The 142,342-nt window shown below is 45.5% G+C and overlaps 2 protein-coding genes across 2 annotated transcripts; both read left to right on the top strand.

Annotated features, from left to right (window-relative positions):
* The first annotated feature begins 21,340 nt into the window (after positions 1-21,340).
* Positions 21,341-116,926, top strand: SLC4A11 (solute carrier family 4 member 11). The gene is made up of 21 exons (XM_067297217.1): positions 21,341-21,563; positions 35,000-35,050; positions 47,731-47,883; positions 59,157-59,203; positions 64,314-64,545; positions 65,210-65,272; positions 65,822-65,903; positions 74,685-74,808; positions 78,123-78,329; positions 82,580-82,664; positions 90,577-90,702; positions 91,380-91,493; positions 92,437-92,569; positions 92,876-92,949; positions 97,883-98,132; positions 98,907-99,013; positions 100,182-100,350; positions 103,775-103,948; positions 109,538-109,733; positions 111,815-111,984; positions 115,529-116,926. The coding sequence occupies exons 1-21, from the start codon at positions 21,341-21,343 to the stop codon at positions 115,590-115,592; spliced, it is 2,844 nt and encodes a 947-aa protein (XP_067153318.1). The 3' UTR covers positions 115,593-116,926.
* A 14,698-nt stretch (positions 116,927-131,624) lies between these two features.
* Positions 131,625-140,626, top strand: LOC106484695 (5-hydroxytryptamine receptor 7-like). Its single transcript, XM_013942935.2, has 2 exons — positions 131,625-132,177; positions 139,387-140,626. The coding sequence occupies exons 1-2, from the start codon at positions 131,669-131,671 to the stop codon at positions 140,156-140,158; spliced, it is 1,281 nt and encodes a 426-aa protein (XP_013798389.1). The 5' UTR covers positions 131,625-131,668; the 3' UTR covers positions 140,159-140,626.
* The last annotated feature ends 1,716 nt before the right edge of the window (positions 140,627-142,342 follow it).

The raw sequence follows: 142,342 nt of genomic DNA, 5'->3' as shown, positions 1-142,342 counted from the left end.
CCGCTTCCTGAGGCAGGGGGCCTTCCTGCCTGGGAGAATGCATGCCCTTTCATGGCTATATTTGGAGGAGCCCCGCAGCCCGGCCCGCTGTAACTCTTGCAGCATCGGTCCGGGCACAGCGCTGCTGCAAGAAGCTGCCAGAAAGCTCTGGGTCGGGCGGCGGGTCTGTGGATGCGAGGCTGTGGGCTGGCCCGCAGCCACAGCCTTCCTCCCCTGGGGACAGGCAGTGGTGGCAGAGCTGATGAATGGTGCTGGCTTCAGATGGTGAGCCTGGGGGCAAGGCTACCCCCTAGGAAATCCACGGAGCTTGTGTTTCCCTGCCTCCCGCTTGGGACAAGGGTTCCTGAGCAAGCCGTGAACCAGATGGCGAGAGCTATCCTGGTGTGAATTGGCTCTTTTCTTTCTGCAACTCGCTGTTAGTGTGTCATGCTACCCAAAGACAAAATGCAAAACGAGGCATCTGTGCAGTGTGTGCCTCACGAGTTAGGGTGCCACACGGTGGGAGGTGCAATCGGGGACCTTCTGCTCTCTCTGCTCTGCAGAGCTGCAGGGTGGAGGAGAGGAGGTGGTGTTTTGGGATACCCTGGATAGCTCCTGCACTTGCTGATCCCATTCAGACTCCCACGAAGTAGCAGCTTCGTTCACATGCGTGCTCTTAGCACAAGTATGTGAGCGGCAGTGTGCTTTGCTAATGGCTGGGACTTGCAGCCCTCATGTCTCGGAACTGGGTTGGCCAAGAGCTGCTTATGAAAAACACTTGGAATCTACTCAAAAACTGCTAATCTCAGATTCATTGAGATGTTCCAGCTCAGAGGATTTGGCTCCGAAGGCCAGAGGACACAGGTAGAAAAGGGCTGTTCTTGCAGTTTCCTGTAACGGTGACAGCCAAGTGTGTTCCAAGATTTCAATGGCATTGAGGTGTTTTGGGCAACATTGGGTTCTCCTGGTTATTGGGGGATCCCTGGTCAAGTTGCATACTTTCACAGTCCCCAATCACTTAGCACTCTAGTGCCAAACACTGTGCTGATGTCTAATGTGTAATGGGAACACCACTTTCTCAAGTGCACTGTCTTCACCCAGAACATATGGATGTCCCTGCTGCTAGGTTTAGGAAATGTACGGTGTGGGAAAACTTGATTCTCCTATCCTGAGTACACCCTGCTCTCCAGCCTGTTCCTGGGGAGGGTTGCTTGCAAGGATGTCTGTTACTCCCTCTGATATGGAGGTCTGTACCTGCGGGAAGCCAGCTTCAAGGCATCTCAGCTGCTTCCCCCAGGGCTCCCAGGTCTGTCCCTCTTGGCTGCTGTGCTTGTGCCTTTCAAACAAATCAACCAGATGGCAGAAATCACTGGTGCAAATCACCTGGCTTTGGAGCAGAGGTGCTACTGCTTCATCAGGCACCCAACTTCCAGATTTGAATCCTTTTCTGTTAGCAGCAAGCATGCTGTCAGGATGCTTTGGGTGGGCAATTATTTAACCCCTTAACTTGGTTTCTGTAGTGTTCCCCTTTGTACTGTTAATCAATTCAGTCTTTGTTAAACTATGCTTGTCTCAGTATCATTATTGAGGTGTAATTCATGGATAGAAGTGGAATGTAAACTTGTGTTACTGAGCCCAATTTGCTTAACCTTTCCTCCAGGCCACTGCTAGTTTTGTTTCAAAGTTGTGCAGATCTGAATGGCTTTATGATCTGATCTCTGATTTCTAGAACCACTTGGTTACTGGAAGTGGAGAGAAAATTGCAGCTTACCCAGCAGATGATGAAGGAAAAGCTCTGGGAGCCAAGGAGAAGTGTTCTCTTCCCTAGTTCCTTGAACTTATCTTGTCTTCCTGTAAAATACTGCACTCCAAAATGTAGAGGTGTCTGGGCTGCCTCCTGCCCAGCAGGCCTAGGCATTGCTGCAGTGTCAAAGGCAATGATGAGCATAGGTAAAGGGTAGCTTCTGTATGAGGAATGACCAAAACTTAAGGTTTCTTGAGCTGGAAGGGACCATGAGACTAAGAGCACAGGAAAAGTAAGTGGGAATGAAGGCATATTAGACAAGTTGTCAGTTAAACTGGCAGAAGAAAGCTGTTCTTGTGACCCATGCTATGCTGTGGACCTCCTTGCTGCAGGACTATGCAGGTGCTAAAACACATGTGGCTTCAAGGAGAGACTGGATCCTTTCATGGAGAAGTGTGCTGCAGCCTATTAAGTGCAAAGACCTCTCCTGTAACTCAGGAAGTCCTTGGAGTCCAGAGTTGCTGGAGGCTCAGAATAACCTAGGAGGTCTCCCTTATAGGCTGGTCTAGTGCTGAAGTTATCCTCTAAGCATTTGCTGGTAGCTGTTTTCTAAGTCAGGATACTGGGCTGGATGGAGACATTTTGATTGGTGGATGGGGTGGTTCTTAAACTCTTGATGCTCTTGCTTTGCCCCTACCTATCATTGGGAATTGCCATTATATTCAAAGCTAATGTACCTACAGCAACTGCCTCAGGCCTCAGCTAGCTTTCTCTGCAGGACTGAAATCTTAATGGGATGTGTGGGGGAAGTGTAGCCAGGAACGCTTACTACTGTGTGCGTGTTGTAAGGAGGCTGGATGAGCCTTTAACTGTCTGCATTTCTCACCCAGTTCTTACTAAGCTGCTCCTGGATACTTTTTGCAGGACTTCCTAAACTGTTTCTCACTGTTTCTATTACTTGTTCATGACTTTAATCTCTTATATGGAGGAAGTGTACCAGCTGAACCTTTTAATCCTTCAGAAAGATAGGTAACAGTCTTGAATCTGGCTCAGATGGTGCTCTTGGCACTTCCCTGTGCTCTGTGGGGTTGGGACACTGCTACTGAGTGACTTCAGCATCTTTCATGAATGAGACTGAAAGCAGTCTGGTGACTCAACCCACACCAGATCAAGGCAGTGATAAGTCAGAGTTTGAAGTCAGCTGGAAATTGCACTAAATGGTTCTGAGCTGGAGCATGTACCTTGGGCAATAAGGGCAAGACAAACAGGCTTTGAACTGCTCAAGTGCTGCCAGATCTCATTTTCCTGGCTTGGGGTAGAGTTTGAAGCCTGAACTGTTCTTGGTATTGGGACAGAACCAGCCTGTCTCCAGTGAGGGCACAAAGTGCTTCTCCCAGTCTGCTGCCAGGGGATAGAAACCAGAGACATGATGTCTGGGCAGGCTGTCTGGTGAAGGATTGCTCATGGTGAGGCTACCTGAAGATGAGCAGCAAACTTAGGTCAACCCTTCAGGGAAGTCTCTTCCTAAAATGGGTAAGAGCATGTAATTTATCAATGAGGACCAAGATGGATATCTTCATCCTGACCTCTTGGGTACCAAATGCTCCTATACTGCTGAGGTGACAAAAGGCCCAGGAAGGTGGTGTTGGCTGACCACTATTGCACTGTTAGCGCTTGGCAATCCATGTAGCGTTGCTTTAAAGTATTCAGACTGTGATAGTTCAGGTAGTAATTATCAAAATGGCCTGGCTAAACTGAGGGAGTTCTGGAGCATGTGTTAATAGCAGTTAACTGCTAGCCATATCCTGTGTTGGTCTCTGGTGTATGTAGTCAGTAAAATACTTACAGTAAAATACTTAATACAATGCGTTTGAATAGAGGAGTTGACTGCTCACTGTATATGCTTTATGTCTCCAGGCTGCCAACAGTACTACATGAAAGCCACAATCTGCCTGAGCAATGCAGTCATTCCTTTAAAACACTGCCTTGATTTGCTCCCCTCTGATTTTTGCAAGCTGACAGCAATACAGAAGCTGTTGGTAGTTTGGACTGAAAGTGAGAGAAAGAGCCTTGAAGGAATAAAGTAATGCTGTGACCTGGGTGGGTGCAGGGTTGGGGAAGACAGACGACCGTTCTGAAATACCCTATCTCTTTGGTCACGAGGCTATGCGCAGCCACGAGGCTTCTTATCCAAACCTCTTTGCATTGTTCTAGGGAACAGCAGTGCTATCTCCTTAAAGTACAACACAAACGCTTGGCAGGTTTGTGCTTAGACAAACAGACTTGTAGAAACACTGGGATTTTTTTGGCAAGGTATCTTTTGACTAGTGTATTGGGTACTTAGGAGGGGAAGGGAGGTCACCCTGCAGGAAGGTTGCTGTGGGATTTGCCTCACTGGGCCATGCACCTTCTTTCCGCAAAGCCTAGAACAGGATGGAGTTGCAGTAGACTCGACCACTTAAGGGCATGCTCTGCTTGGCCGTATTGTGCATCAGTGGTTTAATAATGCGAACTCTCCGACCCTCCTTCTAGTTACTGTTTTGGTTCCCAGCAGGTCTCAAGTTAAAGTTCTTGATGCTGAGAGAAAATGATCAAGATGGCACTATCTCTGAGAAAGCTGGGAAGGGACAAGCAGTTTTTCAGGGGAAATTGTGATTAGAGAAAAGAGCTGTTCCTAGCTCTGAACTCAAATGTTCCCAAAATCAAACAGCTGTCTAACTTCCCAAGGTGTAAAAGTATTCTTTAGTGGGAAAAGCATTTGCAGGTCAGTCTAATAAGCTGAATGCAACTTTCTGCAGATCTGTCAATTGGAGTTAATCTCTGATACAGCTTAAATCCCCTGAAGACTTCTAGTGTTTCCTCCCTCACCTTCCCCCCCCCCCCCAGTATGTTTTTCATCAGGAGAGCTGGGAAAACCTTTACACTACCAAGAATATTTGGATGCACTTAAAGCATTTAGAAGACGCATGGCTGTTCTGCAGCCAGTGTTAAAGCAGTGCAAGGCAAAGCACCGGATTTGGCTGTTCTGGTGCTGTCAGATCAGAAATGATATCAAGGCTCCTTTTGCAGACACCCACGGCCTGGCTGAACTTTTGTGGACTTCACCCATCCAAAAAGGGAAGGACACAGTTTTTTGTGGCAAAGCAGCTAGTTTGACAGATATGATTTACTCAGTCTCTGGGTAGTCACTTGCTGCATCCTGGGACTGCAGGACCTTCTTGCTCCCAGAAGGCTGATGAAAGGGCAGGGCATGTGGGAGCTCCCTGGAGAAGCAAATTACTGTCGAGTTGCTCTTGGCTTTAATTTCAGTCCCTTCTACCTACTTCCTCAGGATTTCTAGTCAGGAGCCAGTCTGTCTGCAAGAGGAAACCATCTGAATGGATGGTAGTGTGCCAGCACTTCTGTAGGTGGCTTTTTGAAGTCTCGTCATTATCTTCAGCTAGGACACCCGAAAATGCAGAAACAAAGAATGGGATAGGTGTTGTAACTGCAACTGTCTGCAGAACAGGATCTGCAGCTTGCTGTACAGAAGTCTGTTGTGGTGAACGTTTCTGAATACAGCGCTCAAACCGGCAAATGGCTTCTGTGGGCTGGTTTTGTCAGTTTGGCTTATAAAACCTATCTTGGTTCTGTGTTGGGGTAAATGCTCTACTAATGCCTACAAAGGCATTCCATATAATTCTGCAACCTCAAGTGAAGAATGAAGGCAGGGGAGAATCCATGAAGTATGGCTGGGCTAATGCAAAAAAGGAGGAGAAAAAAGTGGAGTCCCAGAAACTGTAACTTTCAAGCTACTCTTCTCTTACCTAAGAGCTGGTAAGGGGTTTGAAGGGTCTGAGCATTTGAACACGGTTGTATAGCAGTTTGCAGACCCCAGACTTTAGAGAGAAGAATCATACACTGAATATCTTGCATTGCCTTACATATGAAGATCTTTCTTGTCACAAGGAAGTGATTTTATATTCTCCTGGCACAGAACTGGAAGTAAGACACTGAATTCAGAGATAAGAACCCACTTGTTTTTCTTCCAACTCTATTTAAAAAAAAAGCTTGTTTGCTATATGGTAACCCCTGTTTTTTTTCCAGTTTGTGCAGGAATAATACTCTCGTGGGAGAGGATGACTAGATTATAGTCTAACTGGCTTAATCATTGAAAACTTTCCTGCTAGTCAGCCAAAATTACCTTGCTCAGTTTTGTTCTGTTCCTTTCCAGTTCCTCTGTCTTGAAACCTATCCACAACTGCTTTCCTCACAGGTCCGTTTTCTGAGAAACGGTAATCATTTTATTGTTTGCTCTCAGGATCCTGTCAGTTCTGCCAATGACCCTGAAGGGAGCAATTCCAACTGTAAGCTTTAAACCTACCTACCCCAATATTTAATGCTAAGTAATGGAGCTGAATTAAAGTTCTGACTATTAACACTAAGCTGCTTGCTTATGGGTAGAAACTGGTCAAATATAAGCCACAATCTGCAAAACATAGAAAACTTCCAGGCAGATTGTTCCAAGAAAGTTTCCAATGTCCCTCTTAACCCTTTCTAGGCTGGCAGGTGACATTAAGCTTACTGAATGCTGGAAGTTCCCCTTTCTGCCTTGCAAAGACTGAAAACAAAGCCAGAAGCTTCCAGTTCTATCCAAAACAGTTTCTTTCTTTCATGAAGAGTCATGGAATAGCAGTCACTTGTGAATGATCTCAAGAATGGCTTATCCAACTGTGCTTTTTTCCCCTCCTTGAGAGCAGACCTCCTATGGAAGATGGAGGTTTATGCCCAGTGCTTGAAGCACTGGGGGGGGGGGGGGGGAGAGGAAGAGGTGGTGGTTGATGGTGGGGGAAGGTGCAGATGGGTATGACCCAGTCTCAGATAGATCAGTGACTTCTGTGTCTGTAGACCCTCCGAGCTCCTACAAGGGGCTCTTGCAAAAGTGAACATCTACCTGCTGACAACAAGCCCATTGCTTAGCATTTAGGAAAACTCTCCTTGAAAAGGACCAACTGGTTCAACATGGGCTGTGGATAGTTCATAGAGAAATGGTGGACTAAAATGAAGGCGGAGAAGCAAGGCTCTAACCTTTGAGTTAACTGCCCTACACTCATGGTCGTGCTGTGAAGCAGTATCTTTTGCATTAATGAACAGAAGAGAAATGCAATTGAGACTTTAAGACTCTTGTTCAAAGCATTTCAAATAGCAATCTCTCCTGCATGGCCTTGTACTTTGCCAGTATTCACAGAAGGAACAGATAAGCCCCTGATGGCATCAATAGTCTATGGCATTTCATGCAAAAATGTAATCTGAGCTAATGGCAGTAAGGGCTTTATTTAGCCAGTCCTCCAGGCAAGAGGAATGCTACTGGTCCAAACTAGTTCTAAAGAACAAGTGCTATCTAATAGCTTGTATATTTGGGTCAGATGGACTTTTGACATCAAAAGAGCTTGGTTTCTTTTAATCTGGCAGTAGGGTAACTTTCTCTTTGTGTGGGAGCTGGTTTGCAAACTCTTGAATTTGCTGTTGAGAGGTGCTACTAGTGTTTATGCTATAGCAACCACCAGGGCTGCATAATGACATGCTAAACAGCCCTGTGTGACAGCCCCTCTGCAACTGTCTGGTGTGTGTGTGTGTAAATAAGGCAAAGCTGTGGCTGCATCTTCAGGCACCAGCTCCTGTGGTCTATTATGCCACTGATCATCAAGCAACTGATTAAGTTTATTTGATTAACAAGAGCACTAACTTAATAGTCTGTGCTCCAGTATGTACCCAGCTATGGCTTTCATGCCCTAATTAGTTCTGAAAGGCTCACTTGTAAATGGGAGTATTTCTATCCCGTATCTGTAAGGGAGGAATTGGATGGAATGTTTTTGTTGAGACTTGAGTGATTTTAGGAGGTAAATTCTAGATAGTTGCTGTGTGCTGGAGTGCTCCTTCCCAAGGAAGGTCATGGAAGTGGTTAATATCTCCTTAAATCTATGATCTTGGTGACTAAAACATGTGCCTCCATCCTCTAGTGGGAGTAGGAGATTGCTAACCAGGCAGCTCTGCACTTGTCCCTTAGTGACCACCACTAAATTGTAAAGGCTGTTAAATGGGTTGTGTCCCATCTGCTGCTGAGGTGCTTTAGTAACTCTTGTGGCTTTTTTCTGGAGGACTGGGACAGTGTTCCCTTGGCCCTTCCTTATTGCAGCCTGAAATTTGGGTTTGTGCTAATGGTGGGGGAGGTAAAGCCATGAACTGGCATGTCCACAAATATGGAGCGTGGTACATCCCTGCTACTTGTATCCTACTGTCCCATTGCTGGGGAAGGGTGGCACTTCAAGGAGAGAAGCGAGAGGCTCTTCATGCACCACAAATTAAATTAAGCAAGCATAGCAAACTGAATCTGTTTTAGTGGCAAGTAAAACATTATTGGGCTTTGAAGCTTATTGTGGAACTTGAGGTTTTTTCTGTTCTTGGGCATTTGCTGCCAGCAGCTATATCTGCTCAGTAAGATGAAAGTTGTTATCCCAAAGTGTGAAGAACCTTCACAACCGCATCCCAGCATATGATTCCTTTTTGTGTCAGAAGCGAGGTTTTAGCCTGTCTGAGAACTTTTCCAGTTGTTCTTGACTACCAGCTTCTCTCTGTGGGTTCTCATGAACCTGCTGCTGAGACCTTTAAAAATGACTTTTTGCCTGAAAAATGTTTGTCTTCATTAAGTTTGTTTTCATATCTATTGCTTTCTGTGTGCATTTTCTTGGTATGAAACCGCACTGGTGCCCTCGTTGTCTTGGTGTTCATTGAAGGCTTCAGGTAAATCTCTATTTCCATAGATGTAGTGTGATCTAACTGGATGTTGGGCAAGGGGCTTTGCAAGTGTGCATGTTTAGTAAGAAATAACTTTAAATCTTCTTACATTTTTAGATGTTGCTGAGTCTTTCTGTTCTTTATCTATTGCTTTCAGCTGTGTAATTATTCATTGCTCTATTACATGACATCATTTGGATCTGCTGCTCTAGTCTGTTCATTGAGCTTCATAACATGTTCAGCTGAGTCTTGGGTAAGGACCATCATTTATTTCTAAATCCATTAGCATTCTGAAAATAACTAAATAAACACTGTGCTAAACTCCTTATCTCCAGTGCGTTGCCTCCAGCAGCAGTGAAAACATTCCCGTTGTTTGAGTTGCTGTTCTCTGCAGAAGAGAGGCTGTGTTTCCACCAGCTAGACTAGTTACTGAGGTTTTTTTCTTTAAATTGTGCTCTTGCACAAAAAAGGCTGGCAAGTGTGTTCCGTACTGGAATTACAGATCTCTTAATGTTCTGAGGCTAAACTAAGGCTGAAGTCAGCTATTCAGTTGTGGCTCTGTACAAATCTCTATTGTGTGTTTTATCTCAGCCTAAGAACCACTTATTATGTTAGCAGGAGTCTTTGTATAGCTGTAACATCATTTAAGGGTGTATTTTTTCTCTCCTTCCTTTTTCCATGGTCCTCTTCATCTAGAAAGTGAAGCAATGGAAGACTAACTTTCATTCTTGCTGTAGGTTATGTCTAAAATGTCACTTTGGTACAGATGGATCTTGGTGATCCTGCTATGTCAGTTGATACTCTACCCCATAATGATGAGACACATCTGTTCTCAGGCACATGCCAGCAGAAGGGAGATGGAGCCAAGGCTGTCTAGCATGTGGGTAACTTGTGCTTCAGTTCCTGGTTGCCTGTTGCTGTGGGGTCTAAGGAGCCAACGATTCAGGTGGTGATGTTGTGTCTTGTTGTTAATGATCCATGAAATGTAGATGTGCTTAAAGAGCTCCATGGAGACGCCCTTTGTTTAATTTCCACGGAAAGGTAAACTGACACTGGGGTGTTAAAGTGGCAGGGTGTAACTTAAGCTACTAGCAGGGAGGTGGATTTGAATGCCACACTCCTTTAGCAGTGGATTTTTTTCTCTGATAGTGAAACAACCATGAACAGTGCTTCTTGAAACTCTGTCCCAAATCCTGCCTTCAGGTGCAGGGTGCCCCAGTGCCTGAGGACAGACCATATAGCTGCAGGAGCAATGAATTCTGCAGGCCTGTATGCTAGTGCTCCTCTCTTGAGGTGCCCTCTTAATTTTATCTCCCTCTACCCTTTTCATTCTTTCTACTCTTAGAGCATGCTGCTATTCTTCTTTCCTACAAGAGATGGATAGACTCCAGACAGTGTCTGTGTGGTAGCACTCCAAGATCTGCATTAGACTGAATACTTTGACACTTTATTGGGGAAACCTCTCTTGCTTTCCTTTACCTATTTACCCAAGAGTTTGGGGTGCCTTGCTATATGGTGTACTGTACAGGATGCTTTAATGAGGCAGCAAAGAGGAGTGCATGGGGCTGTGCTGTCTAGTGGAAGCTTTCAGCTGCAGCAAGCCCATGCCAAATTTATAACTTGCTGCACATTTGGGTCAAAGCAAGCATGTGTTTTAATAATGTAGCAAAAGCTGTGTCAGGCTGTGGTCTGGAGAGATTTCCAGATAAATCTTTAGCTGACTAAATTTCAGCCAGAGACCACCCAAATGTCCTTCTAGCTCTCCTTCTTTCAAAAGAAAGACCAGCTATTAGGGAGATGGGTGTGATTGCCTTGTCTTAGTGCTGTGTCCCCATCCTTCCAGTAAGGTGCGAGTTTGGCTAGTGTCAGACTGATCTCAAATGTTGCTTGTAAAAGTCTTGTGAAAACAGGCAGCTGGATGAGGGGTGACTCTCAAATGAGGAGGAAGGGAAAGGCCTGAGCTTCCTCCATTCTTGGACACATGGGAAAGGGGTGACTTTCTTAACTACGCTGCTGTCTTACCAGTTAATACCCCTTTGGGGGAAGGAGCATCCAGAGTGAGGAAGAGCTGAGCATTTCTGGTATCTCTTATTTTGTGAGTGAGGGAACTTGCCCTCCTTCAATGCAAACTGTTGCTGGCTTAAACTTTAAGCTTAATGCTTGCGTTTTCCTGTGTGCATGGTAATATCCAGGCAGTAATCATGCTTACAGTGTGAGCAAGAGTATGGCAACCTTCATGTCCAAGGCAAGCACAAATGTACCTTGTTTTGAGTGGCTTTATGTAAATTTTGCTGTGGGCACTTTGTTCCAGCCAGCAGGATGTTGGAGATATGCCCTTAGGGTCTCTGAAAAGGAGAACGTCAGGGGTTTGCGCAGTCCCTCCTAGCCAATGTGATCAGGAGACGCGTGCCAGGGCAGCATTGGTGTCCCTCACGTGAACCGCAGCTTAGTGTTGCCAGTGTCCAGCCTTGCTGGCATTTGCTCAGCTGCAGGATGGGATCTACACAAGGGACCTTCCAGCCAGGATGTCTGGGTTTTGACAGGGAGTCCTTACTCTTGCTGCTCCAGCAGAGGTGATACCTGCTTCAAAAACTGCCTAAAGAGGAAAGTTTGTTCCTGCCCTGTACCTATAGCTTCTTAGAGGGGCTGGCTGTGGGGGACTTGGCAGCCAGCTCCTTTCTATGCTTCTGTTTCTTCCTCCTGTGGAGTTCAGCTCCCCTTCAGAAAGGCGATGGTTTGGTCAGTTGCCTGCTTTGCAAGGGAATCCTTAAATGCCCCTTGAAGGCAAGGGCATCCTCCTTTGCCAAAAGGAATTGTGTTTTGGAGCATGAGGAGGGAGTTGCATTTAGGATAGGGACTACATAGCAAATATGCTTAATCACTTGGTCTTGTATCTTCCTGGTCTACTTGATGGTAACATTAAATTGCCAGAACAGTCCTGGCTTCACAAAACTTGCACACTGGTATGACTTTTGCCAGGGGGGTTCTGGCTCTGGCACAGTCTGCAGGGGAGACTGGCAGAGGATTTGGGGAAATCGGCCAATGCCAGGAGGAAATCTGGATGGAGTCTGTCTATGGGAGTCTGACCTTCCCAGTAGCCCTTGGTCCAAATGCTGGCTGTGTCCTTGCTGGCCTTGTGTAGCTCCAGGCATCCTTATGTGAGAGCCAGCTGTACTTGCACAGCTGTAGGAAGCTTTAGAAAGAAGATCTAAAGGAGAGGGAGACAGGTTATGTGCATTTTTGTGCTTCTTGGTCAAAGAACTAATTTCTCCTTCTCTCATCAGACATGATGCCTTTCCCCTTCTTAGGCGTGAACATGTGTGAGGAGAGGTATGGTCTGTAAGAAGCAAAGTGCTGTGTTTGTCTCTAAAGCATCAAACTTGTGCATTGTCTCCTTGTGCTGCCAGCCCTTAAACTCTCCTGATCCCCCTCATCCTCAAAGGGACAGTCTTGCCTTCTAGACTGGCTGTTGCTTTGTGTATATACTTTTGTTTTGTTTTCCCCCCTCTGTGACTGTTTCTTTGCAGTGGTCTTTATCTGCTAGTTGGATGAGTCTCTCTCTGGGTGGAGGGGGGAAACTAAGAGAAAAGGAGATTTGACTTTTAAATAGTAACTTGAGAGTGCTCCCTTGCATCTGGAGGGACTGACTCAGTCCTGCCTCAGTCTGTCTCTGTAGGACAACCAACAAAAAATGAAGACTGCTGCCGAATCCACAGTGAGCCCTTAACCTGCAAGCTGCAACTGTTCAGATGGTGAGGTCACTAGTCACTTTGGCCTTTAATACTGACTTTTTTTTCCCTAATTAAAGACAAATCTGGTGTCCAGAACCAACCTGGGGAAAAGCCTCTGCAGGCTAGGGTGCCAGTGCAGCTTCAAATGTGCATCCTGAAATGGGATCTTTGGGACTGGGAGAGATCTGTGGGATCCAGCTCCAGGAGCAAGCTGGAAGAGCATCAAAGCAAACCATGGTGGTAGGATAAATGCTTAACTCTTCCTAGTGCCAAGAGCTTGAAAAAGGAGCTGTGATCTGGTTGCTGGCCCCCCTGGAGGGGGGGGTTCCCAGCAGGTTTCTGTGCTCCCTCTGCCGTGCTGCAGCATTTATTGCACTGTCCTGGAAACACAGCTGGCCCCTTGCAGCTGATTGCACAAACCAGGCTATGTTTGACAGGAGTTTGATTTGTGAAGCAATCTTATGTTTAACTTGAGTTACAGTCAGAGCACCAGGAGCAAGGGGGGGTTCGAAGGAGTTCCAGGTATGATTAAAACTGAATAAAACAACTCTGAGTGCAGGTATAGTAGTACTTAAATTTTTTGATCTCATGAGCAACTCTTTTAACGTCCTGGCAGTGTCACAGGCATGGGAATCCCAGCACTACTTCATGCATTAGTATTGGATAAGTTTCTCTGCAATGCTTGGGTCCACCTAGTGTTGCTTTCTGGGCTCCAGACTCTTGTAGTCTCCGGTACCAGCCCACCAGAAAAATCATAATCTTGATGGCAGTGTCCTACTAAAAAAAGTATAGTTGATATCTGCCCATGGCTTGGAGGAAACCCAGGTATCTTCTGCTCAGATATGTGGCTGATCTTGCTGCACCAGGGCATCAGGTCCTGTATTATCTGGTTGTGAAGGCAAGCAAAAAGCCCACTTCCAGTTGGATTCGGCATGAAACCAGTCTAGGTACAAAGACAGACCTATTTAATGTCAATCAGACAGTCCTTGAAGTGACTTGCTAAGAGGATAATAACCATCCTCCCTGAAAGGAAGTTGTCCTTGTGCATAAAGTTAGTTACCTGCCAGAGGTGAACACAAGGATAAGGATCCTGAGAAGCTGAAGAGCTCAGGGTAGGGTGCAAACTCTTGCTTCTTGTATCTTGCTCTCTCTGGGTGACCATGCTTAACGTGCCAACGAAGACTGTCTCAAATGCTTGCAAAGAGCAGGCTGGAGCCGTCAGGAGAGACCAGATAGTGCCAGACAGAAGGTATTTGATATCTACTCTGGTGCCTCACATCAAATCAGATAAGCTGATACCTGTGTTCATCTTCCAGAAAGCTATCCTGGCAGTGGGACTAATCTCTGGCAAGAGACACCTGCTGCTATAATAATTCTTCATGGTGAAATCTAGCTGGGTTTGAAGTAGAAAAGGAAATTAATATGGGGCTCTGGGGGTTTTTCTGGTGCCTGTTAGCTGCGTGCCCACAGGATATAGGTCTCTGAGGAGTCCCCACAACCCTCTGGGAGATTTGTGTGAAGTAAAACTGGGATATAGCCTGAAATCCACTAGAATAGCAGGGAGCACAGGGAAGCAGAGAACTTGGCTCCTTAGCCTCTCCTCAATATGCAGCTCCCATGCAGCCCAGCTCCTTTCTCCCATGTGGTCTCTGCTCCTGGATTTGCAGGGGATAGTCCTGTTAAAAGTCTCTCTTCATGCTCTTGCATGCAGTCCCTTTCTTCAGCACTGTCTGCTCTTTCCCCTGCCAATCTGGCTAACTCATCACTAGTTAGGGGTCTCAGTAGCAGAATCATGGGATGGTAGGAAACACTATGGTCTCTTAGTGTCTCTCTTCCAAACCTGCAAATGCCCCTGCTGTTTTATTGTTTGTTTTGGCAACTCTTCTTCCAGCTGCCCTCTTCCTCCTCCATGCCCTAAACTTGATGGCTTCTCCATGTGCCCTGGCCCCTTGCTGCAAGCTGGGGAATGGGGTTTTGCTACCAGCTGGGGTTTGTCCACCCCCACCATGCCCATGGCTGAAGTCCTGGTGCAGCTGCATGTCCCATGTTATTCCAGACTATCACTGTGGAGGAGCAGGAGGAAGAGCTGTTTGTCTCATTAAAAAGACTTCCACTCCTAGAAATGTGTTTTTCCTCTTATCAAAACATTTATGATGTCCAGATTAGGATCAAAAGGCAGTAACTTTACTAGAGCCTTCTGCTTTGCCTTCCTTGCTGTTCTTCCTCCTTTCCCCTTGGTCATCCCCTTTCAGGAGGGGCTGGCCAGGTCACCAGTGGAGATGGGGCTGCCCCAGTCTGGGGATTAGCAGGGACACCCCCCACCATCTGATAGTCCAGTGCAGAGAGGATGTGGAGGAGTGAACGGTGATCTTGTTCCTTCTCCCATGCAGCATGTATGTCTCTTGTTAGCACAGGACACAGTTTTGTTCTTGCCCAATGCTTATGGACAGGTCTAGCCTATCATATTCTCCAAATTCTGTGTTGTCACCTCAGTACGGTACAGGTGTCCTTGGGAGGACTTGTCTGGCATTGCAGGACCCACATCGCGCAGGGCTTCGCCCAGCATCAACTAGCTGAAGGCTGAAATTGTTGAACATCAGTAACAGACAACTGCAAAAGCCTCCATCTAATCACCTGGTGTAACTGAACTTGGTGTGTCAGCTTGTGCGAGGAGTTAAACGCTGTATTAAATCTGCACAGTTTAAACTACCGAAGCATCTATCAGCTTATGCAACATAAGCAAAGCTTCAGCAGAACCACGAATCATTGCTTTAAAATATGTTCATCCTCCAAACCAACATAAGCAGCTTAAAACCAGAGCTCCCCACTCTTCTTGTGATTTTTTTTTTTTGGATGGTTTGATCTTGTGAGCCGAAGGAGGTTACACTTTGCATTTGAAACTGGAAAATTAGTTGACTTCTCCAAACTAACCTAGGTACTAAGTAAGCCTAAAGGCTTCTCTCCAGTATTTGCTGCCTGGATCTAGGCACTAGTTTAGCCCTTCAAGCCTTAGGTGGAAGGGAATTTGATTCCCACCTTCAGCTGAATTGGTGCAAACTACTTGATTTGGGGGGAGGAGGGAAGAGGAGGTGTCTGTTTTCCCTCCTGAATGTGGCTTAGAGGATGGGGAAGGTTCAGTCTGGGCATAAAGCCTTGAGACCAATTCCTGGTAGCAACTGCATGCTAAGACATTTCTGGATTTACTACTTCTACCTGTTTTTTTCCCCCCTGCCACCCCAAACTTCCAAAACTGATTGCTGCAGCTAGTTCACCTCAAAGAACTTTTCTCCTGAAGAAAGGAAAAATGGGGAAATGGGCAAAATGGTTTTGGGGTCCAGCTTTTATGATGCATTATATTGCATTAGGATAAATACCTGTATGCACTGGAGATAATGCAAATGTCCCCTTGCTTTTGCTTGAACAGAAGTGTTAAGTTTTGTTCACTACCTTTATGTTGATATTTAAGCTGTGCTGACATGCAACAGGCTCCTCGCGAGTCCCTGCTCCCCTTCTCTAATTTCTGTATTTTGCATTCCTGGTGTCAGCACCTCCCTGCTTTTGGCGTGCTTTACACAGGGTGGCTAAACACCAAAGGTTGTGAATAAGGTAGCAGCAGCTGGGAAAAGCTCATAAAAAGTGAAGTCTCCTGTAGCTTAAGTGCCTGCTTGCTTTAAGCAAAGGATGCAGAACACTGCATCTGCTTTCAAAAACTTTTTTCGAAGCTTGACTTTGTGTGCAAACTCAACTTGCAACACATGCAAGTGGATCTGTGCAAAAGGGTGGGGGTGTTTGGGGACAAAGCTGGCTGGTTCAAATGTACCTTCATCAGGTTATCTCAAAAGAACCAGGTTTTGAAGGGCTTTTGGACAAAGATAGAGACCTGGACCAAATGAGGAGACCTCTTGGTGTAAATCAGCCCTTGGAGGGTATCGGGGAACTGGGATTTGCTAGCCTTGTTTTTACCTGGTGCCAAAGTTTTTAGTTGCTTCTCATCTAGCAATGATTTTGGTAGCATTGCGTACAGTCTATTGCACTCTTTCCTTGTTGAGAAAAGTAAAATGATTTTTTTGTTCATTTCCCCCCACACACACTTAACTTTAAGACCCAACACAGTTGGGGGGGGGGGGGGAGAGGGGAGAAAAACTTTAAATCTTGTGTTTCCGCGCACCTCAGACTGCGCTGATCAAGCCGGCAGCATCCCGGCGGGCTCTTGGCAGCAGGCCGGGAAAAGGCTGGCGGCGGCGGCGGCGGCAGCGGGGCCTTGGAGCGAAGCGGCTGCGTGGAGGGTGCCGGGGTCGCGGCGGCGGCGGCGTCGCCCCGCGGCTGCGTCCGGCCCCGAGCGCGAGTGGGCAGAGGCTGCGGGCGGGCGCTAGGACCCGGGCGGGGCTGTGACACCGCGCGGTCCCTTCCCCTTTCAGCCTGCGCTAATGCACAGCGAGTTTCATTTTTGGCCGCGCTGCCCCTTTTTGGAAGGGGAGGGGGGGGAGGGAAGAGGGGGAATAAATAATAAAAACTCGAAACCCCAAACCGCAACAAAAAAAAAGTCCGAAAGTGTCAAGATGGTGAAGACAGGATGAGAGGAAAAGGCGAAGCGGCCCCAGCAGCCATGGCAGCGCGACGGGTGTTTCACCTCCAGCCATGCGGTGAGAGGCAAAGTTGGCACGAGCGGGGAGCCACAAGTGTGATGAGCTGCGCCGGGCAGCTTGCAGGGGTCCGTCCCCCCCCGTCCCCCCCCCCCATTGCTTCAGCTTTTTGGAGAGGTGGTGGAGGGGGTGCGGGGCGAGGGTCCCGCTTGCACCGTAGCCCTTGGGCTGCGGGATGCAACGGAGAGGGAGGCTGGACTGGTCCGAGAAATGCGGTGCGGTGGGGACAGACGGACGGACTCCGGGTTGCCGTTTCCTCCTCTTGCGGCGGGGGGGAGCGACCTGGAGGGGGGTCGGAGCTGCAACTGCTTGAGGCTTTTGTGCAGGAGCTGGTCGCTGTCTGCTGGGAGGCAACGACACGCTGCAAATCCAGGCGGACTTGACAGCCGCGAGCTGCTTAAACCCAGCCGGTGCGGATACGGCGTTAAGGAACTAGCAGAGGATAAAGGAGCGGTTTTAAACTTTAGGTTTTCCGTCCTTTTTGTTTATTTACTTTTTTCCCTCTGCGCTCTGGTACTTGTTTATACCTAACCGGGGGAGGAGGGCAGAGCGCGGCGTTTAACTCTGCTCCGCCGCTTTGCTGACGGATGCGGCGTTGCCCGACTTCACATCGGTCAATGGTGCAAAAGCGGCAACAACAAGGTGAAAAAAAACTTCGTGGCTCAGACGGAACCGGCGCAAAGGGCCGGGGTGTTAGTACGCCCCGGCGAAAGCGCAGCGGTGTGTTATTGAAATCCCCGTTTTGAAAGAGTGGGAGAGGCTGGATCTTTAAGCGCGCTTAGAAATATGGCTCTCGATTCATGCTCAACTCCGAAAGTTATCTTCTGAAGTGTCTCTTCCCCTCCGCCTTACAAAAGGAAGCACTTCCTTAATCAGCATGGCTGCGTTACTGCTGCTTTTATGCTAAATTAAATGCCACTGACTCCACAGCAGCTTGCTAGGAAAGTTTGGTCTGGAGTAAAAGCAACTGTAGGTGGCACAACAGCTTTGCTGCCTGTAGAGCGGGCGATCTCCAAACTGGTCCTCAAGCTTCTTCCTGGGGATGTGTTCTTGGCGAGGAGAGTGCCCCTGCCACCTTGTCCCACTGTAGTTTTTAAAATATTAAACAATTTGCTTCAGATCTGATGTTGTTCCTCTGCTTTCTTCTGTGCTGCTGCCTTTCATGTCCAGGACTATCACCTTTTCTTTCTAAGACCTGGTGGTACAGGCTGGCTGGTCGCCTTGTCTAGCACATTGGTTGCCATCAGTGGTGTGCGGGAGAATAGTTGTCTTTTCTCCCCACTATTGAAATGTGCAGTGTTTGCAGAACTTCTTAGTAACCTGGAGGCTTTCCTAAGGTGTGAGAACCTTGTCCCTGCTGAGCAGAATTATTGCTCCATCTTGCCCAGAGTTCAAGCAAGGGATAAACCACTCAACCCAGCAAAACCTGCAGCGTTTGAACCTTCTCACCGAGGTTGCTGTCAGGGTTGGGATTGTGGCAGGGGTGGCTTTTGCATGCCAGAAGGAACCAGTGATGTAAGGCTTTAGTCTCATCTCTGCTACAACCTCCGTGGTGGCTCCTACCACCCCGTGAGCCGTGTCCCCACTTCCCTCCTGTAATCGAGGCATGTTGACTAAGGCAGCTCAGCCAGAGCCCTCTAGTTTTGAAATGTCTGTGGCTTTTAGGCAGATGCTGCTTTGTAAGAATTACGCACCACAGAGGAAGCTCCTCTGTCTCGCGTGTCATTCCCTGGCAATTCGAGCGCTTCAGCTTGTTTGAATGAACATGGCTAGAAATATGGGTTTGGCTTTTAAGCGCAGTATTCAGTTGACTCCCCCAGTGGCATAAGATACCAGTCTGTAAACTTGTGGTGCCTTGACTTCGAGTAAAGCTGTAGTAAATCATCTGCAGCTGTAAACAGTTGTTAAAGCTTCAGTTTGGTGTTGAGTGAATGTGAAAACAAAGATGCCTTGGCTTTAAAAGCAAAGGGGTGCAGAAACGGAAGCTTTCTATATTGTCTTAGTGTCAGTAAAAAGCTTGATACTCCTTGCAGCTAACTTGCCAAGCTGCCTTCTAATTCTGGACTAAAATCAAACTTTGCAGCTTAGTCTGATGCTATTTGATTTGCCTATTAGACCCTATATGATACTAAAACCTCAAACCTTGTACTTACACACGTGGAATATCACTGCAGCTCTGCACTTCATGCATAAAAAAGGTGTTAAATCATTATCTAGTGGGGAAGCTGCTCTTTTTTGTCAGTAAACTATCCAAATGCCATGCTTTGATTTTTAGGTGGCTCTGGAAGCCCTGGTAATTACTACCCAAAACCTTTCTACTGCTCTAGTCAGGGCGATACTTAAGCTACCAAGAATCTTCCTAATGCAAAACCACTTCTCAAAAGGTCCCATTCTCTTATGCAGGATTTCTCTGGGAGTAAACAGCTCTCCAGGACACTTTAATGACTTGTCATGGTGAAAGTGTCATCCACCCTCTAAATATGCAAATTACTGCCAAGTGCACCAGCAGATACCCAGCATACATTAAATCCAAGCTGCCTCTGTGACCGCTGCTAGAAGCGGTGCAGGCATGGTGCTGTGGCTGGGAAAGGAGTAGGGGGTCTGCAAAAAGGACGTGCTGCCCTAAGACTACAAACAGGGAGCACTGAGGCTATTTCTTCAGTGAATTAACACTAATTGGGGGGGGGGGGTGAGCAGTGTTTTGCCATCCTGAAGCCTGCAAAGTGGCTCCTTCAGGACCCCATGGTGGGATTTGGTGAAACAGAAGTCTATGCTGCATTTAAAACAGTTCTCCTAAATGGGATCTAGCATAAGCTCCCATTAAAGCTGTTGCGAATCCGGTGACTTGCTGGCCCCAAAGCAGAGCACTGCAGGCTTCTGCATCTGTCAGCACTGGCTGTGATATCAAAGTATTTAGCTGTCACTTAACTCCTCTGTTTTTTTTCCTCTCAATTCCCTGTGTGTAAATTCAGCCCTGATTCTCACTGGCAATTTAAAGTGGGGAGAAGCAGTACTAAGGGCTTCAGTCTGACACAGCCAGTCCAGCCCTGCTGTCAAACCAGTGGAGAAAGGTCTCTGCAAGGTCCTATGCACTGGTTGGTGCCCTACTTTTGGTAGGGCACCAAAAAGGAATAGCAAACTGGTGGTGCTACTCATAGAAACTGCAAGGAGAGCCCAAAAATCCAACGTTGGTCACCAGCAGGGGTAATGCTGACTACTAAACCAGGTTCATGTGTAAGGCAGGAGCTTTTTCATGTGGGCTCTGCTCAGAGCCCTGGGTTTGAGGACCCCAATGCTTCCCTGCAGACCTGCTTGGCTGCTCTTGGGGCTGGCAGTTGTGCTGGGGAAGCACTGCTGCACCCCACGGGGCAGCTCGGGTGGGCGATGGTGCAGGCACATGTGGGGAAGGAGCAAGCGCAGCCCCACGGAGCAGGTGGGGAGAAGTGCTTGGAGGAGCAGCCTTGGGTGTGTGACGTGGTGGGTTTTGAGCCAGAAGGGTGACGAGTGGGTTGCTACGGTGTGCTTGCCATCACTGCTGTGCTGCAGTGCCCACAGGGTGCCCCAAGGGAACTGCTTGTGCAGTCCCTGCCCTGCAGTTTCCATGTGGCTTGATGCGTGGTTTCTTCTGCCCCTGTTTTTGAACAGACCTGGAAACACCCAAACAGACCCTCACGTGGGAGCAACAGCAAGACGAACCCCAAAAGTCCCACCGTGCCTAAAAGCAAGGGCGAATTGGTGCACATGAGCTCGCTTAGAGGCAGCGTGAGGGGCTGCCTGCTCAAGGGGGCAGGTGAGGAGCAGAAAGCCCAGCAAGGGACAGGACCCGAGGAAGAGGTGGCCTTCCTCCCCTTTCAGCCAAGGGGATGGCGTCAGGGCAGGCACCGCTGCCCTGCAGAGGTGGTGGCTGCAGCTCTGGCTTGTCCCCCTGCAAAAGGCATCCCTGGGGGTGCTGAGCCAGGCGCCAGGTTTATTCCCAGCCCTCCTTTTTTCCCTTGCCCACTGCCATCTCCAACAGTTAAATGCCTCTTTCCTCTGCTCGGAGCCTAATTGCGTCCCCAGGGTTTAACACGCGTGTGTTTGTTTTATTCAATGCATTGGCTGTTCCCACCGGAACAGGCTGACTTTTTTGTAGGGATTGGGCTTTTGCTTTTTCTTTTTTTGCTTATTGTGCACAACAAGCTACTGCTCGAGATATTCATGGAGGGGGGGGTGGAGGAGGAGTTGTAGTAATGCCAATACTTCTTGAATATTATAAACCTGGCTTATCAGCCTGACGCAGGGCTGGAATTTGTCTCTTCCTGTGCTGCATCTCCGCTCTCGGAGCGAGGCGCGTTTAAATACGGGCTGGAGACGCAGCCTTTCCAGTGCGCTCTGCTGGGCTGCGACAGCCGGGACGGGGTTTCTGTAGGGGGTTCTCCCTTGAATCCCCCTCTGGAAGGAGCTGTGCGGCAAGGCGGCTCCGAGCCTGCATGTCCCGAGAGCACCCGCTCAAGGAGGCGAAGGGGGACGCGGTTTGCTTCGTACCTGGCTCGCCTCTCTTCTCCGTCCTCATGGAGCCGGCGCCTTTCTGCTACCCCCGGCTCACGTTTCTCCGCTCGCCCTACGGCCAGTTTGGGGCCAGCACCGACACCGCACAGAGCTTGGCCCCGTGGCCCCAGCGCTTGGTGACGAGGTGGACCGGGGCCACGGATGGTGCGTGCCAGGGTGGAAGGGGCTGAGGAATGGTGGGGTGGGAGCTGGGGAGTCCCTGAATGTGATGCCCAGGCATCACGTTAGGTTTGGTAGGCGCGTTGGGGTGGTTGGGTTGATGTTCCCCTTCTGGGACATCTCTTGGCACTTGCTTGAGCGATTGCATCCCTTCCCCAGGAGCAGAGCTCCTGCGGCTGCTCGGAGAAAGCTGATAAACAATCTCAGTGCAGACCAACAACAACAGCAACAAAAAAATCTCGGCTGGCCTTTTGCTCCATAAGGCTGTTCGCTGGCCAAAATGGATCTGGTGGCACTGGAGACCTGAAGCACCTGCTGAAGCCTAGGTGGGCTCGGCTTGCCTTTAGGACTGTGGTGCTTTGAGCTCAATTTCATTTAAATGGCTGTTAGAGGCATCAAGGGTGGGTGGTGGAGGGGTGGAAGACCCTCTATTACTGATTACATGAGGAAATACTTTTTCACTGTGAGGGTGACAGAGCCCTGGAACAGGTTGCCCCGAGAGGTTGTGGAGTCTCCTTCTCTGGAGATATTCAAAACCCGCCTGGATGCAATCCTGCGCAGTGTGCTGTAGGTGACCCTGCTTGAGCAGGGGGGGGTTGGACTAGATGATCTCCAGAGGTCCCTTCCAACCTCAGTGATTCTGTGATTTTAGTCTTGCTGCAGGAATTAGCTTAGATGTTTCAGTTTGGGTCAGAAGTGAATTTTACGTGTTATGTTGTTGTGAAGATGCTAAACTCTGTAAACGCTGCTGTTTTGGGTTGAGCCCTGCTTTAAGTGTTGATCCTGAGGAATCTCTTGCTTTCTGTAAAGCTCATTTGAGAAGCTGTTAGACTCCCTGAGACGAGGTCCTGCCAATCTGATTTAATGTTGAAGCCAGACCCGCTCCGAGAGCTCCCAAGGCCCTTTCCAACCTCAGTCATTCCATAACTCTAGAAAACTTCCTCGACGCGGTAATAACGCCCTGACTGTGATGGGCCCTACCTGGAAAAGCTGGTCAGGTGGCACACAAAAACGGAGAGGACTGGATGAGCAGTCTCAGCAGAGAAAATGCGTAGGAGGTGTTTAAAAACATGCATTGCCGGTGGTTTTGTGCAGCGGAAACAAGCCTGTAGCAGGGACTTAAAGGGGTATGTGGCTTTGACTGAATCGGTCTGCTAAACCATAGCTTTTCTAGAACGGTGCCCTGCCTAGGTTCGCTTCGTGATGGAGGATGTTTGCTGCCTCCTGGTAAACTTGATCCCTGGAAACTTCTTCAGGCACCATAATTGTCCAAGTTACTGTAAGGGTCTTGGAGATGGAAGTGACCCAGTCATTCCAGCATTTGGGCAATTAAATACTTATTTAGGATTCTACTTTTTTTTTTAAGGCTGACTTAATGTTGCTTTGGAGTTTTGGAGGGTTTTTTTGCTGTGTTTTTTGGGGGGTGTGTGTTTTTGTTTTGGCCAGTGTAAACCATTCCTCCAGGCTTTAAACATCCAGCTGGGGACACTTGGGTTATTGTTATGAAAATCTTGAATTATAAGGAAAGTGAAGTAGTAGAACAGGCTGGTGGGGGGGGGGGGACAGGACAGGGGGAGGATGTGGCATCTTCCCCTCGAAGCTTTTTAGGAGCTGGCTAGTTGAGTGCTGGTCAACCAGACTTGGAAATAAGGTCTGCTTGGATGAGGTGAGGTCTCTTCAGCTCAGTTTCCTGCAACTCGCCGCTTCGTTGCAGGGCGTACTGCCCTGTCTCTCGTGCAGGCTCCGCGCTCGCTTCTGAGTTTCTGCGTTAACCGTTGCGTTGCTGCTGCGCACGCTGCTGAGCTGTCTGCCGTGTCGGGCAGCGTGCAAAACGCTTGTGCGCCGCTCTGCAGCGGGGCGGACAGCGCGCTCGCAGAATGCAGCGGCTACGTCTTTAAGAGACTTGCTCTAGCTACCTCTCGGCAGCGGTTTTTCCTCTTCTTCCTGCATCTTCACATCCTCTTGTTTTTTCTCCCTGTACTTCTGTCCGTAAGGTACAGTATCTCCTCACTTGCTGCGAAGCTTTCTTAAGGAGGCGCCCAAGCTTTCTCGGCACGGCAGCCAGCGCAAAGGGCTCAGCCGAGAAGCGCAGGGTCACTTTAATTGTTCCATTTTTCCCTCCTTTCCTACCAGAGGCAAATAGCGCCGAGAGACGGCAAAGCTCTCGGCTGCAGGAGCGCGAGCCCAAATCCCAGCCCAGCCGGCTCCGCGGTGGGATGCGGAGCGCGGCCGCGTTGGTGCGCTCGGCGGCTCGCCGGCACCTGGGCTGTCCCGGCGCTTGACTTGGTGCAAAGGCTGCTCTTGGAGCCGAATTGCCTGGGCACCTCTGGGCTCTCATGGGTCGCGCTCTCACTCCACCCATTCGCCAGGCGCCAATTGGAAGTGAGGGAGAAAGATGCCCTGGATGGATTAATCTTGGAGCCATTGAAAAACCACAAGCCGCTGCCTCTGTGGCCACCTGAGCAAGTGGCTTTCAGGAGCAAGTGGTTGCCTTAGGGAGAGCACCAAGGAAGGGACTTCTGAGGCTGTTTGCATTTGAGCAGCATCTCTATTAAAGAAGTAGTGCAGGTAAGTTGTGGTCTGAAAAAATACTGAAGCGCTACTGTTGCTGGATATTGCAATTGCACAGGAGATTTAGAAAACCAGCTCTTTATTTAATTCACTAAAGTAAGGCAGCACTTGGTGTGATTTTAATAGGCTTTGCTGCTTCACGATGATATCTATTGCTTGTGCCTGATGTCTCTGTGCTGATGTGTTTAGGGATGGAGAATACCTTTTGGATTCGGGGTTAAATTAACCAGAGCGCTGTCTTTCAGAATTTGATTTTAGTTTCAAGAAATGCATGGGGAGATGAGTGCAGAGAGCTTACCTTTCTTTTCTAAAATTAATGCTAAAGCATCCTAACAGCCTGTCAGATAGGCTTTACATACTGATGTTTCACGTGGGCAAAGTGCGCTGCTCGGTGAAAATAAAATGCATCTGTGTAATCTGTCCAACATGCTAGCAAACATCATCCCTGTTGCTGTAGCCATGGAAGCCATGTAGACGAACCATAAACAATGTTCTAATGAATAACACTCAAACGTGTGCTGTCAGCCTGCAATTATTTCACCAGCTGGACCATGGCATTTTTATTTTGGGCTGATGATGGACAGCAAAAGCAGATTTGGTGCTGCTCGCTCCCTGGTCCTCCTCCCACCCATGTTGTTGTTGTTGTCGCTGCTGCTGCTGTTTTGTGGCTCCTCGATATAGAAACTGTATGGGGTTAAGATTTGTTATCCTGCCAAGCCTCTCTTGACCCGAAATCCCTGTTTCTATGGGGAGGGTTCAGACTGCAAAGGGCAGCTGGGCTGCCATTTGTGCGCCCTCGGACTGTTTTCACTTTTAATGGCAGGGAGAGATTTTTCTTCTTTTGGTGTGCTGTCTGGAACCACAACTAAAAATATGCAACTTTTTGGTGATCAGGTGACTGGGCTGGCTGCTATACTTCCGTGTCTTTCAGTGTTTCTAGTATAGAACTTGGTTTTCGATCTAACTTCTGGTTTCGTATGAATTAAAGCTGGCCTCTTGGTCCATCCAGATGCCTTTTGGGTGGTGGTGGGGAAGGGTGCAGAATTAAGTTAGCTGCCAAACTTGGCCCAGCCACAGCTGCCTTTTTAACAGCTATTTTTATTCTTTGTGGCAAGAAGATAAAGACTCACATGTTGCAAAACCATGATTTGGGTACCCCCAGGGAATGCCAAAGTGTGAAACTGCTTGGTGCTGCTGGTGGAAATGAGCATCTTTCGCCCAAAACCTAAGCAAGGGGGCTGTATCTACTATTTTACACCTTGCAGCTTCTTGATTTTTTTTTACAATGCTTAACACAGCTGATCTGTTCCAGAGAACAGCTCCCTTTCTGAGTAGCCTTGAGCAAGTGAAATGTTGATAGACTTCTAATCTTTTTTCTCTTGTGTGTCTTACACAGCAATAATGCAGATAAGTGGCAGGCGGTGGCCTCTGGAAGCCTAGCCTGTACAAGGAAAGCGTTTTAACAAAAAACATCCGAAGCACCTTTTGGAAGCCCAGTCCAATCCTGACCAAGATTTGGGGCCAGTCAAGTGTCTCTCCTAATTAGGAGTCATGAGGATTTTTTGATAGGGCCCTGCAAGTAAAATAGCTGGCTGAAAAGCTGTCAGCAAGAGTTAATGCTTTCTGAATTATTTAAATGTTTCAGGAAAAGTCTACTGAAAAGCCTCAACTGGTCTCTCCTTGGGTCTTTGCCAGCTTGTGGGATCTCTGGAGGTATTTGCTTTCTCTCCTCTCTGTGTAGCACTTATGCAAGAAATCCTTGCAAGTCTTAAATCACTTTTCTTTTAAGCAGGCCCAACAAAACGAAACCTCCCCCTTCAATCTGAAAAATGTGAATTGCCCAAATTCTTTGTCCGCCAGCCAAATCCCGAAGTGTCACTGTTCCCTGGCTCCTCCGCTTTTCCTGATCACCTACCGAAGGCCGCTGCTGTGCGTAAACCCCGTGCAATTTCACACTGGACAGCCACAGCTGTGCAAAGCGCAGGAAGCGCCGAGAGCCTCGGTCCCTCTGCCACGCGGGGACCTGTCACTCCAGCGTGACACCTGTACAGAGACGCCGGCCAAGAGACGGAGCCGAGGAGGGGAGCGTATCCTGCTAGCGAAGCAGCTGCGCGGCTCTCCCTTCGCAGGGCCGCTTCCTTTTCCGAATCACCTCTGGGAGGCAGCCTTGCATATTAATTGCTCGGGTGGGCTAATTTGTGATGAGTCAACCTGGGCAGCCTGGTGCTGCTGGTTAAATCCGAATGCCACCGACACCAACCTTTTGTGTGCATGCTGCTTTTTGAGGTCTGGGGTCGCGGTCATCGCTGCTGCAACTGGTGATCTCTTAGCAAATGGTTTTACTGGGGTGTTGGGTGCTCTAGAGGAGGCTGCGGAGGGACTAAAGAGAGGAGGTATTCAATGCACTAAGGCAAATGCTTTGGAAGCAGACATGTCTGGTGCCTGAGCTTGTGCGTGGGTGTGTGTTTGCCTGGGAGCGAGCAGGCAGAAGGATGCTTCCTGCTCTATCCTTTCAATATGATGCTTTCTCTCCTCGCAGCCAGCTCCTGTGAAAATGAGTTTTCCTGATGGCAGGCTGGGATTTCATTTACCGGAGTGACCATGGCATGATTTAAGACCTCCTTGCCCCGTATCTCTGGATCTGAAGAATATCCAACTCCTTGCACATAATCTCTGGGCTGTTACTTTAGTGCCTCCTGAGCTGTGAGGCTATAAAGTTATATTTTCCCTCTGTCAGCAGGGTTTGGATCCGGACTAGCATCCCAGGACAGTCACGCTTTGGTCAAGGATACTGTTTAGCTAGATCCATGAAGCAAAGTTTTATGTCTGAGTAACCTCTGGTGCACTTTGGGGTACCCCAGGAAATGTCAGAGGGTTAGTGTTGTGTTCTCAAAAAAAGGAAATGGGACACATCCCAGGGGTTTTAGAGCGTTTCAGGGTTAATGCAGACCTCTGTCCCAGAAATGGGAACTCTGGGGACATGAGATCCTTCGGGAAGTAAAGATTGGGTGAAAAGCCTTCAGGAATACTTTGGCAGGAGAGAAACACATCTACACATGTTACTGTAGTAAATAGAGTATGTGAGATTAAAATGCCTTTGACTAACAGAAACATGCTCCTCCTGCAAGGACTGCTAGAGGATTAGCCCATGTCCCCAGCACTTCTGCGCGTAAGGAGAGCAAAGCTGGGTTTCCCTGCAGATCTGAGTCTCTTGGCTAGAGCTACTGCTACAGTAATTTGCCATTGAATTGAGCTACTTAAAAGCACTTTCCTCCTTAATGCTGGCTCTAGCCAATGTTTTATCATCTTCTAAAAGCTTACTGAGGTGAAGGAGGTTTGTAGTAGCTTTAAATCTCACCAGGTCATGGCTGTTGTCTCGGCTACCTCGCAAACCTCACAAGCTGATTTCTTGGGCGCTCTGTAGCTATTTGCACATAGAGGATGTGTTAAATAGCCCATTTAAGTTATGGTCTCCAAAGAAATCAGTGCTCTGCTATGATGTCATGCCAATGCCTGCGATAGTGTACTGATACCTGCTTTAAACTTCTGGGCATGCTGTATGTGCGTAGGTATCTGAGACTAAATGGGTTTGGTGTATTGTGCCTGTCCTTCAGCACCTGGCAGCATTTTGCAAAGACTTGATAGTTTCACAAGAATAAGCTATGAAGAAAAGTGTGGGGTGAGTGGTATACGAAGGAAATGTAGACAGAGGGAGTCTACATTCCTGTGAATACCAGCTCAAGTATATCCTTAGGCTATCACAGTGGTGATCAGTATTTACTAACTCAAATAAAGCTGTAGAAAGCATTAGGAGCATCTCATTAGACACATGTGATGGAGAGGCACCATGCATATCTAATTGGGAGGAAGAAGGTAGAGAACTGTTCGTGGAGCCCAGCCAGCAGCTTGTCTGCAGGGCTCTGCTTCGCCCTTCCCTGCGGCCATAGCCATGGGCTGAAAAACAGGCAAGGGAAGGAGGGACCGTGCTCCTGCATGTCTCGGGAAAGAAGACTTTCTCAAGCAGAGGCTGACAGGGATATGAGGCACTGATGGGTGTGTGTATTCCTTGAAAAGGCATGCGTGGTGCTTCCAGGGGGGAATAAGATGGTAAAATCGCAGTGAAGATGAGGCCTTTCATTGATCTTAGTTTTCTCCCCTGACAATAAACCTCCCTGGAAGGTGGTAGAGTGCTGATATTGCCCATTTAACAAATTATCAAAGTTCTCCCCCGCACTGCTCTGAGCTTTTCCTATTACATAGTCCTCTACCTTTATCAGTGTAAACTGCTTTCTGGGGAGAGGTCTATGTTTGAGCTTGCTGTGTACATTGTATTTACCTGGAGCTTTCCTGCCCAAGTACTAACAAGCGTGCCTTACTCATCTTACACTTCCTTGAATTAAGGTGATCAGTTTTGAAACCATTGAGTTGTGTGGTTTGTTTTTCTTGCCTGTCGCACCTTTTAGGTGTAGGGAAAATGGGTAAAATTTCAAGCCTTTGTTTTGAACTTGAATCATTATTGCCCAGAATGGCAGCATAAGGGTATGTTTCTTATCTTTGTGCCAGTATGACAGATGTGTTTTCACCAGAGCTTTCCAGTTGAAGTATGCAGTGCCGTGGGAATGGGTCAGCTACTTAAGTTACTTGTGCCACTTGTCATTTCTGTCTACACCTTAAGGCAAAATAGGAAGGTTTTCAAATGCTGCTGTCCATTAATTCTTGTTCACTTGAGCAGTTTTCAATAACTTGCAGCAAATGCCTCTGCCAGGAGACCTCACTTTTCTTTGGTTCTTTCTTGAACACCCACTCCTAGAAACGATTGTGTTCTGTGATAAACGTGAGCAATGCTACCTGAGAAAATCCTGTGATATCAATACCTTTAGACCTGATCAACAGGCTAATGCAGTCAGCGGATTCTTATTAGCTGTCAGTCGGGCTCATTTCCTATTCCTCTAAGGCTATCCAGTTCTGTGTCTCGAAGTATGAGGCTTCCTCTTCCTCCTGTTATTCAGCTCTTGCTGCATACAGAGATTTCTAGACTCATTTGCAAGCTCCTTTCTGTCAATGTTCCTTATTTTTAAAAATAAGTCCTCCCCTGCAGGCTTTCCCTTGGGACATAATTCCTTGTGTGTGGTTTTTCCTCTTATGTCTGTCTGGTTTTCTGCTGACTTTGGGTGGAGGAAGGAAACAATGCAATTTGGTTATTAGGTATGTGAGTAAAAAAAACCTGCTGCTCCATTCCTGCCCCAAATCACATGAACCCAGTGATGCCTGGGTGCAGCTCTCTGGTTATGCATACAGCTGCAAAGTACCTTGTCCTGCAGTGTTAACGCATGATGGGGGCAGGAGGACGAAGAATAAGAAGCAAGTCCATAGCTGAATATTAAAATACCAGATCTGGTGGAGTCCTGGACAGGGATAGCTTTGTCATTTTTCTCTAGCTTTGCTTGTGTTCAGGTGAGGATGTTCACTTATTTAAACTGAGATCTGGGGCCAAGCCCATCTGAGGTAGCATGACCAACTGCAGTGTTCCCACCATGCAGGGAAGCCTGCAGCCATTTCTTTAATGGTAGTGACAGATGCTTTCAGCCTTGACCAATGAGTTCCTGGAAGTCAACTTGAAATGGCCAAAACCTTGCTTGAAAGCTGAAGACCTACTTGTCTTTTGAAAGAAGGCTTCTCTCTGTGGATAACTGGTTTCTTCCTTCTGTCATGCTGAGAATTAGTAATTGCTCCTGATAGGCAACTGGGAAAAGTTGAAAGGTTATTCAGCTGAACAGATTATTTTTTGTTGTGATTTCTAGCTCAGAGGTGGCTCAAGTGATTGCTTTTTTATCAACTGTGAGGCAAGGCGTTGTATGTGCTGAGGAGATTCAGAATTGTTCCCAAAGCTCCAGTAATGCAGTGCTGAAGAAGGGTTTACCAAGGAGTAAGCAATGCAGGAAATGGGATACTGGAGCACACGCTGGGTAGAAGATCAGTAAGGTACCTAATGCTTCTGATCCTGAAACAATACTTATGGGGCAAGTAAAATAGCACTACCCGTATGTACTCCAGACATATTTGTGAATGCAGGCAGCCTCTACAGTGGAAGAGGTGTCATCATTAAAGGCCTATAAATGCAAAAATTCCTTTCAGATAATTGTTTAAAAACAATATTGCCTCAAAGTAGGCTTCTGCTAAATAACAAGATACCAGAACTTGGAGAGCTCTATTGGCAGGAGGTAATAAGATGCAGAAGTCTGTAGTACTGCTTGTAGAAGTGTCCATGCAGTAAACTTGTTAGAGCTATGTTTTGCTTCAGTATAAGGCTTGAGCTGCAGAGGTCTGTTTACTTGGAAGATGCCAGCAGCAGAACATTTTAATCAAGTTACCAAAGTATCTAGAGAATGTGTTTTTATTTGTAAACCACTAATATTGCAAGGCTCAAGAGAGCTTATTACTAACCTTAAAACAAGAGAGTTAAAATAGGTTATTAGGAGATCTGAGACGCATCTCCCAAAGGAATTTAATAATAGAAGATAGCATGGTAGGGTTTTGTCTCTGTTTTTGTTGTTAAATGCAAATGTAAAAATGGTAAGAATGTAAGAAATCAGGAAGCATGTCCACTCTGATACTTCCCACTACAGAACGATGGATTTGTCCTAGCCTTAAGACTGAGCACCTTAAACTACAACAAACTTGACTGTCCTAGCCTTAAGACTGAGCACCTTAAACTACAACAAACTTGACTGTCCTACTAGTTAAGTACTGCAAACTTCATATGCCTTTCCCTTGGTGGCTCTTTGAGTCACTGAAACAGCTTCAAGTCAGAAAAAAAAACATTTTTTGAATCAAAGTCTTAACTTATGTCCCTGAAACTAAAGAAACGTGCTTTTTCTCATTTTGCAAGACTTTAGTGGACTTTACCTTTGAATTCAGTGCACATAAGGGATGAAAAAAGCTAGTGAAAAGCTCTTCTATTTATATATTTTTTTCGAAAAAGCAACTGTGGCCTGACACTCTTAATGGCTGTCCAATTTAGTCTCATTTAGGTAGACATCCCTGCAGGGAATATGGTGGGTTGGCAGTAGAAACTAAGTAAACTAACTCATAAAATGAAGAACACGACTTAAATTGTCCAAAGAGCTGTTCCACAGGTTTCTTTGGCAGATGATGGAAGGCGGCATCTTGTCCTGCCTTGGCTGGATAGAGGAAGCAATTGGAGAGTCCGGTTCTCTTCATAGGTGTTCAATGAGGAAAGTCTGAAGAGCTAGAATGTAGATCTCTGGGTGAGATACTAGATTCAGGAAAAGGGAAAATTTGCTGTGTTGTGAATCTTAGTTCCTCAGGGTAATGCTTTCCAACTTTGTCTCTAGAAGCCTGACCTTGTGTCTTGCTGAAATTGCTTTGTTGGATTTTAATTGCTTAAATTTGAGGGAAAACCTGGGGGAAATAAATACTGTGGAAAGGAACGTGCAACACTGCTGCTGTGGATTTGAGAAGTGGGTGTGCTGGTCCAGGAAAAACTCCCACCCTGTAGTAATAAAGCTGCCCCCAGACTGTAGGTCTGCTCCTCTAGGCTGCAAAATCTAGTGCAGGGTCTGATTTATACTTTGTGAAAGCACTCTTGCAACTCTGGGTGAACCCTGGAGCATTGCAATGTTGATCTCTAACATGCTTGGAGTCTTGTATCTCCACCCAGTCTTTCCTAAGCTAAATAAATGCATTGATTACTGCTATGTCTTATAACTGCCCCCTGTTTGGGGTCTTTGAATTTCAAGAGCAGAGGGGAGATAGGGAAAAAGAAATGCAGTTTCTTTTGGGTATGTAGTTGTATTGCTAGGGGAAAGAGGACTAGACTTGCTGTCAGTTCTGCACAGCTTGAACCCATTGGTCCAGTCTTCTGTGAAACATGACTAAGGAGCAGAGACCTCAGGTATTAAATTCCCATAAGCCTTGTGAAAGGAGAGCCACATGAGGCTCACTGATGCTTGACGTGCCGCCTGCTACTCAGCATGCACTTAGGTATGGTCTAGCTGGCCTTGCCCTTAGCTAGCATCCCATAAAAAACAAGATAAGCTTGCTTGTGCCAAACCTGTCAGGGGAGTATAGGGGTGAAGGAGGCTGATGTAAGGAGGAAAGGCATTCATCTCCATCCTCCCCTAATCTGTGTCTCCATTCTGCTCAGTTAAGTGGATCTCACTTTCTCTAGATAGTCTCTAAGACACAGACTGTGTAGCCCCCAGTTTTGCCCTTCCTACCTGCACTTTTACGAATGTGTTGGCCTTTGAGCTAGTCCCGTATTTCTGTGCACATTTGGATTTGTATAAACAACCCCTATCACCTTTTACCTCCTGGGCACACTGTGGTCAGTTATTGATATTAATGTGTTTAGTCCCTTCCGTGGAGGATGCAAGAACTTTTCAAAAGGCTCCAGCACAACTGTTTTGAAGACTGAATCCAGTTGGAGCTATGGGACAGCGTTACGTAGGGAGATGCTAAATTACTGAAGCTGGAATTTAGCCAGGACATAGTGAACGGGCAGGGTGAACGCCTGCTTTTTTCTCTCTCCAAACGTGCCATTGCGTCTTTAATTACAAGGTTAAGACCTCTGTTTTATGACTCATCTGAAAAAACAGCACCTCCAACATAATTGCCTGAGCATGTTGCCTAGGGGACTGTGGCTCATTAGTGACTCAGAGGAAACAGTGCCACCTAATGAAATGCTGTTACCTGCTGTAATACCCCAACCTTGCCCTTTTCATGTCTTATCCGAGCAGTGATCAGACCAGAGTCTCCTGTAAAGGAGTAATGTCAGTCCAGGCAATGCTGTAATTAGGTATTTCTAATGAAGAAAGCAACAGACTCTGAATTTCTGTTCACTGGGCATTACCTAAACCACAGGAGTAGGTGTGCATTCAGTTATCATAAAAGCAAACAGTGTCTTATTCTTTCTAGCAAAGGATGAACGTGTTGCTTTAGACTTTCTCAGAAGTTGTAATGGACATGAGAAATGGGTATGCCATCCCAGGTGGGAATGTCAACCTCTGCTATTCCTTAGGTAATCCTCCTGCCTAGGCGTATTTTGTTTCTCTGAAATACGTAAATGCAATCATTACACAATAAGAGCCTCTTAAACAAAACAAAACAACCTTCCTTTGATCATTAACATGCTAATCAGCCTGGATGGATCTTCTCCTTCCCTTCCAGGTGGAGGGAAACAATTGACTCGTGTAATCGGTGCCCCTTGGCCATGGTGCGTTTGTTCCTCTAACCCATTGTTCTGGGATGAACTTGGAACATTGTGTTTCTGTCTTGGACTAGACACTTGAATTGCCCTGATCTGTGTGTGTGGTTGTGTGTGTGTTTTTTTCTTTTCTTTCAAACTGTTATCAGGGTGTCCCTCCAGGAACCTGTGCAGCTGAATGCTGTCTGCATTGAGCTGGTGCAAACTCTTAGCCATGTTTAGCTGTGACAACTGTGAGGGCTAGAAGTTAGAGAATGGTACTATTGCCAGGGGTGTGACCTGTATCTGTCTGGCACGCAAGGTCCCCTGGTGGACCAGAATGAATTATGATGCTTGGAAGTGTGGCATGATGTGAAGAAAAAGGCACATAACCTGTAAGCCAAGGAAGTTATGGGGTAGAGAAAAGGATCTTTGGGGAACTTGCGCTCTCATACCTCAAACTAAAAGCAGGAAGCCTAATCTGCAGAACAATAAAGCAGGCAAAACCTCTTTCCTTCTTGGCCCAAATTCATCCCAGGCTTGCGTAGGTAATATTTGATTAGCCTAATGAAGTGGGCAAAGACAGTAAACCTATTCCTCTTTCTGATTGCATTTTGGCTGGGAAGAAACACATAAAAAGACAGCATCTAGTAGCTGTTTTCCCAGGGACTGTTCAGGTGACTCTTGCTGAGGACTTGAAGTAGAGCTCTCTTAGCTCACCATGAAATGCAGCATGTACCTGCAAGGAAAGGTTGGTCTTTCCAGCCCACACAATCTGATTTGTCAAATACTTCTAGTATTAAAAACACCAGACTGGGGCTGGGTACCAGATTTTGATCATACCTGAAATAGGTATGTGTGTTCCTATGACATTTGAACATCCCTTTGCTCTGTAAATATCTGTTTTATCAGTAACAATTGTAAAACTGTCTTGCTAGGAAATAAAATATCTTCCACAAGGGAACATGAGGGCTTGGTCCTGGCACTGCTGTGTTTGCAAGCTCAGTTGTGGTCAGCAAGATATTTTTTTCCTCTTCCTTGTGAGACCCTGTTGGTGCAGATGGCATATGCTTGCTGCAGGACCCCAGCTCAGGAAGTTGGCAAAGGAAGGCTAAAGTGTTCTTGTGCTTATCTGCAAGTGCCAAGCACTGGTATAGGGATATCCTAATGATTAGAAGCAGCAGAATAGGATATGAAACCCAGTTTGCTTCTAAATCAAGAGCTGTTTTTTCTAAATTAAACTGGTTCTGTTTGTCCAAGCATAAGATACAACCTGGATTTCATTATGGCTCCTATTAAAAAGGAGTGTCTCAACAGCCTAGCCTGTATTAATATTAGTGTGCAACACTTCTTAATACTTGACAGATCCTGTCCTGATCTTCAGTCTTTCTGTTTTGTGGTCTCAGCACCGGATGCTTGAGATGGTTTAACTTTTTTCAGACAGTGGTCGTGACTGTATAAGATATTCTGGTAAATGCTAAGGTCAATAAACAAAAGGTTAAAGTTGCCACATTCAGAAAAATCCCCAATGCCTGCAGTACTTTGGGGCTAGCTTTCTGCTATATTCAATGCTTACAATGAGTTTAGCAGTAAGGTGAATACATTCAGCATCATGACCCGCATTTCCTCTTTCTGTCTTTTTTAGAGTCTCCACCAGCAGCGATGTCAAGAAATGGATACTTCTTTGAAGAGAGTGGCAAGTATTATTTGACTTATTTATGCATTGTATCTCCTTACAGAGGATGAGCTGGGCTACAGGGTTAGCTGAGAACATGAAACAGGTGATACAAGATCCATTTAGCTTAAAGAGCATTTGAACACAGGATTGAGTGATAGTTGTGTAATCTAGTACTGGCAGCAGACTCTGCATTTTTAAATCCTGTAGATGTTCTAGATATTCAAAGCAGTAAGTAATCATATTGCCAGCAGTGACTATTCTGGGTGGTTCCTTGTTTTTCAAGTTCTTTCAGGATGTTTTCCTGTCATGCAGGCTGGCAACTGTTCTCTGTTTTTCTTTTCTGGAGTTGAGACTGTGTAGGTGTCAGACCCCTCTCAGGGAGATCTTGCCAAGAGCATCAGGCAAATGTTGGATGGCTCCAGTAAATGTACCCTTTAGTCCAAAGTACTCTGAAGGATTTTTCTTTGCAACAAGATTAAGCTGTGGCCTTTGGAAACCTGCATCAACACGGCTGGCTGAGCTCTTGCAGATATCTTGCTGATAAAGGGCGGAAGTATCATACAACTGAGCTAGAAGTGCAGCAAAGTCCCAATTTCATGGTTTTAGAGGAAAAAATCACGTGCAGGGGATTATTAGGGAGACATTGCATTGAGATACTAATTCAAGACTAACCTCTTCAGGATGTTTTCTCTAAGGGCCTGGGATTTCTTGCCCTTGGAAAGGTGCAGTGCTGGGAGTACTCAGAATTTCTAAATGGTGCGAGCACAGGACTAAAATGCTTCAGTTATATAGGCTTGCAGATGCTTGTAGTTGTCACAGTGATCTTTCTTGTTCCAGGGGCTAAGCCATCTGGGAAGGGGAAGCTTGAATATACACTGGATACAGCTGCATTACATCTAGCATTACTATTGACAGCACTTCCTTTGGCACTGGCTCCCTTGCCTTCACTGAAAGTGTTATATGGAGCCAATTTCTAGGAGTGAAAGGATGAAACTGGAAGCAAGTACTCAGCCTCAGTAAGAGGTCTCTTCTGAAACCTGGATCTAGTCTCAGAAGGGCAGGAAGTAGTGCCTAATCTCAGGAAGGCTTTGTTTCCCTGCTCTTTGCAGGTTTTCTGAGGGCATGTGGGACATGAAGCTTGGGTAGCCCTGCTGCTTCCCTCCTTGGCTTGCTTTGTGGCTGTTTTGGATATGGTTGGTGCTTTTTTGAAGAATGGGAAAGAAAGAGGGTGTTCTGGGTTGGGACCTGGAGAGATGACTAAGCCTCTAGCTGAGAGCAGCATAAGGCTCCCTCAGGTCTTGGGGAGAAGGTGCCAGTGTACAGTTTGGAGGAAGGACAAAGGCTATTGTCTTCCAGAGCTGCCTACTTTGTCCTTAGCCCTTCTACCAGAGGGAATGCCAGTGCAGGTGTCTGTCTTAGCACAGTAAACTGGAAAGGCTTTGTATGCCCACTTCCAGGACATAGTTGCCTTTAGCACATCAACTCAATGTCTTGAATTTTCCTCCAGCTGGCCTAAATAAGTAGACACCTGGATATTTTTGGAGCACATGGTTGCAGTCATGGCAGTCCCTGTAAAAGCTCTCCTATTTGCTATATCTTTTTTGTCACCTTGTGGTCATGAGAATTTATTTTGCCTAATTGTATTACCCAGTTTCCTCCTTGGTCTCATTGGTAGCTCAAAGGTATATCTCCCAAGAACTCCATGACATTGTGCATGGTTTTTCCCTGTTATGCTTCTGTGTGGTTTGGAGGAAGAAGGGAAGGTTGCTTGCAAGTTCCTCTTAAGTCTGTATGCAATATAAAAACACTGATTGTAATTGAAAATATGGTGGATCCCTTGGTTAGTTTGCCTCTAAATCTGCTGTAATTTTTATTCTTCAGAGCCCTCTAGTTATACAAACTGACCTTTCTTAAAAGTTCAGTTGGTGTTAGGGTGATGAGTCACCTTTTATTACCTGATTTCACTGAGGGATCATGGTTTTTTTCACAGAAATTAGGAATGCCATATCTAGGGGGTTGCCAAGATGCGTATTCACATTGCCCTGCAAGGCAGTTCTTTGGCTTTTTATGTATACGAGTTTCAAACAATCTTGAGGGCTTGCCTGAAAACAAAGAATTTATCTTTTCACATAGTTTCAAAACTGCTCATTTTGAAATGGAGCTATGTAATCGTTAAGCTGTTTCTTGGCACCATGTGCTGCTGTTCTGATAAGCCAGTTCAGTATGGAGATAGATGCTCTTGCCCCACCTTTAAAATAAAAAACTTCAAGCACCTTTCCTAGGCTGTGAAACAGCAACTCATCCTTGGTTCTCCTTAGCACTCACATTTTCCTCTTGCTTAATAGAGAACTATTTTGTCATACGATTGCTCTTTGCACAGTCAAACTTCTTTCCTTATCTGCTCCTGAAATCTCACATTTGTATTGTTTTCTATATCCTCTAGTAATTAGGATGCTTTGTTTTTTTGACTAAATCTGAGGCTCTGTTCTAAGAGCATGTCTGTCTTTGCCAGCTTTTTCTTACCCTTGTGTTCTCAAGAGCGGCTGCAGAGAGGTTAAAACTTAAAGCTGGAACTTCTGTTTTAGCTAAAATTGAAGTCACTGCTGCAGCACCAAAGCAGTGCTTTGTAAGATTCTCATGGATATTTATCATCCTTAAGAACTTACTGAAATATGTAATAATTCGTAGTTCTGTTACTGAGGAGCTGAAGAAAGCCCTGGTAGGATTTTCCATTTATGGATGCTATTCTGAAAGCCCGGACAGTTGTTAAGGTGTCCCTGGATGTACCAACTTACTTGATAAGTTAACTAGCTAAAAATGTGGAAAGTCTATCTAAGGAGAAGCTTATTTTTGTGAAGAAGTGTACATGAAAGTAAACCAGAGCCCATGTCTTCAGACACAAGTTCCAGGTTTCCAGTATCTTCCAGTTCTCCAGTATTTCTGGAAGAACTTGACCTTTGTGGTCTTTAGGGTGTTGCAGAAGGTAGATGCACATGATATGCCTGGAAGAATATTCCATTTAATGGCTGGCTCTGTAGAGGCCAACAGCAAGAGAGGAAAAATGAGAAAAGTCCATGTGCTCAGTTAGAAGTTTCTGGTAATGGAACGTATGGTGGTGGTTAGCCACCTTCTGTTTTGACCCATATATTTCATCAGATTTAATAATTGTCCTCTGACAGAAATACCTTGTTGATTAAAATACATGTGTTTTTTCATCCTTTTGCGTCAGTGGAACAAGTCTCTTGTACACACAAATGAACAAAGTCTGGCACAGCACAGCAGTATTTGGTGTTCCTCCCTGCCCCATGCACAGGCAGTGCATTTAAGTCACTTGAATCTTCAGCAAGGTTGCCTGTCAAATGATTCTTCTTCCTGGCAAATTTAAGTGACTAATTAGATGATTGTATAGACCCAATCCAAACCTGAACATAATTGGAGCCCTGATGAAATGTGACTTGGCAATCAATGTTCAGAGTAACTCATCAAGCCCTGCATTGTGTCTCAGCCATCAGGACCTCCTATGCTCTGGTGTCAAAGGGAGGGGTGCGTATCCTGTGCTCACTACCAGTGGATTAGCTCCAAAGAAATTGATATTAGCTGTAAGTGACTAAATTCTCCTAATGTGTGATGAGCTTTCTAATTGACCCAGGAACTTTCTATGATAAAAGATAGAGCTGCAGGCTTTCGTAATTCCTCTTGCAAAATCCTAAGGAAGGAATCCTAATATAGAGTGGGGATATCTGAATTGTGTCATTGTTTTAAAGCTGGCTCAACAGACATTGCAGCATAAATCTTGTCTTCCAGAGCAAATCCCTTACTGTTTGGTCTCCTCTGACTTATTAATTGGTTTTGCTCACACAATAAATAGCAGCTGTGCTGAAGGGCCCCAAGGCCCCAGTCTGGCTTGGGGTGTTTGGATATATTTTATCTACTTGTTTTTGTTTTTCAGTTTGCAGTTCAGTTTGGTATGTGGGTTGTGTGGGGGTTTTTTAATTGCCTTTATCTATCTTTGAATTGTTTGCCTAACTAGGAGATTAATCTGAATATCTTTGTAAAAACAAATCCTTTCACAATGAGTTTCCCTGATGAGATGCCCAGTTTACCAGCAGGAGATGCACTACTGCTACCTATGGAGAGCTGGAGGTGACAGCTTTCAGATCTCTTGCAGATTTTCTTTTTTTGAGAACTGTCTATCAGGTGGCCTATGTTAAAACGAACTCTCCTGATTTTATTTTTTGTGGATTCTGGTACAGAACTGAAATTCCATGTGCTGCTGTGTTTTATAAAAAAACAAAACAAGAAAAACCAAAAACAGAGCCCCACTGAATTACTTGGATTATTCACAACATTTCCTAGAAATCTGGCTGCAAAATACAATACTGGAATTAATTCAAAAGTGCCTGGGTGTTTTTTGGGGTTTTGTTTGGAATTTTTTTTGTAGCAGATCAGCTCTTTCAGTTCTGTTATGAATTATTACTGAAGTGGCAGGGGAAAGTTTATATTTTATCTGGCTTTTCATAACAAAAGACAAATACAAAATAGGGTGGGAAACATACAACTGAGATGCTATGGCTGGCCAGTAGTGGAGGTATGTCTGTCACTTCAAGGAGGCACATCTGCTCTTAGTGACTCACCTGTTAAACACTTTCTATCTCTGTTTTCTAGAAAGGTTGATTTTACTGGTGGTCTTGGAGCACTCAAAGTTTAGGTAATGGGTTGACATCTCCATAGCAGGCGGCCTTGCCTACAGAAGGGAGAAAGCCCTCATCTGCTGGGCTTGCAGTGATTCCTCAACAGCCTAGAAGCATCACCCAACCCTTCCCTAGCTCTTCTGACCCTTGAACTACCTGTGGAGGGCCTGGAGACAGGACACTTCTATAAAACCCATCTAGATGGTCCAGAGAAGTAGTCATTCACCAACCTGTTCCAACTCATACCACTGGCTTCCTAAAAGATGTCTCTTAACAAGTATAGGAGGTAAACTGGGGAAGTCCACTGGACCCCTCTTGCTAATGTCAGCACCAGTCCCACAACAGCCCAACAACACAGCCTGCGAACAACCCTAATCTGAGCTTATCTTTCAGGCTGGCATAAACTCTGTCCATGTGGCTGCCTGTTGGATGCTTGGTAAATCTCCTTAGGGTAAAAATAGTCTTGCCAGGGAATCTCTCAGCCATGAATCAAAGGAAAAGCTTAAAATTCTAGCAAGTATCCAGCTGTATGCAGAGCTGCTTTATTTAATCAGCATGGCCTAAATGTTTAATTTTGTGGGAGACAGCCTTGCAAAATGTGACTTGATAGCAGCCTCTGGAGAGTATTGCCCTGTGGCTACAACACTGCGATTGTTCTTGTCTCTGACACTGAGTAATTTCTTAGTAAGAGGGGGATTTTTTCATGACTGCTTTTCAGACTGTTGTGATGAAAAATAGCTGGTGAAGGTTATTTCTTAAGTTTAACCTCTGCAGGCAGGTGTAAACTTAGGCAAATACTTGCCTAAAAGACTGTTCTGTCCATATAATTGGCCTCATTTTGCCTCCCCCCAAAAAAATCAGTTTAAGTAATTATGCCGAAATCAGTATATGAGATGTGACCAGAAGCTTGCCTTGGCGGGGGGGGGGGGGGGGGGGTTGTGCACATGTGTGAGCAGGGTGTGATTTAAACCTCTGTTTCTGGAATATTGTGCAGACCAGAGAAATAGTGATGATTGTACAAAGTGCTTCCCTGTCTCAGGAATCCCATGATTGCTTTTCCCTTAACGCAGGGAATTCGAGTGTTTTCCCTGAGAGGTACAGTGATTCCACAAGCCTGAGATGCTTGGAGTGCACTTTCTGATAACTAGAAGCTCAGGCTGATCATTTTAGCTCAGGCTAATTAAAACCTCAGTCTGTCTTGAAAATTAGTGTCTATTTTTGGTAAAGCTAGCTGAAATCCACAGGAGTGGGGGAAATCAGATGAAGATTTTTAAGAAGCTTAATGCCTGTATCGCAACTATTTTTTAGGCTGATATGAGACAGAACTAAGGTGGTCCGAGTATCTTAACATTGCATTGTATCAGAGAATTGGGTACTTGGAGAACCAGACCTGGCTTTAGGGCAGCGTCTCTATTCCAGCTGGTGTTTTTTGCCTTTAAAGCTATTGAGTATGTATCCTTACCTGTCCTGTTGTTCCTCCATAATTAACCTGTAATTCTTTGGAGAAAGTGGACACAAATAGGTCTTGGGCTGTTCTAAAACCAGAACTCGCAAACCTCTGTGCTCAACTAAGACTGCTATAGAGCTGAGCTAAGCTATTTGGCTTATGTGAGGCCTATGGCTTGAAATGGTAAGAGGGAGGCCAACGGTTGGATTTCTGTTCTGAATGGATCAGGCTCAGTAACAACCATTTCTAAAGTAGCGATACTGGAAGGAAAGCCTTTCCTTTTTTTTCAGGGGAAAGTGACTGGAGCTGCTGAATCCAACAGGAGCAGTGCCATATCATTGCACTCATATTCTGGCAGGTTGACCACAAGTGCTTTCCTGCAAAACCAATAAAAGGGGCTATCCTGAAGCTCACTGCATTCTGTGCCTAGAAAATCACTTAAACCTGAGATGTCTTCTAACATGACTAGCTTATCTTGCTGAATTGCCAATCATAAGTGCTCAAAAGAATCTCTTAATGTATTTTAGCTTTCTGGCTTTTTGAAGAGTTTTCATGGGAGAGGGGAACTATAATTTCTTAAACAGATGCTATCGCATGATTCTGGATTTTGAGGCTTTAAGGAAGTCACCAACTGCTGTGGGACTTTGATTTGACTGAGGGAATAGTCATTGCTGTGCAAGCAAAAGTACTATAATTGAGAATGTTTTTTCTGGACTTGTAGTTAGACTGCCTTGGAAATTGAGGGTAAAATTAGTGTGTTCAGACAATTGCTTTGAGTATTGGTAGTGTTAACATGGTATATATGGTCCTTCAGAAATCCAGCAAACTTTTCCTGAGACTTGACAGAAATCAATAACCTTAGAAAAGCTGAGATCGAAGCTCATCAGCTTTGTCCCGCTAATCCAGCTACATGGATATGTACCTTAATCTCATCTATGTAACTGCTACTAAAACAGTAGGAAAAATTTCTGAGAAATTCTTATATAGCTTGCATGTGCCCAGAGCTATACAACATCTGGGCAATGCCAGAAGGAGAAATGCCTGACCTGCTGAAAAAACTCCTTGGATGTGTTGTCTGCCTTGCTGTGCATGCATCAAAGTCTGGACAGATATTTTGTACTTCTAACCTCCTGGTTAGCACACATGCTTGCAGATGCAAATGTTGGCTAATATACAGTGCTTGGTTTTGTGCCTCCTACAAGGAACACCAAAACATTATGGCAGGGCTCTGTCTGGCATGAGTTTCCTAACCTGGGATGTGAGATGATAATGTGTTACAGATGGTCTCTCAGCCTTAATTTCTAAGGCTTGGATGAGCAAAGTGAAGTTACCTGCCATTGCAATTTAAAACCATGATGGCCAAGGTACTGGGCGCTTGGCTCATGTCCTTTGAAAAATGTCCCCGAGCTGCTGACCTAGCATGCTTGTGCTGGAGGAGCAGGGGGACAAGGGGAGGGGGGGGGGCCTTCAGGATTCGTGATAACTGAGGCTGTTTGTTTGTTTTGTGTGGTTTTTCTCCCCCTGCCCCAAGCTGCTGACTTCTGCTAGGCTAACCACTTGGGAGGAGGGTTTTGTATGCTTAACCACTCTACTGTGGGGCTATTCTTTCAGCCAAAATAGTTTTCTCCTTAGAAGGAGGGTTCAAGAAAGAAAAGCAAACCATGCAAAAACATAACCCTAACCCACCTCTCTGCTGGCTATGGTGCTGTTCAAAAGTTTGGGGGAAAGACTGACTAAAAACTGACAGGAAAGGTGTTCATCATGGGTATAGCTTTAGTTCTGCTGGGAGGCTGAGCTTGACAGTTAAAAGATTTCAGCTTCCTTGGAGAGGTCTGCAGCCCCTGGGCTGTGAGTGCTGCTTGCACAGAGCAATTAAGCTTTTCTGGAGAACATGTGTGAGGTTGAAGTGATGCTTTCTTGTAACCTTTGTTCTGCTGATTTTATTGCTGCAGCTACCAGATACCTCTCCCAGCTCTGCCTTAGCAGTAATGCCACCTTCAATTGCTGCAGCTCATTTTGCCATTCTTCCCATCAGAGCCCAGGGCTATTAAAACACAACTTGGAAGCAAAAGAGCTGCAGTGAAACACCTTGTCCAGGTTGGGAGAGGGTTGTTAGTGGCAGGACTTGAGGGTAGTGAGGGAAAGAGGTGTGAAGAAGCTGGAGGTGATGGGAGTAACAGCAAGAGCAGGGCATGAGTTACTAGAAGGTGCAGTCCTCTGGTGCACCCTGCCCCCATGTCTGGGGCCACTTGGGACATCTGTCTCCAGCAGAGTCCTTGCACAAGCCCAGATGGCACATGTGAAATGAGCAGCTCTTCTGTGCTTCTCCTGTGAAGTGCAATAACAAGGCTGAAGTGGTTCAGTCCTGCTCTGAAGCCTGATGGAAAAGTCTTGAAGTTTGCCAAGGCTCATTGCTGTTATGTTGAGGTGCTTTAGCTGTCTAGTTTGTCCTTCAGCATGATTTCAACTTTGGGGATGAGTTAATGGACAAGGAATTATTACAAGTGCTCTGCTTCTGAGAGGGGAATGTTTCCATCTTTCTTCCCAGCACCCCTATAAAATGAGGGGGATTACTTTCACATTACAGATGGTGGGCTGAGGCACAAGACTTAGGGTCAAGGCATCTGTACTTTTGGCTGCCCAATGAGAGGAGTGTTTTTTGTATTTCCCTGGTGTCCTTTAGTGCTGCAGCACTGAATGAGGGTGCTGGTTTTGTCTGCAGCTGCAAGTCTGTTGCAGTCCTTGGCCTCATGTGCTTCATGCCTTGCATATGAAGGGGGTGAGGGGATCATCCTGATCCCAGGATCAGATCTTCAAGGTGCAGGAGGGCTGCGTCTATCTTGCTCAGCTAGCCTTAACTCAATTCTGACTCTGGCAGCTTCCTGTAACCCTGTGTTTTATCACTTGTGAGGTGGCACTGTGGCCTCTCTAGATATAAATTGCATGTGTGTATACAGACCAAGCTTTTTCCTTCCATCTTTTTGCTATGGGAACTATTTCTTCCAGGCCAGCACCCTGCTGTTGGGGTTAATCCCTGCAGGGTGGCTCACAACATGAGGTTGGGCCTTGGCTGTAGATGACTTGCTGCCATCCATGAAGCTTAGTGCCAAGCAAAGAGAGGGCATTAGCAGTGTGCCTGTGACTTCTTCTGAGGGCTCCCCCTGAAAAAAAGGCACTATCTGGTACCTCCACTTAGCAAAAATTATTTTCTATAGGCAAAACTACTATATTTCAGTCTGAAGGGGCACTTTGTGTTCAGAGGTCTGACTTGCTGCTGTGGAGCATCTCCTAGCACTTAGGCAAATGCTGGCTTTGAATGAAGATAGCAATCTGCAATAATGTACATGGGGTCACCACCTTTGAGGTCTTATAGCAGAATCCTTCTCCTAGCCAATTTCAGGTAGTATGCAAAGGTGTGTCATGTTCCCCCCCTCTCCCCCCCATAACTGTTTGTACACAAGCTAAAAAGTGCTGCCAAGCTGCTCCATATGGAAACCTGATCAATATTTATCAGTTCAAATACAAGCATCTGAAGGCAGCCAAATTATGCAATGTCTACATTGGATCCTGCTCCAAACTGCTTTAAAACACAAATCAAACCTCCAGGAGATCTGAACAGATTCTGTTGTCACCCACAGCGTCTGTGGTAGTCAAGCAGCATAAGGGTGGCACTTGGCTATCCCTTGGGATGGTGGGAAAACTGCTGCCAGGGTTGGAGATGATTATTGAACCCTGCTCAGAGGGAAAGGAAAGTGTATCTGCCAGGCACACAGAAGGCACCTCAGTATTTTTCTTTTATCTTAAGGTGACCCACGCTTGACAGGAGCGAGTCACTTGCATTTTAGAATCTCGGAGTCGAAGGCTGAAGGATTCAAAATGGGAGTGGTTTGAAGCCTTGAGGCAGTTCAGTGACAAAGCAGACACCTGTCTGGGAGCTCAGTTCCTGTACAGCCTGAGTTCAGGATTTTTTGCAACGCAAGTGTTTTGTTCATCCCTTGCCCAAGGGACGCAATGATCAGCTGCCTTTTGTTCTGCTCTTTCCTCCCCCAAAGAGGGAGGAACCGAGGATGCTTCCCTTGCCAGAGTCCTCAGTGACCTCTGCCCAACCCTGTGGTCTTACTCCACCCTTGCCCTTCTTCCAGCTCCTGCACTGTTTCTTCCCATCTCCAGCCCACTCTGCTTTTAGGACCCACTGCTGCCATTTCTTCATTTAGCCAGTTGCAGAAGGCTTGGGAAGCAAATGGATAACCTTCTCACGGCTTGGCTCTTACCCATTTGTGCCTTAACTGCATTGGGATGCTGGAAAAGCTCAGCTGCCAGCTCTGCAGCTGGGATAAAGCAGTATTGTGTGCTTAAACCATTTCGGCCCCTGTGTGCCTTTAGTCTGACCTGCTAAGGAGGAAGAAGGGAGATGTGCAGACCTGTTGTGGCAACTTATTTGGAGCCACTGTCCTGGATATGCCTAAGATTAAAAGGTCAGGCAGTGGCAGACATCCCTGTCTGCCCCCATGGGCACTGCTATGAGTCGCTGAGGCCTAAATCACTGCAGTGTGTAAGGGAGCTCAACTAATACCAAGATTTGCTGAGAGCTCTAATAATATCTGCAGGGGCAACTGGTGCTGTCTACAGCTGGGGGAAATCAGTGATCCAAGTTGGAAAGGGTGACTTCTGTGCCAGTCAGGCTGGTCAGGGTTAGGGATGAGAAATGCATCCAGCTGTTATGACCATGGATGGGCTGAGTCTGCTTGAAGGGGTGGTTTTGCCAGAGCCATCAGGCTAATGCTCAACTTTCTTTGTTAAATAGCCACTGTCACCTCCTCAAAAGGTATTTTTAACATGCCAATCCTATATGCCTTACCGAGGGTGGCAGGGGGAGGACTGGAAATGGGTCAATTGTCCTCGAGTGACTGCCATCCACAGAGGGAAAGACCTCCTTGGGTGGTGCCTACAGTGGCACGATACCTATGTTTAGATATTTCTTATACTCTCTTCATTCCTATGCTCTCATCCCACTTCTCTTTGGGTGCTTTAGTCCAATTTCTGCCTTGCAGAGAGGAAAAAGCTGCCTAAACCCCATCGGTAGGGGAGGGCAGCACATTCTGTGCATTTTGCTGGCTGTTTGGGAGGTAGAGGTGGGGAATGGGAAACAAACTAAGCTTTTGCTGGGCTTCTCCCTGCCTTGGATAAGCAGTTTAGAGCAGAAGTCACTTGAAGGTTTAAGTGTTCTGGACCCTGGGACAGGCCAGGGTACTCCTCAGAAGATGCCAAGTGTGTGTTATTAGTCAGTACTTGAGGATAAGTACAAATGTCAGGACGTAGCTTGCAGCAGGAAGTGCTGCAGTCTGTGTCCTGGTTCATCAAGTTCCTGTTTGTGGCTTCTTCCTTCACAGCTTGTTTTTGCAGTGGCAAGCAGTCTGCTTGATATCCTTCAAGAATGTGTAGCTTTTAACTGCTGCTCTTGGTGCTGTTGCATCTACACTTGCTTGTATGAGGCTTTTTAAAAAAAAAAAAAGCTATCAATATTTTTAGTTTCCATTCAAGTCTGTGCCTTGGAGCTCATCCTTTTCATTTTGCTACAGTGCCTAAAGCAAGCTAATGAAATATATCCCTCCTGCTTCAAATTAGGCATAAAAGACTTGTCAGAAAATGGGTAGAAGCTGCTGAATAATTCTAGTAATGTAAAAATTGACATTCTATAATGTCTCTAATTCTTCTAATTAAACATGATACATGAACACTCCACAGGAGTCCTCCAGCTGCTTCGGAATAAAACGTTGCAGTGCGCCAGTTTGCTGCTGGAAAAAGACTAGGTTAAGCTGTAATTACAAGTGTTGCAGAAGGATAAAGAATTGTCCATTGTAATTAACAAACTCATCTAGCTTTCTCGGTGTCGATGCCTCCTCCGACCTGTTCCTTGGCTCCACGGGGAGCGCCAAGTCTGTCTGTATCAGGTGTCTCCTTGGAAACCTTTCTCCTCAGTTTCAAGTTGTGAAGTTGGGTGGAAAATGACTGCAGCGCTAGTAACTCGAGCTGGTGAATAAGTCGAGTCTGAGGGAGGTGGGTGGGCTGAGGCCAAGGCACAGCTCTTGCTTCAGCGTTACGGCCTTCGTCCAGATTTTTTGGTCTCGGCGGAGTGAGACGTCTGTGTGGATCTGCAAGCCATGTCCTTGACTTGGGGTGGCCGCAGTGTCAGGACCTCCGTGTCCCCCACGCTTCTGAAAACAAACAAAAAAGACGAACCTAGAGGTTTTTGTCCATGCTCCCCTAGCTGAGTTTTAACACTTTCTAAACTATTTCCTCCCAATATCGATATTTCCTGCTCGATGGGCAGACTTCAGTGGACAACTGAGCCCCTGGAGCCCCTCACGCTGATGGAGCCGTTGCCCAAGAGCAAGGCCGGCGTTAGCCGCCACGGGCTGCCTCTCCCCAGCACGGGGGTGACTCTTGGCACCGTGTCGCCCACCCTGATTTTGGCACAGGGCTTTGGACGCAGGCAGGGGCTGCGGGCGGCGCCACGTTGGTCAACTCCTCCTCCTCCTCTGCCATCTTCTCGCCCGCAGGGTACCTCAAGTGCGACACGGACGATGGCTGCGAGGCCAAGGAGGAGGCGGGGGGCGAGGAGCTCTTCGACACGGTGAACTCCTCCATCGTCTCAGGCGACAGCATCCGCTTCTTCGTTAACGTCAACCTGGAGGTGCCGCCCAACGTCGCTGGTGAGTAGGGCCCGTTTCAGGGCAGGAATTAAATAATAAATTAAAAATAATAATAATGGAGGCTGGTGTAGTTTCTCTGGAAAAACTCGTACCTGTGCTAACTTTTTAACGGCGATGTTTGGAAAAACCCTGACTGAAACGAGGCTCCTGAGGCGGCCTTCGGCCCCCTGTGTGAAGCATCCTGGCTCCCCCCCCCCCCTTTTTCCTCAAAAAGAGGGGAAAAGCAGCATGTAAAGCTGAGGTGTTGCTGGAAAACGGCAGGTTGCTGCGAGGTCAGAGACAGGCCGGGGGGAGGGGCCGAGCGGTGCCTCTGGGGCCTGGTGGCTGCTGCAGCTGCTGCGGGCTGAAAGATGTTTTTATAGCGAAAATCGGTGTTTTGCTGAGCGGTGTGCGTGTGGGAGACCCTCTAAGTAGCTCTAATGCGACTGCGTTCTCTGGGGCTTCGGAAAACACGGGGTGGGTTTGGGGGGGGGGGTTGTTTTTTTTAATGGTGCTTTAAATTTCCTTAGGAAACAACACTTGAACAGAGTCAGGCCTGCGGGTTCATCCCAGTCGATTGCTGGTCTCCAGCAGCCAGAAAAGAGAAAATAAACGGGGAAAAAATAGTAAAGAAATAGGTGAAGCAAGCGTGTTGGGTGTTTTGAAGCTGTGTTTACCCCTTTCGTGTTTAATAGTCCCGGACAGACACAACTGGCCCCACTGTGTTTAGATATCAAAAATGAGGAGGAAACAGGTCTGTTGGAGGTGTCTAATGGAGGTCAGCTCTCTTGAACGTGAGGCCGGTGACCCGCCTCGGTGCCAGCGTAGCTTTGCGTTAGCGTTGGTAAAGGTGGTGGCTGTTCCCACGCTGAGCGGGGTAACAGTGCACCCCCGAGACCGTGGCGTGTTATGTCTAGGCCAGTCTATATCCTAACTCCTCAGGAAGGTGCAATCCGTGGGATAACATGCTTTGGGCAAAGCCCGATGGCTTTTGGCACTAGCCAGAAGGCCGCTGACCCCAAACTTGGCCAGTTTATCAGTGAACGTTCAAAGAAAGCGTTGATCGTGTAGGGGCATCCAATGTTGTAACTAGATTTTGGGGTTGGACTAGAAGATCTCCAGAAGTTCCTCCCAACCTCAACCATTCTGTGATTATTTTCGGTATATCAGCAATATGCTGTTGTATTACGCTCTGTTTACAAATATCAAGCTGCCTGCTCCAGGTTTAGGGCCCAAGTGCCAAACTCCCCGCAAATATGCATAGGTAATATCTGTGCCCCCTACAAGGCAGGCTTTCCATGTGGTGGAAGAGGACTCAGGACAGCGTTCGCTGCTGGCAGTGTTGCATGCAGCGCTGCGAGACGGGACAGCAGAGCAGCTAAACGAACTGCTGAGACTTCTATGCTTGGCAAGCTGCACTGTCGGCTCTATGCAGCTGCTTGGCTTGTACATGCCGAGTATTTTGGGTGAGGGAGAGCTTTTCTTGAAATGCAAGTGGCACAGAGCACTCTGGAAATCGATGAAGGCTCTTTGCAGAACAGGGCTGAGCAGCGCAGGCATAAATGCTGTGCTGGTCTTCAGGTAGAGGTGGCTGTGAATAAAAAAGCTTGCTGTGCGGTTGTTGCAGGTGGACATGCCTGCCTGAAGCTATGCTTGTCATGTCCACCCTGCCAAGTCAGCATCCTTTAACTTTGCCCAACGTGGGGTGTGAGGTGGAGAGGACTTCTGAGCAGGCTAGTTTACAGTGAATTGTGACAGTGTCTAAAATGTTTGCTGTCGAGGAATAAAATTCCTAGGCTGTTCTTGAGGCTGTGTTTGACTCTGGCCTATGGTTTTAATGTGCTCTGCTGTGCCTCTGCTAAATGGTGAAGGAGAAGGGCTAATAAATCTGGTGTTTATGGTACGTGCCTAGGAAAATACAGCCTTAGGACAAGCCAGAAGCCTTGGTTTCATTCCAGCTGCTGGAGGCAGTCTCAAGCCTGCCTGTGTAGGCGCTAACTATTTTGGAGATTAAATGTGAGGGCTCTGGATTATACTTGGCGTCACAATATTGGAGAGGCCTTAAAGTTTACTAGAAGTTATTTTTAGATTGTAAGCAGATCCCAGTTAATCTATAACAAGCAATTGCTGGAAACAGCCATGTAAAATAGATATGACAGACTTGTGCTTGACTATCTTGAAGTCTACTATGTGAATGGTGACTTTAAATTAGGAATAATATCTAGTGATTTTTTTCAAGCCTGCAGTTTTACAAATTCCATCTTAATTGAAAGACTTAAGGGTAACTGTAGTCTGTTGTGGCAAGTCTGGGCTTAATGCCGTGGGGTGCATTGTTTGGGGATGAGGAATGTGAGCGCTGTGGATTCTTGTGTGTCCTCTTGGGCTTGTTATGAATGTTTTCCCTCCTATTCAAAATAGGACAAGAAAGGCTTCCTTATTTCCCTCAAGCAGTGATGTTTGCTGGTATTAGTTGTATCCTTTTTCTTCAGCTGAGATGTTTGAGATGCTTAAGGAAAAATGGACTTCTGAAGTGCTGGAGTCCCCTTTCAAAACACAGGGATGTAGGTTTCAAAATCTGCCTTCAGGCAGAACCTAGAGTCCAGACTTTCTAGGATGACAGGTGTGAAGTAAGGTCCTGTCCACCACCTGCTTTCCCCCCACAAGCAGCATCAAAGTGGGCTGGGTAGCCAAAACTCAGTTTCTTCACAAGTGTCGGGCATAGGATTCTTCAAACTTCAGGTGCTGGAGTGCTCTAGGCTTTCAGCACTTTCTCAAAGGTAGCTTGGCTGAATTATCTTCCAGAGTTGACTTTATATGTGCCAAACCAGCCTCTGGAAGTAGAGGAATCATAGCTGATTCTCTTGGAGAGCTGACTTCTCAGATGGTTGAAAGTGGCTGAGATGAGCTTCTTTAGCTCTTCTGCTAATGGAACTAGCCTGAACTACTGGAATCACTTGGGGAAGAAAAACTTCTTCATAATCTTTTTAAGCTCTTTCCAGAAATGAGACTTAAATTCCTTATGACTGAAGTACCTCTAGGGATACTGCTCCTCACTCAACTATGCAAGGAGACAACTTTTAGAAATGTCCTTGCACTGTTGCTGCTCTCTGGATGTTTTGTTTTGTATTCAGACTTTGAGTTCTGAGCTGAGCACTTGCAGTGTTTGTCCCCAGCCCTGGGGAAGAAAAAAACCCTGCTCTGTCCAGGCAACCAAAACCTTACAAAAACAGATTACTTCCAGCTCCCAGGGGAGCTAGTGCACCAAGATCCTACAGCATCAGACTCTAGTACTGTTTAAACAGTGGAAGGCAAGTGTGGAAATACCATCTTTTCATTTCCCATCTCATTTTCTTGCTTTCTCAAAGTTGGGTGAAGGCTATGAGCTGAAGGGCTTCCTTGTGCCAAATGACTCAGTAGGGAATATCGCCCTCTTGTGTCATGCAACCCTTTATAAAAACAGCCTGGGCTGGACAGATGCTGCCAGTTTGGAGAGGGACTGACCACTGGCCCTCAGTGCTTAAAATACAATTGCTCAATCTCCAGCAGGAAAAAAACTATAAGGTGACTTGAAACGAAATAAATAGCTGCTATGAGGTATCTGTGAGCCTCTAATGTATGCCTGTTCTGGTCACCATAACTTTTTGTTCCTTTTGCTCTATGTGGTGTCCAAATTGTCTCCTGCAAGAGACCACCTCTGGCAAGCTGCTGTGAGGTTGCTGCCCACTTTCGAGTATGGGGCTAGCAAATGCTCCTGGGGAAGGTGAAGAGCTGGTAGCACAGAGGGTGGGTGCTGGCAGGCAACATAAGTGGAATTACAGACTTGGTGACAGCTCTGCTATCAACTTGTCGAGCTGTTAATCTCCATATGATGGATGTACAGCTCGCTACAAGCATAATTAGATGCACTTTACTGTAATTCTGTTTTTAAAAGATCTCTGCGTGGGATTAAACGTTGAGCCAACAAAACATAGCATGGCCCATAAAACTCTGACAATTAGCCTTTGTCATAAATTGTTGGGCTGTGTGCACAGACATATGTAAAAGGGGATAGCTTCAAGAAATGCAAGGTTTAAGGTATGGCCTGTTTTGTTTTTAATTAACATGGGCTGCTGTTAGATTGAATATTGAGCCCAAATCGGTGCAGATGCCCAGACACTAAAAACATTTCTCAGTTTTGACACTTGGGTCCTTTGTCCTGAGTGTTTTATTGCTTCCTTGTGGTAGCTGATAAGAAGCTTTCTTGTTCTCTTCTGGCTCTGAGACTCCTAGATTAGGTTTTGGTGGGGAGAATTCAATCTTCAGCAGGTGTCAGTAGCTCCACCCCAAAAGTATGCTTTTTTTATTTGAAGCTGGATGCTTTGAGGCCTGGGATCACTTGTCTGCTTTGGGAGAGATTGGAGTGGTTTATCAAGAGACTTGTGCCTGAAACAAAGATTTAAGCAAAACCCAAGTTTTCAGGACACAGCTGTTCTGGAATAGATGAGTCATGGTGAGGGTCTGTAGGGCATTCGCAGGAGAAGTGGTTGTCTTTTGGGTCTTGTTTAAGCTTGAGCCTTAGAAGCAGCCACGGTAAATGTGCAAGTAAAATACACCAAGCCTGTGCCCTCTTGCCATTGCTCTTGTAGGAGCTGGTACTGCTTTCCTGCCCCAAATGGAGTCCCTTTTCCCTCTCATCCCCTTTCTTACATCTCTGCCCAAGGCAGAGGGCAAAGCTGTGTTCACATGGCAGCCCCAAGCTGGACTGATCCTCTCCTGTCAGAGGACCCGGGTGTGTTGATTAGCCACCAAGTGAGAGGTGCTGCAGGGCCGAAGAGCTTGGTTCAAACTATCTTGGTGCATAAATCCTCCAGAGCCCAGGCTGTGAGCAAACATAGCTGCAGCTCTGAGCCCATCACTGCAGTACCTCACTGGGTTTAAACACTTGCCTCCAGCCATATCACTGCCCTGTGTTTTGGGGAGAGGACAGGATCCTCGGCATCAGTGATTCCATGTCGGGTGGGCAGTGGTGGACCTGTCACCCCTGAGGGGACCTGTTTTCCCTTGGGACCGATATCCTACATACTCCTACCTATTTAATAGCTACTGCTAGCTATGTAGTAGCTTGTTGGTTCCCTTACCTGGCTTTACAACTGTGTTTTTCTTCTCTCTTCTATCTAGAAGTGTTAATCCTTTTGTCTCAGAGTTATGTAGATGTAAATTTTGTTTGACTGTCTGTCTGTATTTTGTATGTGGGCTCTGCATAAATCTCCCTGGAGCCTGGGGTGTGGGCGTACATACCTGCATCCTCTCAGCCTGTAACAGAAGCATCTAACTATATGGGGTTTAACCTGTTAGTTCCAGCTTTATCTGTGGAATGCTTTGAAATGAATCCCTGTAAATTAATACAGCAGCAGGGAGGCTTGGTTCAGATTGGGCCTGAAATCTGGCAGGTTTCCCATTGCAAGCATAACTGGTTGTGGTGGGTCTGGGAAGTAAGCAAGGACACAGCCGTGCAGTTGGTCATGGTGCTCTGATGGTGGCATGTTACAGTGGAGAAGAGGGTGCAAGGGACCCCTGCCTCGAGCTGGAGAGCAGCGGTCCTCCAGCACAGGCATCCCAAAGCAGTGCAAAATTTGGCAGCTCCCTTTAATCAGCCACAGAAATATTTTCACAGCTTGGCTCTTATTCTCATGGCTTGGGTTTTTTTTAAATGTCTCTGGCAAATCCACCATCTCTTCCCCATCCCAGGTTGCAATAGAGGGATTTGCACAATTTTTCCTAAACTTAGGTCTCGCTTTAGCAGCTGTAGCTGCTAAATGTTTTGCAGCGTGTGCTGCCACTTACAGCCAGTGCTCATATTGGTGGCTTTAGCTGTAGAAGGCTTCCATGAAGCAGTGTGAAAGGGTTTTTTGGGGAGGGGAGGAAGAATTCCGATTGCTAGCGAAAAACCAATCGGAAGGCAGGATGTGGCTTTGTGTGCGTGGGGAGGGGGGTGGAATAATGGAACACAATTTACGCTTCACAAGAAATTAAAGCCTGTTCCACCCTCGGCACAATTGATCATTCCTAGATACGGAGAATCAACAGTTTCCTGCCGTCCACTCCAGAGACACGCACGTGCACACCCGCGGCTGCTACTAGGAAAACACCGCTTTCTAACTCACAGCCCAGCCGCTGCAGAGATAACTTTTTTTTAAGGGGACGAGGAGAAACGCTAGATGCTGGCGCCAAGGATATTCCAGAGAGAGTAGTGTCCAGAGACAAGTGGTCTGGGCCTGAATGGGTATCATTCTGCACACAATAGTCACATTTCCTCACATTAATACCAAGGTCCTTTTTATGTCTCGAGGCACAATACTGACCCACGCGTTCCATCTGATAACTCCTATTTTAGCAGTTTGATGTCAGTGTGGGATGTTGGACTCTTAAAGCTTCCTATACTCTAATGGAAAGTGGATACACTGATTGTGTTGTGTGGGGGGGTGGCCTCCGTCCGAATTTCCTGATTAGGGTGTTTTCAAAGCGATGTTTATTAAGTGGACGGAGGAGGGGGGGAGCGGGGATAACGCAGGCGTTTATGCAAGAAGGCCGTGTTCTCCGTGCTAGGCTCTTCGCTTTGGGTTTGCTTTGGGGACCTTTCCCCAAGGTTTTGAGTGCCCAACCCTTGTTTAGGGGGCCAGCTGGCATGCAAAGAAATACATCTTTGCCCTGCCCCCCCCCCCAAAAGATAGTGATAAAACCTATTGCTGCTTTTATTTTAAAACTGAAAATTTGCTCTTGTGGGGTGTGTGTGTTTGAGGCGTTGTGGGGGGGGTGTTGAGTGACACAGTGCTCGATGCTCTCTTATCTTGACCCTGGTCATGTGCGAGAGCCTTGGTCAGTCTGTGCAGCCTGTCTCTTTCCAATCCCTCAGCAATGGCCCAAAACTGGTGTGAGTCGATAGTTCTCCGCCTGCCAGACCGTTGCAATGCCTATGCTGATTTTTTTTCAGGTGAGGCTTTCCTTCCCATCCTGCCTGCCCCTTTCCAACCTGCTTCAAAAACTTGCAGCTAGCTGCTAATTTCCAGCTGCCTTTAATGTGGCTGTCTACTGAAGAGGGGTGAACCTAGCTGTTTTTAAGCTTTCTGCTTGGTGGAGGCCCTTTGCTAAGGGGCAGTTCAGCCCACCACTCTTATCGTGGGAACGTGGGATAGCTGGGCTATGAACGTAGTTTTCTAGCCTAAATAACTCGAGTCCGATGGGGATGAGTCCAGGCTTGGAGCAGCCAGGCCACCAAAGAGAAAGATATACTTAAGATCCTACTCGTGCAATCCTTCGTCACCAGTGACGAGCTAGCGTTATCTCCGCTGCTGCTAACAGGTTCCCCTTGTGCCGTGTGTCAATGTGTTCTTTAAGGCACGAGATTCTCATAGCAGAACAGTTTTGCTGCTTACAGTGTGGTCCAACATAAGCAGTTGAAGTTTAGATTTGCTCAGGGCCCTGGAGAAATTGCCAATGTCCAGATAAAATAGCTTTTTTTTATAAAAACCTTGAAATGCTTCCACTTAAGCTTGATTCTTGGTGTTTTTCTGAGAAAAGCATGGAAGTGCTAATGTAATATTCTTCTCTGATTTATTAGCCTATTTGCTATCCTGATGTGCTGGGGATTGCACACGGATCTAAAGTAACTTTGACACCTGTGCAGTTAGAGTTCCTGCTCTCTAGTTTCTACCCCTGTATCCTAAAGAAAATGTGGCCTTAAGATGTTACATATATCCTCTGTGCCCCCACAGAGCTGGTTCCCTCCAAAGACTTTTTGGTTATCCCAGGTATTAAGGATAGCACTGGGGACCTGTGCAGGGAAGGGGCATAAAAGGGAAATGCAAGTGAAGCAAGATTTCTAAGGCAGAAGGAGAAAAGCTTTAAACTTTGGCTTATGACTTTGAGTTTGTTTTCAGGGTTGCCTTTGCATAGGAAATGCTGTGAACTTCTAAGGAGAAAGAAAAAGCAAGTAGATGACTTCATTTCTCTGGGCTGCTGTGCTCAGCAGTGTTATGTAAATGCCAGTTGGGATCAAACTGCTTTGGGGTACAGCAGAGAAATTTCCCACTGCATTTCTCGCTTCCAAATATTAAATCTCTTTGCTAATATCTAGAAGCTGACTGGTCCTGCTCTGCTACAAATGGTGGGAAAGAAAAAATGGAGGCATGCCATGGTGCACTGCCAGGGCTCTGAGTGTGCTGACATAACTGTAAGAACAAATCTAATGTTGGCAATTTATCACTGTTGCTAAAAATTGAAGTTAACTCTCCGTGAGCCGCTTGCAGTGTATTCAGTAATACTGCATACTAGTGTATGTACGTCCTAGAAAACTGGGATATGCTTGTTACCTTGATGTAGGCTCCAGGGAGCATCTGATGTGTTGCTGACTTTTTGGTTTTCCTCTGGTCAGAACCTGGAGCACAGCCTAACAGATAGTCAGCCCCCTCTAGCAGCTCTCCTTTAACTATGTGTGAAGATGAGACAATAAAAGGCTCAGATCTAGCAGCCTTGCCTAAAATAGACTTTTGCAGTGTTTTGTCCAGCAGGGAGGACCACAAAAAATAGAAATGACAATATTACATGGCCCTGACCTCTTCTTTCTGTTTTCGTATAGCTTTATTAACCAGGTTTCATACCTGAAAGTCAGGATTATTATGCCTGGCAGCAATACATAACTGATGGTTCATCTGTAGATGCTTCCCTGTTGTCAGTCGAGGATGAATTCATATTTTTCTATAGCCCCTTTGCCCCGTGGGGTGCAAGGGTGCATGCTGTCACTTCTTTCCAGCCCCTCCAAACCTGGAAGGAAGCAGTGGGGATGCCAGGAAGGAGACGGTTGTGAATGAAGCTAGGAGGGAAGTGTTACTTAGTCCTAGCAGGCTTTTGCCCAACCATCTCCCAGCAGATGTGCCATTGGCAACCTTCTGCGCGGTTTTACTTTCTTTCGCTTAGTGGGATTCCCCTGTGGTAGGCAAACGGGTAGCTCATAAGCCAGGTAAAAAGGCACTTAGGAAGTCTGTGTTTCCCCATTTTTCTGTTAGCTACTGTCCATTAGTCATGTTATAAACCCTCCAGTGGGCCTTTGAGATCATAGCCCAACTGGGTTGGTGTTATCCATCTGTCTCCTTCCTTTGGACTGGGACTGAGGCGGCATGTTGCTGGATGAAATGATGAATGAGGCCTTCTAAAAGTCACCATGCCCGGAATGGCTTTTTTGAGAACTTTGAAAGACCCTGGTCAAACAGATGTAATTTCATGTTTTTGCTTGTGCTGATAAAGCAACCCTGAGAGCTCATCCAAGATGAGTACCTTAGTGCTGTCAACGAAGAGGATTGGTATACACTTCAAATTGATAGGAGGAACGAAGGGAGATGCTGCGTGATAAAAGGGCAGCATGAGTTTCTATTGTGTTTGTGTGCATCTAAGAGTGGAGTGAAGGACAGACTGCAGATATGTTTTTCACGCATGTTCTCTATTGTTCAGGGTTGTGGGTATTTTTTTGTCTCTAGAATGATTTCTTGCAAAAGCTGAAGAACCAAAACATGTTTTCTCCTGGATGAATATTTATGGCTTCTAAATCTTCCAGCATACTTCTGCATATGTAATTAGACTGCAAATTGAGTAAGTGAGCACTGGAGAACTACAAATGTAAGAGCCTGAGGAAAATGCCTGATGTTTCTGGTTTAGCTGGGTGCTTGCTTTTTAATAATAAATAGCATTTTCAAGATAAAACAGCTTTTGTTTTCCAAAGGATGTGTCAAAAGCAGTAATAACTGGGACTGTTGCACCAGGCAGACTTGTCTAGTAAGTGATTCTTTTAATCACATGTACAGCATCCAAGCAAACTTTGGGAGAAGATGGGTAACATAACCACAGCCTCTGAACAGTCTTAAATTTGTTCTACGGGGGAAATGACTGCAAAGTCAACTCTATTCCCTGTTCGAGTCCCAGCCTTTTTAACCTAGGTGTGAACACAATTCGAATTCCTGGTTGATCAGTGATGCTTTAGGTTTAAAAAAAACTAAATTTCACAGCTTTTCATCTGCAGTTGTCATTGCTTTTTCTGGAGCTCTGGTGTTGTCATTCTGTCTGTGACCGAATTGCATCTGCAGGCAGCTTATTTTTTCGGAGGGTAGTGGAGTGAGGCTCACAGGCGCCTGCCTGTGGGGTGAGTCTATGAAATGGGATTGCAGCAGTTTTTACAGGTGAGGCTTTGGAAATCCTGATATGGAAAGGAAGGGAAAACTTCCCCTGAATATCTGTAACTGTGTGTAACATCTCTACTTTTCCACAGCTTGGCCTGTGGAAAGGTTTCTGGCCTTCAATGTTTTTTTTTCCATGCTGTCACTACACTCATTTGAATGAAAACTGTTCACACACTTCCTGTATAATTTTGGTAGTGGCTGAATGCTTGTGTTTTTGGAGAGTGTGAAGATGAGGACTTTCAGGAAGAAGGATGCACAAACTGTACCTTTAGGGACAGATGTCCATGCACGGTACTAGTGATCCTACAGAGGAGCATTTTTCGATGAAGGCAGTACAGAGTCAGTTGTGGCAAAAACAACGGGGCTTTTTTTAAGACTATTTTTAGCTTTCACCAAAATACTTAATAGATACCCTGAGAAAGTAATAACCTGGATGCTTGGAAGCTTGAAACAGGAACTTCCTGGGTACCCGCATCCTTGTAACTTAGCTACATATTAAATGACACTTAAAGAAAACTGGTGTTTAGAGACTTAAGAGCTCTGTTTCTTTACAGTTAGATTTATGGAGGCAGTGTGGTGAGTTGACAAGACATTAATGTGCTCATCTTCAAGTTGCTGTGTGTGATCTCTCGCAGCCCGCTCCCTTGGAAGCGCCTGGCTGTTGTTGACTTTTGACGAGTATGAGAATGGGCTCCGCACGAGGATGACTCATGCAATTTTAGCCTCAATCTATCAAACAGCGATGCATGGGATTAAATGATTACCTTAAGGGATTAGGAGTCCTATGAGGATCTTCTATCCAAGAGGGGAGCGGAGAGTAAAAATACATATGAAATCTTTAAAAAACAAAACAAAAGCTGCAGGACAAAAATAAAAACACAGCTGATCAGATGATAATACAGAAGGCTGCTTCTGTGCTTGGTTCACATTTCCAAAACTAGAAATGTTGTAAAATTGAATCTCTGCTTCTCTCTAGAGATCATCTGCTGCCAAGAGAACAATCTTTCACCTTGCTCTGAGCCTTCTGCTTGATCCCTGCTGCCTGTCAGGTACCTGTGATAGTAACATTTCCTCAATTTTTCTTTCCAGCTGAAAATGAAAATGCTGGCTGCGTGTTACTACACACATCAAGGAAGGTAAGTAGGAATTATTTATAATAAACTAACATTTTTTGTAATTTAGAAGCAGAGAAAGGAGTCTTGAAGCACTTGGAGGGGGTAGTGTTTTGTTTTTGGTTTTTTTCTGGCTTGAACAGAAGACATTAATGCCTCTTTCCCTAAATTCCTCTGTCTTCGTTTAAATCTTAAAAGCCATGTGGTGTTCGTTTTCCAAACAATTTCTTTGTAATTCTGATTGTTCCCCTGTTTTTTGTCCCAGACAATTCCTCGACACATTAATTCATCACTCTTCTGCAGCTGCCTGTGAAGGGATCCAAGTGTACGCCATAGAGATTCGGGCTGCTTAGCTTGTCTCGAGCCTAAAACAAAAACACCCAATAGACATTGCTGTGATTTGGTTTCCTGTTTATCCCAGCTAATCAGATCTGCCTTCACAAGGTTCAGCAGGAATGAACTCCCTGGAAACATGCACTCTTGAAAGGACGATTGTGAAACGGCATTTAGTTTATGCTTACTCTGGAGACCCTAAATTGATAATGATAAGGCAGAAATGCAAAAGCCTTGTATTGGTGGTATTGCTGCAAACCTCCAACTACGTGAAAATATGCAAAAAGCATGCAGCAGGGGAAATGGACTGATGCTTAATACCAGTTGCAATCTTGTTTTTTGGGAGGTTTTGATGCATGGCTTGTAGTGCTTTTTAAGTCACCCTGCCTCTTGCGCGGTACACTGGCTGGAGGGGCCAGCCATCTGCATGAAAACCTTGCATCATTGATCCTGGCAAGTAAACTATTGCAGGTTTCTTCAAAGGTTGTAACCTGGGTTCATAAAGCTCTGCACCAAAGCCATGGGGTTTTTTAGGAAATCCCTGGCAGCTCTGCTTTGCTTTTAGGCCTCTAAGCCAACATTTATGCTCAAAGCTTGAGAAGGTATTTCAGCAAACTGAGTTAGTACTGCGAGGCAAATGTGTAAATACTTCCAGGAGAAGTAAATACCCACCCCCAAAAAGTTGTGGTGGTGGTTGTTTTTTTTTTAATCTAAACATAAGATGTTTGTTAAGTCATAAAAGCTCTAATTTACTGTTCTGTATGCCTGACAGCCATGCTCAGGAGCTGAAGTCTTTGTAAATAATTTGTCTTGGTTAATATTAGTACCTAAGCTGCTTAGAGTTTTATACTCTAGATTTAAAGTAACATAAGAACTTGGTCACTTCAAATGCAATTCTAAACACAAATGCAGGATCCTAAATCTGATAGGAAATAGTTGGGAGGTGCTAACACAAGTGACTTTTCTAATTTCTTTTTCTTTTCAGGTCTGTAGGATTTGTGCTTTCTTGGCGCATAATTCATGCTTAAGCATTTTAATGTGCTGTTGAGCAACAAATACCAGAGCTATCCTGCTTTAGCTGGGCTTGTGAAAAGATACTACTGCCAATTTTGTCCTCCAGGGAGGACAGGTGGAATTGTGTGCTTCAAATATGAAGGAAATTGAGGACTAGAGGCATCTACAGAGACGTATGGGTTTTCAATCAAACTGTTCCCACGCTGACTGTATAGGGCTAGTCCTTCACTGAGGACTTAAGAGGATTTTGTGCACAGAGGCTTTTTTGGAGGGGAGTTTCTACTGTTTGCATCTTCAGAATATCTGTGGATAATGCATTCAGAGGTGATGCATTGCTGCAGCCTTCCCTATATAGAGGCAGCCGTGCATAAGACACTGGAACAGAGGATTGACAGGATGGCAAGATCAGTGGGAAGAGCCTTGCGGGGGGAGATGTGGGACTGCCTCACTTAGCGAGGACAGAGATCTGGGTCACTGGAGAGATGGCTCTGTGTGACTAGGAAGAGGGAATCGCTAGAAAAGTGGTAGAATCAGAAGCTTTGTCTGGAGATGTTTCCCCACCAGGGTGTCCCTGTCTCTGGCTGCACATGTTTCTGTGCCTCTCTGGGAACATTGGCAGGGCAATCCATGTCTTGGGCAAGTTTCTACCATTGCACTTGGTAGGTACAAGAACGGGGAAGCTAGAGAGGCTGCTGTTGGGGTTTGAACTGTTTAATCCCTATCTCGGTGAGTTTCTGAGGAAATGGCCCTGAGTGCCCATGACAGCAGCAAAGATGGAGTTGTGCTTGGGACAACACACTTTGGCACCTCTTCTTGTAATGTGCTTGCAGTGTCTGGAAATGGATGTGATCCAGAGCAGCAGCCCAGCAGATAACTAACCTTTGGACCTTCTTGAGTGTTTAAAAGCTTTATTTTGTACGGATCAAGTGTGCAACTTTGACTTATAGTGGGTGGCCAGTAGACCTGCCTGCCTGAAGTGAGGGAGGCTGTTTCAAGGCGTTCTCGTTTCTGTAAGCTCATAGCCTTTGTTCTTCCTGCCATAATATGTGTGCAGCCTTGCATTTGTGGATACTTGGCTCTGTTAAAGCTACTATTGGGTAGCTGTCTTGGGTTTTTTTGCTAAGCAGATTCCAGCACCACATATCTTTGTGTGATTTGACTAGCTAGCTAAAAATACTTGTGAAGGAGCAGTCATTAATTTCTCTCTAAACCAGTGGGTGTCCTGACTGTAGAGCAGGTTCTGTTTGAGCTAACTCCCAGGTGTTGCTGTACCAGCACTTCCAACTAATTCTCTTAGTGTGTCAGCTAGAGAAAAATGTATTTATATCCTCCCATGCTAGCAAGTTATCTTGCGATGTTTAACATGCATATCTTTCCCTAATGTTATGGGCATGCCAGTAAGGACTCCTGTTCAGGAGTGGGGAAAGAAAACAGGACTGAGGTCTAGAAAAAGGTTTATCCAATGCATTGCCAGAAACCTTTGGCAAAGCTGGAGCCAAATCCTTGTGATATGCAGTAAGTTGCTGACAGCCCAGTTGTGCTCTGCGAACCCCACCCCACACAGGGAATGGGGTTGGTGCTGTCACCGCTTTCTCTGGGGCACAAGGTGGTGGGAGTGCCTTTCCATAACAACCTGGTGGTGCAGATTTGCACAGCATGCTGGAGAATTGATGTTGATTGAGATGATGCACGCATGTGATAGTCCTGTACTTAAAGGTCTCTGATTCATTTCTGTCATCCCTTCAGGCCAACTTTTCCCCTTTATGGTTCTGGGTTTTGGGGCTTCCCTTGTGCATGGAAGAAGTTGGTGCCATGAAACCCCTGCTTTGTTTTTTTTGGATACCTCCCCAGTGCAGTGGTACCCATGAGGGCACCTTCATGGCAGGCCGGTACTCCTGATGCTCTTAATCCTCCCAATATCTCCTTGGCTACTATCTGTGCCATCCACGTTATTAAATCCTCTCTAGGTCATTTGGCCTCTGCTGTTTGAACCTACATCTCGGGTTGGACTCTGCATGTGAGAACTTGCTTCAGGAAAAGCAGCTCATCTCCTCTGAGAGATGGTTGCTGGTCATGTGGTGACCCCACAAACACCTGTTATGACCAGCTTACAGCAGCAGCTATACGTGTTTTTAATCAATTCTCGTGCAGCGACAGCCTAAGACTCGCTTGGCCACTCAAAGTTATGTGGCCTCATTTGGTTGGGATTGTAATGCAATTATTTCACTGTCTCCTCTCCTAAGAACAGATGGCAACAAAGGCTTGTGGGTGGGAGCTAAAATCCTTGAGAGACTCTTCTGTCTCCACTATGCTGTGTAAGAAATGATTGATGCAAAGTAAAACAGTGTTAATTGCAATGGATGTGTACTGACAACTTGATAGTTGCCTTGATAATTACAGTAATTAGTGAGATGTTAGCATTCTTCGCTGTGTCTAGGCTATAAATGGAAAAGGTAGAGGGGGTATGTGTGAGGAGGGAATCTTTTGGCTCAGACTCTGGGACAGTTTGGTAACATGGGAGGAATGTGCCAAGCTCCTAGTCATGGAAGCAACTCGGAGTCAGATTCGTAAAAGGAATTTGGAGCTTGATTCTTACTGAGTTTAAGGGGAGCAAGGAGCTCAAATCACAGAATAGCTGAGGTTGAAAGGGACCTCCTGGAGGTCATCTGGTTCAACCTGCCTGCTCAAGCAGAGTCACCTAGAGCAGGTTGCCCAGGACCATAAATGCATCTATAAAATCTGGTTCTCAACATCATGAACTCAAGCCTCACTGGTTTCCAGTGGGATGGAAGATCCATATAATGGAGTCCAAATCCCATTTCTGCATTTGATCTCAAACTGCTGAAGGAGGACAAGACCGTTGGTCACTTTTGACAGCTACTGTGAGTGCTAACTGTATGTGTGGATTTCCAAGAACTGTGAATGGGAATGACATGTTGTAGTTTGATAATTCAATTAAACTTCACAGCTGACAAATGCAGAAGGGAAATGAGACTGTAATATAGCATGGCTGTGTTTTCCATCTCTAGAGGTCTACAAGCCTGTGACTGGGACAGCAGAGGGAACCAGCAGAGAGTTGAGACAGTGTCAGCCTTTCGTCTTTCTTCTGTCATCTCCTGTCACACGCTGATTCAAAGTTAAATGTTATGCTCAAAAGACAAGAACTTCCTTGGGAGTGGAACTGGGGATGGGAGGGGGTATAAGGATTGTGAAAAGGGGATGAGGTAGACAGTGTTCCCCATCTCCCTCTCCAGACTCCCTAACTGGGAGGACAGGGAGAGATAGCTCCTGGTTTGAGAAGAGCTGGTTTTGGATGCAGAGATGCATATTAGTAATTCTTCCTGATGCTGAGCTCAAAGTATATTTCTTCATATAACTTTTCCTATGTTGTTGTAAACATCTTGAATTACTTAAACCAAAAGAGACTTTTAAATGCTACCTTAAGCATTTATGATTTTAGACTAACTTTTGCGCTTCGTCCTAGGTGATGAAACTAATCTTAGTTCTGCTTTCTACATCGGGATTTAAATGGTGTCTAGGCATTCACCTGTGATGACTAAATTAGCATAAGCCTTGAAAATGTAGGCCTTCAATGCAGTAATATCACATAAAACTGTCTTAAAACGTAATCTGGTTGGGGAAAGTGATTCCAGAATCTTTGGTTTGGTGGTGGTAATCGGAATAAAACTTTCTTGTGAGCTTGTTCTTGTGAACTATGCAGATCCTAGTTCTTCGCAGTTAGGTATTGCAGAAGGCTGTCTAATATTTTGGTCTCTTCTTTACACAGTACCTGAAGTTAAAGAATTTTGAAGAGGAAGTCAGAGCCCACCGAGATCTGGATGGGTTCTTGGCCAGAGCCAGCATCATCCTTGATGAAACTGCAACCTCCTTGGACGATGTTCTTAGAGAGATGCTGAAGCATTTTGCTGAAGATCCTGATAACACGGAGCCAAGCTGCAACTTTGAAAAAATCATGAGCACTTTATTCACAGATTCAGGGACCCCCCGAGAAGGGAATGGTAACTAACTCTTGATTCATGTTTGCCTGCGGGTTACTGTTATTTGTCAGTCTTTCCATTGGTGGTGTGTTGAACACTTGCTACTGCACAGTCCTCAGACTTGCATGTTGCATGTCACACCCGGGGGTTTATTTATCTGTGTCACTTGGACTGAAGAGTCTTGTGTCTCTGGGATTTTTATACTTTAGTGGAATCTGGTCTCTCTCACTAAGATGAGACATACGGGTATTCTCCAGAGGGAGAAGTCTCCAGCACTGGAGTGTTTTGTCTGTCTGTACCCATTAGGCTGATGTGCTTGTCCTTAGACAAGTGGCTGATGCTCTTAAGCAAAGAGGCACTTGCTGGTGTCCCTTCAGAAATGGCTCCTTTGCCTTGTGATTCTCCATCTGAATTCACACAGGCTGGGGAAGTTGACTGCTTTGACCACCTGCCTGGTATAGAGGAATTGGCTGGGGAGGGCTGTGCCTTCACATTGCTTCCAGTCAACTGGAAGTGGTGAGAAGTGCTTTGTTTTTCTCCAGAAATTCAATCCTGGAGCAGCCCTAGCCAATGTTGTTGGCTTAAGTGTCATCTTAAGCTACAAGTGAATGTCATAGCATAGACTAAAAGGCTACCCTCTAGCCTAAGATGTAAAGAAGCTTAACTAAGCGTTATTTCTCTGTAGGCACCCATGACGTTTCAGAGCCAACAGGAATGAATAAACAAACATGTACATCGCACCTCAAATGTAACTGTCACAGCCTGAGTGAATTTATTTAACAGATATGTCAAGTCCTGAGCATGTAGTAAGCATGTTCATGCTTTGGTTACTTCTTGCTGCCTGTCTTAGCGCTTTGCGTTTATCTCGTTAATTTAAGCTTTCTGCCAATAAAGAAGAAAAATTGAGCAGTTTCATAAAATGACCTGTAAGAACAGTAATTACAAAGAGGGGAGAGGGCAGGGGAATTGGAAGAGGAAATCTCTTCAAGTCCTGTCTGTGTGTGTGTGTTGAATAATGCTAATCTAATAATCTAATATTGTGGTAGGATGAGTTTAGGAGGAAAAAACAGCTGTCTTTTCAAGCTGTGAAAGATTTAAGGACAGAATTCAGAAGCATCAGGTCAAATATTTCCATCTTTCCCTGTTGTCCCCCCCCCACCCTTGCATCAGTCCAGTATGCAGATAAATAAGTATGCTTGGTATTAGCACTTAGCTTCAATTTGAAAGGAAATGTGCTGTTGCAGACCAAATATATACAAACCTGTAACATTTCCCTCTTTTTCTCTTCCCCTCCTAGTTCATCTCCTATCAGATACAATTCAAGGGGTCACAGCGACAGTCACAGGGGTGCAGTATCAGCAGTCCTGGCTCTGTATCATGTAAGTACCCGGGTTAATTAGCAGAATCCACAGGCTGTTCAAAACTTGTAACTTTTCTTGCTGTGTGGAAGAACAGTGCTCCAGAATATGTTCTTGTAAGTCAAACTGGTAATACCCTATCTAGTTATCTGTCCTGGTCTGTGGGATCTCCATCTCTGCATCAGTTCTCTGTTTTGCAGATGGGGGAGCAGCAGCCTAGGCAGAGATGGCCACAGCCTGTGCAGGGCATTAAGCTGCTGGAATACTATCTAAATCTGGTGTTAACAAGCTAAGAATAATGAAAAATCTCAGACTGAAAATGCTAAGTACTGAGAAACATTAATGAAGTACTTCTGAAAAGGACAAGGGAATTTGTAGACTATGTTCGCCCTGCCAAGGACAGAGACCTTGTATCAAAAGGCTTTTTAGGCCCTTTGAAAACATCTAAACTCTGCAGCTGGAGACTGAAGTCAGAAATTCAGACACTAACGAGGCTTCTGATTAATTGCTGATATTGTTAAACATTGGATCAGACCCTTAAGATAAAGGACTCTGTCATCTGGGATTTATAAGGCAGGATAGCTTCCTCCCAGCTACTGCTTCACTGAAACTGGTTTGCTAGATTTTGAAATAATTGTAGAGCCAATTTGGCTGGGTGAGCCAAACTGTCCCTTCCCAGGTGAGTCACTGGGCCAACCAAAGAAAGGTAATTTGTCTTCTGTCTGTCTGCTGTATGCGTATGTAGTCTCTAAGTCAAGTTGTCAAGAAATATCCTAGTAATTTCTCTGGGATTTAACATATATTAGATAGGAGCTTTAGGGCTCTGGGAGTACATGTGTATAATGTAGCATTCACAGCCAGTTTGCTAGGACAACTGTCAGAATAGCTTTTCTTCTCCTAGCACTGCTTTTCCTACCCTCTGCTTACGGCTGGAACAAATGGAGATTATTCTGCCTTGCAGATTTTTTCTATTTTTATGATTCTGCTCTCTTATGAAATAGAAAGATGTGATCTCTATTTAAAAAGGTAATTATTGCACATCAGGGCTCTGTTCTATGAAATAAGCAAACCACGTAATGTGTCTGCTGTGTATGCACTACTGTCAGCTTTGTTTTTACACCTGGGATTTACAGAACACATCACACAAATGAGAAAATCAGTTCACATAGCAAAATGGTCTTTCTCTGACAGTCAATCAAGAGTGTTTTTGTGCAGTTTTCTCCCTTTGCCCCTATCCTGCGTATGCCATACAATAAGGGTAAGTGCATGCTACTCTGGGAAGGGCAGAGTAGTATGCACCTCATTGGAAAAGTCTGTTTTCCCCATCCCTAATCTAATCTTGCCACAAACTGAACTGGATTTTTGTCCAAATGTCTGGAGGTGAATACGAAGATGGAATTTTAAATTTAAAAAATTAAAAAGTTGTGTTTGAAAACTATACTGGAAGAAGAGGAGAGCCTTGGGATGGGGGAATGACTGGCTGTCCCTTGGTATCCTCCACCCCAGCATGTCATATGTCTCTGAAGGGCTTTGGAGTGCTGTTGACTTCATAACAACACACTTCTAGAGGTCATGATATAAATGGTGTGATTACATACATGAAGCTTAATAGTGTGAGTTCAGCCTTTCTGTAGAAAGTGAGCCAAAGCTTTGAATGCATCCATGTGAGTAATAGCAGCTTCCATAACACGATTTGAAAAATAAGCTTACAGTCTGAAGGTGTCTTGTGCAAAATTTTCTTCGTTTCTTCCTTTTGTTACTGTGAAGAGAGAAGAAAGTGTGGTGGGAAAGCAGTGATGAGTTATTAAATATAATAGATAATTATTGTACTGTATTTCTGCTGTAGCTATTGTGCAACAGATTGAGAATCATATTTTTAGACCTTACACTTTTTAAGTCAGATTGCAAAACACAGCTTCCAAAGCTCTGAAGTAAAAGGAAGCTTTGCTGGTGAAGGATTGTTTTCCTATACAAGTGGGAAGAACTTAACTTTTCTCTGTGCTGTTCTTTATCCTTGCACTTTAAATAAAGTTTAGCAAACACTTTAAAGTTTAGCAAAGAGTATAGGTTAGCACTGCTGGTTTGTGTGTGCCTTAACTACTTATTCATAATGAGTGAGAAAGTCTTGAGTATCATGATAGGATTATATTAATGAGAACAGCTCAGAGGCATGGTTTTGGTAGTGCTGCTTCTGCCTTGATTTTTAAGGGGAAATGTTAAAGCCTAAATTAGCTTCAATCCGTAAAGGAAAAACTTGTGTAGGGCTTTTGTCAAGTTTTGCAGAGGCTGCCTGGAGAAGTGCATTCCTAATGGAAACACAAATTTGTGTCCCCCCGCCCTCTTCTGTGTTGGAGGGAGGACTCTTGTGCTCATCTTCAGTGGGAAGAGCTGGGGAGGGAGGGATGGGGAGAAACTAGGGTGAAACAGCCATTCTGCTTCTGCTAGAATTGGCTGCCTCCTGACAATTTCAGGTCTATTGAACCACTAGGAAGGTCAGGTTTCCCATGCAGATCTGGGCTTTGTCCACATGATGGAATAAGCCATTGGGGAATTGAAGATCTTGAAGCCTGAAGATCAGGAAAGTACTGGCTTCTGACCCAAGACAGATTTGGGGGCTGATTCAGGTTTAACTTTTTTGGTTTGTGGAAGGAGCTTAGGAAGGCATGTTGATACCCCTCAGGCATGCAGTGACTGCAGCAGGTACGCGTACTACCAGGCAAGTGCTTTGAGTTCCCTAGGAACCAGCCAAGTCCACCATGACCCAGAACCTGAAGAGGGTAGACTGGATGCTTTGCGTGTCTGGATTGGGAAGGATGGGGAAGGAGGCCCCTATGTGAGGGCTATTAGTTTTGTTCTTGCACAGCTTTTTTTTTCCCTTGGGTGGGAAAAGGGGTCCCTAATGTTGAGAATGTTAAAGTATCTGTCAACTGACTGATGGTGCGTATCTCTCAATGTCCTCCTAGGAGCAATAGCAGTTGTGTGGATTATTTAATAAATGCTGGCTGAGTTGAATGGAATTCCTAGGGCAGCACCATCTCTGAGCTATAGTCTTCTCACCAGGGTATATATAGATAAATGTTTTTTCCCAAAGTTGAAGGAAAAAAAGGGGGGGGGGGAGACAACCTGCTTCATAGACTGTACTGAGTAGTTGAAGAGCTATTTCTTTTGGTTGCCTTTAAGGCACATGGATTGGCAGCAAACTTATCTTCAGTGTGTTAAGCTAATTTGCTAAAGCTGCTGTAACAGGCAAAGGAGGGGGGGGAAAAGCCTCTCTGCAAGCAAAGAGGGTAGCTCCATGGGTTCATGTGGTCCATGCTGCTATAAAATTGCTTATTCTGATAGTGTCATTGCAATGGTTCCTGTGGAGGAGCATAATGCAAAAAACCCGGGTAGCCTTTCAAAAATGGGAAGTGTGAGGTAATAATGGACATTAAGTAAAACTGCTGTCCAAATTAACATTTAAGAGTAATAATTTCTCAGTCTTAATGTAGAATTGATCATTGTGTGGAACATGTTACCAATGCATCTCTAAACAAAAGTAAAAGCAAAGCCTTTCTAGCATGTTTAAGAAATTGTCTGGACCTTGAGGTATGTGTGTTCCAAACTAGCTGTAGAAAAGCCATATTGCTGCTATGTTAGGTGTTGAATAGATTTCAAATAGTGTTTCAGTTACTGTGTATTCCTCAAAATGTGCCCCTTCTTTCAAATAACAAAGGGGATGCTGTAGGGAATTAAACAATTAAACAGTTACAAAAACAAATATTATCCTTTAGCAGAATTGATTACAGAATTTGGAGTCCTATAAACAAGAGCCTCTCTTCCAAAGTTTACAAGCGTAACCTCTCAAGCATTCTTTGGGTTCAAGGAATTAAAAATAGACGTGCCCATAGCACCCTTCTCAGCCTGTCCCAGGTAATGCTGCACAGCTGAAGCTCTTGCAGCTGCCCTGTAACAGAAGGGAGTTCTTAAATTCAAACCCTTAACTGGGAATTTGAGTCCCCAAAGAGCTGTTAGTGAGAAGGGTGCCTTGGTTCAGTGCCTGCAGGTATGTGTGGAAGGAGGAGGAGGTTTTCTCCTGTGTATTGGACTGTAGGAAATACTTTCTCCCCAATTTCCTTAGAGATTAACTGCTAGAGAAGATGAGGCTTTTTAGAGCTCAGCAGAGTGCCTTTAAGCAGTCCCAAACTATATCCAGCTTGGGGTGATTTTAATATGTCTTGCTGAAAACACTGTGCTGAGCTGTTGGTGCCCTGGTGAACTGTCCTGCTGGTCAAAAGTTAATTTCTCGCTTGCAAATTTTGGTTTCTGAAAGCCTGTGCCTGGAGCTGGTTCACGGAGGAAGATTTATTTGCAGTGTGCGAGAACAAGAAGTGTCATTGTTGTTCTGCATTGGGACAGGAAAAGGCTGGCTAGCTGATTACCTCTACTGGGCACTTTTTCTTACTGCAGGGGATAATTTGTTTCTGAATTAACTTCCTTTCTTGCCCTGTTTAAAGAGGGTTTCTGTTTCTCTTGGGTCTCCATAATTTGACCCTTTTTATGATTTGTTTGAGAAATGTGTTATTACTCTGATAACATCTTGGGCGTAGGTCAGATCTTCGGCATGTGTGACTCGGTGTATCAGTGATTTCAGTGGAGCGTTGCCAGTTCTCACCATCTGAATGCCATACTGAACACTGCTAGATACGCAGCCTGCAAAGAGAAAAGGACAGCAAAGTAGAAATGGGTGCTATAATTGAAATGGCCTTTTAGTGAATTTAATTATTGGAGGATCAAGATAAAATTGCTGAAAACACAACCTCGTATCATTAAATCATAGCCCAGCATTTCCTTACATGACTAATACTGAGTGAAAATAGATTTTTCAGCTTGCTGGCCAAACCAAGAGAACCAAATTTAGTTCAGCCCAAACCAAAAGGGAACTTGCAGGCTTTGGCAAAACAAGGTTTGATTTTTAGGGTCAGCCAAAAATGTCTTACTTGTCCAGAGCTTCATTTTGGCTTTAGATATTTAGGTTTTTTAAGTGGGAATTTAAGTGCTGCTTGAAGACAGCTGCTCCATTTGGAAAAAGTGTCTCATTTTTTTTTAGGCAGGAGATATGCCAACTTTTACCTGAAATCTTCAACAGCTTGGAGTTTCTCCATGTGAACCAAAGAGGTTTGTCTTCTACAGATGTTTGCACAAGTCTAGCAGGGATCTGTATTCTGGTTCACAATGTATTTGTATCTGGCGTCTGAAGTTAAAACAGTGGGAACAGTAGTGTTTAGACCAGGGAGTAGGTGAATTAGAGCTGACAGTTTAAATTCATAGAAAAGTTTGTGTGATGCAGAATGACACCTGGACAGAACTGACCTGACGTGGCACTGAAAGTAGAGACCACTTATTGCTTGGACGAATGGACTTAGCAGAGTGAGACCAAGCCCTGCGCAGATGAGACTGCGTTCCTTTCCCAGGCTGCGCTTCTCCGCTCCGTGCTACCACACATAGATGTCTCGGAGCCGCTCTCAGTGTCACTTTCTTAAATCTGGTTTTATTCTGATCCTCGCTAAACCGACTCGGCCAGACTTGTACAGATATGTTGACTGAGACTCCATCCCTAAGTTGCCCTATACCATCTTCAGTGGTCAGCACTCAATTTTATGGGTGTAATATTGGGATTTAGATGTGCATGTCAGTGCCAATAAAGCTCTTAACAGAAGAGCTCGAAGAAACTGTAGGAAGATTTCTTTAATCCAGTCTCATGAATAGTTTTGAAGTCTCAAACTCCAGCTCTGTGGATAAAAGACTGTTCCAGATATAAAAGGATAATGATGGTAGAGGGTTTCCTGGTGTCTTGTGAATGCGCTCAGCGTTGCTAAATCTTTCAGTATTGCATAAGCACTACGAGATGCTGATATTGCTCAGATTTCCAGTCCCTCAAGCCAAGGGAAATACAGATTGCTTGTTTAGAAAAATGAAGAGGCTTGGGGTGGCTGCAAAGAACATTGAGAACATGTCTAGAGAGAAGCGACAGGCCAGGGAGACAGTGATGAGGAGCAGCCTTTTAAAGAGTTAGGTTTTCCTCCCCTCAACTCAAGAAGCTCTTAAGTTGAAGTGATATTGTTGCCCTGTGGACTGGCACTGTTGGCAGTACTGTCATCTCTGGAAAGCATAACCTTAGAGATAAGTTTTTGGAGCTAAAGCATGACACTGTCACTTCAGAGAAAGCTAGCTGCAGAACTCTAGTCTGAAGAATGGGTAGGTTGCTTAATTATAGCCCTATATAATAGATTTTCCAAATAACAGCTGTATTGCAACATGACTTCACATACTGTAGCAAGGGGAGAGAGAGGTTCCTGTGTGCTGGTATCAATGCAACAAGTACAAGCTTTTGTTCACCTGCATGCCTTTGTGTCCTTCCCCACTTCCAGCACTGGGGCATGTGCTAATGGGACCAGTGCTTGCCATGTAATAAGCCTTGTCTGGCTGCACTTTGCAGTTCAATAGAGTTTCTTGCTAGGTCAGATACTACCTGACTTGTAGACAAGCTAGGGTCTGGAAAGTGTTAATGCAGTCCTCTGTGCAGTAGGTATCTGATATCTGGTTCTGGCCATCTCCAGAATACGAGTGATGCTCAAAATGCCTAGAAAGCCCTCCTTTTCAAAGCAAATAACTTGTTCAGTGAGCTCAGAAGCTGAAGAATGAAAATGCTGACTGAGAACAAACAGAGCAGGATACAAATGGGTCATTTTTCCTAATGCTGCATTAACTATTCACTGCCCTGTTCATGCAGTTTATTGGTCATCTTGCCTTCATCCATCTTCACCAAAGATATTGGTTAACTTTATGGTTCTCCTGTTAGCCTAAAGCCCAGAGTTCATGCATCTGCCCCATCAGCTTGCTCATCTGTAACACAAGGTAACTTTCATGCTGCCCAACCACGGCAGGATTGCTACAAGGGGCTCTGGAAATTGGTGCTGACTGTGCTTATTTCATCATTTGGGAAGGAAGGACAAGGGCTGTTGCAGGTCCTGAACTAAATCAGGTATTGACAGTGGTCTCCAAACTCTAGGCGTTTTTAAGCCTAGAGAAGAGGTTAGCTTGGACTGTATTTTCAAACACTTTAGAGGAGACTTATTCCTAACTTTAGGATTTGCCCTGACTTTTCCTCCCACCCCACCCCCAAGGCTGATTTGAGTAGAAAAAGGCCAAGGGGCCATGGTAGAGGGGAGTTAGGAAATCTATGAAGTACTGTCATCTTCCTCATAACCTATAGTATGCTAATAAAGCTGTTTGGAAGTTCCCCTTTCTAACAAGTGCCTTTGTCAGATTAATTTGCATGAATCAAATGACTTTCTGATCACCTATTGGAAAGAAACTTGCTAAAAAAATACTTGGGGTGACTTTGTATGCGAGTTATGGACAACTTACAAAATCTCATGTCTGTGTCCTATGCTCCTGGCTAGTACCTCTCTAGCCAAAGAGCTTCAGGAGCCATTGCGGAAATGGCCTTCAGGGTGCATGAGCTTGAGAATACATGTTGGAAGAAAAGAGATGGGCCATGATTTTGGAGAAGAAATTAAGAGATGACTTATTGACTGTGACAGGTGTTTGCTGGATGAGAAAGGAATAAACAAATAGTTTAAGTGATTTTGAACTACCAAAAAAAAGCACTTTGAGGTGGGAGAACAGACACTTCTATACCTCCTTCAGTGTCACTAGGCAAAACCCATGTGCCTGTCTCACCAGCGCTTTCCAGAAGATCTGTGAAGTATTAGGCTTTTATGGGAGTGAAAGGGCTGCAATCCAGGCTGGCATTAACCTCCTGCTGCTGCCATGGCATTGTGCAACTCCACCAAGTCACTTTGCTGCTTTTCCTGAGTTTCCAACAGGAAAAATGATCACAGAATGGTTGAGGTTGGAAGGGACCTCTGGAGAATCATCCAAGTCCAACCCCCCTGCTCAAGCAGGGTCACCTAGAGCATGTTGCACAGGATCGCGTCCAGGCAGGTCCTGTGATGGTTCCTTGGATCACAGCTTTGTTTAAATATCCCAGTGTGGAGATAGACGTGGTCTTTGGACTCCAAAGATGGTCTCGGTTTCAAACAGCTGGTCACTGGTCTTGGTTATGGGAGTCCTGCTTAATCAAATGGCCTTTCCGTGCCTAGTGCAGTTGCCTGGATTGCAGCTGAACACTTGCATCCAAGCAGGAATTCAGCCTGCTACAGCCTATCCAGGCCTTAGCGTGGAGGTCAGTTTAGTCTCTGTAATGCACCCTTAACAGAATGGGGAAAACAGCTGAGAGCAAAAGGGGAAAGCCATTGAAACAGATATTGATAGATCTGCCCAAGGCACAAGGAGAAATGGAAACCTGTTGGTTTGGCACCTTGCCTTAACTTTTCCAGTTTCGTTTCATCTCATCTCCCAAAGTGCTTTTGGAGGTGTGAAATGCTTACCATTCATTTAGGTGTTTGTTTTTTTAAGAGGACCCTTTAGCAGGAGCTTCTGTAGCACTGCAAATACAGGTTATGTTCTTGCCTTTTTTTTTTGGCTGTTAAAAAGCAGATGGGGAAGAGGGAGACTGAGCCTTTTAATCATGAAAGCTATTTTCCATAAAAGCATGGAGGTCAAGTTCTACAAAAGCACTAATCAGGCTGAAAGTAACTTAAAGTCACTGTTAAATACTTAGTTGTGAAAGGCTCACTTCTTAACAGCATCTTGTGTGTTTCTCGCAACTGAAATGTCTCCTTATAAACCTTGCACACCAGGAGAGAGCTGTGTTTCATAATGCCCAAGATATAATCATGCTATCTCCCTTGACAGTTGCACTATAAAGTCCCTTCAGCGACGTCATGTTTGCATCAGCCGCCTGGAGAGGCCTCAGAATTGGGGTGAAAATTCCTGCGAAGTGAGATTTGTGATATTAGTCCTGGCTCCTCCTAAAATGGTAAGTATTGCTCTTGTTTGCTCTAGTACTTCAGAGGATTCTCCCGGGATTGCTTTTCCTTGATTTCCTCCTTGGGTTAATGATAACCCACTTTTTTAGGCACAGCAGGATGTGACAAGGTCTGAGTTTTTTCCCAGCAGCTGTCAAGACTGCATTCTAACAGTGTGCATGAGGGACAGATTACAATGAACTGCATCCTTGTCTCATGCTGGAGAATGGCCTCTAGCCTGACATGGCGGGGAATACCGCAAGTCAAGTGTGTCTGTAGTCTCCATATGCTCAGCTCTTGCTAATACTACAATCTGTGATTACTGCACGTAATTGTCTACAGATTTTTTTTTCCTCAAGCTTTACTGGCTTAGCTGCCTTTTTTGGAGGTAAAGACTGCTGTTCCTGGTTAAAGCCATCCTTGCAAAAGAGCTCTTTTGGGTCTGCAGCTGATGCTCCACATTGAAGGTTTGGGTTGTTTACCAGTAAAACCCTCTTGACCGAACTGTGTGCTACAGTGTAGGTGCAGTTGCAGCAGTTGTAGGCACACTGATTTAGCTAACAGGGAGATGTTGTTTTGTGAGCTCTACCGCAGTATGGATGAGGCTAGTTGGGAGCCAGGACACTTGTAAGGTTGTATTGTACTGAGGTCCTTGTGGATGCATCTTTACGGCTGTTACCTTAAGCAACAAGGTTAAAGCTTGCTCAGGTGTACTTGCTTGTTTTGCATGTAAACAGTGCCAACAAATGACCTGGTAACACATTCATTCACTGCATTATCGTGGGGGACACTAAGGCCAGTTGAGGATCACTGTTCCCACTTTCTAGAAAATGCTGGGATGCGGACTTGATCAAGTCATGTGTGTGTCCTGCTAACTAACGGCTGAGCGGCTCAAAGCTCAAGACCTTTTCACACACTAAGCTGTCTGGCTACACTTTTGGGCTACGGTGTCTGTGCTGGGGAGGTTGGGGACCTTGTCTGAAATGTGAGAGATCCGGATTGAATTTCCTGCTTCTTGATGCTATCCGTGTGACCCTGGGACCTTCTAGTCTGGTCTGTCTGTCTTCCTCCCTGCACCACCACCCTTGTTTAAATAGAAATACTGATGTTTCCTTATTTCCCAGGATTTTTGGCAGATCTTTCCAGACGGAGTGGTTCAATGCTTTTGGCATAGATCTTAAACCCTACAGGCTGAAAACATATTGATGTCCCCTATGAAAAGCAGCAAGCAAACAACTGAACAGGCTTGCAATTGCATTGATCTCTCTTTCATTGCATGGCACTTAGCTTATCTCCAGCCAGTTACGTGCAAAGCACCCAGCAAACAGCTCTGCATCCGCTTGTATCCTGAAAGTTTGCAATTTTAATGGACAGCATCAAATTAAGGAAAGGGAGTGGAGGCCAAGCAGAGCTGCAGTTGCCAATATGCTTTACTTTAAATGAGTTGATCTAGCCAGCTCTAAGTACGCATTTCTGGTACAGCAGTTAAAATAATTAACCTGCTGACAGTAACAGATTAAAAGAGCCTTGCTTGGAGGGGGGGAGAAAAAGCCCAGAAAATGGGCATCTGTTGTGCTAAGGAATACATTTCTTTGGTAACATAGAGAATGGGAAGAAAGACTTGAGTGTGTAAATCTCTGTGCTCCTCCTCCAGACTGTTCATCTCTGTCTGTGCCTGAGAAAGGTTAGAGTGGGGAAACAGTGAGCAGTATTGGGCAACTTGAAATAACTCTTTGCAGCACTCAGCCTGAGGAGACTGCTTCTCAGAGGTGAAATAAGAAGCCTTCACCCTTTCCCCTGCTGACAAATCCATCCAAATTAAACCAGTCTGGATCAAGCTTAAAAGCCCTCAAAACAAGCTCTGTAGCCCTCAAATCCAAACCTTCTCTGGAAGCTAAAATCAAAGGTGTTCTAGCGAGCATGTCTCAAGTGACTTTGGCTGCGATAGAAGGGGGGAAATGTGTGATAGAGGAGAGGAGGCAGATCAGTGTGAGTGATGAGCAATTAGTGTTTAAAGGACGACTCTGGGACTAGTGCAGTGCCACCCACACATCCATGCCTCTGCATCAAGCAGCACTGAATTAATTTGGCTGTGTTCATGAAGAAATGGTTCATCTGCTTTCTTGTGAATCCTGAGAATTAATTCGGATCAATAGCGTACAGTCACTGGTACTTTTCACAGTAATGCTAGGAGTTTGGAGGCTTTCCAGAGGAGGGTGGCTGTTTGGGTGTCTCTAGCAGTGGCTGTATGAAGGGTGCTGAGTGTAGCAAAGAGGATGTTTAAAACATTTGCATCAGAAGCAGCTCTTAGTCTTAGTCTGATTCTGCGTAGCTTGGAAACTGCCTTGGCAGGTATCTTCTCTTTCTGCCCTGACCAAAGTGATGCAAGCAGTTGAGCAGGTCAGGATTTATAGAGCATGGACTTAGCTGTTTTGTGCAGGGACAGAGAACTCAGTCCCTTAGTGTTGCCTTTGTATCTAACTTACAATGTGCTCGGAGTAATGGGAAAGTGGTTTTTTGATACTGTTTAAGCTGCACCCTCAAATATCAGGCCTGTAGCTCACAGAAACGTTAAAGCCTGTGAATAGGCGCTTCTTTTTTTCATGCTTTTTAAGTCTCCTACCCCTTCCAGGCAATTGTTGGTGAAGGCATACAGTGCTCCTTGTATGCATGCTCAGCTGCTTATTTCCTCTGCTTTTCCCTGTGCCAGTAGTTGCTTTAGCTGAGTTCTAAATCTCCACTTCTGCCAGAATTGCCCCAGAGAAACCAACCAAATCTGGTTTTAATGCCCAGAAAATATAAAGCTGATGAAGCAGATGTGCACAATAATCCCGGTCTTCTGGAAAATACATCCAGACATCTCCAGCTGCAGGAGCCTTGACTACTGTGTCTTTGCACCACAGTAGTAGCAAAGCATGAAACACTGTAGGATAGCAAGGACCCTTATTTAGTCTTAGCCTTGAGGGGGGACCAGGGCAATAAAATGTATGGTCAGCACGATTCAGCTTTGGCTTGTGTCCTGGTAAATTGACAGACTGATCCATGCTTCTGCTCAGGGCCTGTATGTCAACGTGTGCACCGAGCTCCTGCTGTGGCTGGTATGTTCAAGTCTGGAACAACTTCTGCATGTGCTATTCTCCACTGGGAATCTCTGGGGTCCTGAAAGCCGGTTAGCAGGATGGCTTGTTCTTCAGAGGGTGGTGCTGGAAGGGGCAAGCCAGTGACTTTCCCTTCTGGAAGTGAAAGAAAAGTTTTTGGGAGAGGGGATGATAAAAAGCTTAATTTGTTCTTTCATCTTTCTTTCCCTGCTGCATCCCCTCCTCAGAAAAGTACCAAAACAGCCACAGAAGTGGGCCGGACCTTTGCCACAATGTTTTCAGACATAACCTTTCGGCAGAAACTTCTAGAAACCAAAACGGAAGAGGAGTTCAAGGAAGCCTTAGTCCACCAACGCCACTTGCTCACCGTGGTGAACCAGAGACCCTCAGCAGTGAGCGATGGGCATAAGGCGCACAGCCCTAAGCCGCTCAAGGTAAGACTGGCCAACATCTCCTGCCTTTCTGCTGCGGTGGTGTCTAAATGCATAAATGCAAGGTTTTGTGGGTAAGGAGACAAAGCAGTTGCACTGCTTGGGTCCATCGGGTCCTCCTAGCAAGCTCTCCATATTGAGGTTTCTACAAACGGCTGCTGTATGTTCACGTTGTTCAACTCCTGCCGTAAATCTAAGGAAGACACTTCAAAGGTGCAAGCGTTGATGGGACAGAGATCAGTAGGGGGTTGAAATGGTTGCAAGGCTTTGTTTCTAGATGCCTAGTTGAGGGTGGGATTAATGGATTGTTGTGCTTTGTCAATACAAGGTATTTAATCCTTACAATCAGAAGAAGTCTCTGAAGAAGCTGCTGCTTGCCTTTCCTATGGTCAAGAGACTTCTTGGCTGTTCCCACACAGTAATTTCACTTGCAAGTTGCCTGCCAGTGTTTTGCCTGATTTCTGCTGTTTGATCTGTAGCTCTGTAAAGTGTACTGGCTTTCTGCTCTGAAGTTTGAGGGAAATGCTGTAATTCAGCTTTCTTTTCTGGAATTTCCTGTGTATTGGTCACTGCATTTCTTTTCCGTTCATAAATTCATTCTTTAACCAAGCAACATACCTGAAAAACAAACTGGTTTGTGCCATCTCTAGCCTGCTACTCTTGTCCATGAATTACAAATAACCATAAAGCTTTGGGTTCCCTATGGTGTGGTGGCTGGTAATTTATCACTTTTATTTTTCCTGGAGTGGAATTAAAGGTTTGATCTGCACAACTGGAAATGAGCAAAGTCCATGGTTGTGTGTGTGGGGGGGGGGGTGTTTTTTTGTTTTTTTTTAGCAGAGTACCCTCCCTTATAGGTAGTGGCTTGAACTCTGCCAATCCCCGTAACTACTGGCTCTTAAGTTTGCAGGACAAGTCCTGAAATGTTCTTCAAAGACAGTCATTCAGAGTGGTGATATTTGGACTAATTGCAGCAATGTTACATAAGTGAAGCAGGTTTAACCCTTTGATCTTAGTACCTCGAAGGGATTGCTGGTAGAGTAACAGCTGTGCATCTGCAGGACAACTTGGTCTTCTGCTAAAAGCAGCTTTTTTCTCTCCCAAGACTGTGTAGGGATTTCTGCTCTCTGATTCTTTGAGCAGGACAACTGGTTTCCGTGCTAGCAATGCTGATCTGATAGGTATTGGCTGAGAGAAGTGTTCCTTATGTCTAGCTTGGCAAGAAGTCTTGGCCAGGCGGACCTTTGACTGCTCTGAGACAGTCCTGTAAATAGCGTTGCCCATTTCTGTAGTGCTTGTTCTTGGCAATGGCTGTTCTTAGTCTTACTGACTTGGTCAGTCCTTGTTTTTATGTGTGTTTTCTCCTTCAGTCTCAGGAGATTCAGACATGGTAGTAACTGTGCTTTCTGATGTCTCTTGGAAGAACTTGCTTCCACTGCCCTAAGTGAGTTTGCCAGCATAGATCTTAAGAGCTGGTATGGAGATATCTTTCCATGTTCTTGGCAAACAAAGCTTTGTCTGGAGAAGTGAAGTTGATTTGGGGTCATTATTCTGCATTCATCAGTTCATATGAGAACCATCTCCAGTAGTCCACCCTCTTTGCCTGCTCTGTGTGATAGACTGCAAGAAAGGAAGCACTTAATGTGGTAACTAACTCATATGAGACTAGGGTGTAATTACAACCTGTGAACCACCCCCAAGTGAAACAAATACCCTAATCTGGAGCTACTGTATTATACAAGTGAGGGAGTAAAGTCTATTGGTAGCCTGAAGATTACCTTCTGCCTCCCTTTTTCCACTCATCCTGCAGTGACAGGAGAGAAATAGGCCTCAAACACCATGCATTTGTGTGAGATTCTTCTGCAAGTGCTCGTTTTTACCTCTGCTAAAACGTTGAAGGGGGTATGACACAGTTGTGTTCTGTGCCTACAAGCAAACAGTAAGTCTGCTTTGGCTCATCTTGGAGGACATTTCAGGCTGACGTAATTATGGCTGCGAGCATGGTGTCTTGCCTAAAGTCCTCTTACTGAGCCATTCAATTTTGACTTTGTTAGTGGAGAAGGCGCTAACAGTTTTGAGGCTTTCTAGCTGCGGTTTGTGGCCGTGTTATACCTGCCTGCATGATAGAGGTGTGGATTTGCTGAGAGGGTTCTGTGTCAGCAGGAGAGAGGATTGTGTGGCCATGTGCCATGTGAAACAGTCATACTATTTTCGTGCTATAACCCCCACTATTTTAGGTGAGGGCTGAGAAAAGGGGTCAGCGTTTGGATCAGATATTTTCTGTTTGTGTAATTCATAGGACTGACTTAGCCTCTTGCTTTGACCTGAACAATAGCAGTTTATGGCAAGAGACTTGAGGGAGTTTGTAAAATGGAGAGTGGATGTTTCATAAATTTTGAGCAAGCTGGTTTGGTTTTTTGTGCTCCTTTTTGCTGCCTTCTACCCCCACCTCTATTAGCAGCAACACAAAGTACTAGAAGGACTTACAGCTTGAAAGAGGTGGTGTTGTGTACCTGAGCTGTGGTTTCCAAAGGCTAATCAGACTTTAGCCTGGTGGGGGGGGGATGCAGCTCTGGGAAAGAGGCCTTCTGGAGCAAGCCACCCAGTACCAGCATGTTGCATTGAGAGGACTACAGATGGGGCCATGAGAGAGGTGCCACCACTAAAGGGGTGTAGACTTCTGTTTTGTTTTCTAGAAGTTTATACGGAAAGATTGTCAGACTGTTTGGGGTAGAGACTTGAAATACAAGTATATTGGCAACATGCTAATGGAAACTGAATTGATTCAAGTAGCTGAAATAAGAGACGTGATAATGACTGACAAAGGAGTTGGTCTTCTGAGCGATCTTTTGCACCTAAAATTCTGGTTGCTCTGGCAGGGGTGTATTGTCTCTGACGCAGGGGTTTTGTTTTCTGATGTGGGTTTGAGGTTTTACTTTGTGGTATGGCTCTGAACTTCCAGGCACTGCAAGGCAGGTGAGTCCCATGAGGAAAGGTGAGTCTGTGTAGTCTGTTAAATGAACACAGTAGCATTAAGTCCTTCATAAAGCAGTAGTTTCTGTCAGACTTCACAGCTCGTAGGCCAGGCAAAGAGTTAGGAAGATCTGTCTGTGCTGTGTTGAGTCAGTTTGTTGGCATAGGTATTGGATCTGTGATTTTTTTTTCCCTTTCCTGTTACACCCTTCAGCAGAGGTTGTACATATTCTATGTCCAGGTCTGCAAGAAACACGAAATATTTCATGTGAGTTGGCTTGGGGTAATTAATGCTGTAAAAGGTGCATTTGATTTTTTTTTTTTTTGGAGTAGTATTTATACTGAGTTGAAGATAGGAAAAAAAAAAAATGTTGGCAGGTGCCTCATTTGCAAGTGTTGCTTACTCTGATGCTTTCAATGTGTTTTCCTTAAGGATCTAGTTGTGAGATTTGGGAGGCTATAAGTCAATAACAGCTGTTGTGTATTTCTAAAAACCTTCGTATTGCCTGTGGTGCACATCAGATCTTGTAAACATATTTGTACCTTGCAGGTCTCCAAACAAGAAATAAAAGGGAACATGCCAGGTTTTTGGGAACCCCTTCATAGCAATCTTACTGTGTGTGGGGGGTGTTTGTTTTGTTTATGGACAGAAGTTAAGACTTGATTATCTGAAGTCATTCCAGCATATTCCCTTTCAATGGAGCTTGAGGGGTAGACAGTTGCCTTACTATTTTGGTTTGAGATCTTTCCCCTTTGTGGAGATGTTGAGGGAGAGTGCTCCTCATAGAGATCTTCTCCCAGAGTTTTTGCATGAATTTGGGGAAGAGTTTGCCTGGTGGCATCTGAAGAGGAAGATGTTGGCTGGAGGGGTGGGAAGGCAGCTCTGACCCAGTGTGGATGCTGTGGGTACCTAGGCATTACTCAGCCCTCAAAATCTAATCCTGTTGTTGGCCAAGGGTGTTTTTGGAGGGTCGCTTCCATGTTCTGTATCAACTCCCTCACCTGTGAAGCAGGGATATGAATAGGGAGGGGGAGCAGGGAGGGAAGAAAGGGAGGAAAATACCACTGTATGGGTACTCTTTTTCTTCTTACAATGCTTCGGAGGATATAAATTGCTATTGAAATGTGAAGGGTTTATTTTTATTATCATTACAAAATCTGATTTGAATGCCCTATTCAAAATGACCAGTTTTGCTCCTATCAGTATTGAATAAGGAGGTTAATCTCTTTAACAATACATGAGCCTTTAAACTGACACAGCACTTCCTTCCTTTCTTTAGTTGCATGAGTTTCTCAATGTTGGCAAGGGGATTTCTGATGACATTGCACGAAGACTTCCAGTGTACGCTTTGGACTTCACTGACGGTATGTTGGCCAATGTTTATGGAAGCATTGGCCTGATTTTGAATTTTTGTGATATGATGTCCTGTTTACAGTGTGCATTGAATATGCTCTTTGATATGTGTAATAGCACTCTTATTTCTCATTTAAAAGAATATGTTGATAAAAGCCTATAAATAGGTAACATGACATATCATAGATAAGAAGCTTGCAGTGTTCCCTTAATGAAGATGTTAGCTGTATGTAGATGTTTTTAATTCTCATTAAGCAATGAGGTGATTAAATGGATTGATTATTGTCATGTGCAGACACAGATCAACTTATTGCAACTGAATTAGCATTTGCCTAATAGACCCTTCCTGCTATATTTGCAAGCCAATGTCAATAGTGATTGGGGTGATGCTGTGGGAGTTAATGCTCAGACAAAACCCGAGCTGCAGTAGCTTCAGCTTGGTGCCTTTTAAAAACAGGATATAGTTTGTCTGCTGTAGTGAGAGTGCAGAAGCAGCAATGCAGTGTTTATATCGAGCCTCGAGTTTCAGGATTTATATAGCTCCCACGATGGCCATATCAATTTTAAGAGTCACTTTTTCCCTTTCCACTTAAACTTTTACGTTCAGAAATTCTTAAAGGTTATAATGAGTCTTCGGGGCAAACCATAGTTATAAAGCCTCAGCCTGACATCGAAACACATTCAGTTTCTTACAGCTTATTTGGGAGTTTGTTAATATATTCAAGTATCTGAAATCAAAACCAAAAAGTTTGCGTAAAATAGTGATGTACAGCATAGACAGGGAGAATCCCAGGGCTCTGTCAAGCACATTTCTGCTGTTAAATCCTCCATAGCTCAAGATGTGATCGTCCCTGCACTCTCCCCTGTGCCTCCGTGAAGGGTTATCACCCTCGGAGTCAGCATGAGAAAACAGCATGCACGTCCAAACCCTGTTTACAGATAAGTGCTTTAGCGCAAAGCCACCTTCCTCAGCAGCTTAAGCTCATGTGCCAAGCTGAGAGCCAGTGCGGTTGGGGTGCAGATGTGTCCTCGACTCATCTGTTTCGACACAAACTGCTGCACCAGTGGAGGTGCATAGCAGTCAGCTGCTGTGCTGGAGGAGATGCTCTGTCTGTCTGGGGGAATTGCTGAGCTCTGTGTCCCAGGGTGGAAGCTTCACGTGCAAAGCCAACTTTGTTGGCTGGAAGTGCTGTGAGGTGGCAACTTCACCTACCACAATGTGTTTTGCAGTCAGTGGCCTGTGGTTATAGCTTTCGAACATCTACTCTGGAAAGAATAAAACAGGCCAAGCCTCTCGCTGAGCGTGATGATTGAGCACTGGATGTTTTCTCCAGGTGTTTTGTAACTGCTGGAATGAAGCTATTTCAAAGATGCTTGAGGTGAAAGGAGGGCATGTTCCATTTGAGGTTGAGCCCTTACGGCTAAATTCTCTGGGGACTGTGGGCCTGTCCTGTGGAGGAAAGGGGACAAGAAATTATTTTCAGGATAGCAGTAAGGAGTCTGAAAACACAACATTATTTCATGTTTTGTGTGTTGTTAACACCAGATCTGGCATGGGACTTGAGCCCCTAATTTGCACACCTCTGAAATGGGTTCAGGATGCTTCATCTCCATGGCTATTGCTTTGTAGAGCTGTTGAAGTGTCAAACTATCCCTTTTAAAGGGATAGTGAAGCAGTTCAGAAGGGAAGTGCTGCAAGATCCTTCTTCAGGGAGTAGCATACTGTGGGGACCCACACGCACTTTGAGCCAGAGCAGTATCTGCTTGCTCTGCCTATGACTGTCAGCATCCCGAGTACAGCAGCAACAAGTTTGCAGGCGTGTATGCATCATGCCATGGTCCTGTCGGAGTTGGAAGTACGTTTTGGGGTCCTTGTTCTTGGTCTGTAGACGTCCTAAGCAACCTGTGCATGCCTAACTTGGCCCTGAGACTGTTGGCTATGACCAGGCTAGCAAGTTTTCCCCAGAGGGATCCCAGGAACCAATGTATATAGCAGACCAGGCTTAGCCTAAATGAAGTGTGTGGATCAACTAACTTGTAAATTGCTTCCAGTCTTCCCCACAGTTGCATCTGCTGTTGCATCACTGAAGTGATGAAATATTGTCATACTGAGAATCCAATATGACAAATATTCTGGAGAATTGTTTTGGTATAAAATGTGAAAGTATATTAAAAGGTATCTGTCCATCATTATACAATTTCTGGAGAACTGGAGACATAAACTCAAGAACTACTGCAACTCAGTGTGAAGTACTTGCCTTATAGCGGTTGTGCTCTTTCATGCAGAATATGAGGAGAGCAGGATTTAAAAAAAAGTAAGTTAGTATGTGCCACTTCACAGGAATCAGAAAATAAGATGAATTCTTTAAGGATCTGCATGGAATGAAAACCACATGGAGTGTTAAGCATCTGCTGTAAACCACCAAGAATGAAGGTGATCAGGAATGTGAAATTCCTGGACCATCTCAAAGCAGCAGTGTACTAGAACACTGGGGACTTAAGCTATCCAAATATCTGTTCTCCAGACAACCACGTACATCATCAGAGATCTGTTACAAAGATGCTTTTTTTTTAAATGTTTGGAGCCTCTAAATCTTCAGTCTGAGAAGCATCCTGAGGCTTTGGTTTAGACAGATAAACCAATTAGAGCAGGGAGATGAATAACAAAGGTTTTTGTAGGGCAGGAAGTGTTTTGTCAGTGGGACTCTTGTGTGTCTGGTCTGTCTTACACTGAGCAAAGTTGGCCATTAAACTATCCTTAGCCCTTATGACTTGGGAGGGCAAAAGGAGTAATCTTTAAAACCTGTGTGTGTTTTGGGGTGGTTTTGTTGCTTTTCTGTTCAGGTTAGAAACTTATCAAGCTTAGGTCTGCTTTAGATTATAGAAGTTTTGTGTGTTTTACTGCGGTTTGGCTTCTGCAACAATGTACAAAGATCAAGGAAGTGTTTTCTAAGCTGTTGCTGCTAAGACTTTGGTGTGGGTGTCTTGTGATAGGTGTCTCTTAGCAGGAGCATCTGAAGATAAAAACTTGGATTGTGCTGAACTAAGAAAAACTAATTTTCCCTTAAAGTTGGGATTAAGACAATTTGTGTAGTCTCCTATTAATGACTGCAACCCTTGTTTATGGGATTCTGCTTTCTTAAACTTTCTGTGCAGCACTTCATCCTGAGCCTGTCAATAGGTGCAGGACACTTGTGTATTTATATCATTACTCTTTAAAATTAGAATGAACACTAGGAGCTTCCTGAAACTTTCAGATCTTGAGAGACTGGTTTGAATGAGGGTGCAGAATCTGCCTGGGCTCTGCTACAAGTTTCCTGCAACTGCTTAAAGTTAATACCTTTACTCTTTGCATATTTCCTGCTATAACACAGAGGAATACACCATAAATGCTTATGTATGTAGTGTCTGGAACATCCAGGGGAAATTCTGAGGTGTCTGGGGTTTTTGTGGTGAGCTTCAACACTGGACCCTTTCTGGGTTTGCATGTTTCACTTCTTCCTCCCTGTCTGAAAGAGCTGAGATTTACTCTGAGGTTCTCTTCCCCCACCCTTGTCCTCAGTGCATCTTGGTGTGTGAATAGCTCAAATGAAAATGTGAATTCCTCTCTGTCCTTGGTCCTGCAGAGGGTCTGTAACCAGCCCATGTGAATAACACACACACATGTGCAAGCAAAGTCCTCCTGTCTTGGTGGTGCTGGTGGTTTGCAGGGAGGAGGTCCCTGAAGCACCCTGTAATGTGGGCATGGCTAGAAGGAAGGGCTTAAAGGTGCTGGGGTAAATGTGATTTGCAAGGCAAGCTTTGTGTTTCTAGCCACCTGAGTAGCATGGAGCTTAAACCTGCAGAAATGTTGACTGCAGCTCTGCTGTGGTGTATCCTGAACCTTTCCTGACCTGTTTGCTCTAGCTGCCTTACTTAGCAGGAGTACATTTTTTGTGGAGAAGAAATAAAAGGGTTTAGAGATGCCCTTTTTCCCTTCTCTTGGGCCTCTCTAGCCCTAGGTCAGATGATGGGGGGAGCTCTTCCTTCCTGAATGTCACCTTGGTGTAAAGGTTCAAAGCCCGTTTGAGGACTGACTTGTTGGATGCTTTGGGGCATTATGACCTGGGTGTTCACAGTTCTGTTCTAAGTCTCTTTTGCAAGGAAATGCATTGAAGATGCATAAAAGCTTTTTTTTTTTTTTTTTTAACTATGAATATGCTTCCAAGAGAATAGCAGTTCATGGGAAATGGACTGAAAGAAATGAAGGAAGAAGCTGAAGCTCTGGGCCCTTGATTCTTGTTTCTTCAGACTTCCTAAGTCTGAGCACATGCATGGTTTCTCTGCCCAAAAATCAGTAAGAGGGGATTTCCTTTTCTGGCTAAATTCTTTAAGTAGTCTCATCTGTTGTACTTTAGGATTTAATCTTCACAGTACTTTGGAAGATTAATCTTCTGTTCATCTTAAGAAAACTGGGCAGAGTCCAGCAGCTACTAACATGTGAAAGCCCAGCTTGAAAGCGTTAGCAGAAGTCTAACTCTTTGCTTTTTTTTTTTTGAGTTCAAATCTATGAACATCTATCCTTACTGTGAGGTTTCTACCGTAGAAAAGTGTGGGTGTGGTTTTTTATTAAATTGGGGTTTTAATAGGTGTGGTCTTGACAGTGTGGTGCATATCACTATAATTAAACTTGTTTTGCACTAGATATTTCAGAGAATTGGGAAGGAACATTAATAGTCAGACATTTCACAGAACGTCTGTCTCAATTTTGATTCAGTAAATGTACTATTAGTAGGCTTAAGGAACTCTTTTCCCAGCCGCTGAGTCTCTTGGTCATTAACTTCTTGGTGTAGAATATCAAGCAAAGTGAGGCCAGTAATGCTCTAGTGTTCTGAGACTTTAACATCTTCCTTAAAAACTAAGGCTTTTCAAAAATTAAAGCAAGTAAAATAGAACTGTTATACTGATGAACATAATTACTTTCCATTTCAATGTGTAGATGTACCTTAATTTCAAGGGATTTCATCTGTAATAGCTACTCAAATTTCACAGCTGGACTGTGAGTTGATTTTTGTGCTACAAATTTACATTGTGCAGTTAGTGACACATTTTTCAAAGGCTTTATGAGCCTGCTGCAGATGAAGTACTGTCATAATGCAGCTCACCTTCTTTTAAATGAAGTAGTGTCAGTCTCTGGATTGCAAATAGCCCTTGAAAATATTTATCCAGATGTTGACTTTAAGAAGGCAAAAAGGTATATTGTGACTAACACTCGGATTTAGTGGTAGTGTCAGATGAGTCTGTGTAGGACTCAGTATTTGCTCATGATTTAATTTTAAAGAGTGCTCATGTTTGTGAAAGGGTATGTTCAATTTGCTATAGTTGTCTCCATTGCAAAGTGAGTTTCAGTGCCCACGAGAAAGGACTCTGTATTCCTCAGATCTTATCTGGCAGATTATGGACTGAAAACAATGATAGCTTTTACTGGAAAACTTGGGCCCAGCCATGATATTACATAAGAACCTCTGATCAGTGATCACTCCTGCTGTAACGCTTGCTTTGAGGATTGAAGTTGAAACTCAAATCCACACATGAGCTTTTATGATGAACTTCAAGGCTTCTCCCATCCTCCCACCCTCTCTTAATGTGGCTTATCTACCTGCATGTCTTCTAGGAAGCACCTCATCTCTTACAAACCGTTCTATGCTCAGCAAATGAGCATCAACTTTGTTGCTTCTCTTGTTCCAGAAGTGTGGTGTGTTTTTGTTTTTTATGAATGTTTCCAAAGGTTTCAATCACTGCTGCCTCTGACCTTTCCTCTTGGAAAGAGTCCTTTGTCCAAAAAGCAGAGCTGTGTGGAGTACTCTGACAAGGATGTGACAATCTCTACTTGTAAAACTACCATTTTGTCCACTGTTGGCTCTGCCAAGTCTTTTATCTTCTCTAAAGGTCTCTGGGCACTTGGGAGTGTGAGGGAGGAGCCCACAGCTATTGGACTTGAGCTCACATGAGAACTTTTCATCTGTAAGAAGTAAATTTCAGACCTTGTGGTTGCCAAGAGTGGTCAGGAATGTGTTCTGTGGTTTCTGAATCTTCACAATAAACTGAAAGGAATCTGCCTTACAACAACTGGTCCCATGACTCCTGGAAGGTCAGGCTCACATTTGCATGCTTGAGATGTCTTCTGTGATGTTTCAACCCCCCACTTTTTTCCTCAAGGACGCTGAGCATGAGAAGTCCTATCCATGTCTGTTCCTCTCATGTCTGAGAATGGACCCATCACAACATGTCCTACTCATCTGGTTGGTTGATCATTGAAAACCATCTGATTTGGGGTTTTGCGTTCTCCTAGATGCCCTTATCTCTGCACTGCAGATGGTGCAGAAAACAGATGTTAGATAAGATCCCAAAGTCACTGAGTGATTGCTTTTCACACCAGCTATACAGTCACCTTTGTGGTAATGCTCAGATTTTGAGTGTTGCGTCAAGAGCCTCGGATGCAATGCCCTTCCTTCTCTGATTCAGCTCATTGAAGCCTAGCTCCCTAGGCAATGGACTGATGCTAGCAAAGGCTTGGGGGGCATTTGGGAGTAGGGTCAGATGCTGCATGGGAGTTAACTGCTCAAGTGGCTTCCGGAAAGGGACACTGAGCAGCTCCACATCTGCCCAAGAGTCTCATGGGGGGCACCATCAAGGATGGTAGCACAGGCAGATCAAAGGCTGTTACAAGGATTTTTGAAAAGGAGGTCTGTCGTATCCTCTAAAAAGGCTGTTCAGTAAAACAGCTCGTTCTCCTCGGGCAGTATCAGCTCCTGCCATCTCGCATCCTTTCTCTTGCAATGTGATATGAGCTCACTGAGGATGGACATCAGCCTGAAAACAGGAAAAGGACGGGAAGCTACTTCAGAGGCCCTTAAATTCATGTTATGACACTTTAATTCCCTTTCTGGCTACTTTTGTTTTGGCCTGGTGTGTTTTTCCGATGGAGATGGGGGGGTGGGGTGAGTGGATGGAAAAGAAAGAAGCCATTCTTTCAGAAGGGCTTTTTTTTGAAGTAAAACCCTTAATGTACGCATTCCTGACCTCTTGTTCTATTTGTTTTTGTAAGTCTGCTAGCACTAATTGGCTCGGCATAGCACATTATTGATTCAAGCCTATAACCTCAGATTTCTGCCTAGGGAAAAATGAAATACTTCATGTTTTCCTGCCCAGAGCATCATGAGTCGAAAAGACAAGCAAGCATCGCAAAGCTAACTAGGGGTATAGCACAGAATACCTACAAAGTTGGTATTAAAAAGGCAGGGCGTGGGGGGGATTTATAAATCCTAAACTTATGACCTCTGTTTTGATCTTCTTCCAAACCTTTTGGGCTGGCAAAACCTAACAAAAGATTTCTAGTATTTCCTGTTCTGATGATGCCAGAGATGTCTGTTGAAGCAGTCTGGTGGCACATTGGTGCTTCCAGTTCTGGTCCCAGATGAACAGAAGAGCATGGTTGTGCAAAAGCAAATGTTCAAAATTACCTATATATTTAAGACTTTCCCTTCCCCTTCCCCCCATATCCCTCAGATAAGAACTGTTCTACCTTTAGGCTTTTGGCAGTTCTTATTTTATCTCCAGTTCACTCTCTCTTCCTGAATCACTTCTCTCCTTGCCAAGAATATCCCTCAATGTTTTCTAGATAGAGATATGTGGCAAGATGCTTTGTCTATTAATTATTCTACTTGCCTAGAGAACTTTCCAGCTGCTGCATCAATGCTGTCCATGTATATGCTGCTTATAGACCGTGTATCCAAGTACTCTTTTACACAGAAGTGTAGACTGAATTTACACTTCTGCCTTTCAGCGTTGAAAGAACTAATGGTGATATGGCTGTTTTGAGCAGTGTTTTAATGCCGGGGAAGTGTGCAGTACTAACACTGCTTTTGTTTTGGTTTATGCTAGGTGTTATTGGAAACAACAAGGCTATAGGAAAATATATCACAACCATGATCTTTCTGTATTTTGCCTGCCTCCTTCCATCTATTGCATTTGGGTCACTCAACGATGAAAACACCAGAGGAGCTATTGGTAAGTTTGTCCATTTTGTGCATCTGTTTTAAGATCCCATGTGTTCAATTTGGTTAGACACATAAAGTTTTGATAATTTTCTTTGAAGTAAATATCACCAAAGGCCTTTCTCACTGTTACATTCATGACTCTTTCAGATGAGCTGGAAAATTACACATACTTTTCAGAGTATTATCTGACTGAAAAATACAGAGGTACCCTATTAGTTTTTAAATAATCCTGCGTTTCATAGCTATGCAGGAGTTGCCTGCAACTTTTTTTCTGGTAGCTCCTCTGCTTTTGATCTGAATTTGAGTGCCAGTATCCAAGCACCTGGTATAGTGCATGAAGCCTTGTGCTGTTCTAGCTGTAGCACTGAAGCCGTTTATGCTGCTATTACAGTTCATAGGACTCTTGGTTGAAATCTTGTCCTGAAGGTCTCCGCAAAGCCTGTTTGAGGTTTTATAGTTTTAAAAAATCACTTTCGAAGTTCAACATCTGTGAATCTTGACTGCGTCCTAAACTATTGGTGCAAGTTTGCTGGCAAAGGGTCACTGCTTATTCTCAGAATGTCTCGCCTTTAAATATTGCTGTTAGTCGTTAGCGGTTGGCTTTTATGCCTTGTGAATACAGTGTTTCTCGGTCAGAGTGGCATTGGTTTAAAAACTGTATTTACCATCCTTTCCGATTACTTGTAGATGTGCAGAAGACAATCGTCGGCCAGTGCATCGGAGGGCTGCTTTATGCGCTGTTTTCAGGGCAACCTTTAGTTGTACTCCTAACTACAGCTCCTTTAGCACTCTACATTAATGGTAAGTTTACTGAATGCATACATTGGGGGCTGGTGTGATTGTAATCAGTGGAATGGGACTTTGTACAAAAAAGTGCAATCCTGTGAGAGCTTTAGTTGCTTTTTTAATAAATCGGGGCTGCTTCTGGTGTTGAGGGAGAAGGGAGGAATCTGATGCAGACTTAGTTAAAGAACATTGATTTCTAATGGAATCATCTTGTACAGAAAAACAATTTCAGGGGAATAAGCACTTCTGCTTCAGGGAGGAAACTTTTCATCTGGTTTTCTTGTGTGGCTGTATTTAACCACCTTGAGGATAAGAGCCTTGAAACAAGGATTCCTTATTGGTCTAATAAGGTGTGATAGGTGGATTTCCAGCTGTGGTTGCAAGCTGAGTTTTGTGAGCCGGAGGTATAAAGGAGCAAACTTCAATTAATATCTCTAGAAAGTCAGATGAGCTCTGGCTAGTTTGGGAGCTTTAAGACATGAGCTCTTAGCCAGCAATGCAATGACTGGTTGCGTGCAGTGCAAAAACAGATATGAAAACCCCTGATCAACAGCACCATGAAATATCAGTAGGTCCAGTAAGGCAAATTCCAGGAGTTGATTTCATGGACTTGCTCCCTAGAAGAGATGCTTTGAGCAGCATGGGAGGGTATTTTCCAAGTGCTTGTCACCCTGTCTTTAGGGGTGGGGAAAAAAATCTGTTTGGATTGGTCCAGTGTCTGTTTCGTGCACGCAGGCGCAAGGAAAATGTGTGGGGTCTGGCTGGCATTACTCTATCACAAGCCTTATTCAGTGCTCAGGATGATTCCAGACTCTGGTTTGCTTATATCCATTGAATAGGTTGGTGCAGCAGGGCTCAGTCTTAAAATGGTTCTTTTTGCCATCAAATAGATAGGAATCTCGGGATGGTCATGACAAAAGCTTAATCTGACATGTGAATGCTTCATTGTTTTTTGCAGTCATCCGAGGAATTTGTGATGACTACAACTTGGATTTTAGTGCTTTCTATGCCTGGATTGGACTGTGGAACAGCTTTTTCCTTGTGATGTACTCCCTCTTTAATTTCAGTCTTCTGATGAAGCTCTTTAAAAGGTAGCTATTTTCAAGAAGTCATATTTTGATCAGATTATTCAGAAAATGGAAAAATTATACATTCCAACAAGCTCTTTAATTATAAACTTGCTACAAAATGTATTTTACGAGATGAGGCTAGTATCATTTCAGCTTATTGTTCCAGCTCGAAAGAAGCTTTTAAAGATTCACTGGGTTTTGTTTTCTGAGTTGGAGTCTAAAATTGGTGTATTTTCATGTCAGTGCATGAATATGCTGATTTCCTTAGAATGAAGTTGAATGCAGATTCTGCTAATAGCTATATTAATTCATGGGATTTTTCCACAGGTCAACAGAAGAAATTATTGCACTTTTTATATCCATCACGTTTGTGTTTGATGCCATCAAAGGCATTACTAAAGGTAAGTCTTGCAGTGGTGTTCTTCATTTCAGATATCTGCTTAACTTAGTTGTTAAAGGGAAACATGAGGCTGAAAATACATGTGATGCTTGCTTGTTCTGTGTTCATTCAGGGTCTTCTAGAAAAGATCAAAGTGCATGAGACTGAAGCAGCCTTGTGCCAGCAGTTTATTTGGATATGTGGAATTCCTATGAGCTCTAATATTCATTAGTTAAGATAAGGTCTTAACTTACCAAATGGATAACCCATATTGATGGTGCTGTAAAAGTCTTTCCCTGATACTAATTTGTCCTGCTGACCCACCTGGGTTCTTGACCAAAAAATGCAGTCTGATTTAATGTGATCCATGCAGGTCAGACCTCTTTCCTTATCAGATTATTAAATCTGTGACCATATGCAGAGGGCAGTTGAGATGGGTTGAGATTACCCATTTTTATGAGCTCTGGAGACTTCTCCTGTAAGGCAGTGCAAAGATGGTGAGGCCTGCCAGCATGGTCCTAAAGCAATTCTGCCATTTCCAGCCACTCGGTTCCTATTTGTGGCTTAACTTCTGGATGTACACCTTTGAGAACAAGTGGGGTTTAACGCACTAATCTCTGGCAACTTTCTGCCTTCTGATCAGGAATTGCAGGAGGTATATTTGAGGATAAAAGCCTTTAGCAGAAATGGCATGCAGATGGCAGTCTTTCTGCTCATCCTGACAAGGAATTGGTTGAGTCTGCCTTCCTTGTTTTATGATCAATTGTCCAAAAGCCCAATGTCTGGGCTATGTCCTGGAATCCTTCATGACATACCTAACCATGCTGAGCAAAACCTTCATTTTTCCAGATCATCGGACTTGGCTCTTTATGGTGCCTTGCATGCAAAGAGAACACCTTCAAAGAGAAGGTTTAACACTGCAAAGCAGTTTTAAGTGAGATGTTTCCTGACTTTATTGAGCATCCTTAATTGGCTTCTTGGGAATATGCTTTAATTGTGCAATCAGTGTTTTTCCCTGCAGAACACCTGTGTTTTTCCAAATATCTTTCCCAGACAAAGCCTGGAGAAGGAGAAACTGTTCTGCAATGTTTTGCCTTCTCAGTGCTCAATACGTAGTTCTGTTTACTTGGTGTGTGCTGTTAGTGCCCTGTTCTGGATGCACTGAACCATTTCCCTGGGGCGCTGAGGTGTTGCTCACCAAAATATTCAAGGGCTCTAAAAATTATAGAAGGTCACAGCACTTTTGTGAAGTAGAGAGATGCCTTCCTGTAGTGTGGCCCTGGGATGCAGGTTAAAGGCACAAAGCATCCATTGATCTTGGCTGCCAGACTTTCAGGAGTATATATGTAATACTTTGAGTATTGCAGTGGGGATGGGAGAGGAGCCTGGAAGTAACTAGTGTAATTCTCCCTTGTACTCGGGCAGGGCTCAGTTTATAGGGAACAGTGGTAATAGGTCAATGCTTTGCTTGTTTGCCATCTCTCATTGACCTGAGCTGCGTATGTGTGTTCAATATATCAACAAATGAAACCTCAGGTCAAACTGGGTCTTCAGAGACAGATGGGTGCAGATGCTGGCAGGCCTAGGGTTTATCCCAAATGATTTGCCCAGTGTCATGTGAGAGTTACATGGTAGAGATGGAGACAGAACTTGGTTCTTCGGGCCATTTTTGCCAAGGGACTTGCCCTTAACATTGAGGAGCTGTTTCTCCTCTGACAATATCCTGCCTTGCCAACTGACTGTGCACCTGCTGACTTCTCAAGTGATCAGTGTCTCCGTGGTGCGCTGCCTACTCAGGGCAGCAAATGTGGTAGGGCTCAAGCAGCAAAATGCTGGGGGAGCCCAGGATGGCAGAAGGAGGACTTTGAAACCCTTTAGGTGCTCATATTTAAACAGAAAAGGCCAATGACACCCATGGAGCAGACAGGGCTGAAGGACTGGGAGCCAAACAATCTAGCTGTCCAATGCAGCCTCCTACAACTGGTTTCCCCATGGCCCCAAGCAGTGCTCCCATCTTTTTTTTTTCCTTCTGCTCCTGTTTTGTAGCAGAAGGTAATGCTTGCTGCTGCTGTCGCCTCTTCCCACTCAGAACTTGAGCAGTTAGAGGAGAAAGCTGTGTACCTTCTCCACGCTGTCAGATGGCATCCCATTAGCAGCTAGCCAGCTGATGGTGAGGTTCAGACTTCCTTAGCAGTGCCAGGGGGCATGCTGCTCTCGGATATGTTTTCCTCAGTTTGTTCATAGCATCGGTCTGCAAAGTACCCGTGCACGTGCAGGAAAGGAGGGGGAAGGGATGCAATATCGTACAGAGGAATTTGGATATGTGCATTCTCACTCTCCCAGTGACACTTTGTTTTCGGCTTGCGGCCCAGCCACCTAAGCTGTGTTTGTTTGATCTTGACATCTGCACTCTACAGGAAACAGCTATGAACTGGCTGAAGCAAACAACACAAGTTAATATTGTTGGAGGGAACTTGAACGCACACTATGCTTGAGGATGGCTGTGTTTCAGGGAGAGTACTACCTGCTTTGCAGCCCTCTCTGAACTTGGGCGATAAGAGTCGCTTAGCTTTCTGTTATTTAAGAAAAAATATAAAAAACTGAATCTGCAGGAATTTAATATTTTAATAGAAACTCTTTAGTGCAGGACAAAGGTCCTTCCTAGCCATCTTGACACATTCTCGTTGCAGTAACTAAAATAAAACGGTAACTAAGTTGGAAAGTTTTCCCCAGATCAGGACTGAGTGGAGCAACCTACCTGGTTTCGAAGTGGTGTGAACTGAGTTGTAGACTGAAATGTAGTGTATGTAGCTCTAGTCAGGCCTAAATGCAGTACACCAAAGATGTGCTCAGTCCTAAATCTCTCTTTTCTGGACTGCTTGAAGTGGGGAGTTCAGAAACCCCAAAAGAATCAAAACTGTTTTTATTCATTTGAATTCAAATCTAAATACAAAGGCATGAAAATTTATCCTGTATAGCTGGACAGTAGTGTGTGCTGTCAGTTTATCGTACGCTCAGTAATTGTGCATGTCTTTGAACTTAGTAATGCTTAGGAGCAGCTGAGACACTGAAGAGGTTTTTAGCCCTGGCCATCTGTTAATCCCCAGGAAATACCCCCATTACTGTTGTTTTTTGATATGACAAGTGTCCTTTAATGTTCAGAGCAGGAAACTGCAAATCCTCCAGCAACCTGCTTTATGCTGGCGCGTGGGTCACGGCAGTGACCGCGCAGTGCTCTGCGCCTCAGCTTACCTTTCTGCACACTAGGCGTGGGGGTACTGCTTGGTTGGACGCAGCTGTGAGGATGCAGGGAGGAAATAACAGCACGGCCTCGTCCGTGTCACGCGATACAGAATATACACAGTGCTAACGGAGTTTATAATGGGATCGTTCCTCGCTGGGGGAAGCTTTCTCATGATTAAAAACGCAATTATCTCCTCATTTCTTGCTGCCTCTGAGAGCAGATTGAAAAGGTAAAGCCTGAACCATGAACATTCCTCAAATTTATGTGCAAAGGTATTGAATGTGAAGTGACAGGTCTCTTCTGCTGTGGCTTTAATGCCCTATTGACCCCATCTGTTTGGTGAATGTCTAGACTACTTTAAAAAACAGAGATGGTACAAGAGGGCCATAAGAAGGGTTTTTACTGTTGTTTAGCCACTCTGACACTTTGACATAGCATATTTTACATCAGGATGAGATCCACACTGGTAGTAATCCAAACTCTGTGGTTCTGCCAAATCAAAGGTGTCTGCAAATATCGGTTGTGCTTTGCAAGGATGTTTAGACTTAGTTTTGCCTGTTTTCCCTGTAGTTGCTGACGGGAAGGGTGAGGGGATTGGGGTTTTCAGAAGCTGCATGGAGGGAGGGGGTGTTAACCAGGAGCATTACAGTCTGAGTTTCAGATTCCTGGACTTTTGCCCGAAGAGGACAATCGTGGCAAAAGTTTGAGTTTCCCCCTCTGCAATGCTTGAAGGGATATCTTCACTAAAGCAAAGAAAGCTTAAAAACTGCAAAGCTCAGACATGCTTGTTTCCTACCTCTCGTGTCTTCCCGTTGGTGTGCAGGAGAGGGAATGCTGCCTGCTCCTATCTGATCTCACAGCCCTGCTGTACCAATGCTGCAAAGCTCAACTCGCATCTTTTGGATGCGCTTGTTCCTTGTGGTACCTCAGGTTCCTCTTTCCCAAAAGAGTTGAAACCATCCCAATGACACTTATGTATACTTGGAGCTATTCAGTGCCATAGAAATGGGGATGCAACAGATATTTACACTTTAAATGCTCACAAATGAGAGTGTATTTGCACAACTGTTAATTGTTTGTATAAATGACTGAGTTAATCTAATGCGTTTATGGACAGTTCCAGAGGCATTACTGAGTCTTTTACAGGTTAACTTTAGATGCTATGTAACTCTGACTATTTGCAGTGTAAATTTAAATGTTCTGCCAGGTTTTGCATATCATAAACACTAAATTATCTTTAAAATCTGGACCAGCCTCAGAAGAAAAGTTATTACTGTGCATTGTATAGTCCACTTAAGGATCTGGGCAGCTTACCTGTTCTTATTTTTTCAGAGATTCTGATGTGATTTGTTTAGCAGGCTGTAGAAAGGACCTGTTTTACTTAAACTTGTACTTCAGAGCAGTAATTCCAGTGCTGGGGACAAAGTCATATAAATAATGAGCACTGTAAACCTTTGCAGTTCAAAACTGGTGCTTAAGGTCAGTGCAACTTTTACCTGTTAAAGTAACTGAAAAATAAATTTGTAAAGCGCTGGCTTTGTAAAAGAAACGACTCTCCTGAGTTTTTACTGGTTTGAGGGGTAGAGCTATAAACCTGGTAAAGCTGAACGTTAATAGTACTGCATGATCAAGCAAGAAAGAACCACATTATTTTAGTTGCTTTGATTGTCACAAACCTATCCTAATGCTTGCCTGTTGGTTGTTTGTACAGTTTTTAAGAAATATTACTACCATGGGCGCACAGGAGACAGTTATTTGGAAAAAGCACGAATTGATGCTATTCCAAGCCTCGGCATCAATACCACCTTCTTGATGAATTCATCAGTGAGCAGATCCATGTCCCTAGAGAATCAAACAGGCAGTCATGATGTGCATTATGGACGTGAAACTGCCGTCCTTAGTATCATGTTGATGTTGGGTACCCTTTGGCTTGGTCATACGCTCTATCAGTTTAAGAAAAGGTGAGTTACTTTAGTCTTAGAGCTCAGAATACTGATTATTTCATATAACCCATGAGAAATTACTAGTGGTTCAGACTCTAATTTTGGACCCCAGTGCAATCAGGTGGAACTTTTCCATTAGCTGAGATGGAAGCCAAAGCCAGAGATGAACTTGGCTGGCCACCTGACAACTGTTAGTAGCAGAACAAAATGTCCAGCCACTGGAAGATGTCCTTCTATATTTGTTTTGGTGTCACAAGTGTTTTCTAGAAAGCTTTGAGTGAACCATATTTTTCACATCAGAACTCTTGTACCTTTCCCTAATTAGGCATTGATTCATTTTGGGGGGTGGGAGGGGGTAAGAGCAAAATCCACACTGATGTTGGAAGGTTTACTGGGAAGATACCTTCACTGTGCTCTTGGGAATCGTGTGCCCAACCCTAATGTGGGTTTTACTCCCGTTGTCTTTAAAACTCTTCACTTGAAATGCTTGAGTAAGCAATTAAACAAAAGCGGGAATTAGGCACAAAAATACCCTGGTGCTGGAGGACTTTTTTCTAGCTTGCATTTTAGTTTCCTTTCTTTTGAGTTTTGCTTATACTTTCATCAACCTTCAAAGGCTAGATTCTAAAGAACTTGGGGCTGAATTAAAGACTTTAATTCTTTACTCCCAGCGTCTCTCTAGAATGGCAAGATTGGACTGAATACTCTTTTGTTAGTTTTAACAGTATCTGGTTTGAGCAGTTGTGCCATCGGTGTGATGTTGATGAGGGTTTCTTTGTCTTCAAATTACAGCCCGTATTTGCATGCAAGAGTCCGTGAAATTCTGTCTGACTGTGCCCTACCGATTTCGGTTCTGACTTTCTCTGTTGTGGGCTCCTATATCTTCAAGGAAATAGAAAGTAAGTTATCTTGTTGTTTTCTGAAATTCTGGGGGAAGGCGTATAAGGTGTATGAAAAAACTTCTTGGCAATGCTTTTTTTTATTTAAAAAAAAATCTCAGCTCTTCTGTGTAATTTCCTAAATGCTGTGGTTTTTTTTAAGGCCCTGATTTCCTCAATATTAGATTTAAATCATTCAAAACCCTAATCAAATGGGGCTAAAAAATTTTTTCTCTGGAAAAATTATTCAAGCCTGTCTCTTCATTTCAATGTAATCTAACATATGTATCTCTCTTACAATAAAGAGGATCAACAATTTCTGGCGAAGAACAAACAGCAAGGTAATTAGTAGGCAGGAAGGTTTGCTGCCAGTTGTACAGACATAGGGTTGATGATCCCAGTCTGTCTTTGTCTCCACTTTACGTTTTCCTAATTTAGGTGAAACAGTGCAGAGCATCTGGGCAGTTCTAAGTTACACGAGGAAATCTAAAAATGATACACCATTCATTGGCCAAATAGATCAACTTTTCCATATCAGGAAGTGATAATGGGGACAGGAATTGCATTGTCCTGTGATGACGTGAATGGGTGATGTGAGGAAATGTATGGAAACAAAAAAGAAATTACTTTTTTCTGATGGTCATTCCATCCAGTTGGATTGTAAAATGATGCATGGCCATGTGCAATTTGTCCCTAGTGATGGATTTCTTCTACTGGCAGAAAGGGGCACATTTATACTGAAGTGCCTTGCACAGCTTTTGGATATGGGGAAGTCTTTAAAAATGCCTCTGTGAGTAAATTAACTGATCAGGAGGAGTCTACAGTTAGAATTAAGGATTTCTAATCTAAAAATACCTTACCTTACCTTGTGTGGGAAAACAAATTTCCCTTTTGTTTCTCTCAAATATGTGCAACACCTCACTAGAACTAGCTGTAATCTGTCAAATCAGGATGGTATCCAAGTTTTAAGAGAGCAGAGGGATAAACCTTAAAAGCAAACAAAAAAAAAAGGGAAGCTAGATGGGCCTATTTTCTGTGGCCTTCTGGCTCTCACATGCCAGAGAACATCGCACCTTGTTTGCTGTGTTGATTTCCCCGTAGTTCATGGCATGGGTAAAACATGACTCAGCTCCATACTGATGGTTGGATAAGAAGGTGTAGCTTAACATCATTCCCCTCCTCTTTCCAGTGTCCAAATTTAACTACAACCCATCTGAGAGCTTGTTCGTGCTGGCCCCGGTCCGGTCTCTCTCCATCGGGTCCGTGATGAGTGCCATGGGGCTGGGATTCCTCCTCTCGATGCTGTTCTTCATAGAGCAGAACATCGTGGCCTCGCTCACAAACGCCCCGGAGAACAGGTAATGCTTTTGGCATGCCTCTCCCTCTACTGAGGGCAGGTCTTGAGCGTGTTCCCAGCACCACCGTTGCTGGTGTTCTTGGTAATCCAAACGGGTTGATATGGGATGGTGTTTGTGCCTCTGCATTGCTCAGTGGAAAATAGTATGGGTCTTTGTTTGCCATTTTTACTGCTGAAATCTGGTTGACTGAAAAGTCAAATTTGAAAAATGTGGCAGTATATAAATCTGGGGGAGGTGCCTGGTTCTGGTCTCTCCAGAGTGCTGTCTTATTCCAGGTCCTGCTGTGCTCAGTCTTCTGCTGCATGCTATTGGGAATAGTAATCAGCAGAGTCGAACATGTGTATGCTGCTATTACAGGAAAAAAAATAAATTTCATAGATTCAGAATACAATACATGATTCCACCAATCTAGTGTGATGAGTCAATGACAACTCTGCTAATATGGGAATTCTTTTTGCTGTTGTACTACTGTGTTTCCCCCTTTTCCTCCTCTAAATCCCCCTCCAAACTGATAGTTCTGTCCACAGCTAGTTTGGATCAGAAAATATATTCAGTGTCCATTCTTCAGAACTTCTCTTGTAGCAGATAATAGTAATTATCTTGTTTAACTCCCTGCCATGTCCAAAGGTTGGTAGTGTGGCAATGACTCAAAAATGCAGAATGTCAGTGAGCTGATCACCTCAGCCTCTTGTGGGAATGTTATGTAGATGTTTTGTATGCATGTACCTCCAGCTGTTTAGAGATTGTTTGACTGATGTAGCCACTTATATTGCTTTTGGAGTACAGAGAATTTCACATAGAAGTCGGTCACCTGTACCAATGTCATAGGATCATGTGCTGCACTTGAACATCAGAAAAGAAGAGTTTGGAGCTGTTAGTTTGTGTCTAGTTCAGAAGATGGAAGCAGAGTAGAACAGTGTGTCTAATGTATTTTCACTTTTATCTGATAGGTCTGATTTATGTGCAAACTTGAGCCAAGATGTTACAGTGTAAAAATGTTCCCTTTGAAGTTTTTCTACCAACAGCGATCAGATATGGTATCAAGAATGAATATATATGACTTTTTTTCCAGGGAAACTACCGTATCTCAGAGGATTTTTTTCTTAATGCATGGGAGGGTTGTCTCCTTGCATAAACATACATTAGCACCCTCTGTGTTGTAGCTGAAGTTGCATTGAGTTGGGGGAGAGAAGACAAGCTCAGAACTTGGTTATACTACTTTGGTTTTCTTTGACCACTTGAATTTTCCTCTTATCTTGATTATATCCCTTTTAAGCAAAATGTTGCATAAATCTGTAATATAAATAGGTCATCTTTTTCCTTACATGGATTTCTTTTAAACTTCTGTTTTCCCACTAGTGTCCCACTAGAATATAAAATATTCTTTGTAGATTTTGTAATATTCTTTAAGTTATTCAGCATAATTCTTCATAATGCTGTAAATGGGTCTCAGCTTGTGCTTGATCAGGTATCAGAGCATGGTTTTGTAGAGAAGAAAAGCTAGGACTTGACATCTTCTGTTTGTGGTATAATCACAGTATGAAAATATCATGAGCCATCTGCAGTTGTAGTTCTGTATTAGCTATCTAAGCCAAATGGAAAGCATGCTTATTAGTGTCCTACCAAATGTAGTGATTTCTTCCTGAAGAATGAATAAGGAAAAGATAATGCTTGCCCAAAGGTTCACTCATGTGCTTTGCTAAAGAATAATTAATGCAAAGCGCATGGGACTGTCAAAGGGAACGTTGGGTTGATTGGGCAGTGTGGATATAATCCAACATAAGGCAGCACGGAGCTCTTGTTCTATATGTTGAGCTAGACGAGCTCAGTAGATCCCATCCATTTCTCAGAGCAGTTATATACAACACATGGTCAGTGTTACAAGACTGAGACCAAACAATATCCCAGGGGAACTAAAATGATGCTGGTGCTAGATGGAGGGCTTTATGTATAAAGGCCATGCATAAAGGGCAGACAGGGCAATCAAACAATAAGGGAATCCTCTGGGGATGCTGGAGATGCTTTTGCCCTGAGAAAGCAACATGTGGGCTTGGGCTGTGCTTTCAAAGCATGAGCCAACACAGGAAGCATGTCTACAACCACACTGAATCCCACCCTTCCTGCCAGCATCTCTCAGCTTCAGAGAGGTTGCAATGTAGAGATCTCTCTGATCTAGTCACCCCATGGCCTCTTCTGTCAATGGAGGTGGACACTTCCTGCGGGGTCAGTCCTCTTGTTCTAAAACTGAATTCCACTCAAGTTGTCTGTTGCCCAAGTTCTGCCATTTGAGATACCCTGGTTATTCCATAAGATCTCCTTTATGTCCCAGGTCATATTTTCTAGCCCCATGTGCCTCGTGTCCTATGTCATCTCGGATGGCTCACAGGTACTGCATAGGTACTGAGCTGAGCCTGCTTGAGTGGGATTAACCCACCTAAATGCTGCCTGAGCTCCTTTTCTAGTTGACTGTGCCTAAAGATCAATCCAGCTGATCCCTTGTGGCTGTTGCATCAGGGTGAGCTCAATTGCTTTCTGTGCCCTGTTGTCCAGGGGCAGGAACAGGACTGTAGAACTTTAGCTTGGTTATCAAAGTCAGAGTTAAATCCTTCACCAGGGCTTTTCTAAACTTTGCTCAAAGCATCTGAGCAGTTGTTACCAGCTCGGCATGTTCATGAAGGGTACAGGCTTTGCACAAATGGCAAGGTTAAACTAGATGCACTGAAGTGTTAGCAGCCACTCTTTAACACTCCTTACACAGTGAATGAGAAATGGCCAAGTCCTTGGTGAAGGCTGCTAACTTCCATCTCCCCTAACAAAGTGGGAAGCTATCCTGTGTTCACCAAAGTTAGGAGCATGTCTCCTTGGTTGACTACCAAAGAGAAGATGAAGCTTAATGAATTCATATCCTATTTTCTTACCATGCAGTAATGCATAATTCTGGTGGATTACTCTGGTGTACCAAGCATGTGTTCAGCTGCTTCTGGAACTGCTTGTGGGGAAGGATGGAGATCAGGATCAAAAGCAAGAAGTCTGAGAAACTTCAGTGTCTGTAGTTTTGCAACCTATGCCCAGATTTCTAGCTACTGCCTGTGTGGACCCTGCCAGCAGATATACCTGTAGTATTTTGAGTGGATGCTGCAATAATTGTAGTGGCAAAATGCTGATGAAATTTTCATGGGCTGTTTTAGTGGGTTGCCTTTCTGCTCAGGATTGCTCTTTTGAGGAGATAGTCTTCTCCCAGAGCAGCTATCAAGCTTCACTACCTGTCACTTTCACATAGTGTAGTCTATAAAGCAGGAGATGCATGAAATCATGCTGCATGTGGAATGCACTTCAACATTTAGCGTTCAAGCTCAACTTCAGCAAGAGTGGCCCTGTTACTGTTAGAAGTGCTAAAAACTTCTGTTAACAAACTCTCTTTCAGGTTGGTGAAGGGAACAGCCTATCACTGGGACCTCCTCCTTGTTGCGCTGATCAACACGGGGCTGTCCATATTCGGCCTGCCGTGGATCCATGCTGCCTTCCCTCATTCTCCAATGCATGTCCGTGCTCTGGCCTACGTGGAGGAGAGGGTAGAAAATGGACACATCTATGAAACGTAAGTAAGAGCTGACGTGTCCACGGAGAAGACAGCAGGGTAAAGACGGACGTGGCGTTAAGTTGCTTTTTCCTGATGCGTGGATGAGACAGGCATAAATTTCATGTTGTAGGAACAGCCTCTGCTAACCCAGCCTGCAGCCGTTGAGCTGAGCCCGCCAATACAGCCATAGCTGGAGTGGAGAAAATGTCCTATAACCACAAAGCTGTCTAGCTCTGTCTTGGGCTTGATTTGTGGCTTCCTAATCCTTTGGGTACAGCGGGATATGTGGTCAAGAAGCCTGTCTCCTTGCAAAGACCTACAGCATGAAGGAGGAGGGGAAGATGCACTCAACAAAGCCATCTCAGCTAGCATAGCTTAGCCTGTGACCCAGCTTCATCCCACTTAACCAAGGCACCTGTTTTAGGAGAATACAAGTTTTTGCTCTTGTCAGTGGATGGAGGCACCCTGGGGTCAGTCAGCCCTCTCTGGTGCAACTTGCCTTCTGGAAGAGTGTTGGTTAAGGGACTTTTGCTAGGTTTCTCCCTGTGAAAGGCTGAGGAGATGCTTTAGCTAGGTTCTCACCAGATGTTCTCACCAGATCTTTCCAGATTCTCTTGCCAGAAAACATCCCATCTGATTCATTGCCTGAAACCTGTCTGGTGGTTATTACAAAGGGTAGGAAAAATGCAGCTTTATTTCAACGCATCCGTAGCATCTTTCACCACATTTCAGAAAGACAAAAGGCTTATTAAATAATTTTTTCCTGTTTTTAAACAAAAATGTCCAAAACCATGCTCAGGTCCTGCCTTTCTCTTTAAGAGCAGGCTTTTGCTGTTCTCAGAGTTGTCCAACACTTTTATCAGAGACCTATTTTTTTTAATAAAAAGGTCTCATTTCTCATGAAAACTCCTCCAGAATAGAGATTGTCTGGTCTGTTTGATCTCAGCACATTACACTTCAGTGCTTTTACCTCAGAAGTGGTAATTTCCACTTGCATTCCATTAGTTTTAATTATCCTGACTTTGTTTCCGTTTTCAGAGTTGTCACTTATCGAAAATGAGACTAAGTGGTCATTTACTTTGGGGGAATAGAGCTGGTCTGCCTTTTAATTTCAGTCTTGCCTTTATACTGTTCTCTGCCTGCTGACACAGTCCAGCTCGGCATGACTGCTTGTTGTCAGTGACAGGCTTCACCCATCACATCCAGGAACAGCTGAGCTCTGCTGTTCCTTGCAGTGCTTTTGCAGCCTTTTCCTGGGAGATCAGCCCCTTGCGCTGACGTTCCCATTAGTATTTGTTGGTATTAGAGAGGTTTTTCCATAATTATATCTGCCTTCAAGAAATGCTAAACCCCACCTCAAAAAACCCTTTATAATTTGAGTTGCTTCAAGCAGCTCTGTAGGGTTTGAATTGCCATTGCTCCTGGTATCTGCAATTTGCTCTGAGATGCCTTTTCTCTTTGAGATAGAGAATTTACCCTTTGATACCCATGTGCCAAGCCTCCCTGCAATATCTTCTGTTGTTGGTGTTGTGGGTTTTTTTGTACCTGGTGGCTCTTCCCCCCGCCCCATCTTGCCACCCACAGTCTTTATTCTGCACTCTGATTACTCCTCACTGACAAAGTACAGTTTCCTGCCTTTATGAAGGTCTGCCTTCTGCTCTTGTCCTCTGTTCCTTCCTCCAACTGCCCCAAAAAAGCGCAGGAGGTCTTTTTGGCCCTTGTTAATGTAGATTTGCCTCCGGTGATTATGCTTAAAAGGACGGAGGGATGCCCTGTCTAACCACGCTAAGTGTGTTACCTTACGGCACTGCTCTTGCTTTGCTGGAGGCAAGCAGGTACATAGATGAGTGCTCTGAACTGGATGTTGGGGGGAGTAAAGAAGGGAGTCAGTATTCCTTCATTATTTGAGCTCCCTTTGAAATGCAAGCTACTTGTTCTCTGAACTATAAACAGGAGGCTCTGTGCAATGTTGTCATTTTTTTTTTTTTTTCTTAGCCAGCTTTGCTGAAAGAGAAATGTACTGAAGCTCAATTAGAAAATCAAGCTGAGTTCTCTCAGCACTGGCTCCCTTGGAAGGCTCCTTTCCTGCACTCAGAAATCAAAGCACTCAGTGAGCATAATGACATAAACAAGAATAAAGATCTGTCACAAAGCAAAATTTTCTTCCCCCTCCCCCTGCAGAGTAACCATTTGAGTATGATGTGGGCTGACCTTGGAATCCCTAAATAGGCTGTTATTAGGCATATGTAGGAAGTCGGGAATGGCTAATCCCATGCTATCCGTATTTAAAGGATTCTGGGGGAAAATGAACCTAGATTAGGCTCTTTAATCTCCTGTAATTACTTCATTCCATTGCAGCACAAGCTTTCTGGAGCTGTTTCCTCAAGGGCCAAACCAGGTCTTGAACACATTTAAATTTTTGGGTTTCTTCTGTTGACTTAACATGACTGCCCTTTATGTCCTTACCCTGGAAATAAGAACAGTGGCAGACCCTATCACTCCCTCTTCTAACAGTAAGCTTGCTAAAATATCTTAAGAGAAGGGGCAAATTAAAAGACCAGTCTGAGAATGGAGGCTAGCCTGGGAACTTCACCTCAAAAAAAAAGTCAGTTATGAGCAATTGTATTGAAGTTCTGGTGAGATTCAGGCCACTTTAATAAGTAGCATTAGCAGGCATGGAAGCAGTAGTTGTAATACTTGTATGTGATCAAAAATTCTCCTGGACTGTGTTTCCTCTGCCCCAAGAGATGACAGGTAAAAGAATTCATGAACTTCAAAATCCATTACCAAAGGGCTGCTACTCTGAGCTGTCCCATCCCTGCAGACTCGCATCTGGTGATTTCATGCCTAATTTTGATCCTGAGTTCTTTGGTTTGCATCACTTCATTTGCGAGGAACCTAGTGGACTTGTGAATGCTCAGACTGATGCTTGCAGGTCATGAGCTTCCCCAGAAACGGCTTTGATTTCTGCCTCAAATGCTTCCTCTGTAGTTTGCACAATGATAAAGCTAGGGGAATTCTTGCTGTACCTGGGCAGCGCTAAATTAATCAGTGCAACCGTTCCCTTCTGTTTACTGTGTCATTTGAGAGGCTCTAAAAAGCAAAAGCCTGGTGGTTCTGCTAGCTCTGAAGTGGCTGGACTCTTCCTTATTAGGCTATCGGATTAGTCTGAGTTAGCCCAGCATTTGCACTTTAAGCTTGCTTGGCTCTGTCATCTCTGAGACTTCTGTTCTGCACTGATCCAGGCCTGGAGGCTGTGAAAATGATGCCAAATTCTATCCATCTAACTGAAGTCCTAATGCTTCCAGAGCTGGCAAGAATAATCTGCAGATAACACAATGGAAAGAACTGCTCGGCTCTCCCCCGGGTTCTCCAGGCATTGGCAGGAACCTCTGGACATCAGATCAGGACAAAGCCTGTTTGGAAGCAGAAAGGCTGTGGTTTCTGCTATTTAAATCTACCTGGGGGGTGGAGGGGGTGGGGGTTATTTAGAGGTTAATACCCCCAGTGTCTCTTCTATGCCTCTTCTCTTGGTAACACTGGATAATGTGTATAATTTTCTCCATTACTCACCAAGGAATTTAAATGTTGTCCTCAGGACTTTGCACTCCGTTTGCAATGTTTGACTGCTATTGCTTAGGTCTTGTGACTGCTAGTGTTAGTTCTGCCGCGTTATCCAAATCCTGAAAGAAAGCCTTTAGGCTGTTACCCTTTCTCTCTAAATAGAGGAGGTGTGGAAGACTCCTTCATCTGTTTCCCCACAACTTCATTACATTCTTTAATGTACAACTATGATAGATCTGAAGTTCAACCTGACCTTGCTATAAGCAGGACTCTGAAAAACTTAATATTGAAAGAATTTAACGCAAGCGGCTGGCAGTCGTCTTTAGGACAGAAGGGATTATGAAGTCCCAGCACTGCGTACATAAAAGAAAATATGTTCTGTTGGATCTTAAGACTGGCTCCTGTGTTAATCTGGGTATCTTGCGTAGAAGTTAATTTGGAATATGAGGTTTCATATCCAGGGGATGAAACCACTAGATGTTACTAAAGCAGCCCGTGAACAAGCATGTTTCTACTGATATAGGGGGATTTGCTCACTAGAGATTATCCACTGAATTGGTGGATTTATTTTCTCAGAGTTATGTACAAGAAACCCCCTTTTTTGTATTTGTGGTAGCCTTGAGAGATAAGGCTTTTCTTTCTTCCTCCTGTTTCTGGTAGTTTTCTCAAACTAGAATGAGATGCTCACAAGTTTAGTTGAAATTAAAAAATGGAAAACAACAATCATCCCCACCCCCAGAGTAGACTCTGAAAGTTGCTGCATGATTTTCTGACAGTCTCTTTTTCCCCTCCAGGGTTTAAAAAAATAATAATAATAATATCAATCTGTGGTCTGTCAACTCTGGAAAAATTGCATTAATTACATGTTTTGCATGGTAATAGGCAATTTGCAGCACAATTGCTATAATCCACAGCAGAATTAAATTTCTAACTCCCTGCATAGTGGTCTTGGCATTCCCCCCATATAAACAGGGAGATCCTCACACACATCAAAAATGCTGACTCTTTGTCAAGAGTGCAGACTTTTTTTTTTTAAACAAGGAGTTCTTTGACTTCCATGGAAGTCAATGAGCTTTCTTTTGGATAAAAGCCAATTGTATATGCATTGGGTAAATCAAGGAAAGGATTAATGCTCAGAAAGCGGATTTTTGTGTCTGTGGGTTCTTTTTTTCCCCTCCTCCCCAGTGTGCTAAACTGAATCAGTTTGAGGGTAGTATAGTTCAGGATAGGATCTGTGCAGTTTTGGAGAAAATAGGAGAAGAGAAGGGGAGTTTGGCATTGTTGCAGGGGGATATTATTGTTTGCAAACAGAATAGTTGAAGATGGCTACGCAGTGTAGTCATAGCAAGCGAACCTTACTGCACATTTGTCATTGCCCAGGTCTCGGTTTCTTACCGCTCCAATGGTTTCTTGTCAGAGGTCCTCAACTCCAGGAGAGTAACCTTGAGAGGCGTCCCAGTTCAAGGGGAGATTCACCGCCGTGCAGCCTGCCGCTGTGCGGGAGAGCTCAAGGGGCTCTAGGCTGCAGCGTTATTTATGGACACGGGGTTTGACTCATGGTCATACAATGTTTGGTGTGGAGGTGTACCTTTTTTTGCAGACCTCATGCCGTGTTGGGGAAAATACCCCTTTTTGATGATCTCCTGCCTGTTTCTGGCCTTGCCATTTGCAACCAGTATTGCCTAGTTCCTCCTGGTCAGCTCTGGGCGCTGTCAGTTATTTGTGGTCAGCTGGGGCCCAAGATAAGGGGGTGGGGGTGGTTGTGCTCTGCCACACTTTGGGCCCAAGATGGGGGCAGGGAGGGGGTAGTTGTGCTCTGCCACAGGCATTTTTCCAGCTGCTGTTTGAGTTGTGGATTAAGTGTCTGGCCTGGGTCCAAGAGAGCTCTGCCTTCTCAGTGTCAGCACAGGGCCAGAAATGCTGATCTCAGTGCAGTAGACATGAGCTGTCCTTTATGGGTGGCATGTGTCCTGGATAGCCTCAGAGCTATAAGCACAGTACTTGATTATTAGCCTCACCTTGTTCCTATCCTCTTGCCTCCAGGATTGTGAGTGTGAAGGAGACCCGACTGACGAGCCTAGTGGCCAACTTCTTGGTTGGCCTCTCGTTCCTGCTCCTCCCTTTCCCTCTTCAGTGGATCCCGAAACCAGTCCTCTACGGCCTCTTCTTATACATCGCGCTGACTTCCATCGATGGGAACCAGCTCTTTGAGAGGGTGGCTCTCCTGCTGAAAGAACAGGTACATGGGTTGGGGTGCCCTATGACCCTCAGTCCAACAAGGAGCTAATGCTGGGAGCTGGTGGTGCTGGGAACAGGCTTACCCCTGAAGTCACGTTCCTGGGAGGCTGATTTCCACCTGCTACCTGCACCTTGCGTATCTCTTTCCCCTTTCTGTGCAGAGAGGAAGCGAAACTTGATGTCTCTAGTTTAGCTTGGCTGCCCCTGAGATATGAGCAAGAAAATGCTCAGAAACATAGAAAGAAATATAACATATGTCGTGTTAAAGCAGACAAATGAGTGAGAAAATAATGCAATGTTAACAACCAGAAATGGTACGGTTATTGGGTTTAAAAAAAAAAGTGGTAGCTGAGGTAGCTGAACTGTTCATAGAAACACACTGCCTCTTTTTTCACTCAAATTCTGCATAAGCTGTTTTCTGCATTTTCTTGCCTTGAAAGCTTTGGGGTTTTCTTGTTCAGAGCACTGTCTCAGATAATCCTTCTTTTTTCAGTCTGCTCACAAGACCTCTGGAGCCCCTTTCTCCAGCAGGCAAAGATGAGTGAGCAAGAATAGCTGCCTGCAATGGAGACATCCCCTAAACTGTATAGAATACAAACCAAAAATACATTCAAACAATGACTTTAAAAAAGTGCTGTTGCCTGCTGAATGTAGTGTTTTTGTAAGTCTTAAATCCACTGTGATTTCTGTCAGCTGCAGAGCATGTGCACCTTATTAAAAAATGTCAGCAAATGGTGATCTATTTTTTTCCCAAACAAAGCTTCAGAACAGGTTATTTCTTTGTCTTCCAGTTTCATTTTTGACTTGTGTTAAATTCTACATGACAGTTTTAAAGTCAAAACAAAATGACTTGCATTACTGAAACCCTTCTGATGTGGGATGAAAACAAATCTGGAAGATCTGCTTTTGAGCCATCCCTATTACAAGTGCAGAGAAGGCATTAATTTGCAGTGTAGGCGGTATCTGGGAGCAATAATGAGTCTCCAGCTCACCACCTGTTATGTAACAGGGGTCAAGGGCTTAAGCCCAACATTTGGCTCTGCACCTCTGCTAATCTTTCTTGATCTCTAATATTACATCCCAGTGGTTAGAACTGAAATCTGAGGAAAGATTACATTTGTCATGTCAATTTTTGAATGAAGAATGAATAGTTACTGGTGTACATGGAATATTACTTCTGGTTTTAGTACAAATTATGCTTGGAATTTTCCAAGCTTCAGTTTGGGAAATTAAAAAAATATTCTCAGATATGGATCTCTCCCCTTTCTGGAAACCTTTTAATGAGTCATGACACAATCTGAAATCCATCGAGTCTGTATCAGTGCCAGCAGACAGTCGCTCATACTCTTCATTGATGTATAGACAGTGAGTCAAAGCCTGTGCTCAGACATGAGCCAGTAACTGTCAGAAGAAACCACGAGCAATATTTAGCCTATTAATGTCAATTTTTTCCCCTCTTTCTCAAAAATGAGTGGCTTGGATGAGTATAAGCAATCTGAGTACAGCCTCTCCTATCATCTCCTGAATTCCTTCCTGTGCAGTTCCCCTCCAAGGGTTCAGGCGGGATAACAGACCATGAGTGTGAGTATTGGGTCTGATCAGCAGAGGTCAAAAGGCTATGAAATAACAAGGAGTTGGTTTCTCTACCTGAAACCCATCTAGCTGTCGCAACATCCAACACATCTGCTTACCATCACCCCCCTACAGGCGCTTCATGTGTTGCTGCAAAGCCCTGATAATCCTTCTCAGGGGAATCTCATTACTGTGTTTATCAAGATGATTTTCTTGTACTCCAGACACTCCCAAGGCAATCTTAGTTGCGTGGTGTGGGTGGTTCTTCCCCCAGGTTTCTAGTGCCCAGTCATCTTCTGTGTGTTGTTGCCAATGCTGCGGTTTAGGGCACTTGCTTTAACTCTCTAAACCCTGTGTTCAATGGCTGAACCTAACAAGGACTGTGATGTTGACGCACAAAGTGTGTGCGTGTAAATCCGACATCCTTAAAACCCTTGTATTCAAAAGCCTGCACTGTATCCTGCAGTCATGAGTCCGAGTTGCTCTAACATGTAATTCTTCTCTTCCTAGACTGCTTATCCTCCGACACATTACATCCGCAGAGTGCCCCAGAGGAAGATCCACTATTTCACAGGCTTGCAGGTCCTGCAGCTCCTCATCCTCTGTGGGTTCGGCATGTCACCATTGCCCTACATGAAGATGATCTTCCCACTCATCATGATAGGAATGATCCCAATCAGGTATGAAGCTCTTTATGGCAGTCTGGCTACATTTTGCCAGTGTCCCTTACTTTTTGTCTTCATGGCTGGACTGCAGGTAGTTTGAGCAGTCCCAAAAGGACACTTGGTAGTTCTCTGAGTAATCATATTCTGGAAGTGGGTGATGGTGACCTTCACTGAACTTCCCTGCTCTTCATCAGCTTCTCTGGCTTGAGGAAGCATAAGGCAGAGCCTGTGGTCTCACCGATGCTGGGCTGTGCAAAGGGATGTGAGCTGGCAGGTACTGCTCTCTTTCAGCTAGCAGAAAGGCAAATAGGCCTTCTGTTGCAGTGCTTCCAAGATGTTTGTTTTTCCTGGGAAGCTGCAGTCTGAGCCTCCTCTCTAGGTGTTTGATCACGTTCCTTCTTGGTTTGCAAACGAGCTTTCTAGGATCTGTACTCAGAGCAGAACTAGGCACTTTATGCCATGTGAATGTAAGGGAGGGATCACTACCTCTTACATGGGGCTGTACTGGGATGTAGTGACCTTGCAGAACTCCTGCACTGCTGAGTACCATAGCAAATGATCACAGTTAGGTCAAATTGGCCACGTTTAGCCTTAAAATATATCCCCTGTAAAACTGGGAGGATCCTGCAATATCTTGCAGTGTTGGGAGAGAGTCACTGAGAAATTACATTATCTTGTTCCTGAATGTTCATTAGACAATGACTGCCCATCATTCTCCAGTTAAATCATTCATGCTCTCCATCCTTTGGATATAATGAGAAGCCATAATAAGATCTTGGAAAGAGCAGATCTGTTTCTAGCTCACTTGATTATTTTTAGGCCAGTATAGCATCCAGTGATATCTGGTTGTCTTCAAACTTGCAATCCCAGTCTTTCCATCTGATCTGAAAGTTCAGGGCTATTGATGTGATAATCTTCAAAGGCAGTTATTGTAAAGTTTTCCTTGGGTGGTGAAGGCGGGTCTAGCTCTTTCCAAAACAAAAGCACATGTCAAAACTACCATGGCTTCCAACTGGATCAGGTTAGAGCTAATTGGGCTAGGGCTTTACAGATGAATATCTGGGGGGGGGGGGGGGGGAGGGGGACCTGTGACTTAATCATCTAAATATCCATTAGCAACAAAACTTGGTCCCAAGTATCTATATTGTTCTTGCCATTCCTTTATTTTTTGCTTTTCTGCGAGACAAGAAGTTACTCTCTTGGCCAAAGCTTGTAGAAAAATCTCTGAGCAAGGCAGCAGCAGAAAGCATGAGGATTTCCAGGGGAGCTGGTGGGGAGAATTGTCCTGCTGTTGCAAGACATTTTTGACGCTAGGATGGGGGACCTTGTGGTCTGGCAGTGGGACTGACTCCCCTTTGTGCAGAGCTATCCAAAGGGTGAATTTAGATATAGGAGCAACAGAGTTGGCATTCTGGGTAACAGGATTCAGCTGGGTATCTTTGCTGTTCTGAGACTTTTTTAATTCAAGGACAGAGAACTAGAAGCATCTTTAAAACCATACCAATATGCTTTGCAAGCCATAAACAAAATCTTGGAACACATCAAAGTGATGATTCCTATGGTGGTAGTCACTCACCCACCCTTCACTTAACCACTTGTCCCAAGTGATGCTTAAATGGCTGGTAAACACTTGGGTTGTGTGCAGTGGTGGATGACTGACTCTTGTAGGAATTGCAGATCTCCAAACAGCAGCCCAATAAAGCAAAGCTGTGTTTTCCAAACATTCAAGTATTGGACATAATATAAGAGGCTAAGTTAGTGTGGAGAGTGCTGTGTCAAAGAACCTGATTCTGTGACAGCAACTAGATTATTCAGTTGTGCCAATATGTCTTTTTTGAACAAATAAGATGCTATCAGCTCTTTGTTGCCAACTTGCTCTTCTTTCCTGAGCAAGCTTTTCTACTGCCTGGATAATCAGCCCTGCTGCTGCAGGGACGACATGATGCATGCTACTTAGCACAATATAAAAATATGCCTTCAGCTTCCCTTTGTTCTGACTTCTGCTACTTTTGTGTAGTGTCTTTGGGCTTCAGCTGAGAAGGCAGCACCACGATACAAGGCACTGTAGCTAATAATGACCCTTCCACAAGGATTTGGTGCTTTAAATAGATAAGGCAGAGCAGAAGAGATGAAATGAGGGACCATCTTTTTCCACTTGTGTAATGTCAACATGAAAGATACTGGATTTCAAAGACTTCTCATTATTGAAGTAGAACAGCCTGTTAGGAGGAAATGTGATCTCTACAGGTATCCCCAATTCCTGCCTTTAATTCAGAGCTTTGGGGTGACTAGTTTTGGGTTTCTCTCTAATCCCTGCTCCAAGGAGTATTTTTAATGTTCAGAGAAGTGGGGGGAAATACATTCTTTTCAAGTTCTTCCTATGGTGCTCTAATCATTGTTTCATGACAGATCAATCTGAGGCGATTCTGGCATTGCTCAGTAGCAAGTGCTGTTTGAGATCTCTTTTCCAGTATTAAAAAGGCTCTTCCAAGTCTTAAACTGGCTTTCTAGTACTTTGTCTTGTTTCAACAGCTGAAGAACTTCCTTGTTATGCAAACGAAGTGTCAAACTATAAATATGCAGTGGGAATTAATAAGGAGAACAATTTTATAGCATACTGTTATAGTGCTTTGCCTTTCTCACCCAAATACATTATGTCATGAGGGTGTTCTTGCAAAAAACAAGAGAGAATTGCTGTCCTCATAAACCAATGAAAGCCAGATGCACCAGGTAGGGATGGAGCTTTGCCAGCAGCTGGAGGGCTGAATGTCACAGCCCTGCTTAGCCTTTTGCAGTGATCTCAAGTCTTGCTGATGCGTTTCCACTTCTCAAAAGGCTGCAGAGCTCCTGGGTGCTTATTAAAATGTCCTTGTTGTGGGGAGAACTGGAAGAAGTGACTCTGGGGTACCCGAAGGACTGAGAAGCTGTAAGGCAAATAACCTTCATATCATGGCCTTTGAGCCAGCCTTGTAACTTTGGGGGGAGGGTTTTTCCTGTGAGCTCTGAATGCCTGGTATTGGCAGTGTCATAGTGAAAGTGCAAGGCTGTGCTGGGTAAGATTTGTGTGGGGGGAAATTACAGGGAGAGCGTTGAAGAAATTAGAAGCTGCTTACAAATGGCAATTCTTGTCCAAGTAACCTATCTGTGCACCAGTTGGGGACAACGGGAAGGTAGCTATCTATGTGCCCTGTACAAAGCAGGAGCATAGCTGTGGGTCAAGTGAGACTGTACATTTTTGGTACTTCCTTCAAGACCACCTTGTAATAGAGTGCCCTTGGAAAGCGATTCTCTGCTGTGGGGGGAGAAGGACAATCTCTTTCCTCCTAAATAGATGTGGGGAGGTTTGTTCCAGGAGAAGCTCTGCACTGCTATTTCCATAAATGCTGTATTTGCTTGCAGAATTGGTTGTTTTTCATCTTCCCCCTCCTCACCTCTGCTCTGGCTGCGTGAATCTGTATGTACGGCCTTGAACAAATTAATCAAAGAGTCTGAGAGAGCGCAAAAAAAAGTTACACAGTGATAACCAGGCACTAATGCTGTCTCTTTGGTTCAATCTTAGGTATAACCTGCTCCCTAGGATCATTGAAGCCAAGTACTTAGATGCTATGGATGCAGAGCATTAAATAGGATCCGTCGCACACAGAACCACGAAGATGGCTCTTTCGGAGTTGAAAGGACAGGGTGGCTTTGAGGCGTAGAACAATCTATCTGCAGTTCTTTCTTTCACCACTTTCTTTCTGCTCAAATATGGCATTGGTAATGCACAAATATTAAAGACCAATTGAGCATTGAAGTGTCAGACCAAAACAGCCTTGGACTTGGAGGCCGATGCTCTTCAGAGCTTTGAGGCAAGCAAGCTTTATGGAAATGTTACTTTCTACAACCCAAAACTGGAAACCCCAAAGATCAGCATGTTCATACAGTTGGAGCATGCATTCCTAGAGTTGTCACGTATTCCCTTGTTTGAGGGGTGGGGGGAATTTCTTTTTTATGCACCACATCACTCTTTTTTCCAAAACACTATTGATGTATAAGGACAGCAGCTGACCCTTCTTTTACAGAATGACAATACTGTTTTGGCCTTTGAATTCAGTTTCCCATGTGTCCAGTATTCCCAAATTGGTATTCCAGGTGGGATGGCCTCATGGTAAGCCACTGATGTCAGGAGAGGTGTGGCTGTCTCTTCAGACTGAGTAGTGGAAGGGTTGGAAACTGATTTAATTTGGACTGATAAAATCCACAGCTTTGGATGAGTATTTAATTCCTACAAAGGAGCTGGAAATGTTCAAGGGTTGGGCTCACATGGTGATGCTGATGAAACTGCATCTGGGTCTAAGCTATTTGGGAATTACTTTGAATCTTTCTACCATTACTGCTCAGTAATCAAATATGGAAGTGTGGTTTTGCACAACTGCAATGTTCTTGCTTGCACGCAGAGTCAGATGCTGAGATTTGTCAAAGTGCGGTTGTGTTAATGATTGCATATACATATGTACAGTAGTGCCTATGTGTACATATATACATATGGATTTGTGTATATATTTTGCATAGATATACAAATAGGCCTGATTCTTTCAAAATATCAGAAGTGTTTTGTGCAATCAGTGTTACCCATGATGTCTTGACCACATACTTGTTCTTTGCTTCAGTGCTGCTTTTTCTCATTTGAGATATGGTCACTTTTTTTTCCCCCATTTTGAAGCTGCTCAGTTACTGTTTTTGTTCATATGTGGCTTTATTCAAGGGTTTTTGCTTTCTTTCCATGGCTTTTGAGACCATCATTCTGTCTTGATGCTCTGACATGTGAATTTTGCATTTAATTTTAATGTACAGCATGTAATGAAAGTTTCCTCTTGCCTAATCAATAGTTGTTGGTCATTTCATTGTTTGTTTTGTAGCTAATCTCCTGTTTTTTCCATGCTCCCAGACATTATATTATATTTCTGGATGAATCTAACTTCCGCTGTCTCTCATATTTCAGTTTGTTTAATTTTGCTTGTACTATGGTCAGTTTTCTTATTTGAAGTACTGTGAAACAAGCTGTCTTTTAGTTCAGTGCTTTTCCTTTGCTGCACACTACAGATCACAGGTAAAGTGTTAAGTAAAAGATGGAGCTCTGAAGATAATGAACTTTCAAAAGAGCAGGAATGAGGAAAGGGGAATATAAAATGAAATGCAAATAGGGCAGATTAGCATGGAGAAGTTTTTCTTGCCAATTGCTTGCCCAGAAAATGGTGCAGAGTCTTATCAGCATGTGCACTAGTGATTAGGTGTTTTTCTGCATGGTGGAGAGGACCAACTTTGTAATGAGAGAGGAAGGCTTTAGGGAAAATGCTCATATGCTGAAACTAAAACCAGATTCAAACCACTGAAGACTTAGGGTATTTGCACTAAGTATCAGATGGTATTTCATCATGTTTAGTCACCTACAGTTTTAACCCATGTATCAAGAATAAAATTTTCAGTTTCAGCTGAAAACTCTTAATCACTATATTGACATTTAATGAAGGGGAGCAGTCAGTGTTCCTAAGAACATGCCCTTCTGGTTAATATGTCACAGCAATCACAGGAGAAATCTCTCAACTTTCTTAGCAAGCAAAGCAGCACTGTGTGACCTTGAAATCATGACCTTCATATTGCACCAGCCAACTCTCGTGGGACTGTTGAGAAGGCTGTGCATCAAGGTGGCCACCAAAGTACACCAAAGCAGGTAATGCCAAGCATTTGGGTTTCAGCCAAAAAGTCTTGGAGGCGGAGGCAGGGGTAACTCGTGCTGTGTCCAGTACGTCGCATGACAGATAGGTGTAAATCAGTATGTGATTTCTAAGCACCTTGGTCAGTGTTTTCTAGCTTTTGAGTTAGATCCATGATGAGATTGTTAATAGCTGTTGCCAGGGTCTATGTGTAGAAATGGAAGGTGAACTGTCAGGAGACAGGATTTGGGGTAGAGGTGGTGAATGTACGTCTGTGATCTCCAGTCAATAGAAAGAACAAGTCACAGCAAACAGCTGGATACTCACCGTAAGACAGAGAATGCAAAGGCATGATGATGCTTAAATATATATATGCTTTTAGCTGGATGTCAAAGGATCAACCAAAAGTCCTTAAATGGAAAGTGGCATCTTCAGATTGAGTGAACTATTAAATACAGGTGTCCTGGTGGTGTGTTCTTGGTGCCTGAGCTTTTGGCAAGCAGAAGCAGTCACACTGTGGACTTGTTTAAATCGTACCATGGATCCAATGGCTACAGGAAGGAGAGGACATGCCAGAGGGAGCATAGCTGTAATTCTTTTTGAGGAAGAGCGCAGGGTCTGGGTGAAATTCCCTGCAGCAGAGAGCATGGGGGAAAGTAGCAATGTGCAGGTCTTTCTAGAGGAAATAGTATTGAGATGGGCCCTGTCTTGGAAGAACCAAAAAATGCCCCTGTTTAAAGCCTCTTTGAAAACAAACATCAATCTTGAGTAGTGTCAAATGCTGGTAAACGATCTGATTTAAAATCCAGATAGCTGGGTCTGTCATGATGAGGGTGATAAATAACTATTAGAACTCTGTTGTTGTTGCTTTATCAGTATGACTTTAGTGTTTGTATTTTCTTTGTAGCATCAATAGGATTGTCCTGCAGGGGTTTTATTTCTACAAAAATCATGGGCCAAAGAATCAACAGATTGGAAAATCAGCACAACTCAGGAAAAGAAGCTGTGCTTAGACTGGTTGAACATTTTGACTCATGTTTCAATATGTGGGTGGTAGGGAAATAGATAACTCAGTGCCTCTTGGATCACATATGACTCGTAAGGGATTGCAATGATTCCACAGAGGATTTTTCATAGAAATACCTTTTCTCTTCTTGTTTCTGGTTTTGCTGACTTAAGTGTAGGCTTTTTCAGGAAGTAGGCTACTTAGGGAAGTAGTTTGTTCACAGAGTTAATTCAGCACTTTAATACTTCTGTGAAGGTTGAGACAGTTAGAATGTAAAATTTTATTATAAGCTCTTTATATATGCACAATGTTATGTATAAATATTGCCAAAGAATTGGATTTGAAAGATGTTAATTGTTGTTAAGGGAGCCCATGTTCACCTGGAACCACAAGGTAGTAAAATACTTCTGAAATGACTGAATTTTGGAAGTTACCTTTGAGAGTTGCCAAAACTATCAGAAACTGGGGATATGGTAAATTTTTACACTCAAATCTAGTTTCTGATCCTTGCACTGAATGTAGGAGCTAGAAGTTAGCTTGACAATTAAAATGGGATTTATACCTGAGTAGTTTTGTTGGTCTGAGACTTATTTCGTTGCCTTCAAAAATTCTGTTGATACACTATGGAAATATGTTTCTCCATGTAAATTAAGGGAACTTGGTGAAATACAGACTGCTGAACAGGCAATGTAGCACTTTCTGGATTGCTTAGAAAGCAAATCTGACAACTTCAGTAACAACAACCCCCCCAAATTCTCTGGTGTCAACTTTGAAGCTATTAATAAATGTCAAACTCAAGTTGGATATGCATCAATGCATCACTGCAAAGGGATGGGGATGGAAGAAATGAATTCAACTGGTTTGCTTCAGAGATGCCATCTGGTGACAAGCTTCAAGATGAATCCAATAACTGTGGGACACGGTGCACAATTCCTGATGAACTTTGTGAATTAGGATACTCTGAAAACAAATATGGTAGCTGGTCATGTTTCTGTATACCATAGGTCAAACTGTTGTCCCCAAAACACCCATGTCCTCAGCTCTAGCAACAGACAAACTGTTTTGTAAACTTCTTCATATTTCATTTGACTGCTTTAGAAACTGCTGCTGAACCATGTTCTCTGGACACTCCTGGAAGAAACATGATGTTTGTCGAAGCTGGAGATATCTAGAGATCACATGGGGGGAGGAGGGGAGTGAAGAAGGGGGGGTGGGTTTGAGTTCTCAGCAAAAAAATGGACCTGAGACTTGTCATATCACTGAAAGCACCTACAGTTTTCCACCCTGTGTTCAGCAGGGCATGTATCTACTATATCTGTTGACACACATTCATGTTGTTCCTTGATCAAGCTTTTTTTCTTCACTGTGTTCTGTATCTGTCCTTCATAACATTACCATTTACCTTGAGGGTAACTGGCACAAAATCAAGGTTGGCTCAAACTCATCACTTATGGCCATTCCCCAGACTTCAGTGCAAGCTATTTACTGTGTCATCTCCCGACCCAGCTCTTGTCTCCCCCAGTCCCTGGGCTGATTGCAGCATGCCCTCCTCTGGATGCTGACTCTGTACTCTCCATCATGGAAATGCTGCCAAAATGCCTAGCATTTTTATTTTTTTATTCCTCTCTGGAGAACTTGAGCCTGTGTCTGAGCAGTGGCATGACAGTAGTTGCTCTCTTGAGGCTTACTTTGCTATAATAGGTAATTATGAAGGATTCATAATTGTAATACAGTTGCACTGTCTTCTGAATCTCTTTAGATGATTACTTCATGGCACGGTGTTTCAGTTGGGCTGTCCTTTTTTCATCTGTCAAGCTTCCAAAACAACTTAAATAGACATAATGGGATGGGTTTGCCCCATTTTCTATCTGTGCTGAGGCCTGTGGATGTTAGAAGAGAACAGTCCTCTCTAATTGTTTTCATATCTAATTAAGGCATTCAAGTACGGAGCCCTGTCCATTACACTACTGGCTGCAAATCTGGTTGCAAAGAATGAGCCATCAATATTGTGTAAAGAGCAGACAGACTAGGGAGTTGCCAGCGTACATGCTTTAGAAATACAAATTAGCACTTTTCAGCCTTTGTGTGTTTTCCTTTCAAACTAAGACAATCCTTGGCTGTGTCTGTCTTTTCCTCGTAGAAAACTCTACATGAGCTTGGATCACTTGGCACAGTTCTGATGCTGCATTAAATATTAAGAGTGTCCTGCGGGACGTGCTGCCTTCTGTTCCCCATCTGCATCTCTGCTGTGAAGAGTTGCTTGCTTTGAGAGCTGAAGTCTGTGCTCAGAGCAGAAGAGGGGATGTACACAGCATCTCATACCGTCATCTCTACGGCAGACTCTTGCTGCTGCAATAAATCAGACCATCAGCATTCCTCTGCCTCAGGTGGGGCCCCCAAAGATGAACAAAATGGCAAGGAGTTGGAAAGAGCTGCTCAGTTTGCAATTAAATTATCTCCTTCTTGACCTGAGCTATGCTGGCTTTTTGCTTTTAGCATGCCAAAAAAAAAAAAAAGGAGCTCTCTGGCTGTAACTTATTTGTTATGTGATCAGGGGGTTGTAGAAAAGCAGCATATCAAATTCAACAGCTGGACTATCAGTTTCAGTACTTAAGAGGCTTGCTGAAGGGCTGAGATCAGTTCTTGCTGTGCATATCAGCAACAATCGGTGTCTCAGCACGCTCTTTCCAAGCACCTAATTCAGATAAGCTTCACGTGATTGGATGAGTTAGATTGTTTGCCCAAGTGTCTGTACAAGTGATGGCAACAGGGCCTGGCCATGCTGGTCTGCGCAAGACATGGCAAGGACAGAGGGCATAGCCCTCGGTGCAGTGACTGCACCCTGTTCTGCAGGTGATCTCCTTTTCAGGAGGTGGTTGATTGACGTCAGAGCAATGCCAACTGAGTTCATGCAGTGTATGTTCATCTCGGTGAACCTTGGGAGTCACGTCAGACCTTTCTATTATTTAAAGCATGCATTTCAATCAACAGCATCGTGCATTTCTGAACCCCTGGAATTTTTGAGACCAGAGCCACAGATTTAAACTCACTCCCCAGTGAAGTTCCAGGTTGCACAAATAGGCTTCTAAGTGTTCAAATCTTTATTGCTGAATACGCTGAGCTGCTTTTTGCCCACACAGGTGTTAGTGGGGTACCTAGCATCTCTAAGACTTCAGGTGCTAAACTGTGGAACTAGGAGCTCAGTTTTAAGCACCCACATCTGGAAGCTGTGGCAGCTGGAATGTTAGAGGTGTCCACCTCTGGCAGGTGGTGGTCCTTGGTCTAAAGAGGCCTAGCAGGTCTAAGCGGATGCATCTGTTCCCACAGGAAAAAGCATAATTCAGCTGCGAGGCATGGCAGCTGTGGGAAAGGGAGAATCTCATCTCAGTGTTGAGCCTTTGAGCATTTCAGCATCTTGCATCTGGCAGAGTTGCTCTGATTTATTAAAAGAGGTGGTTTAGTGCTCTTTTTTTTTCTTTTCCAGAAAATGTTCAGCTCCAAGTTCTCCCTTCTTTATTGATGTGAAATTGTACTTCACTCCCACACAGGGGTTACCCCGGAAAACAGCGATTGTCTTGTTCAAAGACCCTTACTCCTCTAAAATACTTGCTCCTGGAAGTTACGCTGTGCAGACCAAATCCCCTTTGCCTCTGTCTGACCCAAGGAAGGAGCTGGGGGCTGAAAAGACTCCCTGTTTTCCGCTCCTGCTTTCTTTGGAGGGAGCGTAAATGCAGGATAAGCTGTGAGTAGGTGATGAGAGGGGCTGAGAAGGAACCATCTCGTCTAAATCCTGCATCCTGTTTCTGTGCTGGCTAACGCTAGCAGAGCTGCCGAGCTCGGGCGGTCTGTACCGTACTGGGAAAGGAGCAGCGGTGGGTTTATTTTTCCACGTGTCACATGGAATGTAACTGGTTAATATTTCTGTATTTTGTGACCAAGAGGTTTCTGTCACAGATTGCCAGGGAACTATTTTAAGTGAGGAAAACACATGTTCCTATTTATGGAGACGTGGCCTATAGATATTGCACTTGCTAAACATGCTCCTAAAGCGCATGCCTCTATCTAGTGTTGATTTTACAGTGAATGATTTCTTTTGATAAGAGTTGCTTGGGGTGTTGGGGGGGGGAGGGAATTCCTTTATTGTATAAGGGACTCTGTATTTAAAAATAAAATAAAAAGAAATATACTGTTTATATATTTCTACTTTGTGCCTGTTCTGTGTCTTTCATTTAACCTTTAGTTCCTAACAGAGCTTGGACTATGCTAGTGTGCATAGTTCTGTGGTGGCTGGTGGTGATCCCTGTAGTTGAGATGCTTCTGTAGTCTCCAATGCTTCTAACACTTGAACATCTGAACCATGAATGTAAAGATGTGTTGTCTCACAGGTGGGAATGTGAGTAGCCAAAAATGGGATTCCTCCATGCTTTACTGGGGATGAAAGAGAAATAACTACTTTTTTTACCTGATATGGTGCACTGAGAGCACCTGTACTGGGCTAGCTTTGCCAGGGTAGCTCTGACTTCCCTGAAGTAATCCAAACCAGAGGTGAGCCCAAAACCTAGTGAGCTAGTGTCATGCAGGAGCCTGAGGATGATCCACTTTAAGGAACAACTTCATCAGCTACCTGCCCCTGCACCAAATGAGTTCAAAGCACAAAACACCTCTATGCAGTAGATGACTCCTCACCAGAAGTATGAGCCAGCACGGTAAGAGCACCACATTGCATGTATGCAAAAGTCAAACAGACACTACCTTGCCTATAGGTGAAAGCTGTTCCCAAGGACTCTCTGGCTATGCTGTATACGCCCATAGCTGGATCTTAGCAATAGCTATCTTTGAGGAGACTTGAGGCATGTTAACCTCAGTGGCAGGCTGCATTGAGACCCATTAGTCTTGGTCCTGGAAGTGGTCCTTGTGATGCTCCCTTGGGAAGGTTGACTAGCATAAGGACAGCCCCAGGTTTTCAGGACTGTGCTGCAGCATGGAGCTTCCTGGAGACCTTCCAAGTGTGGCAATGCCTGGGCTGGTGAGGCTGCCTGCAGGGAGCATTCAAACTGCCTTTGCTGCACCAGCCTTATCATGTCCTCTTCTGCAACAGGGTCAAGCAGGAGCCGGGAGTGGGGGAAGTTTCACAAGCCCTTTTTGCAGCTGTATGTTGTCTTCAAGCAGGTGTTTTGTGGTTTCCTTCACAGCAAGCTCATGCATACCCTAGGTGCAAGGAACCAAGTATGGAGATCCTCAAACCAGTGCAAGGGTTAGGGGCTGCTCTACACCTGTTTCCAGGCAGAAGAAAGCTGGGGGAAGAGTGGGATGGGTGCTAAACATCTTTTTGCAGTGTCTATGTGACAAAGGACTGCAGATATGGGGCGACCTCTCCAGACATCTGAAAAACCTCTGGCAAGGTGACCACAGAGCAGGAGCTTGTTCCTCCCCAGGGCTGGCCTGGTCTGGGCAGGTCTTTAAGGCAGGAGGTCCCAAGATGGTCAGAAATGGTTGTGCACCTGTAAAAGTTTCATAAGAGCCTCAGGGGAACCTGGGACTGCAGAAATGTGGGGAATTGAGCTGGGCTGGTGCTAGAAATTTTTCATAGCTCTAGGGTCAAACAGCCAAAACCCCTGGGGGATGCAGGTTCCCCTGGCATTGCGGGTGATGCTGGGGAAGGATGATGGCATGAAAGGTGAACATCTGGTCTCAGGGGGTGATGGGGAGGCAAAGCCAGCTGTGACCTAGCAGATGCAGCCCCTTCGCCCAGCAGAGCTTGAGGGCATGTTGCTAATCCAGCAGCTCCACAGAGAAACCTGCGGTTTTCCCGTGGGGGCTGCCTTCTTCCAGCCCGTGACCGCAACAACCCAAGAGCTGCCCTCCCGCAGGGTCTTGCCCTGAGGTCCCACGGCGCAGGCTGCTCCCAGGAGCTGCCCGCTGCCACAGCAGTTGGTGCGAAGCCACGTTCCTCAGGACGGGCTCCAGGGAGCGGAGACGGGGCGGGCAGGAGAAGAGCAGCTCTGCGAGCGCCATCCAGCATACGTGTCGCCTTCTGGCTGCCGCCGCGTCCGGTTTTAGCTGATAGACGTCCGCCTGCCACTCCAGCCTGGCGCGGCCACAGCCCCGCGAGGTGCGAAGTGCCCCCGCTCCGAGCAGATGGCTAATAAGCGGCGCTTTAATCGTCGGCAGCGCTCACTGCGGCTCGGAGCTTGTGACGGAAGGGGTCGGGTGAGGACGCATCCCCCCCTTACCGTGTCCATCCTTCCTCCCCCAGGATGCAGATGCAACGCAGTGCCGGGAGCCTTGCAGGAGGGGGTTACCCATCGCTGGCCGAGAGAGCCACCAGGCCCCGAGGATGCGATCTCATTTCGGGGGGATGAGCACCAAGGGACAGGCTGAGGAAGAAAACAGCAGAAACGCTGCAGTCGGCCAGCGGTGCGGTATGCAAAGCACCTGGTGTGAGATGCAGAAGACCTTTTATTTGTAGCTTTTCTTCTGTTTGGGGTTTTTGTTTTGTTTTCTCTGGCAAGCAGTTGTTTGCAGCCCCGAGCCTTCCTAGGCGTCAAAACCTGTTATTTTTTTCATCAGGGATTTAATCTGCTGAGAGCAGGTGCCATCTAGGGGACAGACAAAAGAAGACAAGGAGGGTTTTCATCTTCGGACCTGGGTGATTTGCTCTGCCAGCTTAACCCACCCGCAGGTGCCAAAGGGTCTCTGCACACCACCGCTCCCAAGGATGCTCACCTGGTCGCTTCGGCATCAAGCTCCGGGAATATAAGGCTCAACATCGGTAGCTGGTGCGTGTGCGGCGCGATGAGAGGTTAGCCAGACCCTGAGTCCTGAGCAGAAAAACGTCTGTATTAATGCAGCTTTCATGCCAAAAGGCAGCCCCATGGACTGGCGGGGGCTGCAACAAGGTTCTTCCTCAGCGGTTTGCTCTGAGCGTGCTGCGAGCCAGAGCGCTGTACGCGTGTGCCTGCAGTCACAGCTCGTGTTTCCAGCACTAAGTTTGCCGTGATGTCCCTAAACAACCTTCCCTATTCCCAGCGGCCTCTCCAGGGCTGTATCCTGCCTGCTTTTAGGTGGTTCAGTCAGGAGAGCTTGCGCTGCGCCACCCGTTTCTTTCTCTCTTGGGTTTGGATGCTGCGGAGGTGCAACCCCAGAGCTACACGTTGAGGTGGGCAACCTCGGAGCTGCACGTCCTCTTCACCGGGGCCCCACATAAATAAATCAGCACCTACCTCACTGCGTAGATTTAAAAATCAGGCTCTGCCTGTACTCAAACCCTTGGAGATGGTGGATCCCTGGGGACACTCAGGGACAGGAGACCTGGGAGGGCAGTAGGTGGAAATGTTGCAGAGCCAACACTTCACCGACACTTTGAGAAAAATAACGTGCTCCAACCATACAGGCTTGCTCATAAAAGATGGCAAATGGGTCGCTGCCCCTTCTCGGCTGCGTCCCCAAGGGGCTGTGGGTTTGAAGGGTTTGTTCTGGAAATTCCAGCTAAACAGCTCATTTTTCACCCTTTCCTCCACAATTTCAGGCTTTCTGCCGTTTCTCCCCCAGGGTCACCAGAAAACTCTTCAGCAGGCAGGAACCCACCGCGGACAGCTTCGACCCTTTAGGGCCCGCAGGCCAACAGGGTGCTTTGGGGGCTTCGTATGCAGCAGCTTCACATCGCCCCTTGCACCCTGCTGCCGAACCGTGTCCCCAGGAGAGCTGGACGCCTGCAGCTGGTCGTCCCCGCACGGCTGGCTTTAGCTGTGCGGCAACCTGAGAGCTCCCCTTGCGAATCGTCATTTGCCGCTCATTAGTGATTTAAACACCAAAATCTGCCTGTCCGCGCTCATTCCAGCAGAGGGAGCGTGGCTGGCTATCTCTGACACCATTAATATCCATTTCTGCTCAGTAAATGCATCTTTTTGGATAGAGCTATTTGGAATTCCCCTTTGGATAGGATTTTTTTTTCCCACGAGGCTCCCGATTTCTGCTCCCTGGCTGAATGCAGAAATCTGGGTGCGTTTTAGAGGTTCTTCCAAAGGACCAGAGAAGAGAGAGAAGCAGCATTTGCAAGCAATGAAACTGCTTTCATTTGCCTGGGAATAAAATAATTTTAGATGGAGCATAAAGTACTCTTTAGGATTTGCAGTCACAAAGAAATTTCAAAGGATCTGTTCAAAGAGCAAAATTCATGGGATGTTTCTGTAAGTAGTCAAAAAGATTCATTTTTTTCCGACTATTTTGGTCCAGTAGAAAAGAAAAAAAAAAATCTGAAGCCCCCAACTCTGAGAATTCAGACACACAGGTAGGTTGTTAAACTCCCCCATTTGCTTTTCCTCACATGGAAAAAAAGATTTGATGCAGAAAACACTCTGCTGGTTGGACCCCCTCGCTGAAATCCTTCAGCCACCGATGTCACCACTGTCAGTCCGGTCCCCTGATCCCTCTGCGGCACTCCGGAGAGCATCCCCTCGCCGTGCACAGGCTGGTCACCTCCTTCCCAGCTGATGGGTTTATGTAAGAAGGCAATTTCCTATAGTCTATATTTCTGTGGAATATTTTATCAGTGAGGAGGCTGGGCTAGAAAACAAGAAATGAAGAAGCTGATCCCACCACCTGTTTAATATTGGGATGTTTTTTCCTCCAAAGCCCACGAGACCGGGACAGCAACGTGGGTTGCTTCATGCATCTCCTAGGTGCCATACTCCCACTGCACTGAGACGGTGTTTGGTGGTTGTGTCTTTGGGGAGCTCCAGCGCTCATCAGGAGGAGACGGCGCTGTCTGTGGGCTCAGGTTGCTCCGAGGAAGTGGGAGCCCTGGAGGGAAGCAGGACACAAGCCCAAGGAGTGGAGACAAGACCCTGAGCAGTCCTTGAGACACCTCAAGCATCATCATTCCTGAGCAAAACATCTGGCCAAGAGCCGTTGTGTCTGCATGCAGTTGGGTTATTGGTCATCTGCTATGAAAGTGGGTTAAACCCCTCTTTCTTCTGGATCAGGAGGTGTTGATACACCAGCCTGGTTCATCGGGAACATCTCCGGAGGCAAGAGCAGCCCTCAGCGATGGTCCCTGAAAGCTGGAGGAGTGTTGAGTGATTAATTTTATCTGTGGCCCATCTGGACAGGCTCTGTCTGCTCGGAGGGAGAAATGTCAACAGCTGCGATACGAGGAGGATGTTGGAGACAAGTCCTAAACGCACTGAGCAGTTGAGGACCTTGGAGTTAATGAGATTTCTCAGAATTTGCATATTAATAACTGTGACAATTACATTGCCATTAGAGTTAATAGGGCTTAATATTAACAATTAATAGTTAGCAAAACAGCCACTTTAATGGCTATTTGTATGTGAAGATGGAAGTATATATCTGGGCAAAGATTCACGCGGTCCATCCCTGACGTGGCAGGAGGACTCGGTTCATCTCCTGTCCACCTGCAGATAGATGAGGAAAAGCAGCGTACTTCCTACTGCTGCACAGAAATATTCCACTTCTCACTCAAATTTCCCAAGCGTAAATTAGCAAGACCTGACGTCAAAACATAGACCACTGCAGCACCCTCATTTTGGGGTGCTTGGCTGGAGAGGAGCCACCAGCAGCAGCTCCGGCCCCCGTTTCCTCTCCTAATTACCATTAAGAGCAATTAGCGCCTCCCAGGGTGGCCCCATGAGCAGGCATTTCTGCAAGGTCATCACAGCTTGCAGTTTGGAGAAATGCTGCACTCAGGTTTTCAGGGAGGAGAAGGTCTAACTAGTACTTTTAATCCTTCCTTCACACAAAAATTGGCATTTTTCTTCCTGCCCACCCCAAAAACCTTTTCCTGGGTGGAGAAGGACGGGGAGCTTGGTAATGCCTGCTTCTCCCTGCGTTTGGCTCGGTGTTATTTGAGTTATTGGAGGATATGGTTAGTGGTGAAGGTGAGGGAAGCTGAGCTGGGGGTGATGGTGCGGCAACTGCATGTGCTCTTTGAATTTGCTCAGTGAGTTGGATGCTTTTCTGGGCTTTTTTGGGATGTCTCAACACAGAAAAGCACATCTTGGCCCTCCCTAGCTGTAAACAGAGACATGAGATGCTGTGACCTTTTCCGGTATCTGCTGGGGCATTTTAGTGTTGCAGCTGGCCTAAACAGAGCCTCATTAATAAAGGCAAGGTGCTTCACGGGGAGATTTCTTGCAGCTGATTGTTCCCTGGGTGCTTTTTCATTCCACTCAGAAAAACAGCAATAAATCTTAACCCCATCTGTGGTTTTTTTTGTTTTTTTTTGGTCCTGGCCCTGCCTGCTGCAGCCCTTTTGCTCAAGAGCACTTACCTATCCCAGGTTAGAGGATGCGGAAATGCTTTGGAGAACAGCTTTTTTCCATGAGCTGTTTCCACGTGATCTACGCAGCTCTGGTATCCGGCTCTTTGGCAGCCACAGGGTTTGGCTTTGAAATTCCCGAATGATGGAAAAGCAGCCATGAGCTTTACAGGATTGGAAAGCCACAGCCGCACCGTGCAGAGAACATGCCATGCAGCTGCTCGCTGCATGTCCCACAGCTTGGCTGGGGTCTCACTCCCCTTGCTTTTTCCGGGGATTTCACAGCTCCGCTAATTACCAGAGCAGCTCATTCCCCTTAGCAAAGGGTTTTTGGAAGTGGGGAGATGGAGGCCAGATCCTAAAGGAATGGGGCTGGGATGTGAGAGAGGGACGTTCATTCTGCTGCCTGCGGCTATTGCAGGATTTGAGGACCGCTTGCAGGGGAGTCTGAAAAAAAACATCCATAATGCAAAGAGCAGGAAAGATGGAGCTTTAGGAATGCGCCAGCACACCCTGCTCTGGCAAGGCAGCTATTTTAGCCGGCCTCCCACACGCGCCGAGATGCTGGAGCAGCGAAGAAGCCCAACCTCAGTAGCCCCATTTTAGCTCACTGGAGCTTTCCTTGCAGAGCTGTTTTTGGAGCGAGCGGCAGGGTGGTGCTGCCTCCAACGCGGCGTAATGCAGCACCCTGCTCCCGGACCAAGCTCCCCGGGAACTCACTTAGGAACGACCAATGCTGGAGATGGCTTTGCTCCTCTTCCTCACCCAGGGAAGGGTGAAACAGCAGTTGTCTAACGCCCTGGGTTTACATGCCGCCACGATCCCAGCATCCAAGCACCGATGAAACATTTGGCAGGGAGGGAAATGGATGCGAATCGCCGCATGCTCCTGCCTGGTTTGTTTATGCTCCCTGTTTCGATTTCACTAGGATAAGGCAAAGGTGCCTCTTTGGGGATCAGGCTCCAGCTGCTTGCTGCTCTCTGGTGCAGAGCTGCAAGAACGTGGGACCTCCAGGGGGGAAAAAGAGGGATGGAGCTGGGGAAGAAACCCTGTGCTGCAAAATAATCCCCTCCGCAGGTATTAAAAAAGAAGTGGGAAAGAGCACTGCTAAAATAACCTTTCTTTGCCCCTCTGATTCCCACACTCAGCGGTCACCACCGGCCCGTCACAGGGCGGGTAAACGGGTGAAATCCAGGCAATGCGCAGAGCTGGCACCCCCCAGGTCCAGGTGGGGCAACGTGCCGGATCCGAAATGCGCGGAGGCGAAACGCTGCGCTGCGGGATCCCGTCTGGAGCGAGGCGTTTTTCGCCACTTCCAGCCTTTCCTTCGAGGCGGCCGTTGCACGCTCGCCCCGGACCCGTCGCTGCAGGGCTGGGGGCTCAGGGCCCGGGCTTCGCACCCGGCCCCCCCCCCCCCCCCCTTATCCGCAGGAGTTTTTGCTACCCACGAGGGCTGTGGCAGAGCCGGGAGCAGCTGGGTGCCTGCCCGGGAGAGGCGAGGGGAGGGCGGTAGGAGGGACCGCCGAGGCGGGGAGGGGAGAAGGATGCTCCGGGGGTGGCTCTTCGCTCGCTCGCTCGCTCGCAGGGGCTCGCCCGGAGGATGTCTCGCCCCCTCGGCACAGGTAACTCGGGGACCCCCCTCGCCCCGGCCCGGGGAGGGGCGGCGGGGGCTGGGGGGGGGGGGATGCAAAGGCGTTGCAAAGGGGAGGGGGGTTGCAATCACGCTCTGCTTTAAACAAAACTCCCTTGGAAAGCAAAAGCGGAGGATGCGGGTTGCGCAGGCTGCTCCGAGCCCTGCGGACACAACCTGCCCCAAAGTTTCCCGGCCGGCGACGGAGGCGGGGGGCTGCGCCGCCCCCGCACGGGGTTGAGGGCCGGGGGTAGTCGCGCCGTAGCCGCTCTCCGGCTCTATCTCGCGTGTGCGGGGCCGCGATGCTGGTGGCTCTAGGCTGGGGGCTGCGATGCCCCATCCCTCACCCACGTGTAAATGAGCGTCTGGGGTTGGGTGCGGGGGACGGGGGACGGGGACGGGGGGGGGGGTGTCATGCACGATGTAGCGGCGTGCGTGTGTTCAAACTATGAGCTGTAACTCAGCGCTTTGCTTCTATATGGACAGTCAGAGGCGTTGCATGTTGTAGCTACATGCCGCGTGCATACATGTGCAGTCATGTCTTATCGGTTTGTGCATGAAAACACGCACGAGATAAAGCTGGTGGTATGTGCATGCACACAACTGCGGATCTGATCTGTAGCACCCCGTAACACTTGTGTATTCATGCACAGGCGAATGCATGTAGTTGCATGTGATTGAAATGCACGGAGGCACAAGAGAAGTGCAAGAGCAGCGGCGCAGCTTGGCAGCAACGCCCAACGATATGGACAGCTACGACCGACTGCCATTATCCGGCCTTCTGGAAAGGCACGTAGGCAATTAGGCAGCCGTCGCAGATGGACTGGGCAGCTTGGACGCCTTTAAGAGTGGAGGCGAGCTCTCTCCGAGCATCCTCTGGCAAACTGTACGTCTTTGAGCAGACTTGGGAAGCTGCTTCTCACTGAGCACGTGAGATCCAGCTGCAGCTTTGGGAAGCAAGAGACAGGTTTGGGGGGGGGGGCGTACTTTATTTTCCTGGCTCGTTTGTGATAAAATGTTCTGGTTTGTCACTGGAGGTGTCATTGCTGGGAGAAAACTGGTGCCATTGCCCACTGCGGTAAGCTCAGAGCATGTTGCTAAGGGCCAGCCCCAGCCGGTTTCTGGAGCACCATCTTCTCTTTGTGGAGAACGCAGAGCAGCAGTTCCCAGCTCAGAAACCGCTCCCGAATCCATTCATGACTGAGGAACCCTCCATCCCAGCCGAGCCAGAGCTGCCGCCCTCCAATCTCACCAACGTGACGGACTGCGGTGAGGAGATCCTGCTCTATGGGGACACGGAGAAGATTGTCATCGGAGCAGTGCTCTCCATCATCATCCTAATGACCATCGCCGGCAACGGGCTGGTCATCATCTCCGTGTGCATCGTCAAGAAGCTCCGGCAGCCTTCCAACTACTTGGTGGTGTCCCTAGCAGCGGCCGACCTGTCGGTGGCCTTCGCTGTCATGCCTTTCGTGACCATCACGGACCTGGTGGGAGGCGAATGGCTCTTCGGGAAGGTGTTTTGCAACGTGTTTATCGCCATGGATGTTATGTGTTGCACCGCCTCCATCATGACCTTGTGCATCATCAGCGTGGACAGGTAAGGGAGGCTGAGGCACCAGCTGCGTGTATTCAGGTGGGCTCAAACACGCAGGTGGAGACTGAGGGCCACCAGAATGATTTTCCCCATTGGGTGAAAGCTGCTGCATGTGTTTTCCAGGTGAACGGGGTGGCCGAGGGCTTTCTGTATGAACCAGATGCCCCAGTCCTTCTGGAGGAGCTGGGCTTAAGTTGCTTTCTTGAGTAACTTCCCTAAGTTACTTCTTTAGTTCTCCCCCTCCAGGCAGCTGACTCAAATTGTTCTTCCATGGCTTGAGGAATGGAGCCTAGAGCATGGCCCTGCCACCCAACCTTTGCCCATCCCCAGCTCTGTGAAAGGCGGCTTGATCGTACAATTATTAAATACAACAAAACAAACACAGGCGCTTTGAAAACCTGGGCATTGGGAGCTGGTGGAGCCCAGTCCTAGGCAATGCTCTGCAGAGCCCTGGACTTGTGCGTTAGCTGAGGATGGCAATAACTCCCTCCCACCCCATCCTAAATCCCAGAAAAATCCTGTTTTAGCCCAGAGCCTGTGTTTGCGTGGTTGTGCTGGCTTGAGCCCCCACACTTGGAGTTGGAAGGGGAAGGCTGAGCCCGTCTCGCAAAGCGATGAGGCTTGGGCAAGTCAGCACCCCCGTGGTCTAATTATAGCTGCCTGCGTCAGAAGGGACACTGTGCTGCTGAGCCGGTGGGCCGGATCCAGCGCTGACGTGCACGCTGGCTTTCTCGGGAGGTCGATCCGGGTTTACTCTGGCATCGCTGAGACGGGCTGGTTTGCCATGAGCAGCTCCGGGAAGGTGGTCACGGTGGTGGCCACGAGCCCACGTTGCGTGCCGGTCACCCAGCTCCGGCAGGCAGAGCCACCCAGGAGGCCCCCACCAGGTGACTCCCCCGACCACCCCAGCCAGCCACCCACATAGGGGACCAGGTGGAAAAGCAGAAAGTTTGGGGGAAAGCCAGCTGCTGCAGCTCAGCTGACATTATCCCAAGGCAAATAAGCAGCGACAAATGCTCTGGAGCAGCCTCCACTTGTCAGCCAGGTGCCCTCATGCGGAGATAGCATTGCTCTCTGCTCCGTGCCCCTGATCGGCTCGCTGGTGCTGGTGAGAAAACAAAGTCACCCACAGACCACACGGAGGGGTCCCGCTCTGCTGCTGCACTTTGCTTGGTTTCGAGAAAAAGCCTGTTCCTAAAAAGCAGATGTATTCAGCACAGACAGAAGAAAAGTCCACCTCCGTTTGTTAGAGGAAAGAGCTCAAATGCAGGAATGGGATATATGAATGTTTCTGCTCGATGGGTGAGGTGCAGAGAAGCAGCGAGGTACCAGCTACCCACACGTTAATGGGAATGGCTTTGCTTTGAAAACCTAACCTTCCCTTCCCTTCCCTTCCCTTCTCCTCTCCTCTCCTCTTCTTTCCTTATCACAGCAAGAAGGAATACTCTTCAAGATATGCAAACAAAAAGGACAGATCTTTTATGAAAATTACTGCAATTTATTCCACTTCTTAATCACTTCTCCCTAGTCTAATTTTGCCGCTGATGTAGCGGACAAAAATCCGAGTGTCCCAGGGGGCAGGTGGCCGAGGTTGGTGTTGGCTTCTCATCTTTCACCGCTGAAATGGGAAGGGGCACATAGCTTTGGGGGACCCAGAAAGTGCTTCCTCCCGCTGTGCCGAGGCCAAACCCCGGGTGGTGCTGGGTGCCCGGGGAGGTCACTGGGGAAGCAGTCGCTTCATGTAGGGTGGACAGGGCAGGGGGGGTCGCACCTGAAATCCCCAGCTGCAGCGGGAGCAGCCTTGAGGCTGCTCTAAGTTGCATGGGCCGATCATCTGGCCAAGGGGACACTCACAACCAGGGGCAATGCTTTCTGCTCTCGAGTAACCTCCCATTTAGCTGCGGGAGCTTCTCCGCACAGCTCACCCCGGACAAGCTTTGCTAGGCTTGGGGCATCCAGGAGCAGGGCAGCTCCAGGCCCTTCTGCTAAACCCGTGCAGCCAGCGCCAATTTGCAGTGGGGAAAATCTATCCTGTGGGGACTTCACCCGTGTGCCCATCTCATGCAGCTCCCAAGCACCTCTCTGCTCCACTGCAGGCACCTCGTGGTGCTTTAGCACAGGGATGGTGCCACACTGGGAGCCTGGCCGGGGCACGCGGGCACCGTTTGCTGTCAGCCGTTCGTCCCCCCACTCAGCCAAACACCTGATTGGGAAGTTGAGCAGCAAATTGTGAATTGCCTGAAAAGCATGTTAAGGTGTGGAAAAGGGAAAAAGAGCAAAGGTGGTAATTTGAGCTGAATGAGGGCTGGAGGAGACCGAACCCCAGGAGAGGTGAGAGCGGCTGTCTGCAGAGAACCAGCTCCCATCTGACATCTCTCCTGAGGCCCCCTCATCTCCAGAAGTCCCTTGCTCCACTTCTGCGCTGCTGGCCTTGATCTGGGCACGTCCTGACAGCGCAATGGCCCCACACTGCCCGTCACTAGCATGGGCTAATCCTCATGTCCCTCTTCCCCTTTGGTTATCTCTGGGGTCACCATCCACTCCTGGATGTTGCCATGCCTGGCTTTCCATTTTCCACCAGCCTTAGGGTGCACAGGACAGGATTTTTCAGTTATCTCCCGATGAAAACATATGCAAAAGCATGCATTTCCACTTCTAGCCTGATGCAAATCAGAGCTGACTGCAAAGCCAGAGCAAAAGCATTGCAGAGTTTGCAGAGAGCCTGAAATGCTCTGAAAGCAATAACCTGCCCATACATCCCAGTTGAGGGTTTAACCAAAATTTCCACTAGTGGCAATTTTAGCTGTTCCTCCCCTCCTGTAAGAAAGAAGAGGGCCAACAGCAGTGCTTCCTTTCCTTGGTCTATTCAAAGAAATATAAATACTTCCCCTAGTCCAGTCCTGACTGCTGACTTGGTCAGCACCTTTAGGCAGCTGCCTGTCTCCACCAAAGAGGAGGCTGTATTTTTATTGACAGCTGAAGTATCCTCAGACTTTGCTTAGCATATATATAAAAGATGCTTGGTTTGCCCAAGATGATGGGTACTATTAAAATGCAGGCTGCTATTATTGATTATTAATGCAGAGTGCTTTCTAAAAGCCTCTTGACTGAAGCTGGTAGAACTAATCTTGTCTGAAGGGGTTTTGATTGATTGATTGATTTTCTTTTAAATCAAAAAAGTGCTGGAAATGTCCATCCTGCTCTTCCATTTGCCTTATATAATTACGCCAATGTTATAGATTCTTCGTTGCCTAAAACCAAACAAAAAAAGCCTTTTGGCTGTTCAGCTTTTGATGAAACTTTTTGTAAAAATACCAAGCAGCTGATAAAAGACCTCCCCCCCCCCCCCAACCCCAACACCAAATCCTCAAGTGGCTCTAAGTTTTCCTAGTAGGGGAAAAACGTCTCCAACCACTTCCCAGGCAGCTGCTCTGGGAGCTCCCTTTCTCCCTGGCAAGCGTTGCCTACCTGAAATCAGATGTGCTCTAGATGGGCATCATCTCCAGTAGAAAGGAAACCCAAGAGAGCCAGCAGGACAAAGTCTGAGCAGCTGGTTTTTTTGGAGTCCCTTTCCTGTGTCTGTCATCCGAACGTGCCCCGAGCCAGGTAGGTCCCTGGTTATTACAGAAATGCAGTGTATCTCCAGCGAGGTGAAGAGCTCTCTGGGATGCCCATCATCCCTGGCTTAAGGCACGGGCAGATGAACCCAGCTGCGGCTTTTCCGGCAGTTGCGGTCTCCAGCTGCCCTCTGCAACGTTCACCTAGAGGTTACCTGTCCTCCAGCAGGATGGGGCCAGCACAGCATCAGAAGCCAGGTGCAGAGCTTAAATTTGGCCCAGGGAAGGTATGGGATTGCAGTAAAACAGCAGGGTTCAGGAGACCTCAATTCGGGGCTCTTTCGGGTCCAGCTGACTTGCACGAGCCAGGGCTCACCCAGTTCTCCATCTGCCGAATGGAGAGAGCAGAGGGGGGCCACCTTGGAAAGGTTCTGCTTTTCTTTGGAAAGGTTTTGGTTTTGCTTTGGAAAGGTTTTTTTTGCACAACCAGCTCTGTGACGAGAGGTGCCTTGCCATGTCACACAAACTGCCGGTAAATCACTATTCTGGGAGCTGGCTTGTGTTACCTGATTACTGCTAAACTTGATTAATAACAACAACAGTAGCAAAATCAAAGCAGGCAAATTTGATTTGAATTTCTGTGCATGTCTGTGCAATCCAGCCTCCCGCGCTGCTGTAAGTGCTGGCCTATTTTGAGGTCTTCCCGCTTTCATCGGAATTATAAGCGAAGACCTCAAAACGGCCCCATTTCGTCGAGCAGCGACTGCACAAGGCACCCACCGATGAAATGTGTCATCTTTGCCTGCTTTTTAAATCTCGTCACTGTGTGTTTCGCTTGCCTAGCATGTAAATTCCTTGAAATTCTCAGCAAATCCCGAGTGTATCAGCTTCTAAAGAAAACCCAGTAATAGCATTAAAAAAAGGATATCACACAACACAGCACACATTAGTTTGAGAAGTTCCTGGCCTGGACATACCAGAGAAGTGATTTTGGGTGCTGAACTCGGAGACTGGCACGGTCATGATTTTTAGAGGATGTGCTCTCTATCCCCTTTCTAAGTATCTTGAAGCAGCCCCAAAAAAGTAGGTGCTGTTGGATAATGCTGGTTTTTAATATATTGGTGGGTGTGAGAGATGAGAAATGGGTTCTGTGGCTGGTTTCCTGGCTCCACACCTTCTTGACTGCTTCCCTCCCAGAGGATGCAGGACAGGCTGATACGGGGTGGACTCCAGCTGCTCCCAGCCCTGCAAACACCAGCTCCATGTCGTGGAGGTGACCTCATTTAGGGAAGATCTTTGATACGGAGGATGGGCTGAACTCCAGTGAGTCTCCCAGCCTAAAGGATGCGGCAGGAGATCAGGTCTGCTCTCCCTCCTTAGCCATTTCCTACAGCAGGAGGGATGTCCGACAGCCTCCCTGCATCCCAGTCAGCTGAGTGGGATTGCTCCCACCCATCCCTCCACATCCCGATCGTTCACCTCTTCTCGTCCTTGCTGCGTGCAGCCAGGCAGTAAGGAGGAGATGGTGCTTTTTGGAAGCACAGCACCAAAACCAGCCCTGCTGCCCCATTCATCTATTTTTAAGAGGGAGAGGAGTGATGGACCTTCAGGGCGATGGGCTTAAAAGCCCTTTCTTGAGGGGTTGCGTTGCCTTGGCCTACACAAATGTCACCCTCCAGCCTGTACCACTGCTGGGTATTCAAGGAACACAAGTGGTTATGCGTTGTTTCGCTTTTTTTGTGTGTGTGTGACTAGGGCCAGCTGAAGAAAATAGAGAAGAAAATAAGAAAAGTATAATTCAGTGAATGAATTCAAATTTATTTTATTTGGTATTCAGGGGAGAATACTTTGGGCTTCAAATTTATTTAGGAGTTTGAGGTCTGGGGGAATTGGTTTTCTTTTTTTCATTTTTTATTGTCTTCCACTCTTGGGGGAAGAATTGGAGAAGGGAAAAAAATCAGGCAACAAAAGCCTCCTAATATCTACAATAAGACTGTTTGATTGTTGGATGAAATAATAATTCAATAGCGGTAAAAAAATTCTCCACAGACATTTTCCTTTGAGCAAAAAAGCCTGTTCTTTCTTGAAAAAGCTTCTAGCAAAAAGTGTCTATATAGATGCTGTCCTGACTTCCCCTCTCGATTGACCCAATTTATCCAAGACAATTCAGAGGTAACTTGATCCTGCCTAAAAATGCCTACAAATTCCTGACAGCAGGCAGTGTTTGAATCAAGGAGGCTGTAACCTAAAAATATTCATGTGACAACTGGAGGTTATCGCCAGGCTGCTTGAGACTGAATAGGAGGCAGAAGTTTTCAGTGGGAACTTTGACTGACAATGGCCAACTACCGATTTATCATTGTACAATTGCGATTTTCCAGCTAGCAGTTGACACAATTTCTTAGCCCCATGAACGCTCTCAGTCAAGACTGGGGGTATTTCAAAACCACACGCCATAGTCTGACAAGGAGGTGATGGGTTGTTGCAATCTCCAGCTCTTTTCAATCAGGCTAACAAAACTGTAGGAATAACTTCAGCCATCAGCATTTGCAAACCCATGGGTCGCCACATGCTTTTTGGGTCTCCCAGTTGGGGTTCCTCTCATTTTATTTCCCATGGAGGACTGGACACAGTCGCCTCAGGAGCTTTTGGCCTTGTAGCGGGGGGGACAGCTGCTCCAGCTGGCACTCACTCCTGTCTTGGTTTCCAGAGGTTGTTTCCAGCAGATGTTACGGGAACATTTAGGATTGTACTGCTATTGCAGGATAGCCAGAGATGAGTGAAGTGTGCTATTGACTGTGGTGTTTCATATGGGTGCTAGTAATGCAAGACGCAATCATCCAGTCAATTGGCTGAAAGAGGGTGTGAATTAACAGCTGTTAATTTTGCACCATAGTCTACCATCTGATCAGCAGCTTTGCTGTCTGTACCTCTCCAGACTCATCCTGAAGTCGGCTATGTTCACTTCCCAAAGGTGAGATTGCTTCTGCCTTGCACATTGCCTCAGGGGCACTTGAGCTGCAGGTTGCAATTTCATCCCCAAGTTTCCGAAAGGTGATCTCTCCTCCTTGGCCAAATAAGAGAATGACTTTGTCCTTCCCACTCTCTGTTAAACAGTGGTATGAGTCTACTTGCTGCATCTGGAGTCACTTCTGACATATCCTGGTGCAAGTATTAGTTCATAGATCACCCATCTCTTTCCCTGGGAGGGCAACCGGCTGGAGTGAGCTACATGTCATGGCTGGAAGCTGTTGCATTTTCTTTGTACAAGCTAGTTTCGGTGGGAAACTAAGCTTTTTAAGCACTTTTTTCCCCCATGGAAACCCCTGGAACCAAGACTGTGCTCAGCAGTTAGACCACATCTCCTGTCATGCATGAGGTTGTTGCAAGAAAGCTTCAGGGAATAGTCAAAACAGGACATTTAGGCAAGAGAGCTGAAGGGGTATGAAATACCGTTTCACAGACGACACTGCAACTGCACGTCCCCAGGAACATTTTCATTTAGGGAAATTGTTTCTTGTTCTCTCACCAGGCTGAAATTCTCCTGTGATGGAGCATTAATAGCTGCTTAGGAATGAAAATCCCCCAACACCAACCCAAAACACCAATACCTTGTGACCCCCCATAAGCTTTGAAACTTTTCTTTTTTTTCCAGGTATCTGGGGATCACTCGGCCACTGACGTACCCCGTGAGACAAAATGGGAAGCTGATGGCCAAGATGGTCTTCATTGTTTGGCTCCTGTCTGCCTCCATCACACTTCCTCCCCTTTTTGGCTGGGCCAAGAATGTCACTGTGGAAAGAGTCTGTCTCATCAGCCAGGACTTTGGGTACACGGTCTACTCCACGGGGGTTGCCTTCTACATCCCCATGGCAGTCATGCTTGTCATGTACAGCCGGATCTACAAAGCCGCCAAGGTCAGTGCCGAGAAACACCGATTCATGAACTTCCCCAAGCACTACGAAGAGGAGGGCGTTTACTGCCTGGAGGCCTCCAGCCGGAGCCACCACAGCTCCAAGCGCACCAAAGCAGTGGAGGAATGCGCCACGCTCTCCAAACTGCTCCGGCAAGACCGAAAGAATATTTCCATCTTCAAAAGGGAGCAAAAAGCAGCCAGGACCCTTGGCATTATTGTGGGGGCATTTACATTTTGCTGGTTTCCATTCTTCCTGATGTCAACAGCTCGGCCTTTTATTTGCGGCATCCGGTGCAGCTGCATGCCTCTGTGGCTGGAGAGGACTCTGCTCTGGCTGGGATACACCAACTCCCTCATCAACCCCTTGATTTATGCTTTCTTTAACCGAGACTTGAGGACTACTTTCTGGAACCTCCTGAGGTGCAGATACAGGAACATCAACAGGAGACTCTCCGCCGCCAGCATGCACGAGGCCCTGAAAGCCACAGAGAGGCACGAATGCATCCTGTAGAGCCATGTCCTCTAGTTTAGTGCCTAATCGGTGAATTCCTGCCTCTCCATTTCAGGTTCCTTGCTTCTCTTGCCTCTCGGGGCTGGCAAAAACCATGCGTGCCATTGCTCCCCAGCCAGACATCGCCGCTCAGCATACCACCCATTCCCTCACCCCGGGAGCAGCTTCGGTTCCCTTCGCCCTCAGCAGGAACAAGTGGGCGACCCTTCCTTCCTACCGCTTCCCAAGTGGGAGCTGAGCAGCCATGAGCGAGACCAGGTGGTCCAAGACTTACCACCAGCTGTCTCAGGACTGTGGGCAAGTCACACCACCTTTCTGTGCCTCGGTTTCCCCATATGTAAAAAAAATAAACAAACAAAAAAATCATCCAAACAAAAAAAAACCCCACAAACTACATAAGACTGTGACTCTCCACCTTTGAAAAGGGCTCTAAGGTCTGTGGAGGGAGCACATAATACACTATGTAAAGATGACACTGGCTGCACTTCTCTATCAAATACAACAGCAGCTATAGGCGCCATCCTAGAGCCATGCACTCATACCATCCCAGCTTATAGGAACTGTTTCCACTGATTTAATTGCATTTCCACACTGAGCTCAATCCCACGTTTGCACGTCAGAGCAGTAATACCAATGACCCTCTTCCCCTCACACTGTTGCACTACAGCACTTGAAAGAGGCACGCTTGCAAAATGAAACACAAATGAAAACGAAGCTTTTCTTTATGGTTGGGTAGAAAAGTCTGATGGGCTCCTCATCAGGGAGATGACCAGTGAGCAAAGACTGTTATGTTTATTGGGTTGTACTGTAATTCATTCTCAGACAAGTGATGTGTGTTCATAATTTGTGGCTAACTGACTCCATAAAAGCACGCTTTGGTTGACAACAGAAAAGAGTATATAATTTCTCTGACAGCTTTACAGTGCTTCAATATGATGTCCAGCAAGCTTGAAAAAATACACTAAGCGATGTATCCTTTTTTTAAAAAAAAAAATTACCAGTCTAGTTTCCTTATTTCAGTGTAGATTCTTTGGGCATTTGGGCTTTAAAGTGTGTCTTTACATTTATGCGATGGCAGGATTTGTTTTCCTCCAGGCCTCTTCTCTGTTCCTGACCATCCCCATTGCATCAGCCCTGCTTTGCACTTACCTGAACCCTCGCCCTGTCCATAGATGATATCTGCTCCGTGGGGTTAGCTATTTGAACCTCTCTTATCCGTCTTTCCTTCTTAAAGCCACACTGTTCAGACTGAGGTTAAGGAAGGTGTTTTCCAGCCCATGGACTCTTCCTTCACCTCAGATTTTCTTTACCAAGCAGGAATGTAAGAATGGTAGTAGTAGGTTGGGTCAGTCTATCTAGCCCCACATCCTGTCTCTTGCACCAGGAAAGGTGCAAGAACGGGATAAGCACAGGGTGATGCTTTCTGCAGCACTCCCTCAGCCTCACAGGATTTCTGGCTCAGGGTTTTCCTGAGATAAAGACGATTTCAGTAAAAAAGGGCATGTCTGAACTACAAAAACAGAGCACCCACCCAGTGTGCAGAGGGGATTCACCTGGCCGTGGTCATTGCTGTGAGTTTCCTTTGTGCACGTTGACGATTGAACCTTCTGGAGATAACAATCAGCATAAGACGGGAAAAGACCACCAAAGGTCACCTAGTCCATCTGTCTGTCCCAAGCCAGGATCAGATCCACCTCTGCCTTCCCAAAAGGTGTTTGCCTAGCCTGCTCTGCCCCATGTGTCCACTGTGCATAGGCACAAGGGAGACATATCTCAGCTCTTCTTTGGACACTCTCTAGTGCTCACGGCCTTTTACTATTAAATAGAGATCGCCTCTCTGACTGCAGTTTATCAGTTTTTTATCATGAATACTATGAACATGGAGCGTATGCTGTCTGACAGCAACAGAGTTTGTGCTCAGGATGTTTTTCTCTGGAGTCATCCTGCATGGTGCCTCCATGGTAAGTACTGATGTAATACCGAGGACAGGGTCTGGTGGTGGTACTCCGGACCCAAGCAGGGCATGCACTGCCTCTTCCACCCATCTGCCCATCCCTTGCAAAGTCATGCAGTACACCTCCAAAAACACACATCTGAGCTGGCGGTTGTACGTCTTGCCTTGCCTTAGTAATCAAGACTTGTGTGAAATCTTTCATTCTTCTCTTTTCCTCCTTTTAAAGACAT

This window comes from Apteryx mantelli, chromosome 5, assembly GCF_036417845.1.
Source record: "Apteryx mantelli isolate bAptMan1 chromosome 5, bAptMan1.hap1, whole genome shotgun sequence".
NCBI classification, from domain to species: Eukaryota; Metazoa; Chordata; class Aves; order Apterygiformes; family Apterygidae; genus Apteryx; species Apteryx mantelli.
The sequence above is the reverse complement of the archived record's forward strand: the minus strand, read 5'-3'. Positions and strand labels throughout refer to the sequence as shown.

Coding starts and splice junctions, on each gene's coding strand:
- SLC4A11 (XM_067297217.1), top strand. CDS start 21,341: ATGTCCCGAGAGCACCCGCTCAAGGAGGCGAAGGGGGACGCGGTTTGC. Junction 65,904..74,684: donor CAGTCCTGGCTCTGTATCAT/GTAAGTACCCGG, acceptor CTCCCTTGACAG/TTGCACTATAAAGTCCCTTC. Junction 74,809..78,122: donor TCCTGGCTCCTCCTAAAATG/GTAAGTATTGCT, acceptor TCCCCTCCTCAG/AAAAGTACCAAAACAGCCAC.
- LOC106484695 (XM_013942935.2), top strand. CDS start 131,669: ATGTTGCTAAGGGCCAGCCCCAGCCGGTTTCTGGAGCACCATCTTCTC. Junction 132,178..139,386: donor TGCATCATCAGCGTGGACAG/GTAAGGGAGGCT, acceptor TTTTTTTTCCAG/GTATCTGGGGATCACTCGGC.